The sequence below is a fragment of the Mixophyes fleayi genome, chromosome 7 (assembly GCF_038048845.1).
Source record: "Mixophyes fleayi isolate aMixFle1 chromosome 7, aMixFle1.hap1, whole genome shotgun sequence".
NCBI lineage: Eukaryota > Metazoa > Chordata > Amphibia > Anura > Limnodynastidae > Mixophyes > Mixophyes fleayi.
The window spans coordinates 147,914,739-148,046,833 of record NC_134408.1 but is presented as its reverse complement, the minus strand read 5'-3'; the positions used below and the strand labels follow the sequence as shown (position 1 = coordinate 148,046,833).

Sequence of the window (132,095 nt, the reverse complement as noted above, 5' to 3'; positions counted from 1 at the left end):
AACGTGTACAGAGGATGCGTCTAACTTAGGGATTAGGGACCTGTGGGAACCAGAATCATCCAAAGAACTTCTGCCAACTTATTAAATTATAACGAACAACTACAAATGTAGTTACACAAAGTATTGTCAACTTGCGCCGTTGAATCAGCATTTTTAAAGCATACCACAAACCAACACATGTAGGAGGAGATGTGTTCATGGAGAGTGGGGCTCTCAACCCATTATTTAAGAACTTTTGCTTGATCAGTATCGGTACAGAATGTACTTTTTTCAACTTTGCCGTCTCTGCAGCATGTTATACACTGATACGTTTATCTCGGTACACCTGTGTGTAGGGTCCCGTTATCGTGTAGGCAGCTAATGTTTGGCTTGAACTGATATTGATAAGAATGTAGTTTGCTGGGAGCCGGTCTCTCTTGCAGGGCGATGCCTCAGTATTTTAAATTTAGATGGAACAATTATGGAAAAAGAGGGACACGCGAAGCCCTCTCCACATGATATAATAAAAATATTATTTTAATGCTTCGCTTTATGTCAAATGTCTTAAAAGGCGTATTAACAGCGCCCGCGGATGCGGCACTAGTAACAGCGCCCGCGGATGCGGCACTAGTAACAGCGCCCGCGGATGGGGCACTAGTAACAGCGCCCGCGGATGCAGCGCTGTAGATGTAACACTAGTACATAGTAATGTGGCAGTAGGAACAGTAGTGCTCAGTATTCATCCACTAGTAGCCATGTCCCGTAATAACATGCCCACGTTTCTTGCGCCACTGCTCCCTCCTCATTCTCATCCACAGACTCACTCCATAATGTTTCTACGACTTGACCACCTTGTAGTCAGACGCGTTTCGCCAGAGGAGGTAAATCTGTACAGAAATTGTAGCTGGTGCAACGTTTACTCTATACAACCCGTATTTATTGATCATTTTGAAATAGTTTCCCTATTTTACGCTGCTCTCTGTGTTCTGGAATGAACGGTAGGATGACAGTTAAATCTGAAACCACTCTGTGCAGGTCATCGCTGCCCCAGCCTGTGCATACCAGGGAAGTTTATTTTTAACATATTTTTCTTGGAAACTAGGTCATCGTCCTCGGAAGTAAACAAGGTATTGCTGTATGTTGGACATCCCAAATCCCTTCTCCGAAATGTTTAATGGACGAGAGAGCACTGAGGTTAATCATAATCTCATAATGATTGTTTGAAGCAAAAGGCGCCGCTGTCATTTTTGGGGAGTGGGGCATTTATGCTATTTAACCCCAGAGGCTTATTTAATAACTAAGGTCTATGTGTGCAAATGTACTGTAACCCACAGCAATCTGTCACTACACACTAATGTCAGGGGATAGTGCAGGAGACAGGTTTGTGCTCTGTACAGTTCTCTCTCCTCCCAGCACTGTGTCAGTAGATAGGTCACACAGCAGCAGGGATCTCACACCACTTAGTACACACTAATGTCAGGGGTTAGAGCAGGAGACTGGTTTGTGCTCTGTACAGTTCTCTCTCCTCCCTGGTTTGTGCTCTGTACAGTTCTCTCTCCTCCCTGGTTTGTGCTCTGTACAGTTCTCTCTCCTCCCTGCATTGTGTCAGTAGACGGGTCACACAGCAGCATGGATCTCACACCACTTACTACACACTAATGTCAGGGGATAGAGCAGGAGAATGGTTTGTGCTCTGTACAGTTCTCTCTCCTCCCTGGTTTGTGCTCTGTACAGTTCTCTCTCCTCCCAGCACTGTGTCAGTAGATAGGTCACACAGCAGCAGGGATCTCACACCACTTACTACACACTAATGTCAGGGGTTAGAGCAGGAGACTGGTTTGTGCTCTGTACAGTTCTCTCTCCTCCCTGGTTTGTGCTCTGTACAGTTCTCTCTCCTCCCTGGTTTGTGCTCTGTACAGTTCTCTCTCCTCCCTGGTTTGTGCTCTGTACAGTTCTCTCTCCTCCCTGGTTTGTGCTCTGTACAGTTCTCTCTCCTCCCTGCACTGTGTCAGTAGACGGGTCACACAGCAGCAGGGACCTCACACCACTTATTACACACTAATGTCAGGGGATAGAGCAGGAGAATGGTTTGTGCTCTGTACAGTTCTCTCTCCTCCCTGGTTTGTGCTCTGTACAGTTCTTTCTCCTCCCAGCACTGTGTCAGTAGATAGGTCACACAGCAGCAGGGATCTCACACCACTTACTACACACTAATGTCAGGGGTTAGAGCAGGAGACTGGTTTGTGCTCTGTACAGTTCTCTCTCCTCCCTGGTTTGTGCTCTGTACAGTTCTCTCTCCTCCCTGGTTTGTGCTCTGTACAGTTCTCTCTCCTCCATTTCAGAACCTAACTATGATCTATTCCTTAAGCAACCAACTTGGTTCCCTTCACTACGAACGTGGAGCTATAACTTGATACTTATAACACCATTTTATGTATAATGATATGGTGGATTACGTGCCCCTTGTAGTCACGGGTATACGTGTATTATGTAACAAAGCTTCGTAACTAAGGGTAATATTTGTGCTGCACAGAGGGTTGTCGCTATGCGTGATACAGAACATGTACCAGGTACGAGCTCTGTGGCCGTAGGCTACTAACAGCAACACCTGCGTGTGGAGGAGAATATAATGAAATGTCACTTCCATTCACGTCTTCCCTCGCTTAATAATATAGATATATATCTGTGGTAGGATCTTCATGTTTATGGTGCTGCTTGTAATCTGCTTACGTACCTATGTTTCATACCTCGCTTCCAGGACTTTAGGTATGAAAAGACGTCATGGGTGGCATATTGTTGATGCCATTCACATCATGGAGAGGGCGTCGCAAACGTAGGAAGTCGCCATTTACATCATCACGCTGGTGTCCACTTATGTCCATAGGATCAATAATAAGCCGTGTTCTCCAATATCAGTCTGTGTCTATAGGTTCTAACGGCGCCAAAATGGACATTAACCACGTCCTACCCAGCAGAATCATTCCGTCTGTGTTGAGATGAAAATTGGTTTGAACTTAAAGGATATTCGTAGGTCTGAGATCATCATCTATTTATATAGCGCCACTAATTCTGCAGCACAGTACAGAGAGCTCACTCACACCAGTCCCTGCCCCATAGGAGCTTACAGTCTAAATTCCCTAACACACACACACACACACACACACACACGTCAATTTGTGATAGCAGCCAATTAAACTACTAGTATGTTTTTGGAGTGTGGGAGGAAACCAGAGCACCCGGAGGAAACCCACGCAAACACGGGGAAAACATACAAACTCCTCACAGCTAGGGCCATGGTCGGGAACCAAACTCATGATCCCAGTGCTGTGAGGCAGAAGTGCTAACCACTGAGCCACCGTGCTGCCCTAATCTTATCGGTGTAACACTAAACTAATCACTCCAGCCCATTAACTGAAGTGGAACTAAAATTGTTTTATGAAATGGAGAAGGGTGTATCTAGTGTAAATGTCTTGTGGTCCAAGGAATTTCATGTTACTTGCACTTTGTTCCCAGAGCGTAACATTTGCTAATGTCCCTGATGTGGGAGTCACTGTGTCTTTTTTTCCCTGAACGTGTGGTCAGTCTTCTTGACCTCAGTCCTTGTCACAAGTCCTCTTACCAACATACAAGGCTGTACCTATCAACCGGGAAACATTAATAACTAATAATTAATATGGAAAGCATGTAAATCTACCTATACTTTGCTACCTCCCTTTCCTTTACATTAAATATTTATACTTGCACCGTGGCAGAGATCTCCATTACAGCCGACTTGTCATGTTTTGTTTCAGTGCTGTAATACATTAACACTTTATCTTTATACTACCACCAGGTGTCTAGCTATACTTATTTCTATCTTATTACTTTTGAACCGCACTGTTGTAAAATCCTACATACTAATGAGTGACCGTAGTCATCTGTTCCTTCTTTCTTCTTGCTAATTGCAACTAAGTAACAGCAAACACAATTCACAAGACAGAATTAGGGCTAGATTTACGAAGCTGCAGGTTTGAAAAAGTGGAGATGTTGCCTATAGCAACCAATCAGATTCTAGCTGTAATTTTGTAGAAAGTACTAAATAATTGAAAGCTAGAATCTGATTGGTTGCTATAGGCAACATCCCCACTTTTTCAAACCTGCAGCTTAGTAAATCTAGCCCTTAGTCTGTATAAGATGCTTTGATGTGATTGGTAAGAGACGTGCGCGCAGAAGTCAGAGGTGTGTGCTCTGCGCACGCCAAAAATCTTATTGTTCGGTCCCATGAACCTTCACTCTGGTCACTGGCTATGCTCGTGGTTGGGGAACAAAAATCAACAGGGACAATTTTAATGTAGGGTAAGCAAAAATAAACAAAATTCTCAATATAGTGGATACACACTTGTAGCTGCCTCCTAGCCACACATAATGTAGTTTATTGTTTATTATTGCAATGGAGAACGCTTATTGAGACTCTCAGACCACAAAACTTTGCATGCGGATGTGGGATTAATTGAAAGTAGAGATGCTCACTGACCCCCGTGAACTGGTTTTGGTTTTGGATCTGCATTAGCTTCGTGTTTTGGTTTTGGATTTTTTAGAAAAAATCCTAAAATATGCTAAAATCACATAATTTTGCTCTTTTTTTGTTCCTACATTATTATTAACCTCAATAACACTAATTTCAAGTCATTTGCAGTCAATTTTGACCACCTCACAGGTCACAATATTATTTTCATACACTTTCGGACAAATACTGCAGCGACCTGTCTGGATGGTAAGCGACAGAGCAATGACACAAACACACGGCAGTTCCTAGCACATCTAGGACACATTGGCACACAGCAGTGGCAGAAAAGAAAAATGGGGGTCCGTCCTCCCTCCCACCCCTCGCTATGTTGGATCTTAAAAAGGAATTAAAAACTCCTGAGATCCGGCGTCGTCACAATGACGTTTTGCCTCGTTTTCGATTTCGTGGGCGCGCAACGTACTCGGATCCCCTAAGTTTCGGGTGTGTTCAGTTCTCCAGGAACCGAGCCTGAGCATCTCTAATTGAAAGGAATAGACCACTACAATTTATCTTCAACCGACAGAAAAAAGACACAGAGCTGTAGCCAATCAGATTTAGAATAACAGCAGCACCATGTATATCATGGCAGTTTTGAAGAGGGAACGAGCTAGGTTAACATGTAGCATTTCAAACTGACGCTATGTCCTGACCAGGAAACCCGGCGTTCTACACCGATAATCCGCTCCGTTATTGTATCATGCAATAAATGTAGCACTTTGACAGGGAATTGGCTTTAGTCTGCCAAGGGGACAATGTTCCTCATTCACTATCATGAACGCTGACTCCTGACGCAATTGCTTTGATGGTCAGAGTGTTGCTTCATTCCAAAACACCCATCTGACCTGAAAATAACAACATCACAAAATAATGATATAAAGCTCCAACAAAACTAATGGAGGAAAGCTGAGGGTTTACTACTGTGTGAAACAAAAATTAATGCATTCCACCTGCTTAAATTCTAAATTAGGACTAAATAGTTAAATATATTACCAAATGGACGCTGTCTATCCACAAACAGAACTACAGATAAATACAATGTGTATACAAGACTACACATAAAGCATGCTTTATCTTGCAAGAATTGAAACATTCGGCAGATGCCAGATATTAGATTTCATGGATTATTCCTACACCTTCTAAGCATTGCTACAAAACAATGCTCTATATTATGTTAGTAAATCAATTATAATGAAACCTGGCAATATATTGTGACTTGCAGATCGAGGAGGATTAATGTGATGGAAAGGTCGCTGGAAACATTTTTTGTTGATAGATAGAAATTAAGGGAGGGGTGGAAAAGATGTGATATTCCGACGCCCGCCCAAAACATGGCAACGCGAGCTGGAAAACAGAAGATGCAAAGAATCTGAAAGTGGTTTCGACGGTTGCCTGGACATCCCCAGCATCTCGGGGGAGAATGTTGGTCGTACATTTGGGGTAACTCCTTTATTAAGTGGCTGTTTGGCAGACATCGCAGCTGAGTACGAAATTATTTGCACAAATTGTTGAAAAAAAATTGTATAGATTTTTTTTTTTATAATGTCTAGGAAATGTGACTACTTTTAAGATTTACGTTTGGATGCTTTTAAAGACTGTGTGAAATGTGGGTCGCTGCCAGCCAATCTAGACATACAGGGCTCCATTTAGAGTTGGAAGCAATTCCAGTTAAAGGCGCAAATTTGTACTTGGACAAAACATTGTTGTTATGCAAGGATGTGAATATGATGTATTTTTTTTCATGTAAACACATAAATACTGCGCAGCTTTATATTTAGAGTTGACCTAGGACACGCTTCTCCGACAACTCTAAATATGTCTGCACATTTTACAATTGTTCCTCTGCAGTGCAACATGGTTTAGCCAAGGTGCAAAATTGCATCCTCTAGCTGGCTTTAATCCTAGCACAAAATGAGGCCTGCAGGGCTTTCTGACTGCACATTATTCAGATTATAAATACGGGATTAGAGAGAAAGTGTTTTCTGCTAACCGGGGCCTTTTTTCATGTTCTTTATATGTAAACATTATAGGTATCATTGATTCTTATGATGAACGGCAATATAATATACCCAACAGTCGCAATACCAGCTACAGGCCACAGGGGGCAGAGCACTTTCAACGCTCATAATTGCAGTCTGAGGACACGCCGCAATACTAGCTAGAGATGACAGGTGGCAGTGCACCATCAACACTGATAACTGCACATTCTTTTTCACTTACTGCAATCAGCACTTTTCTAAAGGTCAAGTCAATTAGGACTCAGACTTCACTTTATAATGCTCTGACTGCTATCAATCTGCACAAGCAAAGTTGGAATTTTGTTTCTCTGCTGGTGTTTATTTTGCCTGTTTATGGACTTGGGTTTCCTCCTTCACGATTCTGAATTCTCCAACCCATCGAATTTGGCTTTGTCCCTCACAACCCGTCCTCAGGAGTAAGGATGATAATAAGTGATAATTATTTGTCACTCCACAAACTTCTAATATCTGAAAAAAACTAATGAAACAAAGTATTAAAAATGCATTAAACTACCTTTTGAACAGAGCAACTCTCCGACGTATGGATACCTTAATCCCGTTATACTGAAATATAACTGATTTAAAAATATATATGATTTGCAAAATAAAATAGATGTCCGTTTATCCCACTTGTCAAATGCAGTTAATCCCACTCCTGAACTAAAGCTGTTACCAACATTGAAAGAATTCCCTTTTTATATGTATATATTTCTCCCTACATACATCATACCCATTGAAAGCATGCCCTTTAAATATGTAGACTACCCCCCACCCCCATACGCACACCAGCCCAGACATTAAATTAATATTATTTCTATTTAATAAAAAGGGCTATTTCTCCCAAACAGCCCCATCGTTTGTACAGATTATGCATTTGACTGTTATGTTCTTGCTAACTAGACTGACAGCTTTATGTTTAGGTTTATGTGCAGTGCAAATTCTGCTAGGACATAAGACATATTTATATCGCTATAAAGGACTATTCTCCCAACAATAATCCTGCTGTGATTTTTTTTTTTTTGTTTAAATGGATAATTCCTTGATAACCCACCTCTTTCATCTGATTTATGGTATAATCCGCACGACTTGCCATTGAAATTTGATGGCTGTTTAAGAAATTGCTTTTACTGATCCCTCCCTCAGTATTTTACTTACAGGCTCCTCTCTGCACTGTTTCTTCTTCCCCTGCTGGACCTATAAGGAAGATTGGCTTCCTAGTCACCATAACTTCTACAACTCTGCTGTACTAGGAGACAGTCCGGCAGCGAGAGCTAATATTGCTATCCTGGCTGACAGATAGGACTACTTATGATCTACAGAAATATATTGAAAGAATAGATCAACAATCAAATGAACAGGGGAAAGCGGGAGAGAAGATCGGGTCTAAGAGACCACAATGTTCAGCCCATGAAGATGAGAGACACGAGGTGTGTCTTGTATCAAGCAGGGGCTAAACGTTATATACTGTAAAGTATTTCATGATGGACAATCAGTGTGTCCAACATGTACGAGAGTCATGTATGAACTGCAGAAAGTGCAGAGCCACAATGTCCACCTGGCTTCACAGTCTTGGGAGCTGTCTCCAAAGCTCCACCTGTACTTGGCTGCGATGGTTTGCAGATACGTCTTAATATTCGCATGGTTATATAAAGCTTAATTCATGGCTTTAATTAATCATCAGAGTGAGGGGACATTTAGGTTTGTTTTACATTGATTTTCTGCCAAAATGCAACTGGAAGGTGTAAAATACGTCCCATTAAATCTCCGTCACCACCACGGTGCCGTGTGGAAGGCTGCGTGCCCACACACCACGCTGGAAATGCCCTGATTATAATTCTATAAATATACGACACATAATGTATTACACACACTGCGATACTCTTAGGGTAGAGGTTGGCATCTGTTGGGGCAGCTTAAAAACAACGAATGCACCACAAGTTTCCTACATCTGACTTAGACAAATGTAAAAGCAAAATGTTGCTGATGAAGGCAAAGGGGCTGTTGCCCACGGGGGTTGATGTGGTTTTCATAGACAAGGGCTCAGCAGCAGTGGCCGAACTAAAGGGGTTGCTGTATTACGGGGCCCGGAGGTCAGGGGGTATCTGGCAATGCTGGATTGCCTCCCCCAACCTCTGTGGTCCTCACTCACACGAGTAGAGTGGAGGCCTCTTCCCATGCGGTCCTTTGATGCTCTGTTCCGCCCCTGCTCAGCGGTGCAGTCACTGTTTATGGTTTGTATGTGGCTGTTGGTTGGGTCTGACACCGAGTGATAGATACGACAGCCGGCTTATCATAACTTGCTCCCTCTGCAGTCTTTCCATAATTACCCGAAAGTGTAAACACAGGACAAATTCCTTGTATGTCCCCCTAATACCAACCTTTGCCAGCCCTCTGCAGTGGAGGAGAAAAACTAAGATCAAAGTCCACAGATTCCACAATGAAACAGTTGACGAACTGAGTAAATAATCAACGTGAGTTAAAATGTTGCAATAACATCAATATATAGAGATGCACATTAACAGATCATTATACTGTGCTCCATGATCATGGACTGAGTAACCTCACTGACTATAGTAAATATCAGTATAAATGTCTATTTCTCCCGTTGTTTAACAAAGCGATATTAGTGGAAGTTATTAAAAATGTGGTTTTAGGAGTTCCATAAGCTAAACATAAATGCAGAAGACCAGTTGGTGTTCTACACGATAAGGAGGCCCCCCAAAGTCTGCCATGGTCAGGGAAGGCTTCCACTGTAACTGTATGAAAAAAGGGGACATCCGGAATACAGGCAAGTAATATTCTGCCTTACTATTCTGGAACCTCACTCGCAACTGATTTGTTATTATTATTAGCCCTTAATTTATTATATATGAAATAATTGGAGTGTTTATAGGTAACTAATTATGTCTGTCATTCCTCTGCAGCAGGTTTCTGTGTCAGGTGGGAGGGGCTTCTCACTGAGCGAGCAGACACAGACTGACTGACAGCTTGTCAATCTTATCTATTTTACTCTTGTAGACAATGTTTGTTGTTCCTCCCTCCCTCTTCATTACGGCAGAACTTCTGTGGCCCAACACCTTCCATAGACTATATGAATACAACAAGTGTATTTTACCAGAAATGTAAACAATTGTAGGCTTGGCTGGCAAGCATACGTAATGAAACAGTGATTAGAAAATAAAGGACAGCTTCCTGCCCCTAGAAATGTGACACCCTAGATACTGTCCCAAATTTTAAATTATATTAGTACAAGGGTGTAGGAGTCCACTTTTTTAACTGTAATAAATATGTGGTTTACTCCAGTGCTATCAGTTTTTGCCCATGACATTATTCCATCTATTAAGTATAAAAGTGGCCGCACACAATGTGATCTGGCGGTTCATCCTCATCACTTTATTTAGGAGAGCAGATTATACAGATCTGGTTGGGATCCAGCTGAACGATCTCAAAGGGCTCATCCTTTGCAGCCAGCCGTTGAATCCGCGATGTAACCATTATTGGCTGTGTAGAACTTTCAGCCACTGGTTTATGTAGTCCACGTGCAATATATTGTGGACCTAAGTTGGTCAAATGCTACCAAATTCGCTGATTAGCTGGTATTGTGTCTATGATCCGGCTAAAACTGATTGTGCAAACCTCCGACAAAGTCCAAACATGGGATCTGTATTCAAGATCTCCAGGCCTGCTGGTCATTTTGCCTAACTTAGACCAAATAGGACCAAGATCACTGCATATGTGACCACCAGCTGAGATTTATTAAAATGTACGACCGCCATTAAATATAATAAAACAGTAGAATTATTGTTCGTTCTAAAATTTGAATTGATGTTTTCATCTGGAGTAAACTTCCTGTTGAAATCCATACTTCTCTGAATATTCTGCAGAAATCGACACCATATATTAAGAATCTAAATTCATTTGTTATATCAGCTAACACTTTTGAGTCTATTAAAGTTATCAATCATTGGTGCAATAACATATCAAGGTTTAAAGTACTGGTCGCTGTACAACTAAAGATACGTATTTAAATTGCAGAGAGCAGGTATTTGAAGGGTTTTCCGGCACTCCAATGTCTTCCAATATTCCCTGGAGGGTAGGATATTAAAATAGGGATCACTAGAATTCTCCTTTTATCCCTTGGCTGCTGGAGGGCTGGAAGCAGATTGCATAGATGGCCCGTTAGCCTCTCTGTAGCTGCAAACTGCTTAACTCGCTCCACAGAAATACGTCTTATGTGGTGTTTACTACATTTCTAGAACGTCTGTGTCGCCAAAACATCTGCAGATTTTATGATCCTCCTGCATCTCGCATTTCCCCAACACATTGCACCTCTCGGGCACCTTCCAAACTCCAGCCTCACATTACACGTTGAGTGTAGACAAAGGGGAGATTTAGGATGTGGCGAGCTTATAGCACAGTGCATTCCAGACCTGGAGCAGGTCTCCGTACAGAGGCCCCCCGACAACTTCCATAACACTGAACATACTTCTTTGTGTCTACTGCAGCTTAGGACTAACCCCTTCTTTGCTGAGGGGGGGGGGGGGGGGGGTGAGGCCTATCGCACTAGAGTACAATTCCTTCTAAATGGGGTGTCGGGGAAGATTAATTAAGTGTCGGGAACAGTTCATCTGTATCCCTGTTAACACACCAGGGCTACAAGGAGACTCCTGAGACCTCGTTGCTTTCAATGTTTAAGATATAGATCGAGTGAGATCTGGAGTCTTTTTGGACCAAAATATAATTTTATTCCATTATGTTCAATCAAATCTGATTAAATAGGTGAGAGTTTTCTGAGTCCATTACCATGGAGCTGACTGTAACAATAATTGTACTGTTACGTCTTGTGCATCCTCCCGCTGTAGGGGGCTTTGTATGTAACTGTCTCAGACTCATTAAATGTTGTTCTGTTATATCACCCGGCGGCAGGGGAACGCCACGCAGCCCATTTTGCTAATTGATGGTTTATTTATAATGTGTTTTTATTGTTTAATTTGTAACAAACATCTTCTGCTATTGCAGAATAATTAAGATCTCCTAGCATTACTCACAAGCTTCTCCTCTACACTCATTTTAGCTGATGGCCACATTTTCTGAAATGCAATAAAGAGGACGGTTCAAACAGCAATATATTGGAATGACATAAAAACAGGGGTGTCATGTATCTCTGTATAATGACCAGTGCCTCTCTATGATGCTGTATAATGACCAGTGTCTATAATGCTGTATAATGACCAGTGTCTCTCTATAATGCTGTGTAATGACCAGTGCCTCTCTATAATTCTGTATAATGACCAGTGCCTCTCTATAATGCTGTATAATGACCAGTGCCTCTCTATAATGCTGTATAATGACCAGTGTCTCTCTATATGCTCTAGGGGGTCCCTTACCTCTGTATAATGCTGGGTGCCAGTGCCGTAACTAGGGTTGTGCGAGAGGGGCGACCGCCCAGGGCGCAATGCTGAATCGGGTGCAGTTTATGAATATTTTAGGTTCATTTGGCTAAAATTGAAGTCATGGGGGGGCGGCCGTTTTGCTTCTCGCCCCAGGTGACATTTGAAGTTACGGCTCTGCTTGGTGCTTCCTCATTGATCGGGCATATATTATAAGATTTATGTGTCTTTTTATAAAAAACAAACTAGTTTACTGTCATGTGTTTGTGAGGAGGAAGGTTATACCTGCTGTATTATATGATGTGCATTCTCTTACCTATGATAACAAAGTTCTATTGAGCTTATGAGATGACCTGGTTCTGGATATATGTATCTGGGTCTGAGTACATCTGCTGCTGCATATCCTACAGACGTAGAACTCAACATAAGTGCTAAACTACACTAATTTTACTTGTGCATTATTGGGCCATATACTAGGCCCAGTTGTGTTCAGCTCTGCATCACTCCCTCTCAGATTGACATTTTTCTTATATCAGTGTGATAATTATGTTCTATTTTCCATCAGCCGAGTACAAATGTATATTGTTAGTTCAGAATACATTGCACAATAATTTGATAAATTGTTTAGCAGATCATCCTAATTTAACTTGTTGTTACAATAGTGTAAGGAAGTTTACCTATAAAATAGTCTTTTTTATTCCTGGAATAACTGTGACCCCCATTTGTATATCGACACGTAGCTGCTTTCTAGCTGTAAGATTTCAAACTTTCTACTTTGGATTCGATTCATTAGAGAGAATTGACTCCATACTGTGCTAGATCTCAATGCAATTTGAGTGCGCTCCGGGGTTTCTGGAGACAAAGTGTCTGCTGCTTCTGAGCTTATAATTAACAAGTTCCTCTTAAATTAAGACAAAACCTCATAAGTTTTTACTCCGTGGGAGTCATTTGAAGGTCGTGATGTTGGGTCGTGTACGGTAATTAGATTTTTACATAATGAACCCCTTCAATCCTACCACCCTGTCTTCAGATTGTTGCATCAGCCAGCTGATTTGCCAAAGGGTGAAAAGCCCACTTGCTGGCGGGACCAGGAATTTGGGCAGCACAGTGGCTCAGTGGTTAGCACTTCTGCCTCACAGCGCTGGGGTCATGAGTTCAATTACCGACCATGGCCTTATCTGTGTGGAGTTTGTATGTTCTCCCCGTGTTTGCGTGGGTTTCCTCCGGGTGCTCCGGTTTCCTCCCACACTCCAAAAACATACTGGTAGGTTAATTGGCTGCTATCAAAATTGACCCTAGTCTCTGTCTGTGTGTGTATGTTAGGGAATTTAGACTGTATGCTCCAATGGGGCAGGGACTGATGTGAGTGAGTTCTCTGTACAGTGCTGCGGAATCAGTGGTGCTATATAAATAAATGGTGATGATGATGATTTTCATTGCCCATTACAACAGCAGTACTTGTAACTGTTCTGTTATCGCTATCTCAGGATGAATATAACCATATATAATCATATAATCATTTTAAAACATGCTTTATTTTCAAAGAAAACATTTTTAATTAATAAACCAATAAAGGTTTTTCATTTTGTTTTATTTATTTTGTAATTAATTTAATATATATTTAACTTTTTTTAATTTATATTATTTTTTCCACATTATGGAACTGGATTCTGGTCCTGGCGAAGCAGTAAGTTAACGCTGTCTGTCGAGTCTTCACTCTGTATATCTCTCGTTTGTCTTCTGCTATCAACTCTACCCACAGCGGGCGTCACAAACATGCTTTTGCCACAAGGGGGCATCCTTGAGTATAGCAGCCATTTATTAATAGGTTAAACCCCCCTCCGAAAATGGTGATATGACTATTTTTAAACCCTCAATTAAATTCCCAGTGGATAAAATTTGTATGACTGTGATTCTGCTTCTACTTTTTCTGCCTTGCCACATTGCATTTTAAAATAAGTTATAATAAAACATATTATAATATGCACAACAACTGCACAGTATATGTGAGTCTTACTTTAGTACAGACTGCAAATTACATTTTAAAAATATTAATAGAGAGTGTTTGGTGCTGGGAGTTGAACTGATGAGTTATTTTAATTTCCAGCTCGCAGAAGTTTTCTTAGAAAATGTTCCACTTGACTGTCAGGAGTTGCAGCCATACAATGTAATCCAGGGCCTGATGCATTAAGACACGTAAATGTCAATACGTGCGATATTTTGTGTAAAATTGCTCTGCACATGCCCAGAAACAAACCTTATGGCAGAAAAAGCAGCAACGTCCAACTCGTCTTTCAGCGCAAAGGACCCATACAACAGTCTACGATTTCGGGGGGTGGAATGGGGAGGGGACTGGGCTATGCAACGTAGTGAGTGTACGGTAAGGACGTGCAAAGCAACGTCCAATTCAAGCATTGGGCATCTCTAAGGTGCGAGTTTTTCAGTTGTATCACTTGCACCAGCTACAGGTCGGGTGTAAGTGCTGATTACTAGTGATGACGGCTGTGTATACAGCTAGAACATGTGTTTGCATCATCATCATCATCATCACCATTTATTTATATAGCGCCACTGATTCCGCAGCGCTGTGCAGAGAGCTCACTCACATCAGTCCCTGCCCCATTGGAGCTTACAGTCTAAATTCCCTAACATACACGCAGAGAGACAGACATACTAGGGTAAATTTTTGATAGCAGCCAATTATCCTACCAGTATGTTTTTGGAGTGTGTGAGGAAACCAGAACACCCGGAGGAAACCGACGCAAACACAGGGAGAACATACAAACTTCACGCAGATAAGGCCATGGTTGGCAACTGAACTCATGACCCCAGCGCTGTGAGACAGAAGTGCTAACCACTGAGCCACCGTGATGCATTCAGGAGCAACTGTAAAAATGCTTTTTATGTAGACATTAATAACATCCTAATAAATGTATTTTATGGGGGAGGGGGGCTCTATATTTTTAACAGGTGACATTAATTCAATAGTTTTTACAATATTTTGTGTTGCCCAGTACAGTGTGGTAAACAAAATCCTAAATAAATACATTTTACACCCATGATATAAGAAAGACTATTAAAAATGGGGTGAATACTTATATAACCACTGTAAATTGTATGTTTCTATTCATTTAACTTATTTTGACCCTCCTGAAAGCTGAAGATCTGTCAGGTGCATTCCTCGTATGATCTCCCCCACGTACATACCAGAGGTGCAAGTGTCAGATCTGTTACCTTTGTTGTTCAATGTATAAATCTTGTAGAGACATAAAAATGATACCACAGTAAAGTAGCAGCTGATATCTACACCTGATTCCTACATTAAAAAACGTTGACAGCGCTTAAATGTCTAAATAATATGAAACAAAAACAAAAAAATCTAATTTAACCAAACCTTTGTCTGTGAGATAAAACAAACACTTTGAGAAAATTCAACAAGTTTTGATGAGACATTTAATCCTGTAACACTGCACTGTCAGTGAACATCCTTAGTAAAAGTGTTTTTTGGATATATTTGGAACATATTGTCCCTCAAAGTTGAAACCATATGAATCTGGTGAATGAATGAGATGACTGGAATACTAAGTCCCACACATGTTAATCTGAAGGTTCAGAAGTAAAGCAAAATTGTATGCATCTCTATATGTGGTGAAACTACAAGTCCCAGGAGCAAATTCAGAGCACCATCATGCTTAATGTCCCACCAGTTAGGACTTAAAGGCTTTAGCAGAGAGAACATAATTGCAGATGTAGTTATCTATGATCCAGTCTGTGTTGAATTGAAGATGGAGTCTCAGGTGCAGATTCAATTTAGCGCCAGTTGCCGATGGACATCGCCTGGATGTTCAGATGCGCATATTACTGACGATTACAATAAGAAATCTCCATTCACATTTCTGCGCTATGGGACATGAGGGAAAATGAGTGGAAATTTCTGTAAAAATTCCAATACGATGTGTGTCCGTGGACTGTTCTGGAGACATCTATTGTCACCTTGCGCCAAATTGAATCTGCCCCTCAGTGGGGATGAAAGTCCTGAACCAAAGTCCTTGAAGGTGTTTCTGAAACAGTTTTGACACTTGTTCACAGAAGCAGTTACTGTAGTGTAAACTAACGCGTTTCAACTTCATCAGAGGGCACGATATCAGTATCGTCACTACCTGACGTGACTCTTACATAGCCACAAACCATTCCACATTGGATCTACTACTGTTGCTATTCTTAAACTCTATAGTGCCAACACTTTACTCTGCACTGTACAAAGAGAGATTGCCCAGTGTAGCCTATAATCTAATGCCCTAACAAGGCACACAAATAAAATGTAGTTAGAAGCCACGTCAAATATTGATTTGATTTAGATTTATCTTCTGTTCTTTCACTTTGCATTTTGTTAATTGATAAAAACAAACTATTAACACTTCTATTTTTGATAGTATTCTTGCTTTGCAACATTTTTTTCACACCTGCCTAAAACGTTTGCACGGTATTGAATATAATTATATTATATAGTGATATTAGTTATTTATTGATTTGTATTATTATTATTATTAATAATATCCTATGTGGTATGACTATTATTCCTAACAAAAATAATATTCATTATTCATTTACAGTTAATATCAATAGATTATACATAATGATATATAGTATATATAATCAAATAAATATTATTTATAGCTTTTTGTTTATAATAATATAATAAATTAATTTATAATATAAAATAACTACACACACACATATATATATATATATATATATATATATATATATATATATATATATATATATAACAATACAAGAGCAGTTAATATAGTACAGCTTTATTGGTCATTTCATAGTATATTTTTACATTATAGTGCTTTTCTAGCATTATAGTACATGCTTTGTAAATCATTTCATCACCCCCAGAGAGGAGAGCAAATTCAGACCATAATAATTATTTTTACATTAGTGAAAATATAGCGCAGAAGGAACTGAAAGGGATGTTTTGCACCTACCTTATACCTTCTATGGGGAAAATACATAAGTGGAAAAAGCATTATTTTTAGCGCAAAAAGTTGAGCAATTGGGTAGCGCAAAGCTAAAAACCTATATTTTTTGCAGGTGAGACTTTATCATAAGCAAAAATATGTCATACGTTCCTCAATACATCTGTAGGGAAAAATGGGGGGTAAACTTCATGATTACGGTCGTCTCATCTTTTCATGAGTTTCTAAAATGCAATGCTCCACCCGTTATTATTTATTTAGTACATTCTACAAAATGACAGCTGGAATCTGATTGGCTGCTACAGGCAACATCCCCACTTTTTCAAACCCGCAGTTTAGTAACTAAATATACCCCTTTGTCTGTTATTGTGGGGTACAGGTGGTTAATGACATGGGGGAGAGAGAGGTTAGCAACCAATAGGAGGTTTGTTGGGCCTGGTAGTAGTATTTGGACACTGAAAGCAAGAAATTAAATATTGGTCATCTAGGTGAGACAGCGAAGCTGACACAAATAACGTGTGTTTAAATCTCAAAGAATACAAAGCAGCAATTACAATATACTAATAACAAACACTTACTCTTACGTGCAGTGGACACTGACCAACACTGGAAACTTGTCTCTCTCCCACGTCTCCCAAGTCCCTAAGTTGGCTAGAGCATGCTGGGAATTGTAGTCTCTAGCACTGGTAGTTGAATTGTGTCACGTGCCGGACACTCCACTATACTTACCGGAGTCCGGCGAACTCACTGCAGGACGACGTAGGGCAGTTTCTGTGTTCCTAGGCCCCACGGACAGGCCTAGAAGTTGGCGGCCTCCATCTTGGATTTCCAGAATGCCGCCACCTGCAGAGGGATAGCAGCCAAGCCCATACCTCCTTGCGGGGGTCCCTGGTGAAAAACCTACCCTTTGCTAGACTCCGTGCCTCCATTGCAGGCTGCATCAAATCGGTCTGACTGATTGAATTCATCTCCCAGGACCCACATCCCCCGCCCCCATTAGTCAGGTGAGTATTAGATCCTGGAGTTACATAACAAGGATAAAATTGCACATCAGAATTCATGCTACAGGTATGTTATGTTGCACATGGCATGGTGCGGAGAGAAACACTGCAATACAGGCTATAAGGATGTTACGATTCAAAATGACCAGCACGTGACCCCACAACTACATTGTAATTTTCTCTCTGTAACATAACTTGGTTTTCTCCTGGTGTCTTGTGTGAGCATCACAACTCTGGGGCCTCAGAAAGGGACAGTATTACATTGTACCTTAGCGCAGAGAAAACTGGTGTCAATCCTTTCTGAATTCCAGCTGCTGAACAAAACAATGGTCCCCCAGCCCCCCCGATGAAGCAAAACAACTATTAATCTTATTTTATTACCACTTCTTGAATTACCTACTTACTAAAATCACACAAAACGTTTTTTCTATCCTGCGTCTCTCTTGGTCCGAGCTTCGAGGAACAAACAAAAGACATCGTAGAAGGACCAGGCACATCTGGAGATTGGCCCTTATGCTACATCCTTGCTGACAAATTCCAGGTGACTTTGATCCGCTAAATAATGATCTTTTGACCAATTTGTGTTATAGGCCTCTTCCCGAAAAGCAGGATTAGCGATAACACATTTCCCTGAAGAGGGCTTCATAGCAGCAGCACTCAGTCATTTAATAATAATAATAATAATAAAGTTGTTTTTTTTTATTTTGTTTCAAATCCAAGTTTTTGTCTTCCAGGAAATAATGTAAAGCTTCGCATGTGTTACTTCCAAGAAACAGACGATAAAATGAGTGCTGGGAAAATGAGCGTAACAGGGGAGACACGTCCCCCAAAATTCAAATGTAGTGTATGATTATTATACTGAGCTTCTGCGTTCATTTTGGGGCTGTTGCAGAGTTGCAAAATTGGTATAAATCGTCCCTTAAAAAGAAGCGCATGCAAAAACAGAGCCGTCTGACAGGTGCAAAAGATACAGCGCCTGTTCGTGTTTCTGCAGGTCTACAGTACTCGGTCTGTGTCATGAGGAGGCGCCAATGCCAGATACGCGCAAATCAGCTTTGCCGCAAATGCGTCCATTCTCTTTGTGGACATGCACAGTGCGAATTTTCGTAATTTAAGCTCCGCAAACTCCATAACTGACTAAGAAAACCCACATTGCTGTACCCAGGGACAGGAGCTAAACTCAGCCTGCACTTACAGGTACAGCTGCTAAGAGAGACTTAGCTGAGTCTGGGGACAAACCACTATCATGATATCGCTTGGTAATCGTCTAATTTGAGCTGCTCCTCCACCATTGCGGTACCACTTCCTTAGTAATAGGGGAGATGTCTAATAAACCAATATCTATATATGTTGATAGAAGTGAAGCAATCAAGAAAAAAATAAGTCTCACTATAGTCTCTTTCTTAATTTAAAATCAGGGTTTATTCTACTAGTATCAGTTTAGTAGAAGGTGGATAAACTGTAGAAACAGACTTAGTATCAATGGAAAAAGCTTAAAACAAGAGAACCCCAAAGCATATTTAAAGTACTTGGACCTGATTCATTAAGGAACTTAAATTAAGAAGTTTCTTATTTAAGTCTCCTGGACAAAACCATGTTACAATGCAAGGGGTGAAAATTAGTTTTCTGTTTTGCACATAAGTTACTTGCACATAAGAAAATTCTTAATTTAAGTTCCTTAATGAATCAGGCCTCATGTCTGTAGAATGTGGAGAAGATTAAATATCAAAGTGGACATGCACAGTTTGTAATCCTAATTATCTACTGCTCGATCTGTTTTGGAGATGTTTTCTTACCCCGGTCTGATGCCATCTTCTTATCGTCCTGGTCTGGAAAGCCCTTCCTCCGGGACGGCCACCAGGTGGGTGTTGGAAACATGAATCCAAGTTTTCTTTCTATTAACCTTTACAACTGTAGCAATCATCAATAGAATTTGGATCTTCCAAATAGGCTTGGAAAAATGAAATTTGGACCTACTTCCTTACAAGGCTACAGTCGCCATGTTGGATGTTGTGAGCTGAGTCTGTATTTGTCGGAACCTGGTAACTTTAACTTGTTACTGTAAAAGAACTAAAAAGTCTGTGGTAGTTGTTGACAATAATGTACTAGGCTACTGGTTACTTGGTGTCTAATTGCCCCCCTCAGATCCAATGTAAGAGACAATGTAAGCTCACAAAAGTTTATCCACAATGACATCATACGGACTAAATCCAGTTTCTTTGTTACGTAAGGGTCTTATGATCCTCAAAACCAGTTGACGTGTCTCCCGGCCGGGCAATTTTGTTTCCTGATAAAGTTTCGCTAATTCTGTATGTAAGTTTCTCCAAATGTTCAACACGCCCTCACCCCCCAGTTCCATCATGATTTTCCCCAACTTAGGTCCTTAACCACTATCAAGGAACTCTGACATACTCCAGTGAGATATTAAAACTTTGAACAATATTTTTGGCAACAGTTTGCGAATCATTTTCCTGTGCAGGTTAAGCTTCTAACCACCTGTTTAAACAGTCTACTATGATCAAACAAAATGTATATCCACTGGTAGGCATTAGGTGAATAAAATCCATTTGGAGTTGTACAACAGGGGCCCCACCGTGGTGATGCAATGCTAGGTGTAGTCTTAAAGTTGGTGGCCACATGTTGTTCACAGATAGAACAAGTCCTTAATAATATGGTCAGTAGACATTGTTTGAATATGAGACAATATGTTTATTCAGAAGCATACACAGCATTTACAAATATATCTATAATATTTAAAAATGAAAAGTATCGCTAACACTTTCTCTGGCGATCATTAATAACATGCTTTATTGTTTAAACAGAACATTTTTGAAATTTTTTGAACACATACTAAACTGTATTAGTTTTTTTAAATAAAAATATCATGATAAACATGTTAAGTGTATTCCATGCGATAAGTCATCCAGATACTATTGATTGTGGCGATCAATGAAGGGGCTGACTAACTAACTGGCTGACTAACTGACTGACTAACTAATTGACTAACTGACTGGCTGACTTACTGATTAACTGACTGACTAACTAACTGGCAGACTAACTAACTGACTGGCTAACTAACTGGCTGACTAACTAACTGGCTGACTAATTGACTGACTAACTAATTGACTGACTGGCTGACTAACTGACTTACTGATTAACTGACTGACTAACTAACTGGCAGACTAACTAAGTGACTGGCTAACTAACTGGCTGACTAACTAACTGACCGGCTAACTAACTGGCTGACTAACTAACTGACTGATTAGCTGACTGACTGATTAACTGACTGACTGATTAACTCACTGACTGACTTACAAATTGACTGACTGATTGACTAACTGACAAATTATCTAATTGACTGACTAATTGACTGACTGACTAAATATATTTATCATCTTTTAATGTTGCCTGATTTACTCCCCTTTAACAACTTTTCTCTCACTTATCACCTCCTCCTGTGACTGCTTCTCAACCACTCTTTATCCCTCGTCTAACTGCTCTTCTCTCTCTCTGTTACTGCTCCTCACTGCTTATTTCCCTCTTCCAGTCGCTCCTCAAGGATGACGAGGGTAGCCGAGGCGACAAGGCAGAGGTAATGGTGAAAAGGAAACAAATCGAAGGAGGGAGATGCATAGGAGAACTTAAAACTATGCACATTTTAGAGGGGATCTTAATTAACCTATGTAGCCATGGGTTGGCATCAAAATCCTCAAATCTTGTGTGTGCTCACAGTTATGGTAGAAGAGGTCTTTGGACAGGGGAGGGCTGTCAAATTTTAGCCCAGGGGGCAAGACTCAGCTCAGCAGCCTATTAGGAACATTTTAAAGAAATGCAGGTGGCCCAGTGACCCATCCCAAGGTAGCCCACTATGAGACCAGCCTGCCCCTGTCTATGGAGGTGATCTCTTTTCTGGACCCATGACCCAGCTTGCCCAGTCCCTGTATAGGACTAGACAAGCTGGGAGATGTCCTTCAGTTCAGCAGTTGAAGCTCTTGGAAAACAGGTGCAAAACTGAAGGTGGCATTTCTCCCATTCTTTGTGACTTTCTTCTCTTTCTGTCAGTGAAAGGCAGCAGCTGCGAAACAGCAAACTAAATGTTGTTCCCTCTGCTTCCAAACCGTGGGGAGTTTGTTCTGTGTTGCAGCTGCAGGTCGCTTCCTGCCTTTCCTCGTCCTCTCCTCATCCATCTGACTCTATTACAATGTAGGAGACGCAGAGCGCTGTAACTGTGGTTGCAGCATTGCCCACCCGCTGGGCCTCATTTACAAAGCACAAAAAGGGTAAGATGCAGCTCCAAACCCTCTGTAGAGGTGTCTTGTTTGTGCAAACTTGTCTTTATTTCTGTGGTATTTGCAGAGGAACATAAGTATGCATCAGCCGATAGGAGGAGGTAAATGAAGTGAGGGCGTTCCTTGCTAAGTAGTGCGCCTACTTTTGTGAGCATTGCTGACAGGAGATTTCCTGTTGAGGAACAAAATTATAAAAAAGATAGAGGGGTGGATAGGGCACAGTTTTAGGGGTGCTCCATGCTGTGAAGACATTTACATTCTGAAAAAGGACTTCTAGCTCAGAGCTAGCGGTGGTGGGGTCACGTAGATACTTTTAATGGGACACAGTGGTGGAACTACGGTGGGCATTAGGGGGATACGGCCACTACAGACGGTCGGAGGTGACGGGCACAGGTACCAGTTGCTTATGCTCAGAGGAGAACCCCTTATGCTCTGTTCAAGGGCCTGTGATGTTACAGCTGCATGGCCCGGCCCCTACTCACACTTCGCTATGGGGCCCAGCGGTGGGATACATTTTGCAGATAAGTAGATATCAAGGTGCGCTTTGTCCAAACACACTGAAGTGACCATGTAAAAGATACAGTCCCCACGTTCTCTCGCTCTTATGATTAATGTATGTCATAAATGGAACACAAAAACTATTTTACTGTCTTTCATTAAAGGTCCCTTTCGCTCATCCTAGAGCAACCTCCCCACACCTTTGTCATACATTATATAAGCAGCCACTTCTCTTTTATCAACACATAACAGTCCTTCCTCCCAAACAAGTTCATCAAATCTAAGAAAAAGTGTGAAAAATTGTTGGACAATCCCAAACTTGTGCAAGTTGATTTGACCGTGGCCTTCAGCAGGTTCAAGCTTGCTCTGCAGATTGCTGCATCAACTGAGCATGCAACGGGTGTGAGTAGCTGAGTAGGGTAATGCTACAGTGTGTTGGATGGTATACAAGGCCTTACTTCCTTTATCCCATCCATCCCCAATTCCACAATCTGAGACGTTACACACAGCGGCGACTGACGTTTGTTGGGCTATTACGGCCTCTCTGTGGATGGTACCAAATGATCAACCTTACTCTTTCCTGCATTGTTTTATGTTTGGTTAATGTTATTTGTTATTTAGAAAAAAAATAAAAATAAAAAAGTTTAACAAAAAAATCACCCAAAAAATTAAGTTGCCAAGTCACAGTTGATCACGGTTCATTACGTTTTATTTAGTATCACATCAACAAACAAGGTTGAGGTAACACGGAGGTACTATCAATGTACTGAGAAATTGGTGTTAAACTGGAGGTAATTACTGTGAACATTGTAGGGTAAAGTGGTTTACTCCAGTTTATCACCACATTTAACGCCAGTTTAACTACACTTTTATATAATTTAACCTCCAATTTATCACCGATGCTTCCTCTAGTTTATCACCAGTTTTACATCAAGTTTAGATTCTACATCAAAATGCAAACAAACTGGCCTCAAATCAGGAATGGATTACAAACAATTTTGAGGCTGTCAATCCGACAAAGTTCGAGTAAGCTTCATACTTACGTGGATATTTGACCCATCTCAGGATGGCGAGAACAGATTTAAATCATTAAATTAAAGCTTCATTCCTTTTTTTAAAGTGAAAATGTTGTAAAATATTTTTTTTTTTCGGTATTAGTGAAATTGGAAGCTCAGATGTTCGAGACGGCTCAGCAATAATGGAAACTTTATAATTGCGATAACCAGCAATAAAAAAAAATCAGTCTTATATATAAGTAAATGTACAGAGGACAAAGAAGTCTGTAGCAATTACAAATAAAAGAGAAACCGACTGTGACGTTGGCCAGACTCCAGGTAACAACCAGAGGGGCACATCACTCTTCCCCAGGGGACAGAGATATCCAAAACTCTTCCCCCAGGACTCAATCGCCAGACAGAGAAGTTGAATTACACCCAATTGCACCAATGTGCATATAACTTATTGCATAAAACCCAGTAAGTGCTGGCCAGGTGACAAGGATTGTCCTATTATTTCCTACAAATCCCTAGTGAGAATTCAGAAAGACCCTTTACCACTGGGGAAAAAATTTGACACCACCGAAGACCTTGGTAGGGGACTGCGATTCGACAGAGCCTGGGACCTATAATGATCAACAAGCCTTTATTTTTAGTTACAAAGTCAGATTAATACCGCTTTCATACTGCCGCCCCGGCAATATCCCGGGTTTTTCAAGCCGGCTTTTTGCCGGGGCTCGGAGCGTCCCAGCTCAGAAACACCATTCATACTGCACCTCGGACCCGGGAATTTCCCGAGTTGACCCCATTCATACTGCACAAGTCTGTGCCCTGGCAATTTGTGGGAGTCATCACCAGAGCAGTTTTCATTGGCTGAAAAATGGTGATGTCATTGAAAGGTGACTGTTTTTTTTTTCTTCCACGGGCTCCCACCAATGACATCATCCTCCAGAGACAGGCAGACAGCCAATCAGCTTGTTTTCTGTGCAACCCGGGTTGAAAAACCCGGGTTGCACCATTCATAGTGCAGGCAACCGACCCGGGAATTACCCCTCGATAAATCCCGGGTTGAAGACCTGGGTTTTTAGACCTGGGATTTTTGACTTGTACCATTCATACTGCACCAAGACCCGGGTCGTTTGAGCTCGCCCCGGCAAAAACACGGGATTTTGGTGCAGTATGAATGGGGTATTAGTTGCAAATAGCATTAGAAGAAATAGGTCTTAATATGACGTTCGCCAATTCCTTTAATGATAAATGCTCAGTATTTATAATCCTGAGAAGGTATTAGGATTCTGGTAGTTGATGTTGGTGAGCTCACATACATTTTTTTAAATATTCTGTATTTTTATTATTAATGCAAAAGATTATTATCAGTTTCCAAAGATATTCCAGCTGTGTAATCCCTTACCATAATCGATAAAATACCCCCCCCCCCAATATGTCCCTTATAATAAAAGGATCCTTTAATATGTATCCAGTAATGTGGTTCTTTTTTAATTGGAGAATCTTCCAATTAAAGAGTCTCATCTCTCTCTCTGTTGTTTTGTGACGCTCTCTCTCCTCTCTCTGACACCAAATGAGGGACCGTCCACCTAGCACCTAACATAGGAAATACCAAGTGGGTGCAAACCACTAATTTAGACTTTTGCAGAAAAAATACTTAACAATTGTTCATTTGTTTCCTCTATGGCTACCTCAGTTGGTCACAAGATGCACAATCCTGAGTTCATGATGTAAAATCATTGCTCACTATGCATTGAAAACATAAGATAACCAGAAGTGACCTGTTGGCTTCCTTAGTAAAACTGTTCATGACTAAGAAGCAAAAACCCCCAATGTAACCTCGTAAAAGTTATTTACTGACTGATGCTGAGGCTGCCAGTTATGGGGGTTGCTCAGGATCAGTGTCACATTTGGCTGTAAATGTTGGGGACCAGATTGGTCTAGGTCTGGCTGTTCGCACTTTGGCCTATTAGAGTGGTCAGAAGATGAGGGGACACAGACTGAAAGTAGTCAGCGGACAACACGGCGGCACAGTGGTTAGCATTGCTACCTCACAGCTCTGGGGTCATAGGTTAGTCTATGTCTTTTGTGAGTATGTATGTTTTCCCCATGTTTGCCTGGATTTCACCTCAGTGCTCTGTTTTCCTGCCACAGTCCAAAAACATGCTGGTAGATTAATTGGCTTCTTGCAAAATTAATTCTAATGTCATACTTACCAACTTTTTTAAGTTGGTGTCCAGGAGACTCTCTGTAGCAGGTGGGCGTGGGGGGGGGGGGGCACCGAAATCGCGTCATTTTGGCCCCGCCCCCGAGACGTAATGACGCAAATCGCGTCATTTGACAGTGAGGGGGGGCTAAATGCCGCGATTCACCGGGAATCACGGCATTTGGGATCTAATTCTGCCCACTTTACTAGGAAGTGGGCAAAATTCGGGAGATTGCCACACTCGCCCGGGAGTCCAGGAGACTCTCGCAGAATGCGGGAGTCTCCCGGACATTCCGGGAGAGTTGGCAAGTCTGCCTAATGTGTGTGTGGTAGGGCATTTAGATTGTAAGCTCCAGTTGGATAGAGACTGATGTAAATGTCTACATATCCCATACTTGCCGGCAATTTGCGACTGCGGAGGAGTCAGAGCTGGATTAACCTGAGGTCTAACTGGGCTAGAGCCCAGGGGCCTCAGGCATCTGGGGGGCCCGCCCCTGGCTCCGACAGTCAGCTGGTCACGTAGAATGGCAGGCAGCTAACAGCAAATGTTATGCTGTTAGCTGCCTGCTGTCGCTATAGTGGTTCCGCGGCACACAGTAGTCATAGTCTCACTCTCACGAGACCTCCTCAGTAAGTAGCTTACTACACGCCGCGGAAGTACAGGGAGTGGCGGAAAAACTATGGGTGATATTTATAACTGGCAGTCAGACTGTATCTACCATTTTTCCACGTTAGAAAATAAAAGCTAACGTCTGATTGGTCGCTGCGGGTGACAGCACCTTTCCTGCGGTCTTTCCTGCTCATCATGGTTCCTACCACACAGTCTAAAAACATGCAGGTAGATTATTTGGCTCCGGACAAAAATGCACCCTACTGTGTATGGTAGGCAATTTAGACTGTAAGCTCCTGGGACAAGGCCTGATGTGAATGATTCCACAGACTAGCAGATGAGCGCACCCAAGAATACCGCCTCACCCTCTACAATAATGTAAGGTGCTTTGAGTATAGGGAGAGAGGTGCTATATAAGTAACAATTATTATTAATTACTAAAAGTCACACATTTTACAATATCCAGATAATTGGCCAATATTGGCTGCGTGGCCAATGGGTGCAGACTGATATTTGTTTTTTCATACTGCGCCTCCCTCTCCTTTATTCACGGAATCTTCGTGAAATCCTCTCTACAAACAAGTAATTGTTCCAGGTGGGCTTGTGCAGGAACGTGAGACGGTCACTTTAGGGGCTGTCTGACTTTTGCCCTAGATATTTTCCTCTGTTCCGTATTAGCCCCAGATAATGAAATGTTCAATACTTTGGAAATACCTGTAAAATCTCCAACAAAATCCAGAATTCAGCAATAAAAAGGCAGAGGGCAGTCACACTCATTAAAATACCACAAGACAGCTTTCCACAGAACGGCTCTGCTAAGTGCACTCACTCTGCAAGCCATGTGGCAAACATTACTTCCAATGTTTTATTCATTTAACCCCATCTATGAACAGAAGGTGCACAAGCCAGGGAGACTGAGCCGCCAGCAGCTGCTTTCCTATCGTCCCTTAAATCCATGTGCTGAGATCTGTTCCTGTTATGTCAGTATACACCTCCTTGCATGATTACATATATACAAACCCAAGGATAATTGAATTCCTGGTCATTTGTACAAATCTTAATATATAAATACCTGTAGCAAGAAAGTGTCAAGATTTTTTAATAAAGCAACGTCAGTGCAAATTTGGGGTTAGAATTGTACCCATGGGGCCTTGGTTAGAGTGAGCATTTGCTTCTGGACATTTATTTATTTTGCATGCAGGGAAACTTCTGGCTGCTTTTGCATCTAGCACACAAATACCGGAGAGCTTTCTGTTTGCACTGCAAATTAGAGCTGAGCTAGGGCACGCCCCATCTCAACTCCTCCCCCCCACCGCACTGCAAATTAGAGTTGAGCTAGGGCACGCCCCATCTCAACTCCTCCCACTCCTCCCCCCACCGCACTGCAAATTAGAGCTGAGCTAGGGCACGCCCCATCTCAACTCTAAATATTTCCTCCCATTTTAAATCCCCCCCACCGCAGTGCAACATGGTTTTGGCAAAGTGGCAATTTACTGCTTTTTTTTGCTTTGCTCTCACCTCTAAATGACGCTGGTGTGGAGGTCGCTGGTGTGGAGGTCTCTGGTGTGGAGGCCGCTGGTGTGGAGGTCGCTGGCGTGGAGGTCGCTGGCGTGGAGGTCGCAGGTGTGGAGGTCGCTGGCGTGGAGGTCGCTGGTGTGGAGGTCGCTGGTGTGGAGGTCGCTGGTGTTGAGGCTGCTGGTGTGGAGGCTGCTGGTGTGGAGGTCGCTGGTGTGGAGGTCGCTGGTGTTGAGGTCGCTGGCGTGGAGGTCGCTGGCGTGGAGGTCGCTGGTGTGGAGGCTGCTGGTGTGGAGGTCGCTGGTGTGGAGGTCGCTGGTGTTGAGGTCGCTGGCGTGGAGGTCGCTGGCGTGGAGGTCGCTGGCGTGGAGGTCGCTGGTGTGGAGGTCGCTGGTGTGGAGGCTGCTGGTGTGGAGGTCGCTGGTGTGGAGGTTGCCGGTGTGGAGGTTGCTGGCGTGGAGGTTGCTGGTGTGGAGGTCGCTGGCGTGGAGGTTGCTGGCGTGGAGGTCGCTGGTGTGGAGGTCGCTGGTGTGGAGGTCGCTGGTGTGGAAGTGATTGAAACGTTTCATTTGTCTTTGAACTTTAGCCTCCACTTGTACTTCTGCCAATGTGAAGACTATCCATGGTCTATCCTGGGAGAGGTAAATATTATCTGTTCTCTGTTAGTAAAGGGGCTTCATGGCTTATCGCCAGAAAGAGAGAATGTCACCCGGCTATTCAGCCTTCGTTGTGGCCTCCTAGTCAGGGCCTTGGTCAAAGAGCTCTCCCAAACCTTCCTGACCTGCCAGATGCAGAAAGTACTATCAGTACTGACGGGGCTTAATGCCTGACGACATCACAGGACAGTTCTCTAATAATGTAACACTTGGTGATTAGAGTGTTCATTATGACCACTGTATGCAAGTAACATTCACACACCTCCCAAGGGAGACATATTGAGTCTTATTCATTAAGGAGCGTAAATGCTGATATTTGCCGTATTTAGCGCAAAATCATACTGGAGCCTACGCCAGAGGACACAGCAACGTCCAATTTAATTTTGAGCGCAACTACTACAGCCTATGATTTCAGGGGCGGTACAGGGTGGAGACTTGGCGTAGGCAGGTAGTCAATGTACAGTAAGGGCGTGCCAAGCTGGAGCGCACCCAGCAGTGTCTGATTCAAGCTTTGGCCATCTCAAATGTACGTGATTTTAAGCCGTAACACCGGTCAGGTGTAAGTGCTGATTACTAGTGATGACGGCTGCGTATACAGCTAGAACATGCTTGCAATCAGGGGCAATTGTAAAAATTAATGTTATATACAATAGACACTAATAACATCCTAATAAACCTATTTTATGGAGGTAAAAAAAATTTTTTTTTTTTTTTTTTATGTGTTGTCCTTATTATTAGCAGGTAACAATCATGGAATAGTTTTTATTGCTGTGCGTTCTTTTGTGACTTTATATTCAACATATGTATTGGACGTATACTGCAGTGTCTGTTAGAGCAGAGCGGACCTAGACCCGTATTCATCAACAGACGTTTCTTGTGATCCGCTCCTTGTTGAACACAGACGTGCATATACCCGATATATTTTGCGTTCCTTGTTGGCCCATTATTTTTTGGAAAAATGCTCCTCTTCCTGACATAGCATTGGAAAAAAATCCAACAACTGCTATAATTTTTTATTTACTGTTTTAGTCCGTCCACTGCCTACCCTGCGCCAGCCCTATACTTAATTAATTCTGTGCACTTTATTGAAAATAACATAAAATAATTTCAATTTAGTTTAATGTGCAGCAAGTTCGGCACTGGGACATCCCGACCAAGCCTCACCCTCTTTTAATGACAGCATTTGTAAAAAAAAAAAATCACTCCAGTCGCAAATGAGAATAGAAGATGCTTCTTCGAGGATAAATATATTACATCACGTATGCCTTATTGTCATACACTTGCTGATGCGGGAGCTTTGATAAATGTTCCCCGGCACGTCTGCACTTTTAGATATGACCTTTGGCACCTGATTCAGTTTTTCTTTAATTTGCGTTTTGCCTGCAGCTGCTTCAATGCTTTTATTTGATGGCGGAAGCGGATTTGTGCTTTGTTTCAAAAGTTAAATTTGCAAGTTGCAATCAAGGCTCAGTTACCGGGCCCCTGTCACCAGTTCTAGCCTTACACATCAAGAATCACCCCCTTACCAGAAGGTTCAGAATGCAATGAAACTGCCCAAGGAAACAACGTCTGCAGGAAACACTGGCTGCTCAGAAAGTAGATTTTTAACTGCCCTCTAGGGTAATAACTTTCTCCCTACTGCTCTGTATCTCAAAAAAACTTTTCACAGACGACAGATTTTTAAACCAGAAGAGGCCTGAGGGGACTTTACAATCCCTGTCAGACATGCTGCCTCTGCACAACCGGCGAAGACATCCGCAATCTGCACTGGGATTAATTATAGCGCAGACAGCGACTGGGCAAGAGAACACACCTTATTACATTGCATGCCATCTCAAACCAACTGTGGCATGCCCGCCACAGAAATCAGTGTACATAGCTGCACTTCATAAAACCTCTCGCTGCTGATACATTTTGCAAGAATTCAACGAAAGCCGAAGTTAATGCGGCTGATTTGAAACACCTGCTCAGGAGCACAGAGGGGAAAAAAGCAAAGAGAAAATCAGATTGCTTTAGCTTTCGTGTCTCCTGGCAGCAATATTTGCAGGTCAGGAAGCAGAGAGCATCATACCGGTGATAGAAAAAAGGGGTAGACCTAGCTTGATGAGTCTGGCGTTCCACCTGAAACTTGATGCTGACTCTGTGTGAGTTTGGGCAAGCCACCTCTTTCTCCTGTGCTAAAAAAATACAGCGCTAGCTTTCCATGGTCTTATGGCTCTCGCAGATAAACATTCAGTCAATGCAGTAGACTTTGGGTGTAACGCTAGGTGTAGACATACCAAGAATCTCTCATTCATGCCACAGTCTCTCGGGCATGGTACGAAAATGTGTGTTTTATTTAACAGAATAATGTTTAGAACAGTATTCTGGTCTTTTTTTTTTTTTTTGTGTGTCCCGCTGGTTCATTTCAGTGTTCGAAATCCATATTACAGGGATGATTGTGTCTGATGTTTTGGAATATATTGGGATTTTGTGGTTTGTTTAAGGCAGCTGGCAGTACCAGGTGCCCTGGGAGAGGCCATTTGTGGCTTTCAATCAAGGTTTTGAATTTTTCGACGACATAGCCCAATACCTCCTCTATTAATCCAGCCTCGCGGTGTAAATGAATCCAAACAGGCTGCAGGCTATTTAGGGTGGGGAGTCAGTTTCCGCAGTTTACATTTTCTTTTTTTTTATAGACGTCTATAGTGCAATTGGTGTCAATTTTTATGGCAACGAGTGATACTCCAAGAATAACTGGATCAGGTGTGTAAGCGTCGCCAATACTTGCAAAGGGATTTTTTAAATAATTTACTTACAATTAGCACACTTTACTGACACATTACCATAGGTGAGAACTTGCTGGTTAATCGCTAACCCCCAAGTGTAGAAACGCTGCCAAAATGTCCGGTTCAGCAGTTGTGATTATGTTATAGCAAAATGCATCCGAAATTGAAAGCAGAAGGGTCATCATACAATCTTGCCACGCCCGCTTGATGACATCAATCACATAATCAGGTAACGCACCCCTCTTCTTTTGATACTTTCCCCCGCACCTCCCAGAAAAGAGGTAAGAATATAAGTAAGCCGACATGTTGCTCTGGACCAATTCACAATTTCTTTTTTTGGGTATTCGGCATCAATAAATGGAACTATTCTCTGTAATTTAAAGATTATTAGGATAAAGCATTTAATGGAGAGCAATCTCTATGCACTCTCCTCAACTTAAAAACCCACAAATTATTATCGTAGATTTGTAAAGCTCTGCAGTGCTCCGCAACGCCGTTACAACAGGGAAAACAGGACATACATAAAACAGGGACATACAAGGCAGACAAAATAAACGCAAACATGAAAACAAAGGGTACGGAGGACCCTGCTCATTAGAGAGCTTACATTCTAAGTGGGAGAGGGCACAGCTGAAACAAGAGGAGCGAGTGTGTCTCAGAGTGGAGATTGGGGTGTAGTGACGGTGCACACTGTGAGTATTATAGGTGAGAGTAGGGTAAGCACTAAAAAAGAGATGGGTTTTCAGAGAGCATCTAAAGATTGGAAGGCTGTGGGAGAGTCTGATTGGGTGGGGTAGGGAATTCCATAAGTGGGGAGCACCATGGGAGAAGTCTTGTAGGTGGGAGTGAGAGGTGGTTACCTCTCACGAGACGCAGGTCAGTGGTAGATCTAAGAGGGCAGGAGGGAGAGTATTTTGATGAAGGGGTGGTGTTGTTGAGGGCTTTGTAGCTAAGGGTAAGTAATTTGAATTGGATTTTGCAGGACAATTAAAACAAATAAAAAAGGCCACATAGAACTTAGGGATAAGTTAATTTTGATGTGGAAGTAAAGATAGTTATCAGATTGGCCATGTAAATCCAGATACATATGAATTGTGGTGCGGCATTGCAATTAATTCACACACATGCTGTACGTCTGCATGGAACAATTTGCAGGAATGCAGCGCGCATGTGAATAAACTGCATAATATTTTTTCAATCATAACCTGTATTTAAAGAGAGGAGGCGGAGGGGTAGAAGAGGGGTGAAAGCTATTTTGTCTGAAGGTCAGAACTTCTACCATTGGCAGTGACGGACACAGTAGTATAACTTATTAAAAAGATTTAATGCAGATAATTAGAGACAATGCATGGTATTGGGCCAATAATATACAGAAGATCAGTACGATATGTTAGATAGATGGAGGATACAATTAACAACAATCAAGATTAAAAAAAAAAGATGTTGAATGCATGTATGTGAATTAATGAATGATTGCATAAACAGACAAAGAAAATAGTTATATATGTGCAAAATGGTAAAAAAAATGAATTAATAATTGAAGGATCAAAAAAGATTATTGATTTCTAACCAAATGAATGAAAATAGATAAAAAAAAGTATGAAAAATTGAATATAATACATAAAAAAAATAATAGAAAATATATTATAGTAAACAATAAATAAAAAAGTGAGCTGTGTCTGGAGTGGTCAGAGATAGTTGCAGAGGTATTTTGCCTCCGGTTTGTGGCTTCCTCAGTGGGGGTTTCCACTCTATTCTTTCTCGTTACTGTTTTTATTAATTCTCTAAACTGCACTTAAAACAAACAGAATTTTCATTGGTTACTATACCACCTTTTTGCTCTGCACCATATTTCATACAATTGTTTTTCATTGCATGCATAAAACGCCAGGTTACTCAACTAGAGGATTAGAAGAAATGGAGACCATGGTGAAACGCGTCATGTAATGAGATGTGGATTCCAGTGCTCAGCAGACCCTGATATAAGATCCAACTGGGGATACATAAAAGCAAGTAAATTAAATGTTCTTCATTGCAGCAGTCAATCTAAAACGACGCCTTAGCATAGGGGCAAGTGGATCTTTGACAAAATGTGTGTAATAAACTTAAAACTTTTACCATCCAGAGCCTCTAACACTTTTACTGTGCGCTAATGATTTATAGGTTATTTTATGGACCTCTTAGACAACAACGTTGTCCATCTATCTCTTGATGGGCACACTTGGGGTTATTTATATCAGCAACCTCAAATAAAAAGAGTGTTTAGGCTTCTCTGCACAATACGACATGCATGGAATTGATTGATGTTTTAGAATGGTTTCCATTTAGTCTGTGACCCTCTTACAAGCCCAATCTGTGCCATGTACTCTAGATGTAAATGTGTAAGGTCTAAGCACAGTCTGCCAGTGTTACTTTGGACCATTCCTCCTTTAAAGCAATATCTATAAAGGACTGGTGTTTTATAGACCAGGTCAGCAATTTACAGATGTGATCTTGGTGAAATACAGGTGTGACTGGACTGATTGGGGCATTCAGTTATGGAACTACTGTCGGAGGTGGGGGCCTAGCTGACCAAATGTGTAGACGCTGGGCGCGCACACCTGAAACTGTACCCATACCACAACTGACTGATAAAAGCAGGACAAGAAATATCTGCCATCTGGTGGGCACAGTCCTACAAACAGACAGTGATATGTCTTCCTGGGGTGCAGAGGTTGTGGCAACTACTGGTCTTAAAATACATATGGCGTTCTCTTTTGATTATCGAACCAGTCGCGTTTCGATTCTTGAACCAACCACGTTTAGATTCTTGAGCCAACCATGTTTTAATTCTTGAACCAACCACGTTTCGATTCTCAAACCAACCACGTTTCAATTCTTGAACCTGTTCAATGGATCGGTTCTAAAATTTGAAAATTCACTAGTATTTCTCGAATTTTAGAACAGGGTTGACCATGTTCGAACCTGTTCGACAGTGCAAGACGGTTCGCACACTTGGATTGTTAATTTTCAAACACATTACTGTTGCAGTTTGATTTTTTTTTTTTTTAAATGTTAAATTTTAAATTAATGTAAAAAAATTTAAATAAATGTTGTTTTAAAAAAGTTAAACACCACTAGTTTTTACGCCACCAGCAAACCTTGAAAAGTGAATGACAACTGTGAACGCAAGACGTGAATGGTGAACGCCAGGAGCAAGTTTTTAACCCACAGTTTGAATCGGGGTCTATTGACGATTGTACCATGAACATGTTCAGATCCTTAGGTGGATTCAGCGCACTGTTTTAGGTCAAAGTTGTAAATGTTTAAATTAATGGAGCCAGTGGCCCTTAACTTGAAATAGGTTGGATTTTGTGGTGATGTTTTTACTGTCTATGCATTTTCCAGGCACTTAGAGACCTTTTAATGGTTTCACACTCTGCAATACAGCCGGGCTGTGTGATTGACAGGTTTGTGTGTGATTGACAGGTTTACAGGTGAAGTAATCAGGCAGAGCTCTGACATCTCAGCTATTCACATTCACCAGTGTTATCTTATAGTCTCCCAGGAGTATGTGTCTCTTATTGCAGAATCTACAATTTATTAACAACACGGCAGAGGCAGCCGAAGGTCCTGGGAAGAGTAAAATAGATACTTAAAAGATGGGAGTGTAACAGGACCAGTGTTTTGTCATTTCATATAAATTCTACTTAAAACTGAATATTCAGAATTGAACGTTAGCGTTCTCGCTAATTAACCAGAACAACAGGAGCTCATGTAGCTTGCATGAGGACCGATGACACAGAGGTCTCTGGAGCCCGAAGAGAACATCTTATTGCTCAATCTTCGTTCATTATCCGATTCAGCAGCTGGGAGATAATTGAGCTAGTGTTCAACTTATTAAAGAGGCGCTCCTCCCCCACCTTCCTGGCCCTACAAAGAGTCAGCCTTGGTGACCAAATAAAATGATCTATCTTACTATTTATGAAACGTATCAAGTGACACCTCTGCTGATTGCAAACAAAAGTGAGCATGAATGAGGAGAAGACTGTTCATGCAAGAAAGCGCCTGCTTCGCAGAGGAGTAACTTCTGGTCTAGAGTGTCTATGCTTTAACACACATATACACAGCCCTTACAAGACTCGTTTCCCTTTCTTTGTCCACAATCTCCAGACTAACTGCGCTCTGACACTCTCTAATAAGTCTTCCCCCAAGTTCTCCTACTGTCAGCACCCTGACCCATAGACCTTCTCCAATGACCAGCACCCGTTACAACAACCCACCAGCTCACAGTCACTTCCATTCTGCTTCACTCCCTCAACAGAGAGCAAACACATTCTTGTTGTACTATGCTCCCATCTAGCCAATAAACTGCCACCTCTCCCACATACAGTATCCAGCAGGTCCAATCATTCTCCTTCTCACCTGTGATATGCAAAATAACATCCTGCTCTTCCCCCTGACAAGATGCAGATCTCCATTTGCTCAGCCTATGACTGCTTCCTCCTTGGCGTTCTCCTTTTCTGCCTGTCAAAATGTGAAAAAAAACAATGGATGTCCCATCCGCGCTTATAATAAGCTTTATGACAATTCAACAATACTAACCTGATGGTAATGTTGAGCCTAAATGAGAAACCTATTACCTAGGCAATCTAGTATAAAATCACGATGGTTAGCACTTTCATCCTCAGTACAAATAAATAAATATATATATATATATATATATATATATATATATACAGGGGCAAACGCAGGATTTGTAGAGAGGGGTTTCCACACCACGCCACCGGTGGGTTTGACCTGCATGCTTCGGGGCATGACTATAATTTTAGACAGTACTTGGCTGCTCTCCAGCTCTTCCTATCCCTATAATATACATGGGCAATGCTGCGTGCACTACTGTTAGGGGCACATAGCTCTCCCTTTTCGAGCAGAGCCGTGTGAAGCGCAGATATACCTCCCAACTGTCCCTACAATCAGGACAAAGTCCTGATTGAGTGTGTCAGAACAGTTGACAGACTGTCCTGCTCTCTCCTACCTGTTCTTGCTGCTTTCAATACTTGTTGCGGAGAGATGGCTGTGAACAGTGCAGACAGAAAGGATCTGCACACAAGCTGCAAAGTGGCTGGTCCCGGGACAGGGTCCAGCCACCTCAAGCATACAGTACCCCAGGCTGGGAGGGGGGTTTCCAGGCACTAGGAGACCCTCCCCTCCTCGGTTTGCCTATGATATATGTATACACACAATGAGTTATCATGCAATTTAAGCATGCAGTGTCAGCCTATGTCACAACAAATTCAGAAAATGATGAGTGTCCCAAATACACTCCTGTAGACGTAATAATCCCTGTCAAAATGCTCCGGCTCTGGTTATCACTGCCATAAAAAATCACTTATTGCTGCAATTTACCAAGAAAATATTGCCAGGGCAGCTCAGTGGTACTAACATGCATCGGTGATAAGGGCCAGGAGCTGTAAGAGTTACCTTATGTCTTCGCCTGTGATATGCGCATTATGATCCGACTAGCCCACTCACACATGCGTAACCGAATGGAAAGCTCAGATCTGGGCTTTCACTTATCTAAAAGAAGAAAAAAAATTGTTTCAAAAAAGATTAAAAATATATAAAAATAAATATTATTTTAAACAGTGAAATAAAGTCTGTATTCAAAGAATAAAGCATTTTTTTCAATGATTTTCCCGTACAAAGGCGTGATGTGTAAGGCGATATTGAAAAAGCTTTATTGCCGGTTGAAAAAAATAATTTTTTGCTGGAAATAGGGCTTTTCACCTTTAATAAATAGTTAACTAAATCAATGAGAATTGGCGTGCGCTATGGTAAAACATATATGGTGAATACGATTAACCTGGGTACCACAATATATGGGACTGGATAGTATAGTGACAGACATAACATCTGAAATTGGAGTTATAGGGAAACAGAAAGATACAATGCAAGAGGAGAGAAGTAGAGAGTGACAGTACCGCCATGAGTGAGTGCTAGCTCTTATGCCAAGTGAATGTGTTATCACCCATTAAGCCTCCTGATGATGGATGGATTGATAAGGATGATTATACTACACCTTACAGATGTGAACAAGTGATTGATGCTGTTATCTGACACAACGACATGATATAGATAAATACATATATTTTATTCAAGAAGATGACCGGGCGTCCATTATTTTCTTCAGCTGCGTTACATTGTTACACCGGCAAAAAGAGGAACCTCAGGTCACCCGCCCTGATCGGTGATGGAAGACAAAGACAGAGGGAGGTATTTCTCATTAACGCCTTAATTGTTTTGCCTAATGGGATGTTACACAGACAATATTATGCAATTATCTAGCGTTAACTGACTAAAACATTGTTTTAAACATGTTTTAAGAAAACTTTGCTATTTTGACTTTAACTATTTTGAAATTAGTGACGTCATAACACTATTTTTCTTTCATCTGTCTCTACTTTTTTTTAACTTGGCCCGTTACGTTTTGTGAAATTAAGTGAACTTACCTTCTACACAGGTTAAAAACAATTTCTCCAAATACTGGCGCCTGTAGCATTAAACGTGCAACTGTTGTTTAACGGTCTTAGTGCACAAGCCAGGAATCAAAGGAGATCACAGTGACATCTGCACCAACACACAACTGATAGTGAACAGTTGTACCATGAATTTCAAGTTCAACGAAACTCACTATTCACTATAAATACTAGCGATATTACAGCGCCTGGGACCAGATGTAATCTCTCCATGAATGGGTTGGTATAATGACAAGGCTACTATGTAACAGGAGCTCTGTTATATAATTTTCAAGGAAGAACAAGAAGGCAGATAATGTAGATGTGGAAGAACGAAGACAGCTGAAAAAATAATCCGAGGGAAGAAAAATAAAACAGAAGCGGAGAAGGTGAGAAAACTGTGAAGGAGGGAAAGTGGATGGAGAAAGGAGGAAGATGAAAAGACTAACGGAGGAAATTGAAATGGGTGGGAAGAAAATTGTCAGGACGGGAAAAAGGATTAATAGCAAGAAAAATAAAAATGGTAGTAGTTAGAGAAAAGGGTGAGAATGTTACTGGTCATATAATAACACCAGCTTTATCATATAATATGTCAGATAAAAGAGGCTTCTGTTATCACGCAGCTTGGAGTCTGGGCCAGGTCTTAGGTTCAGTTTAACAGGTCAGGAATTTCTGATTGTCCTCTGCAGGTTCCTTGTGTCAACACAGTACAAATAGTATCTTGTAGCGTATTGTAGTGATACATAGAATATGTGCTTGACAAGGATGTGACCATCTTTGATCTTTTTTTGTTACAACGGTTACTTAAATGTTTATAACGGTTACAAAAATGGGAACAGTTCAAACTCAAATTGCTCTCTATCATTCTCTAAAGCTGGGTCGCTCCTAAGCAATTATCCTGCAGATCACATAATAAACAAGTGTTTGGTCTGATGTTGCAACAGTGTGCACGCTCCCACCATCATCTTTTATCATACCCAAACACTTCATATCTGTTGATTTGGTTTTTTAAACTTCCTAAAAATCACGATCAATGGTGGAACGATGTCGGGCAAATGTGGCAGTGTGTACGCACTCACGACCAGCAGCGTAGGCAGATATCTGTACAGTGTACAGAGTCACCATCTTTTCAGCAAATGAAAGATGAAGGTCACAGATCTGAAGGTAAATCCTGTAGGTGTGTACACATGGATTGGCTGCTCATCAGGACTTTCAGTCGTTGGTGAAATTGTTCAAGAAATTGCATTTACAGTAATATTAGATAGGTGTGTACTCAGCTTTACACGGCTGCATCTCTGTCTAGCCAGCATGGGTGGGTTTATCCCTCGCGTCCGCCTGTTGTCAATGCGGAGACAAGACGCTAAGTTGTGAATTACGGGGTCCCTGGCCTGGCGCAGCACCAACACAGTTTTGCTAGTTGGGGAGACATTAAGTAAGGGAACTGTTAGAGTAGAACTGCATCCACCCATTATGCTGATGAGTTTCTATATTTGTAAGACAAACAAATACTGCAAAAAATGAATGTATAAATACTTTTTATATTTAATTTAAATATTTATTTTAAAACATCTATCTTTATTTCCCATATAAATGTTGACACCATAGTGTTCTCTTAGAGCAGGGTTTTTAATTCTTTTGGCTGGTATCCAAAATATAGTTTTGTTTATGAATGATGTGCTTTAATTTAATAAATTTGCCCTTTTCTACCAATTAATCGAACACATAAAATAGGAAGCGAGGAGAGTTCGGAATGCAACAAGACAGTAGCATATATATATATATATATATATATATATATATATATATATATATATATATGTGTGTGTGTGTGTGTATACACACACACATATATATATATAGTTTTATATATATATATATATATATATATATATATATATATATATATATATATATATATATATATATATATATAACAAGGCAAGGCTTCCCAAATCCAGTACTAACAGTGCATGTTTTCCCTATCTCCTTACTGGAGCACAGGTGTATTCATTACTGACTGATACAATGTAACAGATCTACAGGTGATATAATTATATCACTGGTCACCTGGAAAACCTGCACTGTTAGTCCTTGAGGAATGGATTCGGGAAACCCTACACAAAGGGAACAGACAAGCTGTTTATATGCGAACATTTTCCCATATAGAAAATATGGTGATGCCATCAATTCCTAGTAAAATGATTGTCTGAATATTGATTTATTGCATAAAATGGCTCATTCTTCAAATGCAGGCGATGATTCCACAGAGCCGATATAATTATATGTAAGGTTCCGTAGTAACTACGCGTCTCCGCTGGATGTTACCGGTAATAATCTTAGCGCATTTTTTGCTGTGTGAGCAATAACATCCGGTTATGTTCGCAGAAACACATTAGCAGCTAATTGATTCAGCCATTAAAATTTTAAAAGGGGCTTGGGAATGTCCTATAGGGGTTTGGAAGGTCTTTTTATTTTGCAATGGGCACAGCAAGTTATAGTTGCACCTTTGCAAAAGGTATTTAATTTATGCACACGAGCAGCACCTTGGCACAGCAATTAGTTTGTAATCTGCAATGGGACAGGGATTTGATGATGCCAATCATGTTACAATGCTGCGTAACATGACTGGCGCTATGTAATTGAAGGATAAGAAATAAATCACACATAAAAGTGTAGAAAGGAGAACACCGGCTTCAGTAAAGACGAGCAGCACAATAATGAAGTGTGACGGACCGCTCACTGGAATTCAGATGTCTGTGATGCAGGTTGCAGAACCGTTTCTGAGCTAACTTGTCCTTATGTGTCAAAAATCATAAGCAAAAAGTAGCCATGGAACGTCATGTCAGCAAGATCTGAATGAATTCATGGAATGTGTTAACAAAGCATAACCTGCAAAGGGGACACACATGGATCCCCACAGGGCCCCCTATTTTCATTCCTGTAATTGAGGATTTGGTGGAACACCTCATGTCATGTCACCCCCGGGAATGCCACGTACACATCACAGTTTTTGGTAACTTTTTATTAATTCCCATCTACGTACTGTAAACCCGGCAGGAACGTGCTCAGTCACCGCTGTGCAGATAACAGATAGGGTACAGCTACCGAGCTGTTCGTAAGAGGAACGCAGTCGTTTTGTGGTTTTAAATATTTAATTTTTGTTGTATTGCTGAAGCAGGAGTTTAAAATTGAAGGGCTGAAGAATTCTGGTGCACACAATGGGCCTGATTCATTGAGGAATGTAAATGCAGATACGTGCCGTGTTTTGTGTTGAGTTGCACTGCACATGCCCAGAAATGAACTATACGCCAGTGTCCGCAGCTGCCTACAATTTCATGGGTAGAAAAGGGAGAGGACTGGGCGTATGGACGTAGGCAATGTACAGTAAGGGCGTGCCAAGCTGGAGCGCATACAGCAGCGCCGGTTTCAAGATTTGGGCATCTCTAAAGTACGTGTATTTCTGCCGTATCACTTGCAGCAGCTACAGGTCCGGTGTAAGTGCTGATTACTAGTGATGACGGCTGTGTATACATGTGTTTGCAATCAGGAGCAACTGTAACAATGTATTTAATGTACAAAAGACATTATTAACATTCTAATAAAAGTATTTCATAAAAAAACAAAACGTAACAGGTGACATTAATCGAATACTTTTTTTGTGTACGTTCTGCTAGGACTTTATAGTGCACATATGTATTGTACGTATCCTGCAGGGCGTTACGTCAATACAGCAAGTGCCGAACTTACACCCGTATTCAGTAAGAGACGGTTATTTAGATCTGTTTGTAGTTGAATACGGACGTGCGTCTGCCTAAATTAGAAGCGTTTTAAAAAAAAAACAAAAACGCACAATGGTCCTGATTCATTAAGGAAAGTAAAGCAAAATAAAATGAGTAACTTTGCATCTTGGCAAAACCATGTTGCATTGGAGGGGAGGTAAATTTAAAATGTGATGACAGATTTATAGTTGGGGTAGGGCATGTCCTAGATCAGCTTTAAATTTCACTTACAAATAAGCTATCAAGTATTTGTGCGCTACATGAAAGAAGAGCAAGTATTTATCTTATGTGATAAATAATAAACTAATTTGCACCCCTTGCAGTGTAACATGGTTTTATCCAGGAGAAAAATTACTCCTTTTTTTTTGCCTTACTTTCCCTAATGACTCCGGCCCATTGTGTACACAGGTGAACATGGCTCCGCGCAGACGGTTTGTGCACCTATTTGCGGGACTGGGAAAGTAAATTGTGTCTAATATAAAAATACCACGTCAAAGTCCGGCTTATTAACACTTTTTGACTATTTCCTTATTTTTTAACTTATAAAATATTACTTGCTGGAGCCTAATTTGTGGGTTACATTAAAGTAAGGACTGTCACCCACCGGCATTAAACATCATGCTTTCACTGACGTACTGTAACATGAGTAGAAGCAGGTAGATAGGTATCGGGAGATCCTCTTGTTCCAGAGACCACATCATCATCATCATCACCATTTATTTATATAGCGCCACTGATTCCGCAGCGCTGTACAGAGAACTCACTCACATCAGTCCCTGCCCCATTGGAGCTTACAGTCTAAATTCCCTGACATACACACACACACACAGACAGACTAGGGTCAATTTGATAGCAGCCAATTAACCTACCAGTATGTTTTTGATTTGTGGGAGGAAACCGGAGCACCCAGAGGAAACCCACGCAAACACGGGGAGAACATACAAACTCCACACAGATAAGGCCATGGTCGGGAATTGAACTCATGACTCCAGTGCTGTGAGGGAGAAGTGCTAACCACTGAGCCACCATGCTACCACATACAGACTTGTGCTTACTCCTGTGGCCAGCAGCGTTGGTCTTATTTACTCACTTTCACTGCACGTGAACCGGCGGGTTACCAGCCTAGGGCACTCACGGACCCTCTGACGGCCAAAATGTTGTACTTTGTGGTGGGAGGAGCTGGGAGGACCAGGCAGGGCCGTCAGAGGGTCCGTGGGTGCCCATTGTACAGAGGGAGGGAGGTCCCGACGCATGGGGGGGGGTTTAGGGCTGCAGGAAACCCCTATTAAGTGCGCGCCTGAGTTCAGAACCACAAATTAGCTGTTTCCTCTTGGTGCAGTACTTGCCATCTTAGTGGTGGTTGTATCATATAGAGGATGTAAACGTAACTCCACTCACATTATTCATTCATATCTCCCAATGGAGATTAAGACCGTATTATTATTATTATTATTATCTTTAATTTATAAGGCGCCACAAAGAGTCCGCAGCGCCGTACATGAAATAAATAGAAAACAGTGAGCCATAGCACAACATGATACAGGAAGAACAAAAAAAAATGTTCAATGTATTCATTATAAAAGATAAATCATTTCCCTCCCTATCGAGCCTGGGTCAGGTGATTCCCTGGGTGTCTAATAGCTCCTATCGCTTGGGGAAAGACTTGCTTTTATGATGGCCACATTTTATTACATATATATTTTATTGCACATAACACTTTAGTCACTTACGGTATACTTACGTAAAGATATATTAACATTTGGAAAACGCACCCATTAGGAGATTGCTTGATTTTTGATATTCATATAACATAACGCACTTTGGTAGCATTTGAAGACATGTCCAAGCAGTTTAGCAGTTTATTTGATGCCTACTTGTGAAACGCGTTTGTTGTGATTAAAGTAGATGGTTGAAAACATGGAGCAAAGTCGGACTTAAGTGTATGTGACATGTCCCTGATGTAAACCAGGTGCAGTTGGCACTGGTGCCAACTGGAATCAAGATAGATGACACTTTGCATAGGGTTGCAACTGCAGATTTTTTTAATGAACGCAAATTGCCCCTGCGAGTCAAAAAGAGGGACAGTTTCCCCCCCCCCAAAAGATAACAATGAGGAGTTAATAACCTTGTTATTGTTTTTGCTAATAATAATAATAATAATATAATATTAAGAATAATCGCTTTATAAGCAACTTAATAAAACAGTATACTCTGTTGACCAAAGATCTGATTCTCATTGGGTCACTGCATAAAGGTTAAATAATTTAATTGTTAGAATGCTTTGTAGACCCTACTTAGTCGGTAAAGGGCTGCACAAGATATTGGCAATTTATAAATCTGTAATTAGGTTTCTTAGATTGTAAGCTCCTATGGGCAGGGCCCTCTTTACCTTACGTTTCACGTTGCTAATTTGTATCACGATCCCCTCAATGTGTACTGTGTAATAAGTTGGCGTTTAGTAAGTAAAAGAATAATATTAATAATAACAGCAAGTATATATTGATGACATTTGTATTTATGTGCTCTGGCCTTACAACTCTTAGTAATAGTATTTATACAGGTCTTGTACTGTGTCCAATAATCACAATGTAGATACATTTGTCCCATCTCTGGAACAAGCAGTTAGAAAAATCAGAACTAGATTGTACAGAAAGTTTTAAGGTTAGAATGTATCTGTCCTGTATGTGTAGTGGTGTTGAGAGACATTAGAAGAAAGAGACATAGTATAGAGTATTAGCAGAGAGAGAAAAGAAAGAGACAAGTGAGAGAGAGAGAGAGAGAGAGAGCTCAGAGGAGACAAGGAGAGAGAGGGATTAGGGCGGAAAGGAGGAGGAGATAGGAGAGGAGGGGAGTGGAGGACTAATAAAGCCAGTTGGATGATAGGTACAAGTAAGAACAAGGAGGAAAGCCAGACTAGAGTAGCTGGAAGTGCATAGAGAGGGGTAACAGAGAGGGGTAATAGATAGCTCAGAGGGTCTGTGAGATAGGGGCAATAGGTAGATCCAAGTGTAAGGGAGGGAAAGGGGGAGCAGAAAGTGCCTAGGAGGACAATAGATCTGGGGGAACAGAGAGGGAGAGGGGCAATAGATCCAAGGGGCAGGGAAGGAGAGGGGCAATAAATCCAGGGTGCATTTAAGGAGAGGGGCACTAAATCCAGGGGGCAGATAAGAAAAGGGGCAACAGAACCCGTGCTCAGAGCAAGAGAAGGAGCCGTGTAACCTTACCTGTGCCGCTGTAGGATGCAGCTCTCCGGGAACCTGCTGATCTTGTTGGCTGCCCTGTGCGCCCCAGCCAGCGCCGAGGTCCTGTTCCGCTGCCCACAGTGCACCCCGGAGCGCCTGGCTGCCTGTCCAGGCGCCTCATCCCGTCCTCTGTGCGTGGAGCTGGTCCGGGCTCCTGGCTGTGGCTGCTGCTCGGTGTGTGCCCGGCTGGAGGGAGAGTCTTGTGGGGTGTACACGGCGCGCTGTGCCGGGGGGCTGCGCTGTTACCCGAACCCCAGCTCCGAGCTGCCCCTGCAGGCTCTGGTGCAGGGGCAGGGGACTTGCGCTAAGAGGAGTAACGCAGAGTACAGCCAGGAGCGCATGACAGGTGAGAGTGGTCCAGGGTGAGGAGGGGGCGTAATGCTGTGGTAGATAAAGGGGCGCTGGGTGCATCCGGCTATACCTGGTGCATCCTGCTATACCTGGTGCATCCAGCTATACCTGGTGCATCCAGCTATACCTGGTGCATCCTGCTATACCTGGTGCATCCTGCTATACCTGGTGCATCCTGCTATACCTGGCACTGCTCCTTCTATATGCAGAAGAAGGAGAATTATGTGCATATATCAATGGATCATGGGATTATACAACTGTTATATTATTTGGTAGCCAATGCAATATCACATTTAGACAGCGGGGGTGGGAGGGGGTATTAGTAGTATCCGGGGACTTGCTCCTAAGTATCGCAGGTCAGGTACTGCAATGTGTGTACAATGGGTTACAAGGACAAAACACAGTCCAAAGGTCCAGCAACTGGGAGAGATCATGGTTAACTAACTAATGAGCAACAGGGAACATAGCTGGCAGGGACTGGGTGAGAGGAAATTGGATGTGGGCAGTTTTATCCAGTTTCGCCTCAATCTATGTTTCAGCACTTTAATAGCTACTTTGATTTTATGTTTCAGGGACATTGCAAAAGCAGCCTGGAGACAAAGGGTTTAAACATAGACACATGGCATTGAGAGTCTGCATCATATAATCTGTGCAAGTCATACACTCCAAGCCCCAGAAATGTAATTACAGGCAGCATATAGACAGGGAGATGACAATAATGTAAGTACTCTGTGATGCTGCAGTGAGCACCGAGTCTAGCCATCCTTTGTGTTAGTCTTTGGACTGTCTGCCTCACTTTTTGGTGTCTGGACAACAGATTTGGCAGTTTCTGGTGCTCTGAGAGGTGTTAGGGTATTACTGCACAGAATTATGCCAGGTGTTCAGATAAGAGTGATTTCTGTAAAGGAATGGAAATGTTGCATTGTGTTTGGGATTGTACCTCTTCATACTCCATATTCTAGATATGATATCTCTATTTTACCCCTCTCTCTTCTTATGCTAATGAGTGTAAAGTGGGCGTAGTTTAGTTAAAGCCACCATAAAAAATGTTCATTTTGTAGAATACAGTTTATGTCATCATTTTTAGGTATTTTTTTCCTTGAATTAATCCATGGTCCAATGATGAAATTATCCGGTCTGAAGAGAATAGAAAAAAAATTCTAAAAACATAAAAAAAACATAAACAGGACAAAAAAGGTAGTTTTGGCATCCCAGCAAAAAACTTTTTAATAAAACACACACACACACATATATATATATATATATATATATATATATATATATATATATATATATATATATATATATAAAGAGGGATACTCTGCACTCTCCAAACACATAATTAATGCTGTACTAAATACTGTTCTATATTAAAAACAGGGAATGTTAGTTCCACATATTGCAATACAAGTTAAGCTGACCAACTCACGCCAAAGTCTTCCCAATCTGGTCAGTCCTAACATGATCAAATGCTATGCTATTTATCTGGGCTTAAGGCTTACCTGCACACAGCTTTTAAAGGCAAGTCTTTCCCTAGCACTAGCAGCCATGGGAGACCTGGGACTCACCTGACACAAGTTGGAATTAATTAATGTAAAGAATGGGGTGCAAGAGTGATGGGACTTACATTGTATAAACAAAAACAGACATAGGTCCTCTGCACTCACCATGTACAGACTGGGTGCAAGAGGGGGTTGCCCACATTGTATAGACAATATATATATATATATATATATATATATATATATATATATATATATATATATATATAATTATATAGATTCTTCCACATTTTTATATGAGTAATGCAAACTGTTGAAATCAAACATTAGTATGATAATAACATTATTTTGCCAAAAGTAAATAATGCAATCATTTACACTTTTGCAGCAGAAAATGTAGATTTTTTTTCAAATTAGTTTTGCAGCCCCCAAAACCTACTGCCTGTGACAGCTGCCTCAATTTGCCTCATTAAAGGCATACTGCTGTGTGCAATTAAAACAATGTTTTAGCATTAAAAAAAATAGATTTTTACAAACTACAAGTTTAATAGGGGAAAAAAATATTGAAGTACATTGATCAACTGTACTATCCTTCGCTTGTGTCCAGCAATATCACATGTAGTTGACCATAGATGTTGTTTTGCTGGTTATTGCTGAAGCTGCTTAATATGATATATTATGATGTATTTGATGGGGTGAATTATAATGCAATGACACTAACAAATCAAATGACTGTAATGACCTTTTCTGCAACATCCAACATTACCAAACCTCCTAATGGAAAAAATACTTTATTACTGAGTAATATGGGTGATTGTTACATGTGCTTTGAGCTCTCTGATCATTTGAAATTCCTACAGGACTACCTGTAATTATAGCAGGCGCACAATCCTGAGGATTACAGGGGTTGTTCTGATCTGCACATGAAATATACTTTGCAAGCAGTTTGTATAATTGGTTGTCTGGTGCCCGCTCAGAAGCATTCTGCAGAGATTTGGATGATACACTATTGTAGAATTGTACTGTACAGAAGTACTTTTGCTGGAAAGAAAGAGAACAAGAGTGCAAGTTGGATTTCAAATGTCTCTGTTGGCTGTTACTGCTAATCTTTGTCTGGGAGTGATCATGATCATTCAAGGAGTATTTGGTTACTGAGGCGCTAAATTGGATTTTGCTGCCACCGTAAAAAATCTAATTATATTGACGATTAAAAGCCGAAAAACAGAAATTGTCAAACTTGTAAAATTGAGATAAATTATATTTTCCTTTGTATCATGACTTTCCAATAGAGCTTCGTTTAAAATTAAACTGAAAAATCCCATCCTACGACCATCAGGAGTTAGAGAAAGTATCCGCTCAGGGGGGTCAAAACTTCAGCTAGCAAAGTCTTGAGTTTCACTTACAGTATTAAGTTAATCCCAGTGGTTGAATCCATTTATTTGTACATAGGATTTGATTGAAGTTCATAACCAACCTGCTCCGCTCACCAGTGTGGAGGCATCACCCACCCAAATGCAATTTAAGTAGTGAAAAAAAATGTGCCACCGCCCTAAACACTGGCCCCGCCCACTCACTTTTATCTCTTGGGTGGCAGGGATAGTCTATGAGTTCCCAGCATTAGGTTTACGGCTATGGGTTTTGGTGGGGATACTAACATAGGAGAATTATGGATTGGGAGGATTGTACTTAACGGAAGTGTAAATGTGAAGATTGGACTAGTAGCGAGGCTCTATTCAGAGCGGTCGTCTGCCATTAATGCCACTAATGTAGCTCAATCTGTTCACTTGAGTGAGACCACTACACTATTGCATCTGAGTGAGCTACGCTGGTGCAGCCAAAAAGCTAGAATAACACTTGTTGCTGCCCTAAATATCTCCCAATGTCACCATGTTCCCTTCACCTGCCACCCTGTAGTGTCGGCAGTGATAATGTTGGTTGACAATTCGGTGGTGGCGCTGGCCTGCGGAGGCCGAGGACCTTGTGTTCCTGTGTATGGAAATCCTACACTTTCATTGGATTTGCATTGCTGGTTTGGTACAATGTTTATGATTGCATTGATTGATAATAAAGTGATTAGCATCGATCAAAGTGGTGGTATGGAAATGTAGATAAATGGCCCAGGGGCCTGGGGGCTGCCTAGGACCCCAAAAACTTTAGGGACTCTGATAGTTTGAAATTCATTGTAGATCCCTTTTGACCATACAAATACAGTAGATGATGCAAGCCTCTCCCTTCTGTGTCAATCTGCTCTTGTGTTCCTTTCACCGTTCCTTATGACCATCTATCCTTCATGTCTCCCTGTATCCATTCATCTCTCCTATGTCCTCACATCTCTACACCCCCTACCGCGCTTTATAAGCCAAAATCCACACATCTTGTTTGGTTGAGCGACCTAGAGAGAACATCCCCAACCACATCTCATTGCTGCTTGGATCCTGTCCTATCAGATTAGGGCTTTCAGTTCCATCATTAAAAACAATAAGACATTGTTAATATATAGTATTAAAATTAGAAACACATGCACGAACAAAACTATATAAAGCTTTTATTATACGGTGACAACATTGACAAAAGACTATCATGACTTTCTACATCAGCAGTGACCTTTTCTTGGTGATAGTGAAATGAGTGGCATGTATTGTATTGGAAGCATCCAATCAGGTGTAATTGTTGGAGGGGATGTAGAGGAAACATACCTTACTGATAATGGTGTCCTCCTGCTATATGAATGGCTGTAGGGTCAGTTCACCACGTACAATGGAAGAATCACTGTTCAAAAACGTTGCTAAAAATGATGCAAACAAATGTTGGACAGTTTGCTTAAGATATATGCTGTATAGTGAATTGATTGGCCGTTTTGGGTCTTCTGTGAATTGAAACAGTTTGTGATGGAAAAGTTGAGTTTGGCTTTGAGTACAACTCTTGGGGACAGAGATTGTAATCTCAGAGACAGTTGGTCTTACAAGATAGTAGAGAAGGGGAGAGGTCAGACGAGGAGAGGTAGATTTGGGTGTCACCAGTGTAGTGCTGGAACTGAAGTACATACGAGTGATTTTGTTCACCAAGAGAAGAAATGTACAGCAGAAAAAGCAGAAGGCCAAAGCTGGAGTTCATTTGTGACCCCAACAGATAGTGTGGGTGTAGTATGTGCCAGAGGTGGAGACACTGAAGGAGTAGTTGAATATTTAGGAAGTGAACATGGAAAGACCGGTACCGTGAAGGCCAACGGCATGAAGGGTGTGCAGGGGAGAAGTGTGGTCCACAGCATGGAAAGCAGGACAACGAGTATAGAGAAGTGATCCTTAGATTTTGCTGCCCGTAGATCATTGATCACTTTTGTAAGGTCATTAGTTTCAGTGACATGTTCAGGGAGGAAGCCAGATTATAGAGGGGCGAGAAAGGAATAAAATAAGAGAAAGCGAAATAGGTGGTTGTCCACCTGTCGCTCAAGTAGGTTGGGGGCAAAGGGGAGGTGATAAATAGGACATAGTTTGGAGAGAGAGATTGGGGTCAAGCAATCAATTCTTTAGGAATGGTTATGGATGAGCCCTTGTTTAAAGGAGAATGGGAATGTGTCTGTGGAGGTAGATAGAATACAGAGGGGAGCTAGAGGCAGGAATGTAATTGGGGATAAGGAGGATAAAACCTAAGAGTGAAGAAGGTTACAGGGGCAGGATGTGGGGTGAGATAAGTGCAGAAACGTTGTCCTTGGGTCGTGGGGAGAATGAAGTGAGAGGTCATTGGGAAGTTCAGGAAACGGTTGGTGGAGCATGCGGGCTGTGGCATCAGTAGATATCCTGCAAATGGTGTCTATTTTGTCTTCGAAGTAGGTGGCCAAGTCATGGCCTTTGAGGGAGGAAGGGGGAGCTAGTTCAGGTGGGCAGAGAAACGAGTTGGCAAAGTACTGTGGGGTGTTAGAAAACTGGGAGGATATTAGTGAAGTTAGTGAAGTGAAACAGGTTTGTTTGGTAAGTAAAAGAGCAGTTTTGTAAGAGGAAAGTATTAATCACCAATTAATTGTCTTGTAAAGAATTTCCTTTTGCAGGTAGCGGGGTCTGCTTGGGGTGCCAGGGTTGAGATTTGGATCACTGGAGACCGTGTATGGCTGCTGCTAAGCACTACACTGCTGAGCAATTTAGTGGGGAAGGGGTCTGCCAGTATGGGGAATGGCTGGGATATTTTGTCTAAGTTAATTTCAAGCACGGTGCTCCAAATGATAGAAAAACCTCTTATGCTGGCGATTCCAAGTTCCAGTTATTCTGCATTACAGATCCTATACCTGTAGAGCTATTGTTCAACCTGGATTGCTCCCTGGTTCTGATTGGTGGATAGCATGTCATTCACAAATCAGTGTTGTGGGAGCTTCATGTTCTCTTATTGGTGAATGGATATTGCTATTCACCAATCAGAGTTCCTGAAGCTATTTTCATGGGTATCGGGAAGTTTGATTGGTAAGCTCTTGGCACTATACAATTAGTAGGGTGCCAGAAGTTGTGTACTGGTACTGACAGCTTGCAGAGCACCACAGGGGGTCACAGCATGCAGATACTATCAATCTCATTGTACATTAATATGTGTTATGTATATGTGTGTGATATGTATAAAAACGCTTCTGAGTTGTGTGCTTGTGTCTATGATTACATGAAAGCGTTTACCTCATTATAAGAAACCTTAGTGTTTCTCGATGGCAAGTTGAGCTGTCAGGAGGTCTGTAACCTGCCCCTTGAGATCAGATACTGAGGTTTCCAGGGCTGTGGGCTTCTAATGTACATGTTTGAGAAATAAAAGAGAAACATATGATTAGCACAAGGCCTAAGCTTATAATTGTGGGCCAAGCGATGATAAATAAGGCTTAGAGAAAGCAGTGATTTCACTCCCTAATTTAACTCTCCTTGGCCTCATATCCACGGCTGTTATTTTAAAGTGTCAATTCTGACATTGCCTGTAGCATCCAGAAACATTCACACTCTGTAGCAGATAATGGAAACACTCGTTAGGTACATAGAACCCTATGCTGCAGGGAAGCTTGGTAACGCTTTAATAGATGCAAATATCATTATCATCATCATTTATTTATATAGCGCCACTAATTCCGCAGCGCTGTACAGAGAACTCACTCACATCAGTCCCTGGCCCACTGGAGCTTACAGTCTAAATTCCCTAACATACACACACACAGACTAGGGTCAATTTGTTAGCAGCCAATTAACCTACCAGTATGTTTTTGGAGTGTGGGAGGAAACTGGAGCACCCAGAGGAAACCTACACAAACACTGGGAGAACATACAAACTCCACACTGATAAGGCCATGGTTGGGAATTGAACTCATGACCCCAGTGCTGTGAGGCAGAGGTGCTAACCACTAGGCCACTGCGCTGTGTTAAAGTGAGGACAAAAGTACAACAAGGTCTGTGTGTACGAGCCCTTCGGATGAGGCTACAGAGCTCGCTCACTGCAATATTGCAATTTAATCGCCTGTCATATCCTCTATAGAATTGAATGGGATGAGTGATTATTCGCTGACTTGAGAGATGATAAGAGATTTTGGCAGGAAATACTAACTGAAATTTTATTTACAGGATTTTTTCATAGCAAGTTTTTTGTTTGCTACATTTGACTATTTTATTTTTAGGTGGACACTTTTATGTCATAAAAGCCCCCAAGCGTAAGATGAAAGTGTCACTGTGTAATATAGAGATAGTTATATTTTATATACACATATATAGCTATAGAGCCCAAAGTCTTTTTGCATCGGTTGTGATGCCACATGACTCAATCTGCGCCCGTCCTGTTTCGTTTTATTCCGCTATACACCATTGTGTGACTAGAGGATTTATGGGAAAGGAGATTGTGCTCAGGATGGGGGGATCATTGTTGTGGTATTTGTGTATTACAATATAGTTACAATTACAAACTGGATTAAGCACTTTGCTGCTGCTAACATGACATTTGCAGGCAAGATATTAAAATAAGATTAAATTTTGGGCGTGGAGGAGACTTTTCAATTACACAAAAAGCCCAGACTTTAACACCATCACGGAGGTGAATTTATCCATCTTATTTGCATTGAGTGGATGGAACATTACAGCTTTTAAGTGTTTGCATTTTTTATCCCTTTACAAAGAAAATAATTGGATCCAAATTGTTTGTTATTTTAATCTTTATCCTAAAATTCTTTCCCTTGGTGAACAAAGATGAAGCTGGTCCTTAATCAGAGACTGCTGCATACATACTTTGTATCATAGAATTTTTAATAATATCATGTTTTCTGCTGCCATTTTATAGAAAAATAAACATATATTAGATTTTATTTCTAACCTATCTACTTTTCAGTGTGAGATTACAGCTGAAATGAATTCATTCAAATTGAAGAGACTAATATATGCTCCCACTGCCTTAGCTTAGTATTTGCGGCAGAGTGATTACTCTCATGCTCTCATGGATCCAGCTTAGTATGTAGGGCAGTGTTATTACTCTCATGCTCTCAATGGTCCAGTTTAGTATGTAGGGCAGTGTGAATACTCTCATGCATTCAGGGGGTCGGCTTAGTATGTAGGGTAGAGTTATTACTCTCATGCTCTCAAAGTTCCAGCTTAGTATGTAGGGCAGTGTGAATACTCTCATGCATTCAGGGGGTCGGCTTAGTATGTAGGGCAGAGTTATTACTCTCATGCTCTCAAAGGTCCAGCTTAGTATGTAGGGCAGTGTGAATACTCTCATGCATTCAGGGGGTCGGCTTAGTATGTAGGGCAGAGTTATTACTCTCATGCTCTCAAAGGTCCAGCTTAGTATGTAGGGCAGTGTGAATACTCTCATGCATTCAGGGGGTCAGCTTAGTATGTAGAGCAGAGTTATTACTCTCATGCTCTCAAAGGTCCAACTTAGTATGCAGGGCAGTGTGAATACTCTCATGCATTCAGGGGGTCAGCTTAGTATGTAGGGCAGAGTTATTACTCTCATGCTCTCAAAGGTCCAGCTTAGTATGTAGGGCAGTGTGAATACTCTCATGCATTCAGGGGGTCGGCTTAGTATGTAGGGCAGAGTTATTACTCTCATGCTCTCAAAGGTCCAGCTTAGTATGTAGGGCAGTGTGAATACTCTCATGCTCTCAGGGGGTCGGCTTAGTATGTAGGGCAGAGTTATTACTCTCATGCTGTCTACCAGGAGATTTCTAATAAGGAAGCAATCTGTCGTGTGAACCGTGTGAAGTTTGGCCGCCAGTTGTAGCCATGCAAGTTTTCTTCTGCTGGACCCTGCGTAGTGCTCATTATCATATTGTTTGTCTATGTACCTTTAGTAAAATACATGTGCATGGTCTATACTCGTAGCCAAATTAAATAGGTAATAATGTGCCAGTAGACTCCAATGGAACAGTGCCCCTAGTGGTAACCTGATAGGCTGCTTGCAATTCTTTAAGGTAATAACTTTTAAACTAAATATCTCTGAGGCTTGGGAATACCTTTATTGTACTCAAGCAAAATATTTACTACTTTTGATTAATGAATGTTTTTGTATAGTGTTTTTGGAGCCTCATGTCTCAGCGCACCCTGATAGCTATAGGCAATCTGCTGATCTCCAGCCATTGTGGTAGCATAGCCTAAGAGGCCTGGCAGGACAGTTCTGTCTGGGCCTGCTTGGACCTGTAGTTCCACAGTAGTTGGAAAGCCTGGTCTAAGCCCTGTGATAGCTGTGTGGGACGTTACAACAAATAGCTCCTTATGCAACCGCTTCTTACCCAGTTGCCTCATGACTGACTTAAACAATTTATCTCAGAAATGCCAAATACTGTGCTAAGGTAAACATGCCTCCATCACCCACGCTCTGAGTGCACTGAGCACACTAACAGGCTGTGTGTACAGAAATGTGTACTTGTATTTCCAAGTAAATCAACATTACACAGATGAATGCAACTGAAACTATTAAAATAAGTTGTTTTATTTATGAGAAAGTGGCATTGTCAGGAGAACGTGAAATGTGGTGCCCAGCTCCAGCATAGAGGGCAGTATATATATATATATATATATATATATATATATATATATATATATATATATATTACATAAATACTACATACATATATTATATTATAACACTATGTATAATACAATATATTGTACACAGTGCCTTATAATGTTATATATAAAAAGAAAACATTCTGGAGACAACAACTTCAATTAAAGGAGAAATATTAGGATAGATGTCTCTGACCTGAAGAGCTTACAATCAAAACGCGTGATGGAATACATACGCCACACTTGCCTACATCTGGTACACAACCCTAATTTTGTGGAGTTCTCCCAGACTACCGGGAGAGTAGGCAACCATCCCGGATACCGCCTCACCCTTGCGGGCGGACCCATGATGACGCCAAAGGCATTATCAGGCCATGTGAGTCGGGTCTTGATGATGTGTTTCGCGTCGTCATAGCCCTGTCCCCCGCTGTGCGATGGCAGGAGAGCGTCATTGCTATCCTGGCAAAAATTTCATGATTGTGCTGACCAAATTGACACAATTTGCGATGCCCTGCCCCCTGGCGGAGGGGAGAAGCAAATAAGTTGATAAGTATAAACTAATGATATGACGTAACATAATTCGGTGCAGCGCGGTGGCTCAGTGGGTAGCACTTCTGCCTCACAGCGGTGCGGTCATGAGTTCGATTCCCAACCTGGGGGTATATTTACTAAACTACGGGTTTGAAAAAGTGGAGATGTTGCCTATAGCAACCAATCACATTCTAGCTGTCATTTTGTAGAATGTGCTAAATAAATGATAACTAGAATCTGATTGGTTGCCATAGGCAACATCTCCACTTCTTCAAACCCGCAGTTTAGTAAATATACCCCCCCATGACTTTATCTGTGTGTAGTTTGTATGTTCTCCCCGTGTTTGCGTGAGTTTCCTCCGGATGCTCCGGTTTCCTCCCACACTCCAAAAACATACTGGTAGGTTAATTGGCTGCTGACAAAATTTCCCTGGTGGGTGTATGTTAGGGAATTTAGACTGTAAGCTCCAATGGGGCAGGGATGTGAGTGACAAATATTCTTTGTACAGCGCTGCAGATTTGGTGGTGCTATATAAATAAATGATGATGACGATAGCTCTTATTGAATGAGCACTAACCCTGTCATACAAGACAGTTTATATTATAGACCTACTAATAACATCCCTTCATATATACGTAAAGTTTCAGGAGCTTATTGGAATTAAAGATAGTTTAGTCAACAGAGAACAAAAGCGTCGCACACAGGTTCAGTGTAAATACAATGTTAAACATCTTAAGCTTTGTCAATGTATGAAAACGTTCACACATATATATATATATTTGTGGATGGTAATACTTGCTCTTTTATATAAGACAACTTCTATTTTAGGTTTAATCTGTTCTTTCAATAAGAAGCAAACATAATTCATTACGTCGTCACTGAAATAATGTCTTCCGAGGGTAGAAAGGGTTAATACGACATGAGCCGGACAGTTGGACGTTCCAAGAATACATCCAGCTTGTGTCTGGGGATGTTGGGATTATTTATGGACAATAAAAGTTCAACCACAGAAATTTCTGCGAAAGGTTTCAGTGACGTCTCTTCTGCCTCTGCGAGCTCAGATAAACCGCACGGCGTGGTCTGATGTCAGAGCCTCCGGCGCGTGATTAATTATCGCTACACAGGATCTGTAGGATGTCCTGCGCTGTGTTAGATTCAATCTCTGCGGAATCGGCTGCTCTTTCCGTCTTTGCCTGTTCGCTTTATTATTATTAACCTCAATAACACTAATTTCAAGTCATTTGCAGTCAATTTTGACCACCTCACAGGTCACAATATTATTTTCATACACTTTCAAACAAAGACTGCAGATTTAGAAGACCAAGTCTGCCAGACCTATTATTTGTATTTCAGCATTGACAATTATCAATAGAGTAATGGAGCTCTCCTCCTTGTATGTTACCTATATAACACAGTACAATGTGGAAACTTTGAAGAACACTGCTACCCCTCCTCTTTCTTTTCTACCTATGACGCTGCCCAACTGCACTAGAGACTGCCAAGAACTGTGCTGCCCCTTCTGTGTCCCTCTGTGCAATGCAGCTGGATCGCCGTGGAGGGCGGTACTATAGAATCCAAAGCTCTCGAGATCCGAGATTCAACAACGTAACAATGAAGTTTTGCCTCGTTTTCAATTACGAGGGCGCGGGAACCGAGCCTGAGCATCTCTAATTACAGTTGATGCATCCAATCATTGACTATGAGATCTGTCTTAAAATCCACATGTCATTTTTTAAATAAATTTGCTATTAATACCATTCCTAAATAAATATGTAAAGGATTCAGGAACTGCACATGCTCACCAAGAAACCGGAAACATATGTGTGCGCATACCTCCCAACTGTCCTGATTTCAGAGGGACAGTTCCTATTTTAGGGCTCTGTTTATGGGTGACTTTAAGCGTGAATTACACCCAACATGAGTCCAACTCAGCATTATGCCAATTATGTGGTTATACAATTCTATAGGGACCCTTTCTGCATCTAAATGCTTCTGTCGCGGTGTACTGTGCCGGGGTGCCGGGTGCTTTCTCTCAGGATAGTCCTGCTTTCTATAATTAGAAATCTATCAACTACAATTATTATTTTCCAAGAATTAAAAACACGAAGACAAATGGGAACAGGGTCCTATACTTATTTCACTTTATTTGGTGTCCACAATCAATCTTGGGTTGGTTTCTTTCTCTACGAGCAAACTTAACGGCTCAAAATGACCCGATTTATGGGGGGCCCAAGGTATGGAAAACTGTACACAACCTTTTGTGACTATGAACAACGCTTTAAACGAACATGAAATAGGTGTAACGGAGTGACCTTATGGGTTAAATGTATCAAACTTTCTAAAAAGGAAAAGTGAAGGTGTTGCCCATAGCAACCAATCAGATGCTAGCTATCATTTCCTAGAATGGACTTCATAAATGATAGCTAGCATCTGATTGGTTGCTATAGGCAACACCTCCGCTTTCTTGGGAATGGTTACCTGGGTGCCCTACCAATGAGAAGGGCAAGCTAACCTATCCCTAAGGGGAGCTGCCAGTCTGGGACACCTGCCAATGTAAAATAGTGTGTGTTGTGGCCTCTCTAAATTTAGGGACTTGGGGGTATATTTACTAAACTGCGGGTTTGAAAAAGTGGAGATGTTGCCTATAGCAACCAATCAGATTCTAGCTGTCATATTGTAGAATGCACTAAATAAATGACAGCTAGAATCTGATTGGTTGCTATAGGCAACATCTCCACTTTTTCAAACCCGCAGTTTAGTAAATCTAGCCCCAAGTTTGCATCTCTACACACTCACAACACTATTGTTGCCAATAAGTGTCAGCGAGTGTGTGAGGTGTTTACACACAGCTGGTAAGCAGGGGGCAAAGCTGGGCCTTCCGTCATTGACTCTCAGGTTATTTTTATTGGCTCCGCAGGCAAATAATTTGGGGTATTCAGTAACCCTCCGCTACACAACAGTGAGTTAATCGTTAATTTCTGTGAGATTCGTTCCACTCCATGAAGTTTTAAAGCTGTGTAAGAACGGATGGGATCCTGGGCCGTTCATAATTAGCTGTATAGGGAGTTGTGTGACCCTGGAAACAAGGACTTTGGGAGAAAATATCAAACTAACAAAGTAGAATGTGCTTAATAATGTGACACTGTGGACGACAACAGGCTACAGGTTTATTTAAAATATCCCAATGTCACCACATTCGAGCGGTGTATGTTCAGCAGCTGATAGATGCACCAACCCTTATTAGGGGTCATGGAGAAAATCCATCTGAAGGGTGCAAATTTGCAATTGGACAACCCATGGTGCGGTGCAAATGCAATTTTTTTTTTTTTGCATGCAGGGATAGCACTGGCTGCTTTTGCATGTATCACATGTAATATTTATATTTAATACCATATAATATTTAGTGAAGAGATTCCTAAAATGCAAAACACATAACATCATAGCCAGGTCCAATAAACATTTCACTGCAAGGATTAGTGCACTAAGGTCTGTCCTGCTTACGATATGTTTACATATGTGTCCTGAAGTCGTTCTTTGTTTTGTTATTGCATCATTTGCTCTGGTATCGCACAAGGATTGGTGTGAGAAAATGGTGATGATTGCAGTATCAGCAAACGATTGCTCAAGACAACGGGGGAGCTGGCGAGAAGGGGGGCCGTTCTGGATATTTTTAGATTTCTGTAATAATTAGAGATGCTCGGTTTTCTGAAAACCGAGCCCATCCGAACTTAGGGGATTCGAGTAGGCTGGCGAGCCCGCTCAGTACTTTTGCGCGTCCTCTGATCTGAATTGAGGCAAAATGTCATTGTTGCGTTGTCGGAACTCACGGGTGTTGGATTCCATAAGTACCTCCCTCCTCAGGAGATCCAGCGCCATTGCTCACACAGAAACGGGAGGTAGCAGTGTTCTTGTCACTCTCCAGTCTCCAGTGACATTGCTCAGTGCCATTGCTCACACAGAAACGGGAGGTAGCAGTGTTCTTGTCACTCTCTAGTCTCCAGTGCCATTGCTCACACAGAAACAGGAGGTAGTAGTGTTCTTGTCACTCTCCAGTCTCCAGTGACATTGCTCACACAGAAACAGGAGGGGTAGCAGTGTTCTTGTCAGTCTTGCCAAAACCAAAACCAGAACACAAAGTTAATCCAGATCCAAAACCAAAACATTCTAATTCTAATGAGCCAGATGGGCTGGAAATATAGCATATTTGAGGATTTAGTACGAGTCCACAGACCCTCTTTACTCCAGCAGTTTTACCGACACCTGGTATATCAGGCCAGCCCTCTCACTGAGACGTCTCTTGCTCGCTCCAGACTCTCTTTGTTGAAGAAAAATATAATTAGTAGTAGAAAAAAACCCAATGTTATTAAAACAAAAAAAAAATAACATTCTAAAGCAAAGACAGCCATAATGTATTTTGAGTTGTTTAAAAATAACTGAATATTTTAGGAGAAAAAAAGGAACATTCACATGTGTTAGTTAGAGAATAAAATGTGATACTAGGTAATATTTTGGAAGTGAAGCTTTTGCAGATAATTGTACCCAACAGGTATCTCTGTGTAAAAAATTGCACTGTGTATGTATTTTTTCCCATCAAAGTGACCCCTGGTAGATAAACCCACAAAATTGTTGGAAATGCACCATGAAGGTAAATTTCGCTGTTCAGTGTTACCCTGAGGCTGCAGCTCTATTAAAAAAATAAGGTATTACCTCCCCGATCCCGTGCAGATAGCTGAGGCCCCTCCAACTGTTTAAGACAGCGTCTCGATAGAGACAAATACAGATAAACTGAGACTACAGTAATTTAAGTGACTGTGACATCAGTGGCCCCACCCCTAAATATGAAACAGCCAATCCACACAGTGCCTGTCTACAAAACTAAATGTGACTGAGAAGCTCCGTCCTCCTATCAATGCAAACTGCTGCAGAGGAGTGAAAGAGACACATTTATTTATACATAAACCCTTCAGGCATTTCATGTGAATTATTCAGCTGTGTAATACGCAGCCTAGTAAAATCTTTAATTTGAGTGGTAAAAAATTGAGTTTTGGGTGAATTAAGATAACTTAAACGAGAAAATGTTGCTCACCTGCGCTCCCGGTGCCAGTGGGCTGATCGGAAGATAACTCTCTCCTGCTTGCACAAGTTTTTCTTCAAACGTATAACGGGGTTCTCGAAGAACCTACTGTGTGGGCTTTAGAATGTGCAGAACTTTGCATCCTTCAATGAAGCTGTGCAGAAAAGGGCAATCCTTCTTTAGGCTGGGCACCTAAGAGCACCTATGGCAAGGGTAAACGCAGGATTAGCAGAGGGGGGTTTCCACACCACGCCGCCAGTGGGCGTGACCAGCATGCATGGGGGCGTGGCTATAATTTTAGAAAGTGCTTGGCTGCTCTCCAACTCTCCCTATCCCCATAATATACACGGGCAATGCTGCGTGCACTACTGTTAGGTGCACGCAGCTCTCCCTTTTCAAGCAGAGCCATGTGAAGCGGGAGCAGGGTCCAGCCACCTCAATTATACAGTGCCCCAGGCTTGGAGGGGGGTTTCCTAGTGCCTGGAACCCCATACTATACTTCCTCTGGTAAAAAGCCCTTTTGCTGGTGTGTTTGTTAGCCATGTGGCTTGTTTTGACCAGAAGTTACGTTGTTTTCTTACATGAATAGCATTTGACTTACTTTAGAGATGTGGTCTGAAATCCCTATGTGAAATCTCTTTGATGAACAGGACATTGCTCTTTATAACCCAACAGTGGAAAAAAATCTGCAGTAAAAGACAAACAGACACAATGTTATTGCGGCAGTGCCCTATACTGTAACGGCTGCCCTTGTCCTTATTTACTACTGTTATGGGCTGTTATGTTAGGTTTTACCTCTTCTGACCTTAAATCTAATATACGCTGGTGGGTACTGGAGCCACTCGGTCATGTCAATTCTCAGAAACTCGATTGCAGTTACAGTGAAGCGAATTTACCTAGCGGTGCAAAGCTGCTAAATTATAATTCAAGAGTGTAATAACCCTATCACAGGCACCATAAACTGGGAGGTCACGTATAAAACAGATTATTGCTTTTACGCCTCTTTACCTTTAAAAAGCCAGAAATACATTTGAATAGGATTTACAAGCATTTTATTCTGCTTTGTAAATGGCCCACAATATCTTATTTTGCTGATTTGAGAGAAAAAAAAGTCATTATAAAAAGGAATAGGTAAATGTATCTATATATTTCAGGGATCACTCAACCAAATGCGTGGAGGAAAATGGGTGAAACGCATGACGTTTTCCATGTGGACTACATACCCACAAACTGTTGTGCTGATAGCTCGTGTTTCCGTTTGAGAAATAAGTTGCGGCAAGTTCTAAAAATCCAAATGATCATTAAAATTTTACATTGCATTGGTGGGGAAGAGACCTTTCAGAATCTTTAATCAAATTTTTTTTTATTTGGTTTTCAGCCGTTAGCAATTAAATAGCTCATTAACATTGGAGAGGTGTGAATTAGCCCCAAATCTAGAATTTCATTACCGTTAAGTATAAACAGTTGAGAAGAATATTTCACATTTTATTTCAGCAGACATATAATAAGGTGAGAAATATATTAATAAAAATATATTTACATCCTACCTATGAAAGCAGTAAGCATGGGTTTAATTCTATATTAAATATAACAAAAAGTCATAAAGGATTTTAGTTTAGAATTGCCAAATTACTAAAGAGCAGATAACCCATTATGACACATTATTATATATAAACAACTGAGGTAAATAATATACCCACAATACTTGAATATTGACTAGATTTGGCTACTGTGATGCCGTCTTTTTTGCAAAAAACTGATGTGTTTTAGTTATTACAAAACCAAAAATATAAGTTGCCTTAAGTAAAAGAGCTAGCAGTAAATTGTACAAATATGTACCATGTTTTGCCAACTACAGGCTACAGGTGATCATAGGACTATTGACCAAAGCTTCATATTTCAGGTATGATTCTTTGCAGTCTCCTAGGTAACAGAAATGCTGGTCGCTTCAATCTCTGGGAGATAGCCAGTCATACCAATGCAATATGAATCTGTACTTTGCTAAGTATCAGACCTACTTGTACAATGCACAGGATGGCAATAACAGAAGAAAATCATAGAAAAAATCGTGTTGCGTTCACGTTTAATTATGTTGCGCCCCCAGGGAGCGCGCCACCCTTTCTCGTATACACGTTACTGTAATCACCAAACACATACCTGCCTCTATTCCGCCTTGCCAAGCACAAGAGGACAGAAGTCTATGATGTGAATAAACGTAGATACAGATATTACGGTACAGTAAACATACAGTGGAACGCGTTGGTGTTGTCAGAATGTGGTGTTATTCAGCCTAGCACCAGGCAAGTCATTGTGGGTAAAGAATACAGTAACTTTTTCATCCTCCTGTTTTATTAGGGTAATTTAAGAAGTTAGGGGACTTTGGACTCTTTCATCAATTTCATTCGCCTCATTTCTGAGTTGGGCTTGACAGCTGCGCGGTTTCGGTTCATCAAGTTTCTATATGGGACTGGGGAACTCCCTGATAATTGTCATTGCTCTGTTCGTCTGTTGTGTGCCCAGAGGGCGTACTTATCTGGGTGATGATTTTATGAGCAAAAAAAAATAAAAATAAAATAATGTTTTGCTTCGCTTGCCAAAGGGATTCCAGCCCTGGAGGCCAGATTTAAAAAACCACCGACGTGTCTTAACAGTGGAACGCCGGGGAAACGGTTACACCTCAAATTAGTGTTACTTTCAACTCTCTGCTCACTGACAGATGGGTCTTGATGGAACTTGCAGAGCGGGATCTATGATCCTGGAAGATGGGGTTAATTTGTGTACTCCTCGTATGACCATAAATACACATCACAGTTAATCATACGTCTTGTTTAATAACCTTTACAGACAGCAAACGAAAATTACAGTTAACCTTGTAGCGACTAGTGTCTTGAATTAGGCTTGAATTTCAGCTTCAAATTTACAAATCCTGGCTTGCAAATTTTATTCTGCTTGCAAAGATTTGCTACGGTTTACAGAATGCTCTAAATGGATTTCCTAAAACCTACAATCTGTGTGGGAACAGCATTCATCACAATTCTACACGTAAAAGCTAAGGGTGCTCAGATGTTAAAATTTAGTTCTGCCCAACCTGTGGCTATGTTGTGTTGTGAAACTACAAGTCCCAGCATGCTTTGCCAGTAGATAGACAGCTGTTAGGGCATGCTTGGACTTGTAGTATCACAACACAACACCTGGAGAGACACAGGATGGCGAGGCCTGATTTAGGGGTCATTATTTCTAAAGATCTAATTTTTACTAAAAATTTAGGGAGGGAGCTGTAGGATGCTTCCGGTTGCATTCCTTCAATCTGTGGAAACTTCCAGCAGTAACGATTGAAGGTGACAGAAGTGGTTGTTTGGAAATTTCCCGTGGAATCGTTGCAGTCGTTAAATGACGTTCGCTGCGATCTTACATTGTGCGCTACACAATTGTTATCAGCTGCAGCTTCAGCAACAGAGCGATCAATATGCAAACAGACACAGAGCTGTCACATGATCACAATTGATCGGTAACAATCATTAGTCACTGGCTATATTCAAGAAGGTGGTTCATGTAAATCCACAATAGCAAGTCCGCTACACTGGCGTAGTAGAGATTCGGCAACGCAATAGGCAAGGAGATCTCACACGTACCACCCGCCACACAGGTGCGATTTCTATTCTACTCAGGTGCTAGATACAACAAAGACAAGGACTCTCGATAGAGCAAAGTGTGTTCAGTAACAATAATAACATTTTAAATATTACACTTACAATTATGTGCCAATAAGATATAGCTGTCTCTCACCACCGATGTTATTGGCACATGTAAGTGCAATATTTTATATTTTTGTTATTAAACACAATTCTTTTATATATCGAGAGCCTCTCTCTCTTTGTGTGTTGTCCTGGTTAGAAGAATCGACATGAACATCATCATCACCCCGATCACCATCCGCTAGGACAACAACACAAGAGGCACAATTAACAATTCCATTTTTTATTTTTGGAACATCCATCCGCTTCGTTGGGTCTTACATTTTTTTCCTAAAGGAGACTATAATGCCTTTCCATATTCTGGATCAGGGCTGTCATTCCAAGCTTCGTTGTCTGGCGATCCTTTGTGCAAATGCTACGCATTTCGCCATAAATTCTTGCTAGCTACATCTACATTTTCATAAAGAGCCGGTAGGTAGACTCTAATGAATAGATTGTTATAAGAAAAGATATCCACACATTTCTACTATTGTTCAAATAAAGTGTTCCAGTGATGTTAGAGGCTGAAATCTGTCCCAATTTTACGTAAAGTGGGGATCGAGTGCCGTTGACATTTTCTAAACCCTACTTTTTCTTGCTTTTGACCTAGGGTTATGCTTTCTTTCTCCCAAAAGGGCAGTGTGTTGCCTGTTTGGGGTTTTTCCATTATCTTTGAGTTTTAAGAAGTAATAACTATTTTCGTTACCTCTTCCTGGAGTAAGAGTGCCTAAAGTATTCAGTTTTTTTCAGTGTATGTTGGTAAGAAACATTTAAAGGGACAGGGTTACAACTCACTAGTGACACTATTGTCAGCAAGACTGAACTTGACACAGATAACTACCAACTGCAATGGCTACAGCAACAATATACATGTCTAAAGCATCTCTATAAGAACATTCTTAACTTCAACGTGTTACTAAGAGAAGCAGATTAATGTCACTCTTCTAACCACATGTTCAAACCTGCTAATATCTTTATCCCACATTACCCAACAGAAATGTCTCTTCATTAGTTTGTAGTATTAATAGTGATTCACTATACCTTATGCACGTTCCAGTCATCTAGTTTTGTATAATACTTATTATTATCGTAGATTTTTAAGTTGCCACAGTGCTCCGCAGCGTCGTACAGTGGGGAAAACAGGACATATATACCAAAGGAACATACCAGGCAGATAAGATAAATGCAAACATGAAAACAAAGGGTATGGAGCCCCTTATGTCTTCTTTTCTGCATAGATTTAGATTGTAAGCTCTTGGGGGCAAGTCTATGTGTACTATATACTTTTTAGAAGCATACATACATATTCAGCATATGTGCTGTATTGTGGTTGAAAAACGCTTCAGAATTACCTATATAACCAGAAAATTCCTTTATGGCTTTCTAATCTGGAGTAGATTCTTGCCCCCTGGGCTAAAATTTGCCAGCAACTACCGCCGTGAGTGTGGGGTGCTGCTTCTGAAACGGTGATGCATATCATACACACAGTCCCAAAATCCTTTCCCTGTCATGATCAATTTAGGACAAATAAACTGAATATGCAGGAGAAAGCCTGAAAGTTTCAAAGTTTAATTCAATAAAGGGTCTGGTCCTAAGGTGTTATTAGCCGGGACTTTGAAGTGATTGATTTTCAGGTACCAAAATTGGGCTGTGGACATGCACCTTTGAATGGATGGACCAATAAACACATTTGCATAACTAAACTCATATTGCCGGAAGGAGCATTTTTGAAAGTTTGTAATTATCCGTCATAGTGTAGAGACCCTGTGGGGGGGTACTGCAGTTTATTACTGTGCGGATTAGAACTGGCTTGCACGCCTGATTAAATGATGCATTTAATTATGACTTTCGTGAGTCTTCTATTGGGTGTTTCTTTGTTCCTCTCCAAAGATCTGGTGCAAGTTTTCGTGTTAATGATGAAGATAGTCCTGTCTGTGCTCTCGATGCATCTTCTATTTAAAGCTGTGAATGCGAGGATGCTGGGTAACGCTCTCCTTCATCAAGAAAGGTGCGACGTGATGCCAATTGCATCATCAGGGCTCGTTCACCTCAGCAAATCCCAAGTGGCAATAGCGCGGTGATGAGACTTAGACATATACAGGAGTGCTGTTTGTAGGACTGTAGGTGAGAAACATAGGTGCAACTGATAAAATGAGAGAAAAAATAAATCCGCGCTCAGTATATCCCATATTATACATAGTACCAGCTGCGTGGCAATATAAATATCTATATATGTATACAAAACAAAGAGACAGTTGTTGTCAGTGCTTATCCTTAACACTGCATATCTGTGTGTATATAACAAAATGAAATCAAGAGATATTGGTGCATATTTTGATCAAAACATTTAAGCCTGCATCCCAGCCTCAAGGACACTTCATTATATGCAGGTCCTACACTGACCCTTATACTTTAAACACCATTAAAATGCAGCTAAAATCAGAAGGACTTACCTCCCAGGTACATCTAGCAACGGCTGGGTTATAAGCAGGACCTGGATACAGTAAGGTACCCTTGTACTGATAAAATTACTGTAATAAAATTCGGAGGCCATAAGGTTTTAATGGGGACAAAAAGCAGTCGAGGTTTAAGGAAGTCTTAGGTGTTACATGACAGCTCCAGTGCCAGGAACATTCAGCCAACTCTTTTGCAAAAGTAGCATGAATCTGAAACACATTCTTTGTGGCTCGCTCTGGGCCAACTCACATAAAGTCACTGAAGTACGGCGTCCAGAGTGATACCGTCCCCTGTCTGATATCAGAGTGATGGTGGAGGGTCATCCTCACCTTCCTGCCCCTTATCTGAGCTTGTAGGAGGAGAGGGACAGAAGGACTAGAGTCATAAACAGATCTATGTGAAGGATGTTTAAACCACGCAGAGATCAGTGCACAGATAATGGGTCCAATGTGCCATGTTTTGGTGAAGGGGCAGAACAGTGAATCACTGGAACCCACAGCAAAATTTGGATAGGGGCCAGCTCTAGCCTCCCGGGCCTGTTCTGAGCAAGTGCGGCCAGCGCATATGCGTGAACTAGCATTTCCTATTAGTTTTTTTTAAAAGGTCACATCTTTCATGCTATGTCCCCCATTCGGTGAGGATTACTCGCTCAGGAACCTTTCACTGTTACCAGTCGAGGAGAGCAATATAAAGACTCAAAGCTGGTCGAAGAGAACACTATCAGTTCTGACTGAGGAGAGCACAATCGTTATTGGCAACTAGTAGAGGAGAGCTCAGTCGGTACTGGCAGTTGGTTGAGGAGAACTCAGTCGGTACTGGCAGCTGGTTGAGGAGAGCTCAGTCAGTACTGGGAGCTGGTTGAGGAGAGCTCAGTCAGTACTGGCAGTTGGTTGAGGAGAGCTCAGTCGGTACTGGCAGTTGGTTGAGGAGAGCTAAGTCAGTTCTGGCAGTTGGTTGAGGAGAGCTCAGTCGGTACTGGCAGTTGGTTGAGGAGAGCTCAGTCGGTACTGGCAGTTGGTTGAGCACAGCTCAGTCGGTACTGGCAGTTGGTTGAGCACAGCTCAGTTGGTACTGGCAGTTGGTTGAGGAGAGCTCAGTCGGTACTGGCAGTTGGTTGAGGAGAGCTCAGTTGGTACTGGCAGCTGGTTGAGCACAGCTCAGTTGGTACTGGCAGTTGGTTGAGGAGAGCTCAGTCGGTACTGGCAGTTGGTTGATGAGAGCTCAGTTGGTACTGGCAGTTAGTTGAGGAGAGCTCTGTTGGTACTGGGAGCAGGTTGAGGAGAGCTCCTTCGGTACTGGGAGCAGGTTGAGGAGAGCTCAGTCGGTACTGAGAGCTGGTTGAGGAGAGCTCAGTCGGTACTGGGAGCTGGTTGAGGAGAGCTCAGTCGGTACTGAGAGCTGGTTGAGGAGAGCTCAGTCGGTACTGAGAGCTGGTTGAGGAGAGCTCAGTCGGTACTGAGAGCTGGTTGAGGAGAGCTCAGTCGGTACTGAGAGCTGGTTGAGGAGAGCTCAGTCGGTACTGAGAGCTGGTTGAGGAGAGCTCAGTCGGTACTGAGAGCTGGTTGAGGAGAGCTCAGTCGGTACTGGGAGCAGGTTGAGGAGAGCTCAGTCGGTACTGGGAGCTGGTTGAGGAGAGCTCAGTTGGTACTGGGAGCTGGTTGAGGAGAGCTCAGTCGGTACTGAGAGCTGGTTGAGGAGAGCTCAGTCCGTACTGAGAGCAGGTTGAGGAGAGCTCAGTCGGTACTGGGAGCTGGTTGAGGAGAGCTCAGTTGGTACTGGGAGCTGGTTGAGGAGAGCTCAGTCGGTACTGAGAGCTGGTTGAGGAGAGCTCAGTCGGTACTGAGAGCTGGTTGAGGAGAGCTCAGTCGGTACTGAGAGCTGGTTGAGGAGAGCTCAGTCGGTACTGAGAGCTGGTTGAGGAGAGCTCAGTCCGTACTGAGAGCAGGTTGAGGAGAGCTCAGTCGGTACTGGGAGCTGGTTGAGGAGAGCTCAGTTGGTACTGGGAGCTGGCAGAGGAGAGCTCAGTCGGTACTGGGAGCTGGCAGAGGAGAGCTCAGTCGGTACTGGGAGCTGGCAGAGGAGAGCTCAGTCGGTACTGGGAGCTGGTTGAGGAGAGCTCTGACAGTACTAGTAGCCAGAGCACCAATTGGTAGTGTTGTTAATCCTTCTAGAAAATAAAAGCGGAGGTGTTGCCCATTACAACCAATCAGATTCTAGCTATCATTTAACTAGTACATTCAAGAAAATTAAACCTAGAATCTGATTGGTTGCAATGGGCAGCACCTCCACTTTTTCTTTATAGAAGATTTGATACATTTACCTCAAGCATTTTAATTAAAATAAACACTTTCCAAAAGTCCTCTTTTTCCCCTATACTTGTTTCCTACATCTATATGAAAAAATCTTATTTCCTGAAATAATCCAATCAGAATAAAAATATAAAACGTTAGACAATGACTATATTTGCTTCTTATGCAGCTACAATGGTACAATTTGTGGCCTTAAAGGAGTTTAACACCTTAACAAGACTGTCATTTGTTGTTCTGTGTGCGCCCTCTTGCAGCTTTTACTAAATTAATTATGTTTCCTTTACAGCTTCCATCTGTACTTTTTAGTCTTATCTTTATATCTGGTAATTTGTTTTTTATTCCAGTTGCCTTTGGGGGATCCTGGAGGGGGGTTGAAGGGACCGGTGGGTGACGAAGCTTATTGCCCCATCATCTGCTGCAGCTTCTGCGCAGTGACACAAATCCCATTGATTCGCGTCATCTAGTCCCCCCACTTCAGAAGAAAGTAAAGCAAGATACGGAATAATTAATAAGTTGAGTATTGTGCCCCTTTTTGTTAGACCTTTTTCATGTAATGTCAGATAAATGTTTGAGATATAATTGTTAGCAGGTATCTGACATGAAAAAGTTATAAAAACAGTTCCAAGGGGCACACTACCCAATTTATTCATTGTTCTTCTAAGCAGTAGTGGATAATTGCACTGCCCCTTCCCCATTGTTGTGTCCCTGTTCCCTATCACCCTTAAACCTACCAATTGTTTAAGTGGCAGCTAAAATGTTCGCCAACAAAGGGCAGCGCTTCTTCTTGTATATTTCTTTGTCATTATTCTCCCGGAGTGTCCAGGAGACTTTGTTGGACCCAGGGGAGAGCAGATCTTTGTCCTGGATCTTCGCCAATTCCTAGTGAAACAGGCAGGATGCGGGGACAGATTACATGTTTATGGCGAATTGCAAAACGTTGGCATTCTGCCATGAGGGAGGGGCCAAAATTCCCCCCCCCCCCCCCTGCTGAACTGGCCAATTGAGGTACAGAGAATATTTGTCATTCACATCAGTCCCTGCCCCATTGGAGCTTACAGTCTAAATTACGTAACATACACGCACACTCATGTTGTCAGCAGCCAGTTAACCTGCTAGTATGTTTTTGGAGTGTGGGGGGAAATCGGAGCACCTGGAGGAAAGCCACGTAAACACGAGGGGAACATACAAACTCCACACAGATAGACCCTGGTCGGAAATCAAACTCATGTTCTAACCACTGAGCCACTGTGCTGTCCCGATGTCCTGGGAAATGCATATATGTCATCTGGTGGTAGAAATCTCCTTTAAAGTGTGCTCATCAGCCTCACAAAGGAAACCGATATGAATACGAACTCTTGTATCATGCCTCAGTGATGTCCCTAACTCCTAGTAATTTGATTGGTCCAGCCCACAAAACAGCTCCATTGTTTCCAGACTCAGACAGCAGATCTGAATAACACAGAGACAATTTCTACTTTTGAAACAATTTTCTTTCCCTAAATCTTCAAAATAAAATGCATAGATATGAGATGAGAGATTCTTTAACAAATTCTAACACTTTTCATGATTACAATAAAGGACATTTCTGGGAGATGTTGGACACATGTCCTGAACCAGTGAAAATACTCAGCTCCTTCGCCATCACCTCCACCTCCCGGGGACACAGATACAGATAAAACCAAACGTTTTGCACATAAACAAGAAGTCACATGCCCCTGGTCTCTCTCTTAAAATGAAAGCCGGGGTTTCAGTATGTCGATTTTGCAAAGGAATGCTTTAAATGTGCTGATGGCCATGGATGACTGCCATATTCTGTAATCACTATGTAAACACCGGATAATCCAAGGATTGTATTGGCACTGTGCAGTGATTAGCTGTTCTTTCAGAAACTCACGAGATGTTGTGTAGTGCTGGGACAGAGCAGGTTGCTGCAGGCTGGGCTCCTATAGAACGACACCCTAAAGAATGTAGCTGTAAGGAAATACTCGGCAGGCAGCGTATAGAGCACAGTTACTCTAGCACAACTCTGCGCTAACTCTGGGCGCATGATTGGGCAGTTTGGGGGTCTATTGGCAAGGGATAACTTACTGCTTCACTGAGAAAGTCTTTGCAGATGTGCACAGTCTCAGTCTAACAGTTCATATTTCTGAAAAAAAATGTTGTTAAATAAAATTGTTAAATAAAATTTATAAAAAAATAAATGAATAATTAATTAAGATCTTGGCGTCACTAGAGCCTCACGACCTGCAATCTCCGCTCATTTTGGCTCCATAATAATTGGAGGAGCGCATCATGCCAGCCTCTGGCGGTACTTTGCGGTTAATACACTTTTAAAAAAAAAAATAGTTAATGACAATAAAGAATTTTTAATTGCTTTAATCCTGAGATCATGCAATTAGTTTACCCTCTAATGTGCCCCCTCCCTATTTTTTCACTTTTATTATTATATCTAGTTTGTGTCGGTCAGGAAATGTAATTAAGCGCAATAAAAATTAGGGTGTGTGTTTTTTATTTGTACTTTTTAAAAACTTTTTTTTATAAATTTTTCACTATTTTTAAAAAATAAATGCTGCATTGTTCCTCTGCATATACATTGTCATTGTAACAGCATGTCCTTTTTTTTGGATGGTTATTTGATACAGCACAAATAGCTGAAGTATTGCAGTGTTATCATGTACACTTGTTTTTTTTCATCAGGCTGCTACTAATGATTTATGATGCAGGACTACCATGGCAACCACAGTCATGTGGCACATAATACAGTGATCAGAGAGGCTTTGGACCGCCCCTTTGAGCTCTGTCTGCGCTGTGACATCCTCCTCCCTCCTCTGCCGTCACATGACCTGCTGAGAGCTGTGAGACTGTGTTTGTGTTTGGAAGCCATTTTTGTTTGCCAAACAGAGATATTTTGAGTTGGTGATAATGATTTGTAGGAGGGTAGCTAAGAGAAATGACTATTAGGTGCATGCTTAAAAGGTTTTTAACTTGATATTTAAAGAAAATTAAATAAATCTATGTGGAATTGCTGCTTTAATGATAAAATACAAAAGCAGAGAGTTGGATACTATGCACCAGTCCACCAAAATTAAATTATTAGTCCACACCATGGGCTTAGGAAGGTAAGATGCAATTTCTGCTAGTTCCGAGCTGGTACAAAAATGTCTTTTTGCGGAGGGGAAATGTCTGTGTGTCCTTTAATAACACTTTTAAAATCATACTTTCCTGGGGGAGCCATGACACGAGGGCGGGAGGGGGCATGGCAGGGCTGATTGCGGCATTTTGGTCCCATCCCCATTGACGGAATTTACATTTTGCTGCGGGGTGCAGGGCCTAAATGACATGATTCCCCGCACATCGCATTGTGGAGGCTTACATCCTGCCCCCTTCCTAGTGAAGAGGCAGGATGCGGGAGAACTGTGTGGTCTCCCGAAAGCCGGGGAGATCTACATGAAATTCGTGAGTCTCCCGGAATGTCTGGGAGAGTGGGCAAGTATGCTTAAAATGCTTCATAAATGTATCTGTCAAGAGGTAGCTCATCAGCGTTCTCGATCCACTGCTCATTCTATACATTCAGATTTCTCCAGTGGGTCGATCAATGGACGACTGACCATTATTAGACCAATGAAGTAGGTTGTACAAGGAGAACTGAGTGGGCCCCGGACACAGGAACCTCTTATGTTATATGGGGAGACGGAGTTGTCTTATTCATAAATGAATACATTGAATGGACAACAAGACATCCAATCCCACATATCGTTTGGGGCTATTGTTCTATGGTTTATGAGTGGCGGTAATCTGAGAATAAAAACTGTGCAAATACTGTATATTAGATGATTTATTGATGGTTAAGAAAAGTGAAGTGAAAGTTTGTATTTACTTTTGTAATGGAAACAAGATTTCTACCTCCCATGTTTCATGTTGTCCAAATGCTTTTTGTGTTTGTAATGGAATAATGATGTTATAAAACACTATGTCTAGAAGGGCAGAATTAGGTAACTGGGCTGCGTTCGACATTTCAGGCACAGGGAGGTGCAACGTGTTTAGGGACTTGTGTGTTATTTAAAATATTTCAGATTTTGCTACATTTTTCACCTCAAAGCAAATCATTGGTTCGCTGTAAAAACATACGAGGACATAGTTACACTGATATGGCTGATATTGTATATAATAAGGAAGATGATTCTACTTCAAGCTGACGTGACAGTGACATACCACCCAAGTGTCCCGATTTAGGCGGGGCAGACTCAATTTGACCCCCCACCCACAGGCACGTTTGTCCTGACTCGAAGGAAGTTGGTGAACGGTTGCAGGCACCCCAGTAGCAGGTGCCTCTGGTACGCATGTCGATTTAAGGGTATTCTGATGGTGGGGTGTTGGGACCAGGCTAGCTTTTTCGAAAGCCCTGAGGATCCTCCCAGAGGGGATATGTCACTCCCCATTGTTTCGTAACCACTCCTCTATTTTGTGTGCAAAATGTATACAAAGGCGCCATGGTATCCGCAAAAGAGTGCATTAGGCTAGGTGTGAGCTCCTTGCTGTATTCAAAATTTAACGCCACATAATCTGAGGAGGAGTGGCTTCTGGATTGAAGTGGGTGGGGACTGATCTGTAGCCAATCAGTACATCAGGATGTTTACAGCTGCACTGAGCTGGACATGCTGACCTTGTGGGGGACAGGGACCTGTACAGTCGGGTGATTGTGGACAGATCTGGATGTGACAGGGGCAGTGTTACTGTGGAGGCAGCAGGAAGACACAGACTGACAGTTAGATAATGGAAGGAGCAGGGTCCCCCAGCAGCACAGAGTAGTAATGTGAAGCTCCTATCAAACTGGATTCAGGAAAACAGTGGTGTCAGACACCTCTCTATGAGACAGTAGAATTTGTTCACTCGATTTGCCACCACTGAGCCTGGGTAGTGCCACCAGTGTGCACCAAGGTGACATCTTTTCTTTGTTCTCGGAAGAAACCAACAATTATAATCTTGCTCTGTAAAATTAATTGTCTTTTTTTTACCGCTCTGTAAAACTAGTGCGCTTACCCTGTACTCTGCAAGTAACGTCTGACTATGCCCAGCTTCTCCCACTGCCCGGTGCAAAATTCTGTTCCTGCACAAATGCCGCCATCTCTCTGAGACCAGCATAAGCCATTACCAAAGAGGATTCCATGTTGTGCCCTGCTCATGTCAACAAGGTCCAATATATCCAACGCGTATAACATGCTGATGATCTGCAGCGTGTGAGAACCATAAGGGTTAAGACGATCTGGGTAAAGAGGACGAGAAGGGAATGGCCAGGTCTTTGGGGAAACGAGCAGCTACTCAGACATTGTGAAAGAGTTTATATAACCTAATGTGACTGGAACAATGGTGTAATCACACGATATATGATCTCCTCCGGGAACTGTCTGCACACGGACATGTGATGTTGCTAAATCATTTTTATCATCAATAAAACAAACAAAAAAATAAATTAATTCATTAGTGTCCTGTACGTTTTGTGTTATAGCCAAACATTTACTCCAATATATGGGTTCCCTCTCATACGTTTGAGAAGATACCTGTGTAACTGATGACAGATTTGGTTGCCCCTCTTCCTCCCCCATTTCCTTCCACAACTGTCATGCAAATGAGAATACTTTTCTGGAATAGACCTTTAAAGATTGTGGTGCTGATTTACCAAAGGGCAAAAAGTCATATCGCTGTTAAGCAGAAGTGCTAACCACTGAGCCACAGTGCTGCCCACATTGTGGTGGCTCAGTGCTTAGCACTTTTGCCTCACAGCGCTGGGGTCATGAGTTCAATTCCCGACCATGGCCTTATCTGTGTGGAGTTTGTATGTTCTCCCCGTGTTTGCGTGGGTTTCCTCCGGTTGCTCCGGTTTCCTCCCACACTCCTAAAACATACTCGTTAGTTACTTGGCTGCTGATAAAATTTACACTTCTTACTTGATAGTTTACCATGTTCTGTTGATTATTCCTTATTATTTTACCGGAAACTTTTGAATTATATCCTTGTATGTTATTTTGTTTTTTGTTTTCATCTTAAGTATTGTGGATTTATTTTCCATACTAAATTATACTTATTAACTTCATTTCTCTGTGTTCTTATGAATGTCAGACTTGGTTTTAGAGCGCTACATAGATGAAACAGAGGAGATCATTTGGTGTATGATAACTCTGAGTCAGGGAAGATCATTTGGTTTATGATAATTCTGATGAAAGTAAATTGTGATAGATTAGTTTAAAGGGGGAACCAAACAGTGTCAGCTCTTCACAAAATCATTGGTGGTGGCATAATTGGTAAAGCCAAGTTAGTGTGTGGGACAGACGGGGAGAGTTTGAATAATTTTTAAACAGACCAGGTGGCTGTTTTTGATTAACCCTTTGTCACACATACGGCAGATGAGTGCTGGATGGTCAGAATCTTAATAGCTGCTTTTTAATTTTTTAGGTTTTCAGTCCTCTATCCCACTGTCAATTGGGTGAATGCTAGATGAATCCAGCTAGTTTTTGGAGCATATGTTGCAGTGAGTTTGGTGTTGTTGGGTGCTGTCTGGTGGGTAATATACTACTCACACCCTGCTCGAGTATGCGCTCTCGTTGCTCTTTTTATATAGTAGGTCCTGCTTTAAAAGTTGGGGCCTCCTAGCCAAGGAAAGATATGGCAGATGGACTTTCCTAAGGAATAAAATTTGGCAACAGACACATAAATCCAAACTGAAGTGCTGTGTCCTCTATGCCTTTAACAGTGGAGTTTTTCACATTGGTGAAGGCAACACAGTATAATCATCATCATTTATATAGCACCACCAATTTCGCAGCGCTGTACAGAGAATATTTGTCATTCCCAATGGAGCTTATAATCTGAATTCCCTAACACACTAGTGTCCGATTTTATCAATTACCCTTCCAGTATTTGGACTGTGGGAGGAAACTAGAGCACCAGAACATACAAACTCCACACAGATAAGGCCGTGGTCAGGAATTGAATTAATGATCCAGTGCAGTGAGGCAGAAGTGCTAACCACTGAGCCACTGCACTGTCTTGAAGTAGATGTAGATATAAACAGGTCAGGTTTGTTCTAGAACAGTTCAAATAATGAGAAAAAACTGCATGTGGTGCAATGATAAGAGATATTAGCAGGGCCTAGTTATCCAATACACTGAGTAGACAGCAGGCACAAGGCTTTTTGGGGTGGAAAAAGCTTTTTAGGAGTACAAAATAGTGACAGGGAGAGGCATAAATTGGAATTAATTTCAAAATATAAAATATTAGCTGTTCTACAACGTAAAAAGAAAACATGAAAGTAAAAAATGTACTAAGATTTTAATCTTGATGTATTTCTATGGTAAAGGCTGAAGACAACGAGTCATCCTTGGACGGGAGCTTGAGGACAAGCGAGTAGGAGAGACAAGGATGAGGACAGGCGCAGGAACACCTCTATTCCAAATTAATTTTTGCTGATAGACTAAAAGATGTGCATACGAGCTGACCCCAACCCTGATCAAACCTGATCATAATTTATGTTAACTTGTGAGGCGATTGGCTTAATTGCGGGAGTGGGCTTGCAGATGCATTTGTCTACTTGAATCTGTAGAGTTGATATAATATTCAATACAATTAGGTTAAGTCAATTTGTAAAGTGGTTTGAAATTTTGAAAAAAGGAACATATTTCAACTCTATAAAACATGTTTTATATCATTATGCTGCTTTTTTAGGAACTGTGCTATAAACCTAATATAATACGTGACTATAAAGGTATTTTTACATAACAAGCGGCTTCCTTCAGGTATTTAGATGATAGTTTTTTTTCACATTTATAAAATATGAACAATAAAAATAAAGATTTAAAAATCAAACTTCAGGAAGACAGTAGAATAGACAGGTTTTGTGCTGCAATATCTATTTCACTGTATTGTTTCTCCAGGGTGTGTGTGAGCACAAACACATTTACTTCTACCATTACTTATTAAATAATCTGTAAAGTTTGCACCCAATATTTCAGGGTGGCTCTTAATGTGTACTAATTAGAAGAACAATTAGTATCACCTGAAGAAGGGGGAGGGTCCTGCGCAAAACGTTGTGTTGTCCTGTGTACCTGGCGCTGTTGAAATTAGTCCTGGCCAACCTGTGGCTCTCCAGGTGGGGTGAAACTACAAGCCCCAGCATGCTTTGCCAGTAGATATCCAGCCAATAGCTGGCAGAGCATGCTGGGATTTGTAGTTTCACCCCCACCTGGAGAGCTACAGGTTAACCAGGCCTGAAGTAGCCCATATGAGCACATAGAACTGTGGCCATCTGTTCGGTATGTAGCCCTGAGTAATTTACTGATCGTTAGGCTACAATGTAACCATTTCTTGAGCAACTGGCTGTTTATCTATGCAAACAGTTTGTAAAACATTATTAAATGGCAAACTGGTTACTTTGTGACAACAGGGCTGCTTTCCGAGGGATACAGTAATTACCCCCCATTTTTTTTTTTTTTTTATGAAATAAGTTTTTATTGGGTTTAGAAAACATAGACAGGTTATAAATGCAAATCAAACACAATGGCATGGTAGGCTATTGACAATGAAAGACTGACATCATGGCGCCAGGCCACAACATGCTTGAAGACCCTGAAAAGGGATGCGCCAAACCATACATATATAGGTGTTGAGCACCTCCACCCCCCATTTTTTTTAAACAAAGGGTAAACTTAAAAATCGGGACATGATCCGTTCAAGTACCCAATCGGCACAAATATGGTCACATACTGGTGGGGCTCACATTTTAGAAGGTCAGACCCCTTTGAATAATTTGAACATAATCTTGGACAAAATGTTATATTTTGGGGTGGGGGGTATGACCAGGACATGGTTATACTTCCCAGTACAGGACTTTTATCTTGATGTCCATACACTGTACAACACAGAGGGATACAGGAGACTCAGCCAGAACTGTCTTTGTTCCTAGATGTCCCGGAGGAACGTTCAGAGGGAGCGCTCACAGACAATAACCTGGACGCGGGACCTATGGCGACCGGTGACATTTTCCCAAGGAAACCTGTCAGACATCCATTTAAGGAACACGCTGTACAACGTGAAAGAGCCATCGAGCAGCAGAAATCCAAAAACAACAAAACACCTCACGATGAGAAGAAGAACACGAGACAGCCAGTTGTCAGGGTACGTACAGGGAGCGTGGTGCCGTTACATCCACCAGGGGGCGCCAGAGTGTATTGTATGGCAGATGTGTTCCTTGTCCGTATCATCATCATCATTTATTTATATAGCGCCACTGATTCCGCAGCGCTGTACAGAGAACGCACTCACATCAGTCCCTGCCCCATGGGAGCTTACAGTCTAAATTCCCTAACACAGAGAGAGAGAGAGAGAGAGAGAGACTAAGGTCAATTTTGATAGCAGCCAATTAACCTACCAGTATGTTTTTAGAGTGTGGGAGGAAACCGGAGCACCCGGAGGAAACCCACGCAAACACGGGGAGAAGATACAAACTCCACACAGATAAGGCCATGGTTGAGAATTGAACTCATGACCTCAGTACTGTGAGGCAGAAGTGCTAACCACTGAGCCACCGTGCATGCCCTATGTGATCTGTTGGGGATATCTGAGACCATCAGCCATTGGCCTAATAACTAATACACCTCACATTAGATGTAACATTGTCGGCTGCTTGGACCAATGTAGCAGAAACATCTGTAGAAAAATACAGTAACAAATAATAGACACAGAAGTAACTACGACCTTCCTGAAACTCACATGTAGCCACTTAAAGAATTGTTAAACCTTAATACAAGTTATACAAGTTCTCTTTTACTAAGAACAATAACAAATAAACATGTAACAGTCCCAGAACTGGAGATATACAGCATTGTATTGTTGTTGTCTGTACAGCTGATTATTGGGTCTTACAGCCATTTATAGATAACGGTGGATAAGAGACTCTGAGGACTGTACATGTGTCAGGATGATTAACTGTATTATCCAATCACAGCTTTAGCTGGCTGGGAGTGGCCATATTGACACCTCTTAATATATTGTGCTGTATATACCGAGAGCAAAGGAAACGTTAAGATAATATAAAGGATCCGCTCCGCTTGTCTGAGATAACTGAGGGTAAAACGTTTGCGGCGTTTACTGCTTCCAACAGCGCTAATTATAGTTGCACCAAGTCAGTGATGTCAGAACAGTATATGATGTCAGAGCAGTATATAATTGTACAGTGATGTCACAGGTGTATATAATTGTACAGTGATGTCACAGGGGTATATAATTGTACAGTGATGTCACAGGTGTATATAATTGTACAGTGATGTCACAGGGGTATATAATTGTACAGTGGTGTCAGAGCAGTATATAATTGTACAGTGATGTAATAGGACTATATAATTATGCAGTGATGTAACATATATATATATATATATATTAATCAGGCTTCTTACTCCGCAGAGTCTTTGCCAGCAGCAGCTGGACCAGGTGCTGGAGAGGATTTCATCCATGAACCTTCCTGATGAGAGAGGACCCCTAGAACAGCTGTACGCCCTCCAGATCCCGAACTGCGACAAGAGCGGCTTCTACAACCTTAAACAGGTCAGTGACGTGGGGACGGGTGACGTCTCCTTATGCATAGACCCAGATACCGGTCACATCGGTGCTTTACATAACTTGTACTGATGCAAATTATTTCCTACAATGATTGAGGTGTCTGTGAGCTGCCGTTATTCATAGGGAACCCAACGCAGTTTACTTATTACCTGATACTAATAATATGTATAATAAGTCAAGTATAATATATCCCCTAGGCTGCTCCATTACCATAGAGCTGCAGGATCCTAAGTTCCACCATGTAGTCTCTGTAAAACAGTGATAGACAACATGATACGTTTCAGGGGCCGCACTTTACCTTTAATCTCAATAAGAAATTTAAACAATGCATTTAAAGAATGAAAGAGACACCGATCTATACAAACACATTTGACTGTACAGCAGGAAGGGGCTGGGGGCTGCCGGGGAAGGTTTGGGGGCCGCCTGTTGCCCATCACTGATATAAAAGAAACGTGTGTTTATAAAAGAAACGTGTGTTTGCTGACAGTAATTATACATGTAGCTGCGTGACGTAGGCTCGGCCATACGTGTTCTTTACTCATATCTGTGCATGGTCACATGTACATATCATGTCTGTGTTTTGCTCAATGGACACTTAGCAATTCAGGGATTATGGAACAACCCCCTTTCCTAGCCCTGAACTAATATAATAAACATATGATGTTTGTATCTCTTTAATAATAAAGTGCACTCAGTGGTCACTATTAGGTACAACTGTACAACCTGCTCATCCGCGTGAGGCCGGGACTCGATGAAACGCGTCATTTAGGCCCCGCTAGAATCCGATTGGCTGCTATGGGCAACGCCCCCACTTTTCCTTTTTAGAAGGCTTGATAAATCCACTGTATATCTAATTGTAGATTAATCTAAATGCATTTGTTCCCATTCTCTCTCACAGTGTAAGATGTCCGTGAACGGTCAACGCGGAGAGTGCTGGTGTGTTAATCCCACTAACGGGAAGCATATCGTTGGGGCGCCCATGATACGAGGTGACCCAGAATGCCACTTGTACTACCCAAGCACGGAGGAAGAGCGCAAGACTCGTGTCCAGTAACGTGGTGTCTGGGCGACCACCTGCACCCTGCCAGATAATATCACAATCTGTATTTATATATATATATATAGGGTTAAAGTGACATGATATGACGGTTTTGAAAATGGGCTGGTTGATGTCTAAACTCTTTGCTCCAAACCCGCGCAATCTGTGCTAGAACAAGACAGAACCCTGCGCCTGGAATAATTTGTAAGGCGCCACTTTAACAAAACCATCCCAATTTTAAAACTTGACCTGCATGACCCTACGTGACAGGTGCAGGGCCAAAGGTCAAATGTTCGCAGTTCATCCAGCACCGTGCTCTGCATGTCCAGGAGAACCAACCTCTGCCAGGTTCTCGGGTGTTGATTAATTCTTTACCAATCTAAAATGCTTATCCAGCAGAAAAAATATCATTATAACCACACGTTATAAAAATAAGTAAAGTGCGTTGGCAAAAGTGCGCGTTTCACAGCCAAATTGTTTATTCCAGGATTCAAGTGAAAGTCTGTATCTGAGGCGAACACATTACACGGGTTTGTCCGTCAGAAACAGACATTTTACTTACGTAACTCCTTACGCACTTGGGATCCATGATATGATAGAGTCGCCTTTATTTAAAATTATTTTGTAAGATTAAATCGCCATTTTAGATTGTACATGATAGACCTTAGTAACATTACTCGATTCATCACCTGCTCGTTTAATTACGTTTCCAATAAATGATTTTCAGCATTCGCTTAACCCTTGCATAGCCAGCGAGACCAAGAAAACATTTTTTTTTGGGTGCGTTAGAGGGCCCCCGAAATATTGCAACCTAAGGTTTACTGATCTCTCCACAAGGTGCAGGGTTAATAAACTCTGGAATGATTTGAGGGGTGAGAGAGGTGTAGTTTAATGTTTTTCCTTTATTTTGGCATGAAAATGATACCGTGGTGACCTTGTTTGCTTTAATCACTTATCAGCCTCTGGTGTAAAAACAACATTGTACGTGTATATGATTTTTCGCTTTAAGACTCTTCCTAATTACTGCACCAGAGAACTATCCTCTTCTTTTGTAACACTGCAATAATTCTATAACATGTAACGTTCCGTTTCTTAGGAAAGATACATAACATTCTAAGTAATCGCTATGACAAGGTGTTATGCAGATAGCATCAAAGTGCAGCCCCCATCCTGGGGTGAAAGGGAAATATATTCAGGGAATGACACAAGAAGCGAATCCTCTAGTCAGGCACCTTTTAAATGCTGCTTTTCATTTTCATGTAAACTACAGGATAATCTTAAGTGGTCAAAGACAAGTTTTTTTTTATTAAACTGCAAACATGTTTAATCCTGTTTTATGCTTAAGTTAAAGCCACATTTAAAACATATAGATTATGTTACTTATCTTAACAGTTTGAGTTTAAAAAAAACCCAAAACGGTATATACCTCTATGTTTTAAAGTATAAAATACTAAACAGAGCTGCAGTGACAGGTATGATTAGTTAGTACCCAGAATGCAGACTGACATTCAGCTATGTCTGTCAGCAATATATAATCTATATTGTTTTGTTTGCTCAGTAGTCATGGTGTTATAACTGCAGATCATTAGTCAAGATAATATTGTTTCAATAAGAATGTGATACTTGCAGGAAGGTCTAACACTACTGCCACATATAGGGCTGCCCAACTATTATATAAGCTATAAAATAGATACTCTTTAATGGAATTCTATATATAAAAAAAAATACACAACACATTCCATTTGAGTATTAAATACGTTTGTATCTGCTATTTTATTTTTATTTTAATAAGTTTGTCCATTGAACAAGGTCAATTTCAGCACCTACAGTTTATCAAATAACCCAAATTAAACCCAACGAACGTATACTAACTATTCTGTTCTATATCACACCAGAACAGACCCCAATGTTTTTAATTTCAACAAATAAACATTTAAAAAACAAAACCTGTTGCAACAATGTCCGTTATATAGACAGGTTCCTATAACACAACAGAAGTTATGCTTTTTTAAATTTTCTGTTATTACTTGCTATGATGTTCAGGGAGAAGAGGTTCATCTCAGTGGTTACTGACAGGAAGTGCGAAGTGCTGAGTTAAACTAGACTTCCCCCATGATCAATTTTTTTATGTTAAATACCTTTAGCTCCACAAATTTTCACATTTTTGGTTCAGCATTGAAAAAGAAAAGCTGCTTCTTAATGATCATTCCAAAGAACTTCTATGTATCTGTTGAAATATATTCTGTTAATATTACGCTTTGTATGCCCGTCCTGTGTTCATTTCTTCTATTAAATGCAATTGTACAGTCCCCTGGGGGGAGATTAAACGATATGGACCCAGCCCATTCTAATTAGTTCCAGACAATCACAGTATTTGAAGGGACACTTGTCTGTGCATATCTATTTTGTTTCTGCTTTATTTTGTGTTTGCAGGTTGGGCACATTATCTCCACGATACAACCCACTTGTAGAATAGCTAAATGTGTCTTATATGATGCCATTTGTATTATTGTCCGACAGTCACTGCATATTATCGGACCATAATGTGATGTAAGGTGCATTCTGATTAGCGACCACTAGATGTCGCCCATGTTATTCGCCATGTTAAACATCTGCAGATTATTCCTACTTTCCTTACTTAACTCCTAGGGGTAAATGTATCAAGATGAGAGATTTCCGGCGGGTTTGAAAAGTGGAGATGTTGCCTATAGCATCCAATAAGATTTTAGCTGTCATTTTGTAGAATGTACTAAATAAATGATAGCTAGAATCTGATTGGTATTTCAAACCCGCCGGAAAACTCTCAGCTTGATACATTTACCCCCTATAGTTTATTGGCAAATGTCTAATAGTAAATAACAAATAAATTGCTGCTTTCCTGAATAATCCTTCTGCAGATGAATCTCTTGGGGTGTGCTGTGATTGGAAGGTGTGGGGGGTCTCCCTATGTTGAGCTGTAAACTTGAGGAAATATTTGCATGCTGATAAAGTATGCCTGTAACAATGATGATTATTTTGCCATATGTAGCTCACTGGAAAATAGAAGATTAGGTGCACCTACACTGTGTTGAAATAAATGTCTCTACACAGTGGGGGCAACCATTTTGTGGTTTCCACCAATATTCAGCCTATCGGTTCACTAGCAACTAGTGACATCACTGAAGCGTAAAACAAAAAGTGCCTCACAAACCAAAAATAAAAGCGTGAATATTGGTTAATGAGTGTTTAGTGACAAAGTGCTCACTTGGTGTTTGAGACAGAACAGAACATGAGCAAAGCTCTATGAATATCACACAGACATTGAGACCATTTATTATATTGGTGCCTGTATGGTTCTGCTGGCCCCACCCACATCCCATTTTGGCACCACCCCATTTATTACTCTCTGTGGAGTGCCATGTGGTGACATCATAGCCCGGTGCCATACTCCTTGCCCATTTCCAACATGGAGGAGCAGCAGTCTGCAGCTGCCGGTTGCTGCCCCTCCATGTTAGTGACTGGCGCACAGCAAGAGGGCTCCACGGTGACAATAAAGACAGTCAATGAATAAGATTATGTCACACATTCAGCGGTTTAGGCGCCCGCTCAACCCGGGTGCCCTAGTCATGTGCCTAGGTGTGCCTAGTGATAGATCACATTACGTTCCATGTCATGTTCAAATTCTTACCAAACGCTCATTACCCATTCATGTGACTGAGCCCTTACACCTAACACTCAGCTATTGTGATGCTAAAACTTCTTTCCTGTCTGTAAAAGCCACAAAGACCTTGTTTTATTTGCCATTGTTGTCTAATAAATGTATTCTCTTGTGTTTTATACGCAATGTACCATCTTTTTGTGGTGTTTGTATGTATCGATATATTATTAGGCGTTGCAGTATTCACAGCCAGGTCACCAAAGTGATTTCTTCCCTCTGCCCCATAATGTATCATATCAGGTAAGGGACAGTTTCTGTGGACCTGACGTACATTTAACTATAAAAGGAAACTTTGTCACAATTGTTTATTACTCAATAAAAATTGAGGAATATATGGACTGTGCCTGTCGTCGTTATTTGTGGTTTGTATTTATTTTATCATCAATAATGTTTAGGGAAGTTTAAAAAAGAAAGGGGGTTAAGGGGGGTACATAAAGGAAAAAATAGGGAGGGCGAGGGGTATATTTAAACATGGGAAGGTTTACAAGTACAAAGGGGAGGGAGGGGGGTACACGTTTAAGACATAATACATTTCGAACCGTAACCCAACATTCTAAACTGTCAGAATGAGGAAATAGTCAACGTAACATAATTTAATGTTGGGTCGATTCATTTACACTGAATGAATTTGAACCGTTTATTAGGGGTCTGTGTTTGTCCCTTTTCCTGATTCCTGCCATATATTTTGACCTCTAGGCCGGGTCATGTCCTCAGTGATATTATATCATACTTTGGGCTCTTGTGTACAGGACATTCACATTTTTTGTTTCCAAACCCTTTTTACACTCATTGCATATTCCAGGATCAGTATAAATTGGTTCCTATAATTGTTTCACCACATTTGGGACCTAAAAGGAACTATTTCGGAGATTTTATGGCCTGAGCAAGCCTCACCTGATACAGGTACCATATTTTAAAATTATGGGAGCCCTACCTATACCCCCAATGATGCCCTAAATGCCCCATCGCCAATCCTGCCACCGTCCCTCAACCAAAATTGAGAGGGTGAAGTTTTATATGCTAAATAGAATATTTCAAAAAAGTTGCTAGATTAGTGTTAGAGTTCCATCATTAGTTATTTAGTGGTAAGAATTTTGATTGAATACTATTGTTTAGTGATTTTAATTAGCTTCTTGGGTTATTGTAATGTTACTAGTCAGAGTTGCAGGAGCCGAGTGCTAGAGATTGGAGTTCAGTATAACGGGAAGGGGGGGGGGGGGCAGCTGAAGAGCTTTTCCCAATGTGTCCGGCCAGCGAACGGAGCAGAACACAGTTTGGATCATATAGAAAAAGGAAAACTCTAGAGCAGCAATATTGGGAGCAGGTGAAATATATATGTTTTATTACTTAAACTTAAGAAAAAAACAGCAGTTACAAATATTCAAAATATCCGCAGGAGTTTACCTTGCAGTGTCAGCTGTTTTAGATAAAGTGAATTTCGGGATATTTTCGGGTACAGCCTTTGAAATCTTTCATATAAACCTTTTTTTTATTCTAGGCAGTATAAGTTTGTCATATCTTAGATACAGCACACGTTAGGGGCTCTATAATACAGATCATTATTTACTCATTTTTTGGGTGAAATCAAGGACAAATGAAATTTTTTTTTTTATCTATTTTTGCCCATATTCCCTTCTATGATAAAAAAAACAATAAAACCCGTTAATGAATATATGGTACTTAAATGAAGCCCTAGTTGTCCTAAAAACAATATCAAATTCAGTTGTTTAAGAAATAACTGAGCAATTGTCTCTTTGTCAATGTAACTGCTACAAGGGAGGAATCACATAGACTGGTGACCATTGAAAGCCCATTGAGTGAGCCAGTTGGTATCTACGGCAAATCTTAAGTATCTGAGTGTTTTATAATAATACACCATTTCTTCCCGAAAATTGTAGAAATGAAAAAAATATTTTGATATCCACATTTATATTTATTTGGTTTGCAGTGGAATAAAACACACAAAGAAGACATATTTACTTAGACGTATCTTATTCCATACAGAGATCTTAAATGGGCTGCACAATTAGAGCTTTTAGAAGTCGTTAGAAATAATCAGATTACAAGCAGGTGATTCTCCTTCATTTTCACCTCTGGTAAGTAACAGGTGCCTGCAATATAAAAATTACTCATTAAACAGACTTGAATAAAAAAAGGACTCCTTCTCTTGTTTTGTGTCACTGTGTGTATACTATGAGCAGGGAGAAAAGCAAGAAAACCAGAGAATGGTCTGAGAAGCTCAGACAGAAGATCAAGCGTGGACAATCTCAAGGCTACAACTCATTATCATCATCATCATCAGTTATTTATATAGCGCCACTAATTCCACAGCGCTGTACCGAGAACTCATTCACATCAGTCCCTGCCCCATTGGAGCTTACAGTCTAAATTCCCTAACACACACACACACACACACACACACACACACACACACACACACACACACACACACACACATACACAGAGAGAGAGACTATGGTCAATTTTGATAGCAGCCAATTAACCTACTAGTATGTTTTTGGAGTGTGGGATGAAACCGGAGCACCCAGAGGAAACCCACGCAAACACGGGGAGAACATACAAACTCCACACAGATAAGGCCATGGTTGGAAATGTAAACTCATGACCCAGTGCTGTGAGGCAGAAGTGCTAACCACTGAGCCACCGTGCTGCCCATCACTTAAACTCTGCAGACGTTGATGTTCCCGTTTCCGCCATACGTAACGTTATTAGGATGATTAGAAATAGAAAACTTGATTGTAAGTTACAGCGCAGGATTGTTCCAGTGGTGGAGAAAGCATCTCGATCGCCTGCCAAACGGATTCAAGCTGCCGCTCAGACAGTTTCACCTGGTACCATCTGTTGTCAACTCAATGAAAGGAGGTTATATGATAGGAGACCCAGGGGGTCCCCTCTGCTGAGAGAGAGACCAACTGGAGTTTGCCAAAACGAATCTGAACAAGTCACACTCCTTCTGGGAGAACGTCCTGTGGACAGATGACATCAAATTAGAACTTTTCGGTAAAGCACATTATCCCGACATTTGCAGAAAGCAAGATGGAAAGAAGATCCTCTCTATAGTCAAACATGGAGGAGGTTCGGAGATATTTTGGGGTTGCTGCGCTGCATTTGGCACTGGGTGTCTTGAACGTGTGCACGGCATCATTAAATATGGAGATTGCTATGACATTTCGGAACACACTATCAGTAAGCTGGGTCTCTGTTGTGGGTCCTGGGTCCTCCAGCAGGACACTGACCCCAATCACACCTCAATAAGCTCCCGGGGATGGTTCAGGACAAGAAACAGCAATGAGTTCAGATCTAAATCCCTTAGTACTTCAGAATAAAAAAAACAAAGGTTTTGTATATTAAGAGAGAAAGAATTGAGGAGACAAAATACCGTCGTTAATTTCAACTTATGTTTAGAGGAGATTGTGAGTAATTTGGGAAAAGTGCCAGTTTGTTTTCGCCACGACTGTACGTCCCACCGAGTGATGATTTTAGGCCAAAGTGGCTGTGGGTGGTGATCGCTTTGGCTCTGAGCACGGCCCCAGGTGACATGACACGCCCCCAAAGGGACACGACACACCCCTCAGGGAGCATGACCCCGCCTCGTTCTCCTGCATTGTGGTGCACATTCTCTGTCTCAAATCAGAATTGTTGAAAAGTAAGTTATAGATACAGAAGTGGAAGTTGCTGAATCAATTTATAGGCTTTTGAGCAACTTCCACTTCTGTATTTGTCATGTTGGTGTCAGTAGCTGAAGGGGGGTGCTTTTTGGAGGCTTTTGGGGTTCCTCCTGGTAAGTTAGCTCTCAATTTAAAAATACATATATGTATGGCTCAAACATATGGGACTCTCACTGTTTAGAGTTAGGACCACCCTATTAGCAAAAGTGCCGTGGAGTGGCGGGTGGCTTAACATACATTTGTAAATGTGTGCAACTAAGAGTTTTGCATTTCATCTACAGTAGAAATGTTAGATCTGTTGCTGGCTATAGCAGTGTGCTGGGGGATCTTTCTGAAAGTAAGTTATAGAACCATATAACTCTGGCCGATGCAGTGCAACGGCACAGCCGAGATGAACCCACTAATGGTTTTTGGACAAGAAATTCCACAATGAACACTAGACATGATATGATCAAGTTATTTTGTGTGCACCCAGAATCAGCACAAAATCTGCTGCTTCCCTGGTTTTCTCCTTCTCTAATTATCTGACGTTACAGCGATCCATCCAGAGCAAGTCTGAATCCGCATAATCCCTGATAGAGTCTTTGTAAATACAGAGCCTGGAGCGACCTGGGCTAATCCCAGCCATAAATTTGGAGAAATAAACTGAATCATACTACAAAGCCTAAAATAATTCTGTGGATATATAGCGACTCCTAAATGTGCACCCACGTGTTACTTATAAAGCAAAGAGACCAGAATAGTTCTAAAACCATAAACTTAAAGTACAATTTTCAGTTTTGAATGGATATTGCTAAATAATATTGATGCTGGATACAAATAATTGTAGTGGATAGCAGATAATTTGTTTAGTTAGGAAGCAATGCTCAAAGTTACGAGAAATTCTTGAACTCTAGATAGATTATTTAGCGACCTTCGGGTAAGGTGAAAAGGTGCAATGATATTCGTCTGGGTTCAAAATGTTCAAACTTGTTACAAATTAAGGGCAACATTTTAAGAAGACGCTGCCCCCTTGTGGTCAGGGAGTTGAGGGTTAGAAAGAGTCACTTGGAGTTATGATGGAGAAAAAGACACAGTGGATAGACCCCAATACCAGTAAGCTGCCTTTTATTTTGGCAATGCAGGACCAGGAATAAAAAACCTACAGACCATAGTCTATGTAAATCCCTGATGTAGATAAACCGGAGGAACTTCTGCGAGACCCTGAGGATGGCGAGAGGCAGACAAGGGGAATGGTTGCCTGGGATCATCAATTTTCTTCTTCTCGTTGCGGTATTTATTGTGAGACGCAAACCACGCCCATTTTGCATAAAGCCACGCCCTTAAAGCCACAGAGGAAAATTAGGACTGTTGGCGGGGACATAAATAGTAATGTAAATCTTAGCTATAGGGATGAACAATTTATAATATGGTATAATGATACCTACAAAGATAAGTTGAATTATCACAAACAAGTATCTTATTATTGCCACAAAATACTGCAGCACTATAAAGTGGAGAAACTGAGGTTAGTACAAAGACGTAGAGGACCAATAGGTAAATTAGTAGACAAAGAAAAGCAAAATATAGGACACTGAAAAGTATTAATGCAAGAACAGCAAGAAATTGAGCATAATATTGTACATACGACTTAATAGGCAACATATAAAACAAATATAGAGGTAAATTTACTAAGCAGCAGGTTTGAAAAAGTGGAGATGTTGCCTATAGCAACCATTAAGATTCTACCTGTCACTTTGTAGAATGTACTAAATAAATGATAATTAGAATCTGATTGGTTGCTATAGGCAACATCTCCACTTTTTCAAACCTGCAGCTTGATAAATTTAGCCCCATAGTGTCGTACGAAACATGGAAGAGTCAGGATACAAGGATGGATAGGTGGATGGGAACGGAAAGAAGACAGGAGGAGAGAGGGACATATTTGTGAAAGCCGACAATCTAGAGGGGAGGGGTGGAGACATCAGGAGTGTAAGGCAACAGGTAGTGAGAACGTGGGCGGAGGCCGGATGGTCCAGCGGGTGTGGAATCAGATTGGAGACTTGTGGGCTTTGATGAACAAGTGGGTTAATGAGAGGCTGTGGAAAGTGGGCGTAAATGTGTATTACATAACTGGAGAATGGCACGGGAGGGCGGGTGCAAAGTGGAGTGGGATAAGGTTGGAGATGAATGGGGGGGGGGGAGTTTAGGTATCATGTTGAGGTTCTAAAATCAAGTTTGTTTAAAAATATATATAAATATACATTTCCAGAATACGTACATATCTCACACAAGACACTGCAAAAACTTTAATTCATGCACTCATCATCTCCCGCATTGACTATTGCAATTCCCTCCTTACTGGTCTTCCCAAAATCAGACTTGAACCCCTACAATCTATTTTGCACGCAGCGGCTAGATTGATTTTCCTTGCAAACCGCTCTTCCTCTGCTGAGTCACTCTGTCAGTCTCTACATTGGCTGCCTGTATTTCAACGAATCCAATATAAAACTCTTCTACTAACATACAAGGCCGTCAACAAAATTGCACCAACGTACATCTCCTCACTTGTCTCAAAATATCTCCCAACTCAACAACTCCATTCTACACAAGATCTGCGTCTCTCTTCCACTCTCATCACATCCTCCAATTCTCGGTTACAGGACTTTTTTCGGGCTGCACCCACGTTGTGGAATTCCCTCCAGTAAAACTTTCTTCTAGTCTTCAAGAGTTCTCTGAAAACCCCTCTTCAGACAAGCTTATAATATTCCACTACCACCCTCTTAATCTCCCTAGGTTACCCTATTACCACCCTCTACACAGCTAACACAAGACAACAACCCTCTGACCAACTTTGTTGTGTGACTGATCACATAGCTCACTAATTACTATGTAACCTTTGCATTCTAGCTGGACAAATATTCAATATGATGTAGCATTTACCCTTATGTATCAAACTCCCATTGTCCCATAGATTGTAAGCTTGCGAGCAGGGTCATCTTACCTCTCTTTCTGTATTACCCAGTAGTGTTTTATTAATGTTTGGTCCCAATTGTAAAGCGCTACGGAATCTGCTGGCGCTATATAAATAAATGTTGATGATGATGGTTTTATATAAAGGTAGAATGTGGAGTTGAAGAGCTATTAATCTGCTATGAGACTACACTGACATCTAGTGGTATAAAATGAAAACTACATCTGTTGCAATGCTCACAGAAGACAAGAAAATACTGTTCCCAGGATTCATTTAGATCAGCACAGTGTAAAGCTGTATATTATGAATGCTGCTATTGCACCTAATGCATTGTTATGTTAATACCCCCAATGTTTATGCAACTGCCTGTATGCCAAGAAGTCAAGGTGGTTTTATGCATCATTTTTTCTTTTGCTCCACAGTTCCCTAAGGGATCAAAAGTGCAATCAGAGCAAAGTCTCCCCCATATTGTTTGCATTTCCCCTCTCTCACTAAATTTAACTTTTCCTGATTTCTTCTACTGAATTGATCATATGACAATTAATCCAGAGGACACTTAAAATGTCTTTATATCAAGTTTCATGTGCGGAATGCGTCATATTAAATACAGTACCACCAGCCGGGTGCACCCTTCTGAAATAACAGTGTACACCACCTGTGACCTGGTGCTAATAAATCACAGTGAACCAGAAGGTTTGTACAATCTCCACCTAGATTATTTACGGTAAGTATCTTGTACGCACAGCAAACACGTTTGCACTTATCTGTAGGTAGAAATCACTGGAGTGTAGAAATAAATACTTCTGTAAAATTATTTATTTTATATTTTAACTTCCACAGAATTATTTTTATGACAGATATTATGTAATTGAGCAATTGATGTTACCCCTTCACATCCACTGTTCTTTTGAACCTTAATGACCAGAACGATCTTCCTATTTCTGCCCCACAATATGGAGCCGATGCAGAGGGCGACATGCGCCAGTTTGTGTAGCGTATCTTGCATGAAATCTTTCAATGCATGCCCAAAAAAGTGGGCACACACCTATGTACCTATGCGGAGGAGCGTGATTCTGGCAAATAACCCCGCCTGTGCCTGGGGCGGCAGGACGGGGCAGGGAAGGGGCGAGTAAACAAAGGTGAATCCTGATTAACATTTATTTCTTAACTGCAGAAATATTTTGTTTTATTTTCCTTTGTACGAACCGGAGAGTTTAAAACGCCCAGTTTGTTCAGCTTAGTGACATAACATCTATGGGGCTTACTAAACGACTGGCAAAATTATATCGGTCAAAATAAAAACTAGGGAGAAAATATTCTATGAAAGTGGAGGAATCATAAAATATTCTTAAATACATCTTTGCAATTGTCAATCTTAGGCAATATTCAATGTCCCCTTAATACCTTACAAATTAGTTGTTTTTTTTGTTCTTGCTAATGTTTTATCGTTAACCCAGGTGGATACTAGGATCAGAAGAGGTGGACATGATAGAAGAAAAAGCAACATACTTATAGAATATGGAGTGTAGAGAAAGACAATCCTACAGACAAGATACAGTTTCCATTCCTCCTCCTTTATAGACTATCTCCCTTGTCCCGTGTCAGGTGGATCCCGGAAGAAGGAGGATGCATCTATTACAACTCTAAACAACTGGCGCTGGATCAGGACCCCAGAAGTGAGGAAGAGGGGGTACAAGATCTAACATGTGGAAGATACCAGGGGCAGAGATGCAGTTAGGTCAAAGCCGGCAGCAGGATAAGGAGCAGTGAGATGAATCACATGAATCACCCAGCGAGGTATAAATTCTGCAAACAAGCCAAGGTCAGTTCCATGAAGTCATGTTGGGTAACTGAAGGGCAGGAGAAGGACACACTAGGCCGGGGTGGATCAGATTCCTATTTGTTACTCTTTAAATTGTATATTTTTCTCCCCAACACAAGGTCGACTTTATTTAAAGAACAAGAAACCCCCCCCAAATGTACTCAGTTTAGGGGATTATTTTTTAAATGAACTCTTCTGCCACAATTTTAAAGGACCAAGGTGCCGAATTGGAACTAGCTGAGATAATGAGGGTGACAGAGGATGTTGTAGAGGAGTATTTATTTGAATTAAAGTATTTTTATAAAGGGTGTATTTTATTTACATTTTACTCTGGTGCAATACAGATCCTAGCGGGTTCTGGGTGCTAGTCCTGCTGGGACTTTCGGCTCGCCAAGTGCCAGCATTCCCTGACAGCCATGGGCATGCTGGTGCTTGTAGTACTGCAAGCACCATTTTTTGCATATTTTTGTAAATTCTAGTGACTTTATTGATAATTATCTGTAGAAGTCCAGCTGGAAGAGAGGGGTGAGGCCCGGACGGCAGCAGTGTGGGGAGAAACAGAGGTCGGTGTGATGAGTATAACCTTTCTCCATCATTTACATCAAGTCCTTCCCTGGCTTAGATAACCTGTGGCTCACCAACAGCTGTGGAACTACAAGTCCCATCACCTCATCAGAAGACGTTCCACAATGGGCATGAGAGCCTCAGACCTCCGTCCTCTGCCCCATCTGATGTTTTGAAGACTCGGGAAGAACTTCCGCTCCCGCTTGCACTAATTACACCATTCTTTAATGTTTAGTACATTAAGCAGATTTACATTAGTCTTTGTTCAAAACCCAATAACGCAAACCCTCACTTTTGATTCCTAGTACCAGTGTGGGCTGCATTGTGGATTGTTGCTGTATGTTTTAATGAAAAGACCCATATGACACACGACAGGCTTTGATAAAAAAAAGATGCAAGTTATCCGTCATAAATGTGTAATCAAATATAGTTAATATATCTGAGTAATTCAGTAATGTGGTGCAAATGTCCGAACGTTTGAAAACTTCCAAAAGAAAACTTTTAAAATGATAGAACTATTGGTCAATGTCTCATAGCAGAGAATTGGACAATTGCTTGCGCCCTGAGATTGTCTGCATGCCGTGGTGGCCACTGTCTGCCCGCTTGTAATCACACTATCAAAGGCTGGATGTAGCCTGATAGGACAGAAGTGTTTATACAATTGCTTGGGCAGATATACCCAACGCGTTTCATGGCTGGGCGCTATTCCCGATGTAATCCTTGGTATGACAAGAGTTCTAAAACTATTTTTGATCAGACCAAGATCAAGTTTGTAAATCAGCTTCAGCCACCTATAGTTCAGTTTTCAAATAAGGAGAATCTTTTATATACATTAATATATCTAATTATATATAAACTCTCAATAAATATAATGAAAAGGGACATTAGGGGCTGGCACAAAATAGGATTAATAGTTAGGGGCATATTCAATTAGGTTACCGGTCCGCGATAACGCACGTTACCGCGGAACCTGTGCAGTATTGACGGTAATACGGTACCGCAATAATGCAGATTTTCCTACGCAACCCTGTGGGGTGTGCACGAAAATTCACGTTATTGCAGTACCGTGAATTGACTTTGCGGCCCGTTCTGGCTCGTTCCCGCAGACCAGAAACTAATTGAATATGCCCCTTAGGCTATGGCTTGGTAGTATACAATGGGTTTGTATCAGAAAGGTATGTTAATACAATGGTCATCTTTTGAAGTGTTTTGAAGTGATTGTGTTCGTCTTGTCTTGCATCCCATTAACCAACCTGTGACATTTTCTGTGGTCTGATCCATTGCTAAGTGTTTAAATTCTGATGTCGTAAGCACACCAGTTCATAGGAGGAACAGCAAGCCGCTTACACAGAAATGTAGCATCTTTAAGGCAGAAAAATAATATTTGCCTGGTCTTAACGCTCCAATACTACAGCTTTGCTGGGAATTGTCACCCTATGAAATGCATTCATGAAGTTACATCTGCCTGCACCTCATTAAGGCTCATCTTGCAATTTTCTGTCTCATTTTGAGACAATTTCCAAAAACATTTAATCATGTCCTATTTCTACACCCTAGAATTTCTTGAAATCAACTTTAAAAGAAAATCAGTGACCTACCCGGAATAACCAGCCATGTTTTTAATCCGGGGTCCAAGGTTTTAAATAATGCATATAGTTTTTTTTTTGGATATGTGCAAGTACTGTTTCTTAGATTATAACATCATAATGAATGATGGTGTTTATTCTTGGAATACCCCACACTTTTAATTTTCCATAAGTGGAGACCACTGTAGATTCAGATGATGAAGACATAAAACAAAATTAAAATGTCTGTGAATTGCTTATCAGGACCCCTGTGATGCAAGTGCAGATGTTCACATGCAGCTTGCTGAATGTTCCGTGCATATAATGTACCATTTTCCTACTGACACCATGAGAAATGTGATTTATGCATTTTTCGTGCTTGTGCGTTTGATAGATATATTTATAATTATTTTTTTTGTTAAAAACCACAAAATGAAAACAAAACTTAATTTAAGGGTATTTTGGAAACAGACCTGCCCACAAAACCAAAGCAGGATTAATATCTGGCTGCTGGAGGACTGAAGAGAAAATCTTGGAGGACTTGAGTTGCAAGGATTCATTGTAATTGTGTAAGTGGAGGTGAAGACAGAACCTGTTTCAGCTGACAAGACTCTTGTCCAATCAGGTGAAACCAATCAAGTGCATGCTTCAGGTACGGCCAATTAGGTGCAGCCTTCACCACACACAGTTTGAAAGTGTCCCATTGTCATGTTCTCCATACTGGTGGGTGCAGCATATTTTTGGCTAAAGTTTGCAGGTTTGGTTTTGATACTTGTTAAAAAATGAATTACAAAGAATTAATTAATTAACTCTTAAAACTTTAGGTAACGAACGGTAAATACTTTATATAAGTATATTTCCCGATAATTGATCAACTGCAGCCACGGTCAAATTTATAGAGGATAAAACTATTGATAAATAAACCATCATTCACCTTTAGATTTCACCCTTATTAGCGGTTTGTTCTATATGGTAAAACATTGCATTAGTGAATAAAAAAAGTAATATTCTGCAAAATTAAAAAAAAAAAAAATTCAATTTGTTTTGAAACTCGTTATCAAATTATATTCCACAAATTTATATTCACAAACGCAATTGTAATTATTTAGAAGATTTGACTTACATGTATTTAACACCTGACCATTTACTCTTAGCAACAAGGGTAATTAAATACATTAATTCTAAAAAAAAAATTGTATACATAACTTTATTAAATAAATGCTTTGCCATGACAAAAAATAGACAAAGATTGAATGAGTAACATAAATTATAAGATGAATAAATAGTATAAAGCAATCTTCACTTTTTTTTTGTAATAAAATGTGAGATTTTTTTTTCGTCTTTTATTAAGTACAAAATGTTAAACAGAGAACTTACAGTTTCCATTGTTTGCAGAGTTTCCACAATTTTTTTTTTTTTAACTATATCGTTTTTTTTTTTTTAGTTTTTGTTTTATACCGGTTAAGATTATGAATATCTGTAATGTAAAGATGGAATTAAAACCCAAACAATGAAAGATACAGGATCCTGTAAAACGGATGCAGTGAATATTGCATTCCAAAAAAAAAAAAAAAATATACAAAATTGAGACCGATTATAAACAGGCGGAAAACAGTGTTAGGGGAGACCCTCAGTCTATAGACGACATTGCGTCTGACGTAGTGATGGAGTCTTCACAAACGGTTTGAGAAGTGGATGGTAAACTGACTTAATATTAAGTCCGCTGGTTGAAGATACGTGAAAGAAATTATTTTAAAAAATAGTGCAAAAAATACTCCTGAAGTAGTGGTTTAAAAAAAAATAAAAATTGTAAGAAATAAAAACAAAAATAAACACAAACAAGGCTATATATCGCTGCTTTAGCATAAGAAATAAAAAAAATAAAAAAATGACTTTCACAAATGTGTTATTCCAACTAGAAACATTCTTCAACTGACTCGAGCACATTTAAGATTCAAGGAAAATATTTACAGGTTTTTTGTTTTTGTTAATTGCGTGACATCTATCACCATTATGTATATGCATTTTCTCCATATCCACAGCTCACAGAAAAGAAGATATTTAGCTGGACCAATCAGAACTCTAGAAGATATCTCAAAATGTTTCAAGTGCGGAAGTGCTAAAAATCGCTCCTGGCCTTTAAAATTCCATTTATTTATTTAAATTCATGATGCCGTGGCTATGAATAGATGGACAACCACAAGTAGGCACGCAGGAGCAACAATAATCGGTATTACATAAGATGGCATTGAAAGTGCCGTCTAACCTAACAAACAGTTGCAAAACTATGAAAGGGCGTCTTTTAAAATTTGAAAATATATATGCAAAAGTTTCCACGCCTTGAGATATTTGACATAGTCATTGCATTGCTATGCAGCAGAGTGCAAGCTACTGTTATCTGTTATCAGTCATTTGCAGTAGCATTGCAGACCGTTGCGTACGAATTGCATATGTTTCAAATATCTTAACTGCTGAAAATCCCTCTGAAAGACTTGGCAACATATTTAGGAATGCTGCTGATGGCTTTTTTTTTACATAAGGCAAATTTACATTTTATATTTAGTAGTCCTTAAAAAGAAACAATTGCAAAAATGCTCACCGCTACAATGTAATCACTGGAAAAATAGACAGGGAAATCCTGAACAGATGGCCTGTACGATGGAATTCCTCTGCCTGAAAACCAAACCCACGGCTTGCATGAAAAACCTAACAATGCCTAAAAGAGAATTATTTATAACAAGCAACCAAGAGAGAGGCCACTAACTTGCTGCTGTATTCAATCTTGGATGCGTCTTAGCAAATACAGATATTTATTCTAAATCTGCTAAAGAAGAGCCAGTTAACCGTTTCATTGTCAGCCTTAGAAACAAATTCTCATATCCTTTCAACTTGAATTCATGCATTTTTTTTTTCCTAAAGTATCGATAGCACAAACCTGACCTTTAAAGAGAAAAAAAAATGCTCTTTAGTCTTTATAACATCACAGTACAAAACACACAAACTTCTGAAACACTTACTAAATTACCAACTTGCTACTGGCAGCGGAAAAGAAGTTTCTAGCTAGGGATGGAAAATGTTGTGAAAATTTATATATGAAATACACAAATGATCATTCTCCAATATGCAACATAATTTAAAGTTTTGTGAATGGTGGCCTTGTATTATTCCGACAACAGACGGACAAGGGGGTTGGTTGCAATGTCCTTCATACTTTGGCAAAAGCCCCATAAAATAAATTAAACAAATCTTATGGTTGGAACCATCCATTAAAAAAACCAAAACACTGCGGCTATTTAGCAAGTGGTCAATAGGCTGCCACTAAATTGGAGAACTTACTGAAAACAACTGACGCAATGCAATAACCGATACCAATGCTGAACGAACCAACGCTCACTCTTCTGTGCCCATTCCAAGCCTCCGTACTCATAGTAGCTTAAGCAACACTTTTTTTCCACAACTGTCCTGTAACCCAACCAATCAGACGTTCGCCCACACTTTCTAAACTGCAGCAGCAAAATGTCAGCAGTCATCTGATTGGCTGCTGTGATTTACAGTATATGGACGCCCACTGCGCCACAATGCTAAACAATCTGCACTGCATTACGTTGTTGTTTGTCTACAAATCTGTGGCAATATAATTTCACATACATAAACTATCTGCTGCTTTCCTAAACTGCCACCGCTGATGTAAAAACTGCTAAACTGATAATGGAAGGAAAATAGAAAAAAAACCACATTCAAAAACCCTCCATAAAAATGGGGTGCTACATTTTTGTCCAGGGAGGGGGGGGGGCTGTAGTAGGTAGGCTGTGTTGGTTTTTCAGCGAAAGCATTATTGAGGGATGATCTGGAATACCTATTAAATTATAAGAAGTGTTGTGCGTTGCACCTAAGTTTGCACGGTCTGGCTGAACATCCCTTTTGTATATACCAGTGAATTTACCGTTTGGTATGAAGGAGGTGTCAGGTCTTATTAGAAGAACTAATTTGAAAAACATGAGAAAATAAATATACATTTTATAGATGTATGTATTTGTAGGGCATACTTCATAAAAATGCTGTTTGGGGAAAGATTATAGGACGTTTACTGCAATTGATTGCAGTTTTTATTTTTATCATATTATAAAAAGCTTAAAAAAACATCACAAGAACACAAAACTCCGCAAAAAAAAAAAAAAAAACAAGCGGAGAGGATTTTTTTTTCTTTTTATAGATAATACAGCACCCAGAACAACTTTTTCGCATCTTGTTTTGATTCTTAATTTGTCTCTTTTTGGTGAGGGCGAGAGTCTCATATCATCATCCAAGGTGTTGTAGACCGATTGTGCACTGTCTAAATATTGTCTACTTCAAACTGAACAAAGTTTTTCCCACATTCAGCGCTCTAGAAAATAAACGGTCAACTTTCGTCCGTGGACAACTCTAATCTCAGCCACTGCCGTGTAGAGCAGAAACAATTGGTATTTTCTACATGGATAATGTCAGCGGTTTCTAAAGTTACAGACATGAGCAATAGGAGCGTGAACCAGAACCAACAGCCATTTGCTTGTTACAGGAGTAAGAATACAAAGCTTTTCAAGAAATATTGCGTCGCACAGCGAAGAGGACATTCAGAAATTGCAAAATCCAATGGAAATAAACGAAGGTCCATCAAACATTCCGACAGAACACTCGTTGTGTCGGATTCCATCCGCTTCTTTGCAAAGTTCACATATTAACTCATTGTCTTGCATTTTCCCTATAGAGATAAACAGGCAGCAATTGAAGGAATGCCATGCTTAACCATGAGCGATGCTGCTTATCGAGTCCACGGCACGTCTCCCAATGTGGCCATTCTGGAACAAGGTGGGATCATCAGCAGTCCACGTTGAAACCACCGCTGCTGAAATTCAACTCTACAAATAGAAACCAGTCCTGAAGATGTATGCTTTATCTATAACCATCATTTTCATTAGTCCATATCAATGTATCCTTCTAAGAAACAAGTGGTGGATTCCATCGGACTAGTCATCATGCCGGTCTCTCTGTTCTCTAGAAGTCTTCTGTTCCTGGCTTTTAGAAAGTTCTCTACCTGCTCCACCTAAACATTTAACGAGTTCACCGTGAAACAGAAATGTCAGAACAGCTTCCGTGTGGCTTCGTGAGACTTAGAAAAGGGTCTAAAGCCTTCATTCATTTACAGCTTGAGTCATTTGACCTGGCATTGCCCAAGAACCAACAGCTAAGCCCTCTTACTCATCGAGCCATCCAAAGATCAACTCAAATCATTCTCAGATGCATTAAAAAAACAAAGTTGCAACATGTCCTTATAGCTTATATTTTTCAACAAACTATTGAAACGTCATTAAGAGAAACAGCACTGATCATCCTACAATGGGTGGGGGGGGGGGGGGGGTATTTGTTTTCTCTACATCTACTTTAGTGCCCTATTGCCCTTGAATTAGTGGAAAGGAAACCTGGACCTGCGGGTGATGCCTTCAACAAAGAAACAAAGCTAAGTGGGCAATTTAAAATGTGTGGGCAAATAATGGTTGACAACCAGAAGGGACGGGGATTCATATTTTAACATTCTATTGTTACTATAGAAGTAGAAGGCAAACCCCCCCCCCCCCAAAAAACAATAAAAAAAAAATTATATTATATATAGATGTATAAAAAGAATCAAAAACGTCACAGCTTCTCAGCAAATAAGGCATAAAACTTACTGCTGTAGGAACAAGCAATTAAAATCCTAACGATGATTCTCTACAGACCCAGCTGTGATTGAGTACATAGGGTTCTAACGGCTGAAAAGAGAAAAGGTCTTTGTGTAGAGCGGACTGGCATCAGGCCTCATATATATAACATGCCTTACGCGGCACGGAGTCAATGCTAGGAGAAAATAATTATCGGAACATACAGCCCTCAAGCAATCATTTTCTACATATGGAGTGCATCTTCACAAGTGTCCTGTGCTCGTCAAAATAGACAAAACTACAGCTAGAGTACTAAAGTGACAGGTTAGCGATTTCTAGAGCCTCGGCCAGTCAGTGAAAAGCAAACCAGAACGCCACCTCCTCGTTCCTCTCCCTACATTGCGTTTCGCCATCACTTTTGTTTTATCAAGAGTGACGAGGAGTCAATATTGTGTCTGCTGACTGACTGGTCGTCTCTAGGCTATCTTTTCAGGTCTTCCGGTGGGACGAGCCCTGAAATTTTCAGACCGAGCGGATTAATCAGTTTCAAAACATAGCAAATATTTATGACAACATACATTTCTCTGAAATATTACACATGTGCTGTGAATTCTCTCAGTCAGTCAATACTAAAACAGAGATAGCATAGAGCTAACACAAGCTTATCAGGACTTTCCCATTGTCAAAAACAAACAAAAATAAAATTAAAACGCAACAGTTCTTCTCCCGGAGGAAACCCCCAACTTTCTCCCTACTCCAGAAAAACATCTTTCTGTTGCCTCAAGCTTCTCACTGTGGTTTATAAATTCAACAGACAGTCTCCTTCCCTCGGCTTCTACATCATTTTTGTTTTTTTCTTTCTTTCTTTTACTTCTGAAGCTTTCAAGAATTTTTTTTTATTCCGGTATTGCCGATGAGATGAAGAAAAAAATACAAAGTTTAAAAAAAAAAAAAAAAAAAAAAAAGGGGAGAAGATCCCTCCGGGACACCCCAGAAAAAAAGTTACAAAACACAAGTGATCATGTCCATCCGGCCATCGTGGGTCACTGATCAGGGGGATCATTCAATGTTGCTGCTGTCAAAGCTGTGGCACTGCAGGTCGCCGGCGGCGTAATCGCTGCCAGGAAGTTTCAGTCCATATTTATCTACACACCAGCAGATTCCACGCTTGCGGCCTCTGGAAGGTTTGCACTGCAGGGAAAAAAAAAAGATAATTTTCAGATTGGTTGGATGTGTGCGCTTGGTTTCAAATAGAGGTGGATTTGACATTACAATCAGTGCGATAGTAGCCACACATCACTGCTCTGTACTGTTAGGGAGAACCTGCTCCTTCCACTATATAACTCTCAGTCTGTGGCTTCCTGCTGCCTCTATTCCCCTCCTCACATCATGTCACTGCCCATGTCCTCACTAACACATCACTCATATCCTGATATACTCTGTGCTGCTGGGGACCCTGCTCCTTCCACTATATAACTCTCAGTCTGTGGCTTCCTGCTGCCTCCATTCCCCTCCTCACATCATGTCACTGCCCCTGTCACATGCAGCCCTGTCCTCACTAACACATCACTCATCTCCTGATATACTCTGTGCTGCTGGGTGATCCTGCTCCTTCCACTATATAACTCTCAGTCTGTGGCTTCCTGCTGCCTCCATTCCTCTCCTCACATCATGTCACTGTCCCTGTCACATGCAGCCCTGTCCTCACTAACACATCACTCATCTCCTGATATACTCTGTGCTGCTGGGGACCCTGCTCCTTCCACTATATAACTCTCAGTCTGTGGCTTCCTGCTGCCTCCATTCCTCTCCTCACATCATGTCACTGCCCCTGTCACATGCAGCCCTGTCCTCACTAACATATCACTCATCTCCTGATATACTCTGTGCTGCTGGGGACCCTGCTCCTTCCACTATATAACTCTCAGTCTGTGGCTTCCTGGTGCCTCCATTCCCCTCCTCACATCATGTCACTGCCCGTCACTTGCAGTCCTGTCCTCACTAACTCATCAGTCATCTACTGATATACTCTGTGCTGCTGGGGGGTCCCTGCTCCTTCCACTATATAACTCTCAGTCTGTGGCTTCCTGCTGCCTCCATTCCCCTCCTCACATCATGTCACTGCCCCTGTCACATGCAGCCCTGTCCTCACTAACACATCCCTCATCTCCTGATATACTCTGTGCTGCTGGGGACCCTGCTCCTTCCACTATATAACTCTCAGTCTGTGGCTTCCTGCTGCCCCCATTCCCCTCCTCACATCATGTCACTGCCCCTGTCACATGCAGCCCTGTCCTCACTAACACATCACTCATCTCCTGATATACTCTGTGCTGCTGGGGACCCTGCTCCTTCTACTATATAACTCTCAGTCTGTTGCTTCCTGCTGCCTCTATTCCCCTCCTCACATCATGTCACTGCACCTGTCACATGCAGCCCTGCCCTCACTAACACATCACTCGTCTCCTGAAATACTGGGTGCTGCTGGGGGACCCTGCTCCTTCCACTATATAACTCTCAGTCTGGGGCTTCCTGCTGCCTCCATTCCCCTCCTCACATCATGTCACTGCCTCTGTCACATGCAGCCCTGCCCTCACTAACACATCACTCGTCTCCTGAAATACTGGGTGCTGCTGGGGGACCCTGCTCCTTCCACTATATAACTCTCAGTCTGTGGCCTCCTGCTGCCTCCATTCCCCTCCTCACATCATGTCACTGCTCCTGTCACATGCAGCCCTGCCCTCACTAACACATCACTCGTCTCCTGAAATACTGGGTGCTGCTGGGGGACCCTGCTCCTTCCACTATATAACTCTCAGTCTGTGGCTTCCTGCTGCCTCCATTCCTCTCCTCACATCATGTCACTGCCCCTGTCACATGCAGTCCTGTCCTCACTAACACATCACTAGTCTCCTGATATACTCTGTGCTGCTGGGGGACCCTGCTCCTTCCACTATATAACTCTCAGTCTGTGGCTTCCTGCTGCCTCCATTCCCCTCCTCACATCATGTCACTGTCCCTGTCACATGCAGCCCTGTCCTCACTAACACATCACTCATCTCCTGATATACTCTGTGCTGCTGGGGACCCTGCTCCTTCCACTATATAACTCTCAGTCTGTGGCTTCCTGCTGCCTCCATTCCTCTCCTCACATCATGTCACTGCCCCTGTCACATGCAGCCCTGTCCTCACTAACATATCACTCATCTCCTGATATACTCTGTGCTGCTGGGGACCCTACTTCTTCCACTATATAACTCTCAGTCTGTGGCTTCCTGCTGCCTCCATTCCCCTCCTCACATGATGACACTTTCCCTGTCACATGCAGCCCTGTCCTCACTAACACATCACTCATCTCCTGATATACTCTGTGCTGCTGGGGACCCTGCTCCTTCCACTATATAACTCTCAGTCTGTGGCTTCCTGCTGCCTCCATTCCCCTCCTCACATCATGTCACTGCCCGTCACTTGCAGTCCTGTCCTCACTAACACATCAGTCATCTACTGATATACTCTGTGCTGCTGGGGGGTCCCTGCTCCTTCCACTATATAACTCTCAGTCTGTGGCTTCCTGCTGCGTCCATTCCCCTCTTCACATCATGTCACTGCCCCTGTCACATGCAGCCCTGTCCTCACTAACACATCACTCATCTCCTGATATACTCTGTGCTGCTGGGGACCCTGCTCCTTCCACTATATAACTCTCAGTCTGTGGCTTCCTGCTGCCTCTATTCCCCTCCTCACATCATGTCACTGCCCCTGTCACATGCAGCCCTGTCCTCACTAACACATCACTCATCTCCTGAAATACTCGGTGCTGCTGGGGGACCCTGCTCCTTCCACTATATAACTCTCAGTCTGTGGCTTCCTGCTGCCTCCATTCCCCTCCTCACATCATGTCACTGCCCCTGTCACATGCAGCCCTGCCCTCACTAACACATCACTCGTCTCCTGAAATACTGGGTGCTGCTGGGGGACCCTGCTCACTGCCTCACACAAGAGCATTTATAGTTTTATTAAAAAGTAAAGTGCGATTACCAACCATTAGCTACAAAGCTGCCGGTATAGGTTAAATAGCTCAAAAGAGAACTAGTTTATTGATCAAAATTGATGTTAGAGATTCTCTTACTTGTTTCCTTTTGAAGAATCCTTTACGGTCACAGTTGGGGATATAAAAAGCTCTTGGGTATACGCGATGTGAAACCTTCATGTCCTGCATGACTGTTTCCATCTGCCTACGACAGGGACCCTGAAAAAGATGTCTGCCGTCAGCTACTACAGTATATGGAGTTGCAAGGTCTATATGTATTCTTTTACCCCTCCGCCACCAAACCACTAATAAGTCCAGAAACACAACACTCACTATCTCAATGCTGTACTCAGGGGAGGAGTGTGACTGAGTTTTGCTGTCCACCTGTACGATCCTCGCGGCTGAGTACTTTGTTTGCCGATAGTTGTTTATAGCTTTAACTTTATGCTCAGGGATCCCGCGTCCGGGTTTTCGTGGCTTTGGTGTATAGATATCTTCTGTCTCCGACGTAGTTGGGTCTTCCTCCCTCGATTCTCGCTCTAGAAGAGATTGGATTCTCAGTCATTTCAATGAAATGTTTTGCAAGAGAATAATACAGTTGAACGGAGGTAGACATTTACTAATGGCAACTAAATACAATCGACTTATAAATTTGTACCCTCCGGAATCTCATAGTTGCTCTTTCAGTGCTTTATACCCGTTGACAGATACATGTTGATTTGCTAAATAAAAGCAATTACAAATGGCCAAACAGGGACATTTAAGACATCCAAATTGTCATCTGCTGAACCACCAAATGCCACAGCTGGCACCAAGTTGTCTGTCTTAAACGCTCAAAGACAATCCAATTGGATTGGATTTTTCAATAAATATCATACATGGTACAATGGTTTTCTTTTCTTTTTTTGTTTTCATATTGAGCAAATTACATAAGCAATTTTGGCAGACTTAAATGCAAAGGTTAGTAAAGTACAAGATACAAAACCACAGCAGAAAGCAATATGTATATTATTAGTTTCAAGTTGACTGTAATATATGTCACACTGACAAATGTGCCAATACCAGAATCTTGCATTATTCTAAACCATTTACATCATTTAAATGGCTTTGTTTTTAGTCCGGAACTTGACTACTTACTGCCTAACTGGCATTTTCTCTGAACTTTTCACTATCCTCTGCCTCCACTAGAGGGAGCTAAAACCTAATATTTTATTTAACTGCTCTAAATCATTTGCATTTGTTAACTTTTTGTGACTTTTGTTGAACACTTGCTATGAAAAGACAGGGGATGCAAATAATGAATTTGAAAATCATTTACAGCAAGGCTCAATTAATGGTCCATTAGATGCATCCATCCAGTGATTTTTTTGCCCCCCCCGCAGCTAAGGGTTAAACAAGGGTGCATTAAATGTGCAGCAGGTAATCAGTTTCTGCGGCTGGCAAGAGTTAACTCCGAGCCAACCCCACCTCCTACATTAATGTGCAGCTCAAGTTCCAATGACTTTCTGTTTGGAACTATTTATGTTGCAGTATAATCCAATGGCATTAATAGTGTTCTGATGGCCTTTTCTCTCCCACCTCTATTCCCTGGCAAAGATCTTCTCATCTAGGTCAGGCAAAAGCAGTTGCATGGAAACAATTCTGCAGCCTCCTGCAAAGCTGTGTCCTCATATCTCACCCAAAATACTGAAAGATTTCTGGATTGTCAGAGGTGGGTGACTCACTGACACTCATTACAGGGATCTACCACTGTTTCCTTACTCAATAGTTACACGTGAACACTCCTTGCAAATTTTGACACGTGAAACTCCCCCCCCCCCCCTAAACCAGCAGATATTATACCTAGAGGATCCATTCCTCAACTACACAATGTGAATTGTAATAATCAAATATGAATAACTATTAACAGCTTGTGATGAAAAAAGAGGAGAAAGAGAAGAAGATATAATATGATCCCCTCTTTATAACACCACCCTTACTATAAACACCAGCTTTGGACTGTGTTTTAAGGTGGTGTAATAAAAATGGAGCATTATATTATGTAAAACGCCATCATATAGTACTATAGTTAAACACAAGTGAATTGTGCAAGGACACAATAATTAATCCACACCACCCAACATTTATAAAAAGCAAAACTTTGAACGCATTAAGCACTGTCCCCGATCCAACTAAGTCATGCCAAGAATTGAGACATCGCTTAGAAAATCCGGACTATTGGGAATTAACATCATCACCATTTATTTATATATAGCGCCACTGATTCCGCAGCGCTGTACAGAGAACTCATTCACATCAGTCCCTGCCCCATTGTAGCTTACAGTCTAAATTCCCTAACATACACACACACACACACACACACACACACTAGGGTCAATTTGATAGCAGACAATTAACCTACCAGTATGTTTTTGGGGTGTGGGAGGAAACCGTAGCACCCGGAGGAAACCCACACAAACACAGGGAGAACATACAAACTCCTCACAGATAAGACCATGGTTGGGAATTGAACTCATGACCCCAGTGCTGTGAGGCAGAAGTGCTAACCACTGAGCCACTGTGCTGCCCATATTTATGCTTATTATGCTTATTTTACCAGGTACAACGTGTTCCGCCGAACTTCCCAACTTATTTTCCCAATTGATTAATTCAGGCCGGGTTTCTACAGTAGTAAAAAACTTTTGAACTGGGTGTAATGTGTCTTATTGGCGGGTATGTACTATACTAGATTTAGTAAGACTTTAGAAAAGAAGGTACCTGAAAACAGGACTGGAAATCACTGGTTCTAGCCCCCCCCACCCCTCCTCCCAACTTTCCACCTCTCCTCTGTCACGTTGACCTTACGGTCAGCTATTCAATGCTTCTGAAAGGACCTGGGACATTCACTCACCCCCCACAACTATCGAATTCTGCTCCCAGCTCATTTACTGCCCCCTCTCCCCCCCCCCCCTCCGCAAATAAAGAAAAGAAAATACAATTACAGCTGGCTGACAATGGACCCTGTACAGCTGTGCAGGTGCCCCAATATCTCAGGGTGGGGACACTAAAGACGCTGACCCTCAATAGGACTAAACGGCTGGAGAAAGACAATATATATATAGAGGGGATCGCACACATCACTCGGCACAGACGGGCTGTAATGAGGATGACACTCTAGGAGGGAATGTGTAAGTAAATATTGAGCTACATTCTCTCCTGAGCCACCTGGACGTCTTAGACAGACAAATGTGCACAGCTGCTGCAGCTCGCCAATACATCATCAGTGCAACCTGCCCGTATCTTCTTGGTTCCCAAGACTTCTCGTCTCACATCCCCTGATATCGCTGGGTCCTAGAAACGGATACGCAGCATTCGCGCCAGATGACCACCTTTAGGGGCACATTTATCAATGTTCGGCAAAAATGAAAAATAGTTATCAATCCTTATCGCATGGATAAGGATTAAACTATTTCTCAAATGTATTAAAAACGGATCACAGAAACAGCAGTTCCGATAAACTGCTGTTTCTGTGATAAAAAAAAAATCACACTTACCCCGCCTCTTCGGAACGCGATGTCCACGGATCTCCTCCAGATCCTCTTCATTTTTCTTTATGCTGAAAATGCGCATGTGCAGTTCGAAAAACTGCACATGCGCACAAACATTCCCGCTCATAGTTGCAGAGAAAGCGGTGAGTGACAGGGAGGGATCATGTGATCCCTCCACACATGCGCTGTCCAGCTCTGCTCTTCAGCACTGAAATCCTTCAATTATGATGATATCAAGACAAGTTACCGATAAAACTTTTTTTCGGAACTTGTTAGATTGCGGTTGGGAGCAGTCACCATACTGTAGAATGGTGACTGCTCCCAAAAACTAAAAGGAATGCAAAGCAGAAGATATGCACGATATCTGCTGCGATGCCCCCTTCTTAAATATGCAGAGGACACAGAGGGACCTGAATTTCACGGTAAGTGAACGATAGTGCACTATCATTATTTGTTAAATATGCCCCTTAATGTGTGTATTTCATAACACGATCGATGCCTCACGACCATTTATGGAATAGCTGGAAAGTGTCTCTAATTTCAGGGAAAGTCCCGGCTTTTAAAAAATATGTCCCGATTTTTCAGTACTGACCAAGTGTGCAATAAACTTCCTCTTTCTTGACACGTTAGATACAATTCCCACCAGCTATTCTTATTCTTTGGAGTTTCGAAGTTAATATTTATAGAAAAGGAGTAAAACCCTCATCAACTTCAGAAAACATGATGGAGGTTGTAGTGCTCACAGGCCAGAGAAGACAAAGTCGCATGTAACCCAAGTGGATGTAGCCATTCAGCAGCAAACTGAACCTGGAAAGTATTTGTAACTGTTGGCGACTGTTAAAGGACAAAAATAAAGAAAATAAGGAAATGTCCCTACAGGTTTTAGAATTCAACTCAATTTTACCTACTATTTATAGACCAGTTTTTTCCGTTTATATAATTTCCTTCTTTCACGATCCGCAGAAGCTGGAATTGTAGAACCGAGAGGGGTCAGTAGAAAATATCTCTCTATAACTGTCACCTACAATGAGTGATCAATGATGGCCCTTCATCCGGGACTGAGTTGGGATTATTATAAACATTTATTAAATACAGCGCCAGCATGTTCCATAGCGGATGCTGTTCTGCATTTACTATAAGGCCTTGTACACCTGGGAAATAACATAATGTAAGAAAAAGGACCCGTACAGACGCACTTTCCGAAAAGCGCACACTTTGCGTCAATTTCTATCTTGCAGCCTCGCCGAGTGTTAACGGTAATATAACAAGGTTCTATTGGGGGTGCTCATTAAATAAACAGCACACGCTGCTACTAGAACCCTGAGAACGCTCTACTGCAAGGTTTTTTCCTCGCTTTTATAAGGCGTTGTTTTTCAGCGCCAAAAGGCGTACAAGCTCTGAAACGCCTCTTCCTCTTTATAAATAGAAAACATGCTGAGCAAACTGGTAACGGATTCTGCATTGCAACGTGCAAGACAAGGTTTCCTTTAAAGATAAATCTATTTGTTTCCCCAAATACACCTCTCGCCAGCGGTACCCCGCCTTCTCTTCCATCTTTCCCAGCTGGGTTGAAATTGGCAGAGACCTCGGTGTAAACAATGTTCATAAATCCAGATTTGCATTGTAACCCTACGTTAACTCTAGATGTGGTCTCTGTTTTAAATTTGAAAACACTCAAAAGATTTCTTCCCACCTCCAACCTCGAACCCTTTAGTTGCCGGGGGAGGGACTGCAGAAAGGTGGATTTACGGCCCTTCTGGGAGAGAATGGGTGAAACCACAGTTGGTCCCTCTGTTACGTGAGCATGACCCTAAAGCAGAGAAAAGTGGCATTGTTACACGTGCTCCTGCGAATCTCACAATCACCCCTTGTTCACGACCTGGCCTCTATTCGCAATTACGTGTTGAAGAGCATGGACTGTTGGAGGCTCCTGTAAACCAGACAAACGCTGCATGTCTCAGACACATAGCCGGTGTATTCTGGCTTATAACCAATTCTTTTTACTTCTGTTTGTAAACTTCTAGGCACTCTAAGCACCGTATGCTTGGTTGGCACCGAACGGAATCAAAGTGGTGGTGACCAGCCCGAAATGCCGCGGTCGCCATCCGTAGGATGGTTCTCACACCTTTATTGTTTAACTACGACTAATTTTGAAGTGTGTCACTTGATGGGTTTATGTACTAAACATATTGCCACCATCAGGACAAACCTTTTCTGAAGTACATACTACAACCAGGTATCACATGTCCCTAAGTGCCCTGGGCCGTCTTCCCGTTGGGCAACCCCCCATTGGAGCCATACCACCCTCACTGCACTTGTTAGCCTGTGTGGGCCACTGGCTAACAAGTGAGTGTTTTCAAATTTAAAACCGGACGGAGGCTGCTTATGGTGCATTAAGGAACAGAAATGGGAATAGCTGAGTCAGGCATTTGAAACCTGACACATATGAAAGGAAAACAGCAGAAGGAAATATAAAAAAAAAGCCTGGGTACCTCCTGCACCCCTCAAATGTTACCAGGCAGTAACTCAGCAACCAGCTCCAGCCGGCTACACTAACAAACACCAGGAGCGGGTACTGAGGCTGTGACAGAGGCACATCTGGTGTTAGTTACAGCAGCCATCAGTACAGGAACTGCATGTAAAATGGTGAGATATATATATATATATATATATATATATATATATACACGCACATATACACACATTATTGCTGCTGTTGCGCGATATTCTCATGCACACAGACAGGATCACCAAGTGTTTCCTCTACAGTCACTATGAGGAGCTCTGCTAAACAATTTAGGCGCAGCGTTTCTATAACAGGGGTCATTTTTGAATGAGGAAAAGTTAGACGTGGTTATGAATTAGGGAAAACACCAAAGAGCCAGGCATCAATTTATTATGCCTTAAACCAATGCAGAAACAGCTTTTTCCGCACTATTTAGGCATTTTTAAGTAACATATCCATTTAACAAAAGCCTAATGTACAAGATATCATATTTGTCCCCTGTATTAGGCGAAGTATCGCAAAATTTTCTATGGGGGCTGCGGTCTGGGCCAATTTTACAAGCTCTGGAAAACAGCGTTTCTGGGCTTGACCCCGATAGCCAACGCTTTAGCTGTTCTGCCATACAGAGAAAGCTCTTTGGATCCATCTGTGCAGCCTTCGAGACTCCGGGACCGGTAGAGTCATCCCTGGACAACCTCTTATCGGTTGGCGTGATTTTTTAACACAAAGGTTTTTAAAATGATCCCTTATCGTAGCGACAAGGGATTATAATTAACAGGGGGATCATGCAGCCAGTCAGAATTAGGCCCCCAAGTCCCAGGCATTGCTGACCATTGATCCCCTACCTGCGATTTATTTTCTAATGAAATAAAGAAAACATTTTAATTCGGTTTTGTGCTGCAAATGATCTAAAAGTCTCACTTGATGAGGGTATAGATTGTGTTTCCCCAGAGAAACCCTTTGTAACAGGGAGGTGATTAACAGCACAGTTTGAGTGAGAACCAGGGGGGGTCAGTTAATTGAGATTAAGTCAAACAGACTTATCCTTGTACGCCCAATTTCACCATGGATATCAGCTGTGGAAACATGACCTCTGTAGTATCTTCTGACATTCTCAAACAAACCCATCCCCCCCTCCCCCAATTGTATCTTCTGTATACACACCTGCTTGACCCCCCCTTCCCCAGCAATCACCCGCACTCTTTCCTGACCAGCAATCCTGCAACACAAGCAGTAATCTGTCCATTACCCGAGGAATGCAGCATACTCCAGTGAAAGCTATTACACCCCCCCCCCCACCCCCCAGCAGTCACAGGGGAGTAAGGCAGGTGTCTGCAACTCGAGGGTCCCGACTAATGGCTGCTGCTACTAGATAAACTCCTATCACCTGTCGGTCATGTGTGGGGTTACTAGATCACACTTCAGGTGCACAGGAGCCAAAAGTCCCTAATTTGCAGCGACAGTCCCAGTTTTTAAAGGCCTGCCCTTACAGTCCCTATTTTTCTGTACCATACAGTTCCTATCATCCTGTATATAAGAATCTCACTACCTATGTTCCCTCACTGGGCTTTATAAGTTAATAGATATTAAAAGTTAGTGTATATAATACAAATAACAAATGTAAATTGGCTTCATACTGAATTTATCCCGGCAGTTATGATTTAGAAAATAATGAGGATACAATAACTATATATCATTCACACTAATGTACCAGTTTGATACAAATACAATTAATTCCTGCTCCAACGGGTACTGACTGGTTCCGATTTTAGTTTTTAACGTAAAAACTTACTACATTTAAGTTTTTTTTTAATAGTATGAAGAATTGCAAAAATGACAATATATAAATCTCATCTGCGCTTTTCTCACTTCTAGAAGCACAAAGGTCCTCTGAGAAGTGGCTGCAACGTACAACTGTGCGGATGGATCCATTAAAGAGCAAGAGGTCGACAAGCGCAGGTTACAAAACAGGCCACAGAATTAAACTACTGCTAGTAAATTTTGCCTTTGATCTTAATATAGTAACAAACATGAAAACAATATTCAAAAAATGAGAGCTCAATGGCGGAGCTTTTGGCAAATAATACCTATGAGAATGGAAGGCGCTGGTCTACTCCACAGACCTCAGCAACCGATGATGTCACAATCGCCAACGGTGGAACAGAGTTTCATCTGTACAGCGCTGCGGAATCAGTGGCGCTATATAAATAACTGGTGATGATGATGATGATCCTTCTTATTCTTATATTTTGGATGACCTTAGTGTGATATAATCATCAGTGGGGAATAACTGGGTCCCAGAGCAACATTTGGGTCGTTCTGCAACTGTCCATTATTATAGATTTATTGGACTTCGCATATTGGATTTTTTTTTATATATTTAGCCCATGTAACTAGACAGTGAAACTGGTCTCCGATATACAGAATGAAAAGGAATTGTACTGTGCATCTGGATACTATTTAAAGACATATCTGGAACTCAGGCCAGTGGGCAGCTGTGGGATAGAAACCTCCATTGAACATGCATTTGACATCGAGAACATGAGAGGTTGTAAGAGGATCCTCTCATTAGTCAGCAACTTTGTCTCTTCTTATGGAAGTGTCGCTCTTTAAGGCTGCTCCACGGGATCGATTCTAAAGATGTTTCCTGGGTTGATCTCCAAGCAGGACTCACACACAACGGAACTGGAAGTGATCTGTGGCACCCGTGGCAATCATTGGGTGAAGTATGGCATGTGTGGCAATCATTGGGTGAAGTATGGCATGTGTGGCAATCATTGGGTGAAGTATGGCATGTGTGGCAATCATTGGGTGAAGTATGGCATGTGTGGCAATCATTGGGTGAAGTATGGCATGTGTGGCAATCATTGGGTGAAGTATGGCATGTGTGGCAATCATTGGGTGAAGTATGGCATGTGTGGCAATCATTGGGTGAAGTATGGCAATCATTTGGTGAAGTATGGCATGTGTGGCAATCATTTGGTGAAGTATGGCATGTGTGGCAATCATTGGGTGAAGTATGGCATGTGTGGCAATCATTTGGTGAAGTATGGCATGTGTGGCAATCATTGGATGAAGTATGGCATGTGTGGCAATCATTTGGTGAAGTATGACATGTGTGCCAATCATTGGGTGAAGTATGGCATGTGTGCCAATCATTGGGTGAAGTATGGCATGTGTGGCAATCATTGGCCTCATCAAGGCCTCTGTAACCACTGGTGGCAAAAATCATGTTTTTACTTGTGTAGTTTTAATGCTAATATAAGAATACGGTTATATGAATGGAACTTATTGGTTCAGGGACATCCTGGCCACTTGCATAAGGCGGAGGCGGAGGTAGGGCGGTGTATTTTGGATACTGCTCTATCCACTTGGGCTCACTGCATGCGAATGCTTTAGGCTCAATGGAGTGTCCTCTATCTTCCCCTGAACCCCTAACCACAAGTTCTAATAAAAATCACATTTTACAATCCCCAGTGTTCAGCCAATCTAGTAACTAATCAAGATTTGCATATTGGGCCAATATGGGACAGAACTCTTCACCTGTAATTTTAGGCGACCTATTAGCCATTCAGAGGCAGGGGTTTAGGGGGAAGATTTATCAAACATTCTAAAAAGGAAAAGTAGAAATGTTGCCCATAGCAACCAATCAGATTCTAGCTACCATATTCTATGAATGTACTAAATAAATTCTAGGTAGAATCTGATTGGTTGCTACGGGAAACACCTCCACTTTTCCTTTTTAGAATGTTCGATAAATCTACCCCTCAGCCATTCACAGCGCCTGGTGCTGGATGATTAAACTAGTGTAGTGTATCCAGAATATGTTCTGATATCCCCCCGCTGGGTGCTGTATTTGTTACCCCTTTTCCGCAAACAGCCGATGTAATCCGCAGCTAAGGCTCTTGGGTAATGAATTCTCACCTACGGGATCAATGATCCCTATAGTTCTGGGAATATATTTATTAATACAATGTTGTTACACGGACCACATAGATACAAATAAAACATAATATTGTTACAATGCTAAACTTTGTAACAAGTTTTGAAATAAAACATTGTTCAGCCAAAGTCAGGACTAATCCTGTGGCTCTATTGTCAGTGGTCTGCTACAGAATTTGGCAACTCCCCCCCAGGAAACAGATGGGAGCCTAACAAGCAGGGGTTAAACAAACAGCAGGTTTTCTCCTAAAAATCTCTGTCTCTCTCCAGGATCTCCAGCTCATTATCATTTTTTGCCCTGACACAGCAAATTCTCCCTCCCCCCACACACATTGTAATCTTTCCATCTCTTGTTCTTTCAAGGAAAAAAAAAAAGTTCTTAAGTTTAAACTGCTGCAGGCCTCCCCCAGCCTCCTCCCACCTCCCCCCCCCAACATATTTTGTTTCCGTATATAAGCAACACACACAAAAATATTCACTTTGTTACTATTAATAAATATCTGCTACTACAATCATTTATTACACGCCGTGGGGTCGTCCGTCTTCTGCGCTAAACCAATCTTTGCGACAATGCAGCCCAATAATTCCCTAGGACGGCGCAGTCTGTAGGTGCGCAACAGGAGTAGGTAACTGAAATTCCATAAGTGCATATAACCCATCATTTATAATGCATGACACGGCTCCGCCCCTTGCGAATGTCACATTGTCCGCGTCTCTGGCTTGAGAGTTAGAAAAAAAAGCAGCCACAGTGGGACATTCTCCTCGAGTCGAGACTGTCTGGCCAAAATCAGGACAGTTGGAAGGTATGTAACAGGCACTTTAAAAAGGTATCTCCACAGAGGAACAGAAATTACATCATAGAGTTGGTCTGTGCTTTAAAAACAGAGACAAAACCTCTGACTGTCCCCTGTCTACTTCCACTGCTCTAATACGGACAGACTTCTGTCTGAGAAGGGGTTAGACCGGTATACCCGATAAGACCTGCAAAATAAGCCCTAGCAGTGACTAGGTTAAAAGCCTCCTGTGTAAGTTTCCCATCAAATCTTCTGTTTTTGGCAAGCGCCTGACTAATCCTTGATTACTGAAACAAAATCTGAGCCCCAGGCTACGTTCAAAGTTGCCAACGTTTTAAAATAGTTTCCAAGGGCACTTTACAGCGAAGCTGGAGGACCTGGGACGGACCACGGTCCCCATCGTCTCAGCAACTCTCAACACCAGCAGAAAAGACTTCTTTTCTGTACACTTCAATAAATATCAACTTATAAAGCCCAGACATAGAAGGAGAGATTATAAGAAATGCATCTATTCTACCGAATAAGAGGAATTGCATTGTGCAGTTGACCAATGTTGAAAAAATAGGGACATAACCCAAGAGTACTACTTATTAGGGACAGTTGTCAAGTACATAAGTTGTGTGTTATACGCTGAGATAAGGAAGAGAGGAGGGTGGGTGGTAGTTCCTGCCATGAGGACATCACCAGACTTCACCTGTAATCCAGGATCCCTACATCAGACCTTGAAACAAGCACTACGCGTTCCGGAGGTATTAACGATGTTCCTGCTTAAAACAAAACTATGTGAATGAGCAGACCCTGTTGACCGGAAAGGCCTTTGCTTAACCAAATAAATTCTTGAGACCTGGCCTGTAACTGTCCCTTGAAAATTGGAGCATTTTATCCAAACTGAACAGTTTAAATCATCTATAAGTTAAAGCAAAACAATAAATGAAAGCTTTTCCCTCCCAACATTAATAATTTCAATTATCTTGACACTACAACAAGCTTTCTGGGACCAAATAAGGCTGATAACAGAGTGCACTGAGGTACATTGAAAGCTAAACAGATAGGTAAACATCTTAACTCTTGTCCTGGGATAGGAGCTTTAACATCTTTGAATATTAGAAGACGCATTTTTTTTTTTTTAAAGGATCAATTTAATTTAAAAAAATAAAAAATAAAAAAAAAGTTGAATGGCCCTTTAAATGGTCATCACATAAAATCTGTAGACATTAAAGTATTTCACAGAAAGTCTCCAGGATAAACACGAAAATTTCTGCAGATTTGTAGGTCTAGAGTTTTACAAGGAGGAGCGGTGCATGCTGGGACAACAGCTGAGTAGCTGCAGGCTCTGGCTTTCTACAGATCTTTGCAAGTCAGACATTGTGAGGTATAATCAGTATTCAGTGTAACAGCGACGTGATTGACAGACCGCACGTTAACAAGGGGGAAAGTGAATAAAGATTATAAGATGTCTGAGTGCTGAACTGTAATAACATCACAGATTGGAAAATCAGGACACGTTAGTCACAGCTCCAGATCCGTCAAACCACACGCCACGCCCATTTCTCTAGAGTCCGACAGGTATTGGGACTGCTACACAAATATCATATAATTAGAAATGTACCTGCTGCGTATCCCACAGTGGAGGCCGCCATTTTGGGGGCTGGCCCAAGATTCAGCCTCTTGATTCACTAGGAATTAACCTGCCACCATGCCTTGTATGGAGAGGCCCATGTGCCCATTCCCAAACGTAGAATCCAGGGGCGGATCTAGAAAATTACTATACCCGGGTCGATTTAGGGGGAATGGGGGGGGGGGGGGGAGGATTTAGGCCCCGCCCCCTTTCTGACATCTAAGGCTGCCGGCGGCTGCACACTATGTGCAGGTCCGTTCGGCAGGGACAGTGTGCTGCCTGGCTGCTCTGATTGTGTTTTAAACACAATCAGAGCAGCCGGGCAGCACACTGTCACTGCAGAACGGACCTGCACATAGTGTGTAGCCGCCGGCAGCAAGTTTTGCCCCGATCGCCCCCCCCCCCTGGATCCGCCACTGGTAGAATCTGGGGTGGTATGTTAGGGTTTATGAACTTGCCTAAAGAAAACAAACAATAAAAACAGCACCTTACCCCCCCCCCCCCCAAAAGCAGCCTAGGTAGTATATTTATCAAACCTTCTGTTACCCGTAGCATCCAATCAGATTCTAGCTATCATTTATCTAAGGCATGCTAGAAAATGATAGCTAGAGCCTGATTGGTTGCTATGGGCAACACCTCTACTTTTCCTTTTTAGGTTTGATAAATCTACCACTAGGGGGTATATTTACTAAACTGTGGGTTTGAAAAAGTAGAGATGTTTCCTATAGCAACCAATCAGATTCTAGCTGTCATTTTGTAGAATGTACTAAATAAATGATAACTAGAATCTGATTGGTTGCTATAGGCAACATCTTGACTTTTTCAAATCAGCAGTTTGGTAAATATATCCCGAGGTGAGATAACATCAGATCGTTACACCCTGAATGAACATGCGGTATTCTGGTAGGCAGGTAGGGGGCGCTACCCCATGTGGTGCCCTATCCCTCACTGAGAAGACGGTGGATGGGGTCACTGGAGTAAAGTTCCCATGTATCCCGGTTTACCAGATACAGTCCCCCTTTCTTTTTCACCCAATGTGTACATATTTTTCCATCATTTAAACTCCTGATGAACCCAAAAATCAGGACAAGTGGGAATAGTTTCCTATAACAGGGATTTTATGGCTGGAGCAAGGATTAGGTCACGTAGGTGTCCTGATTTTTCACTTCAAAATGATGCGAACTCCCCTGTAACACAGATATAAAAGTTCCTATTAATAATGTAATACTATAATCCATTATACCAGTTCTTCTACTGCAGTTCCCAAGCTCCCTTCTGAGGAAAGTTGAAGCCCAGGCAGCTATAGAGGCGTGGCTTACCAGAAAAGGGCGTGGCCTCACCCAACATGGGCGTGTATCCACCCATTACATTTGTTGTCCTGATGTTACTGACAGGAATCATCATCATCGTCATTTATTTATATAGCGCCAACATATTCCATAGCGCTTGTTACAAGAAATATTGCCATAGTAAATATTATATATATATATATATATATATATATATATATATATGTATATATATATATATATATATATATATATATATATATATATATTCACACACACACATATATATATATATATATATATATATACACAATACATATAAATATACACACACACATATATATATATATATATATATATATATATATATATACACACACACACACATATATATATATGTATGTATATATATATATATATATATATATATATATATATAAATATATACATATAAATATAAATATATATATATATATATATATATATATATATATATATATATATATATATATATATATATGTTGTGACAAGTGGTAGATTTTTATTAGAAACCTGTATATAGCATTACAATTACCCACCAGATTTCCCCAATAATCAGAGTGTTATAGGTTCTCAGGAGAACACACTGCCCCTAGTGGCCAAATGTTGATTTACTCTGGCAGAATTCTAGTTCAATCTATCAAGCACTTAACCACAAACCATCTCTCAGATACAGAAGTGTCAGAAAGAAAAGATCTAGGACATATCGTTTATAAATAATGCATCAATATATTGACTCTATAATAAGCACAGGGGCACGCACCCATCCAACTAAATGCCCCCCCCCCCCCCATTAACAGGGCATCATTTCAGGTTAGGTCACTGCAATAATGCAGTGCGAGCCAGTGCTTATTCTTAAATGTTATTTACTAACCTAATAGCCAAGATATTAGCGTTTTATAGAGAATGTTTCATCATGCACGTCATCCCCTGAACCAGCGAAGCTTACAATCTATATTCCCTAGCACACACCCACCCACACGCACCTGTGAGGCTGCAATGCTGACCACATTGCCGCCCATTGTCGTTTTCAGTTTTAAGTTAACCCAGTGTTGAGGCTGCCTTGGTTTTCACTGAATACAGGTTACATAAGTAGCTCTGTGCCAGCCATACCTAGCGAGACTCTGCAGGGCGATGTAACCCTTTCAGCGACATGGAAGTTTATAGACCGTGTGATAACACAACCGATCATTTATTAACAAATAAAATGGATTATGCAACCTGCGGCTCCCCGGTTGAATTGGAACTACAAGTCTCTCTGGCTGTGCATGCTGTGACTTGTAGTTCCACTATAGCTGGAGAGTGATCCGTCATCTGCCTCTTCTATAGAACAAAAGTAGTAATGGATTCATGCAATCTCACTATTTTAATTGGCAGTATATAAAATGTTGTCCAATTAACGAACACCTAAGATATATTTATATAATAATATAGTAGGTTAGCCATGCATGTTGAAATAGACTTTAGCACAATATTGGAGACCCACAGTTTGCCCCTCTCTGTAACCCAGTCAAGTAAGAAAGATTTTGCAACCCTGTCACTCCTGCACCAAAAATAATGTTTTTGCAAATCATGAAAGTCTGCAAATCCGCTAAGTTATCTAGAGTCAGTTTTCTAGATGATAAAAGTTCTTAGTGACTGGGCACAGAACTGCCCTGACAATAATACAGATATAGAAACAGATATAGAAAACAAGCTTATTTAAGGGGACATGAAGACATCTCACTTTTATAAAGGGCATTGTTGGGGTTTACGGGGTGGAGTAATACAATTTGGGAAACAGACTCGGTGTAGGTGCACCCACAGAACATCTCATAAACCAGATGTAAAGCATTGGCCCACGCAGGGCTGAGAACACGGATAGGCGTGGACCCTGCAGCCTTTCAGGGGTGTTGACATGCCAAATTTTTTTTTTTTTATTTCTTAAATGAACAAGTCATTAACCAGTTGTACTCTCTAGAACACATAGTTAATTTTTTGTGTGGATTTTGTAATTAAACCCAAGTATGTCAGTGACCCCAGAGGTCATGATGTGTGCCCCTTAGTGACAGGGTGACATTCTGCTGTCAGTACCGTGGAATGTATACATTGCAAGGTATTTATAGGTACGATACATGGGCAGCGTCTAAACAAAAGCATTTCACTGGCTGAGAGGCTGCAGAATTCCTCACTGATGAAGCTCGTGACAGCAAATGGTTAATCTGAACAAATAAATCGGTGTGTGTGTCTGCAGGGGTGAGTTCCTTATTACTGCTGGAAAAGTTTGCAAGTGCCAAAGTTTTAAAGTTATCCCCTCTTGTAATTGCAGACTCTCCTTGCACAGAGCGTTGCTTGCAAACAGTTAAACAGAGGACTGTAACTTGGCTGAGTTTTATATTTCAGTAATATGGGATTGGAATAGAGGAGGAAGGGGGGGACGGGGACTTGTGGCAGATTCCTTAGGTATTCGCAGAAGCCAAACGCAAGTAATGATGCAACTCTTTGTGTAGGATAAGGCACGCTCTGGAGGCTTTGTACTGCGCTACAGAACCTGTTGGCGCTTTATACCTGCAAATAGTACACTTTCTGCTTTAGAGTTGCACACCTGCAGAATATTTACATAAACATCAGACGTGGCGGATAACAAACAAGACAAGGCTGACATGATTAACCCTCAATAATGATGGCATTATAATTTCATGCATATGAATAGGGGACACAGTAAGTTTTTTTACTGCATGAGCTGTACCCAGACACCCCCTGCACCATCTCGCTGCAATATGTACCTGTCTGGGCATCAGGGAGGGTGCACGATCCCTACCAGACGTTTCTGAACTTTGCAGAAAGTTTGCAGTGAACATGCTTATAAATAAACGTCATGAAGGAAACCCTGACACAAAGTCCACATGACACTGGAGATTAAGACTTGCCATGAACTTAGGATAAAAGGGTGTTATGAGGTTGGGGAAGATTATAGACTGATCTGTGTAAATAGCTGATAACACTTTTGCATTAGAAAGATCCGCCCTGAAAAAAATTCCAAAGATTAAAAAATAAATAAAAAAAATATGGCTGCTGCCCAACCTGTTGATTGACAGCTGTCAATCAGGCTACTAAAGCTTTGGAAAGACATATGATTGACAGGTGAACTAGCTAGACAGGGCTGCAGAGAACAATCTGACATCCAAAAAGAGGCCACCTCTAGATATCTGGGTGCACTTACCTATTTTAACCTGGTCCCTGTAGATCTTCTCATTGAGGCAGACCCCCCGGCCATGGAGCAAGGCGTGCAGTGGCTTCTCTTCTCCTTGTTTAGGGAGACAGCGGAGCCCCCCGGAGCAGCGCTCTGTGTACACCCCACAGGACTGTCCTTCCGCCAGGGCGCATGTCATGCAACAACCGCAGCCTGGTTCCTTCACCAGCTCACAGCCCACGGGGGTTGGTGGGCAAATAGACATCGCCTTCTCATCACAAGGTTCGCAGTGCACAAAGGAGCCCAGACACTGGCAGAGCCCCAGACACAGGGTCAGGATGAAGCAGGCAGACAGGATCATAGTATAATGGAGTTGGAGGTGCAAGCACAGGGATGGGGTGCCCCTGCAAAATAATCCAAAAAATGCAAACACTTGGAAACGCAATCCCCCAGAAAAACAAAAAACTCCTCCAGGTGTAACTCTCACTTACACCACAGCAAAAATAGGGATGTAATCCCAGTTTATAAAACAGTCAGGAATTGCAACAACAACAAAAACAAATAGGAGTGAGAAAAAAAATAAATAAAAATCATGCAAATTGCTGCCACTAACTGTACACACCAAGGTGCTGTCCTCAGATACACAAATCAACAAACAAGTCTTTACGACCTGTTGCTGCAAGCCAGTCTATATTGCAAAGTGAGCAACAGGTTGAGAATATATATATATATATATACATATATTATATCACAAGCTTCTTCTTGGGGGTGTGTTTTTAACAAACCAAAATGCAATGGAACAAGAGTAATCCAGTAATATTGTTGCAGACTGTTGCAAGGGGGAACAAAAAAATCATGCAATCGTGTAAATTCCTCAAATAATGAAAAAAATAATAATCATAAAAAAAAAAACCTTTATCTGCTAAACCTGCAGCCTGATTAAATTAAACACTGGGCATAGATTTTTCCAAAATAAAAAATGCAAAAAAAAAAAAAATCAGAATGAGTTTCGCAAAAGTATGCAAGTCATAAAGACCAAAAAAAAAAAAGACTTTGTAAATCTCCCAACAGTTGTACCCTGCAGAAGTTTCTAAAGAGACTGATCACACTAGAGCAGGCTGTCTTTTAAATAGACTACTTCTGGCTGCCTGCCAGACTTTAACTGCAATTCGATATCACGACAGCCAGCCTGAATAGCTGCCAGTAACTAAGCAATATAGTGAAGTAGACTATCACCAGGTCTCTCATTGTGAATTAACTCCTTTTTCCCCGCAGCTGGGGTGAGTGAACAATGAAAGAATACGCTGACATTATCTTAACTTCTGAAAAGGCAAAAAAAAAATTACCCTCAAACTTTCAGCCCCTCCCAAAACATTTCTTTTTAAGGCTGGGTGGAATGAAATTGCAGAAGTTTCATAGAAATAAGAGACTGTTTTATGGGGCACAGAAACTTTTCAGAAACTTTTTATCAAACTGCTCTGCTTGCTGGAAATCCCAGGCTGTAAGAATATTCTTTAAGAAAAGTATTCTTGGTTTATTTCTTCTTCTTGGGCTAAAGATGAATTTTGGGTCTCTGTGAACGGAGGGGTGGTTAAAATTCAGGGGAGATTACAGTCTTCCAAGACACATTATTAAACTTGCAAAATATTATCTTGTACACCTTGCAAATCTGAATGTCATAAACGTTTCATTGATGGGTGCCAAGTTGATTGTTTGTTTGTCTTGTCTTTCTTTACTATATGTCCATGGCAGACAAAGACTTGGTGCAGCTGTAAACACGGTGATCCATATTCAGATTGGCAGTTGAAGTGTTAATTTCCATTACACCCTTCTAACAAATTTCCCATGGGCAGTGGGCATCCGAAAATAGTGCCATAATGTAGCAGGATTGGCAGCAGTGCTGGGCATGGCACTGGCAGTGAAAATATAATACACCGTGCCAACTTATATGGGAGAATTGACCTGGTCACTGTATGTGGATCTTTACACAGTTACAAAACATCATTATTTCTTATTTTGTTAAGTTATTCAAAATATTGTACAACAAATTTACAAATAAACCAGGTTAACTCTCCTCTGCCACATTTGCCAATTGGATTTGGTTTTCAGGGGCATCAGACCCAAATTATGATGACTTGTCCCTAGAAATATTTGTCCTTTACAGAGTTCTTCATCATCATCATCATCATCATCATCATCATCATCATCATTATAATCATCATCAGTTATTTAAACATTCTTGTTTTTTGTTGTTGAATTACTGCCTAGCAATACAGCGATGCTTATGATTGTTTTGATTGGTGGATAATGTTCTCATAACGTATTATGATTCTTTATGTTGAAGAAGCTAAAATGTCATGAAAATGACAAAATACAACAGTATTATTATAATGTCCAGTGGTCAGGTCATGTTGGGGGTGCAGTGTCCTATGTCTGTATAGAGTGTAATAGAATTGTATTATGATCATGCCCAGTGGTCAGGTCATGTTGGGGGTGTAGTGTCCTATGTCTGTATACAGTGTAATAGAATTGTATTATGATCATGTCCAGTGGTCAGGTCATGATGGGGGTGTAGTGTCCTATGTCTGTATAGTGTAATAGAATTGTATTATGATCATGTCCAGTTGTCAGGTCATGTTGGGGTGTAGTGTCCTATGTCTGTATAGAGTGTAATAGAATTGTATTATGATCATGTCCAGTGGTCAGGTCATGTTGGGGGTGTAGTGTCCTATGTCTGTATACAATGTAATATAATTGTATTATGATCATGTCCAGTTGTCAGGTCATGTTGGGGGTGTAGTGTCCTATGTCTGTATACAGTGTAATAGAATTGTATTATGATCATATCCAGTGGTCAGGTCATGTTGGCGGTGTAGTGTCCTATGTCTGTATAAAGTGTAATAGAATTGTATTATGATCACGTCCAGTGGTCAGGTCATGTTGGGGGTGTAGTGTCCTATGTCTGTATAGAGTGTAATAGAATTGTATTATGGTCATGTCCAGTGATCAGGTCATGTTGGGGGTGTAGTGTCCTATGTCTGTATACAGTGTAATAGAATTGTATTATGATCATATCCAGTGGTCAGGTCATGTTGGGGGTGTAGTGTCCTATGTCTGTATAAAGTGTAATAGAATTGTATTATGATCACGTCCAGTGGTCAGGTCATGTTGGGGGTGTAGTGTCCTATGTCTGTATAGAGTGTAATAGAATTGTATTATGATCACGTCCAGTGGTCAGGTCATGTTGGGGGTGTAGTGTCCTATGTCTGTATAGAGTGTAATAGAATTGTATTATGGTCATGTCCAGTGATCAGGTCATGTTGGGGGTGTAGTGTCCTTTGTCTGTATACAGTGTAACAGAATTGTATTATGATCATGTCCAGTGGTCAGGTGATGTTGGTGGTGTAGTGTCCTATGTCTGTATACAGTGTAATAGAATTGTATTATGATCATGTCCATTGGTCAGGTCATGTTGGGAGGTGTAGTGTCCTATGTCTGTATAGAGTGTAATAAGATGGTAATATAATCTTGTCCAGTGGTTATTGAATGTTACACACACAACACAACACAACACAACACACAAAGGTGTTTCAGGAAATTGCTGTTACAAGTTGACCAACATACATTGTGCAGTTACAGACATAGCAGGTAAACTATTCTACTGTAATTTTCAGTATAGGCCATTACAAAATACCTACTGCCCTATATATGACAAAGGGCAAATATCATTCATTCTAGAGGATGATTAAGATCTTCTGGAATTCTAAACTAGGAATTTGTGTTGTAGTACAATCCTGTCCAACACCACAATGTTGGATATAGCTGCATATGATATTATAGGTCATCATATGTGAAAACGCGGTATACAGTGTTCATCCCAAGACAGGTTACACTTCAGAGAGCAGTTATAATCCAGCAAAACAGAATCAATATATTTATCACAGGCAGCATATATATCTGGCGTGGCTGTTACCGTATAGCTGTCATTTTTACCGCAACCCCAATCTATTTTTCTTAGGTGGTCCTAATAACGGTGATATAAGACCTGTCACATCGCTCTGGGCTGTGTCCATTTTATTGTGTCTGATATCATTTTTGCAAAACAGTTCAATCTCCAGAAATAAAACGTACTGAGATTATCTGATTATAAGCAATTCAAAGCCTGTTGGGTGCCTCTACTTAATGCATATTTTATGTAGCTCTGAAGTTCAGAGACACATTTTATATATACATTAAATCACACCCCCACGAGAGTAAAGTTTTAAGCCCTGTGGGTGAAAGCAATAATTCCACTTTAAGCTCTGAGAGGTCCCACACAATACTTATGAAGTCAGTTTTGTTTTTTTTACCAGAAAGATTTAAACAAAGATTTAGGACTGGGAGAAATCACAGCTGTATATAGTTTTTGGACAAAATAGATGTTTAATGTGCAAAGTGACGTGCAAGGATTGGCACACTGTAAAAACTACTGGCCAGCATGCTGGGACAGGTTGTTCTACAACTATTAGAAGCCACAGAATGTCTAACTACGCATTAAACTGTCACCTGTCATTGATACCTGCTGGTAACATTAGCCGACCTGCAGGTATGTTGCTTCTGTGAGATACACACAGATTGAGTATACGATACATTAACAGAATACAGGCATCTTTTATGTGTGAAAATCAATGATATGTCCACAAACATTTAGGTTTTCTTTTCTCTTTCAATCCAGCAATTTATTCCCACCAGCTGCACTACCTGAGTTGCACCACTAGAAGGCAGCCTTATCTATGCTAAAACTTTTAATAAGCGTCTTTTTTTTTTTTTTTAATCAAATGTCTCAAACTTTTCTTTGCAAGTCTAAACATTGCATAATTTTACTGTAAGACCAACTTTTCTGCAGAAAGTGTTTAACTGCATTGTTTTGTGATCTGTCTACAATTATCTTGTGGATGTTGTGTGCTAATTTATCAGACAAGAAGCACAAGTATGTAATTATTAGGAAAGCAGTGTGGTGCGTATGTGAGCTACCGTTGTCTGATCACAGACTGTTCCTTATGTCATCTACTCTTTTATTGTTGTATCTTTGCTAACGTATGTGCTGCATTATTGGGTATTTGTCCGAGGAACTGCGTGTGATGTGGACTGCATGCTTTAAGGAATATCTCTGAGATTACGATTTGCGTTTGCAAGTGCAAGGAATTCTACAATCAATCCGGACTTGTGCTCATATCTCCATCATCATCATCATCATCATCACCATTTATTTATATAGCGCCACTGATTCCGCAGCGCTGTACAGAGAACTCATTCACATCAGGCCCTGCCCCATTGGAGCTTACAGTCTAAATCCCCTAACATACACACAGACAGAGAGAGAGAGAGAGAGAGAGACTATGGTCAATTTTGAAAGCAGCCAATTAACCTACTAGTACGTTTTTGGAGTGTGGGAGGAAACCGGAGCACCCGGAGGAAACCCACGCAAACATGGGGAGAACATACAAACTCCACACAGCAACATTAATGGATGTTTCAGCACAGAGTGAGAAGGGGGCGTGGCCACACTACAAGGGGCATGGCCAAGTCACATTGGGGGGCGTGTCAAGTCCTGTCTGGCGCATGCTCAGTGCTTCCGAATGGCTGCAACACCGCCAGCTCCCTCGCCCATACCCTAAATACACCCCTACATAGATGAGTGCACCTGCGGCTGGTACATGTTGCATTGAAGTGGGAAACATCACCCAATCAGGACAAAAGTCCTGAAACGCTCAACAATGACTTTAGCATGTACATCTATGAACTCTGCTGAGGTAGGTGATCGGGAATATAAGAACACAATCTAGCCACCTTTAAGAAATGTAATATATTGATAAACAGCATTGAATCATGCAACAGACCCCCACAATTCCTAGTACTGTTTTATTCTATTATTAATATAATCCAGAGTTATTCCTAATGTCTATAATTGTCTTATCTGTCATGTATCCCCGGGTTAGTGGTTGAGATTGTTGATATGACTTGTTGGCTGTTTCGGCGGATGATTGGCAAGTTATCCATATTCACCCGTTTTAACTTGATCATTAAAATTCCACATTTGTGACTTGGTCTGTTCTGTCCACGCTCTACATACGGTGCTGATAAGCCTTTGTGGCCTCATATATATGAAGGTTAATAATAATTTGCCAGATTGTTTATCGTCAGGAAGCATTTAGATTATAAACACAATCTGTAGTGGCTTCTCTTTCAGTGTAAAATGGGCTACGTGTAAGAAACAAAGGGGTATATTTACTAAACTGAGCGTTTGAAAAAGTGGAGATGTTGCCTATAGCAACCAATCAGATTCTAGCTGTCATTCTGAAGAATGTACTAAATAAATGATAACTGAAATCTGACTGGTTGCTATAGGCAACATCTCCACTTTTTCAAACCCGTAGTTTAGTAAATATACCACTAAGAGGCTAATCTGGGCATCTTGTGTGAATATGCCCCCAATAGGTAATTGTGCACCCCACATGTTTTGAGTCAATAGATGGTTGCTTAAGACTAGTTAGAAATGAGAGAAGACAAGAAAGTAAATATTGATCTTTTCATGCTGCCCATGGAAAATCACTGCCTGAGGCAAATGCTTAGTCGGTTTATATGATGACATAGGCAAACCGAGGTGGGGGGGGGGGGTTCCTAGTGCCTGGAAACCCCCCTCCAAGCCTGGGACACTGTATAATTGAGGTGGCTGGACCCTGCCTGCGCTTCACACAGCTCTGCTTGAAAAGGGAGAGCTGCCTGCACCTAATAGTAGTGCGCGCAGCATTGCCCACGTATATTAATGGGAATAGGAAGAGTTGAAGAGCAGCCAAGCACTGTCTAATATTATAGCCACGCCCCCATGCATGCTGGTCACACCCACTGGCGGCGTGGTGTGGAAACCCCCCTCTACAAATCCTGCGTTTGCCCCTGGATGATACAAGGGTGATGTTCATGCGCCTATACCTAAAAAATATGATCTCATACTTATTACTGATATGTTATTCACAAGGTAAAGGTTGAATAAGTATAGAGCAAAACCTTAGAGTATATTGTCGGAAAATGACGGCGGGAGCCAGTACACATAACATGTGAGCCAAAACAATCCTTGCAAACCACCAACATTATGCATCTTTAATGGAAAAAACACATTGTGTTTGAATTATACTTATTCTACTCTTTCTTTACAGTCCCCCACAGTTTTGCAAACTACATCCATACGTTGCAGCGAATTCCCACCGCTCCGACCCTCTCTCCGTTTCTGGACTGAAATCTAACTTCCAGCCTTGTCCTGACAACGTACAAGATGAACCTGGAATATGAGTTGCAAATGTTTTTGATTTTTTTTACATTTTTTTATGTATTTATCAAAAGCCGGGAGCGAAGATGTTGTTGGTTTTATTTTATACGCTGGAAAAAACCCCTAAGAAACGAGAAACCACAAGAGCTGGATTCTTTTGTGATAAAAAAAAATCTTGTAGGAATGGGGAAGCTGTGAGAGTAGACGGTACAACTGTAAAATGAACTTAACTAATATTAGTTCTAATAAAACACACTGAGTAAATATTGTTTCTCTATTGTTATCCATTATTTTGTGTCATTTCAATGACTCATTCATTTTCTAGTCCAGGAAATACAAGGTAAAGCCAAACACACCGGGAAGCAGCCTGGGTGACGTATGAGGATGTGTTTGAGGTAGATGAGGTCTCTCAGGACACAGCAACAGGCAAATGAGGAATGAGTAATCCCAATTTACCGCTATAGACTGAGTTCTACGAAAGAGGAAATAGTGTAACGGTATATGTGATCTATGTTACTTGCACAATGTACAGACAGCCGTCTACCTGTGTAGATTCCAAGGGAGATATGCAACTGGTGTCGGTGTGGTGCGTGGACGTTGCTCCGCGCACATTGCCAGCAAGTATGGTAGAAATCTCTGCACGTAGAGATGCGTGGAAAAATGAGCGGAAATTTCTGTCAAATCTCCACCGTGAGGTGTCTCGTGGACGGTCCATGGATGATTGAATTCCCCACAAATATACTAAGGGATGACATCACTACAATAAGGGTAGACCCCAAAAAGGCCAAGGGATAATGTATCCAACCGCCTAAAAAGCAAAAGTGAAGATGTTGCCCATAGCAACCAATCAGATCCTAGCTGTCATTGTCTAGACTTTACTAGATAAATGACAGCTAAAATCTGATTGGTTGCTATGGGCAACACCTCCACTTTTCCTTTTTAGAAGGTTTTAAACATTTACCCCCAATTTACTATATATTTGATTCCTCTGTAGCCCCTGTTACAGATAGATGGGGGTAAGAACGTGACCCACCAGACACCTCCTTGGTGTAACTCAGTCTCTCTCATCCCAGGGTATATGGGTCGGTGTAAACAAAACAAAGATTTAATAGCTATGAACAGGTGAAGTGATGCTCAAACACATGATAAGAAAAATAATGGGCTCCAGGTCATCCTCCCCGGTGAATAAATGATATATATATATTTACACAATCTCTATACACATTCTCTGGAATCCACAGCTCATAAAACATGTCCGCATAAATCACTTCAGCACCTTCAACGGTAGCAGCATAGTCACGTTTTATCATGTCACCCTTTCTGTGGCTTATCTGGAGATACTAAGTTCACTTGTCTCAGAAGCTGACACTTGCCAGCTGCACTTCGGGTATTCTGCACTATGTGAGGATCCGCTGCAGTGTCAGCTACAGACGACAGGGGGCAGTGTGCGCCGTCAGCGCTGATAACTACACTTTCCTTTTCACTTACTGCAATCAGCACTTTCCTATAAGTCAAACCTATTAAGACTAAGAGATCTCACATGTATGTGGCCTTTATATGACTCTCACTCCTAACAATATTTGAGCGAATAAAGTTTGTATTTCGTTCCTCTGCATTGCATTTCAAGAGTCCTGTTTTGTCTGGCTTTTGTTCCATCCCTGACAATTCTGTAACCCATTGATTTCAACCTTGTTCCTTACGACCTGTCCTCTCAGGACTAAGCAGCTAGCGAGTCGTAGTGCGAATAGGTTCTCTCCTGGGAGTAACCAGCACCATGACACACTACACTTCCATCTTTCTGTCCTGTGGCCGAATCTCCGTCTCTTCATCCCCACCGTGACCCCCAGTCCCTCAAAGTTTCCACTCGGAACTCTGAACTGTCTCATGTTCTCAAGACCTCTCTCTCGGAACTTCTACATGGAACTTGGAACTTTCCCACCACTTGCTCCCCTTCCGAACGCAGCCTCATAATGACCCGTCCCATCTGGGCACCACGCACCAACCATACAAGGGGCCGTCAGACCTACGCGTCCCTGCAGAATGCAACTACTGTGATTCGCTAGTAGTGATTCATCTGGTGAATGTTATTGTGTTGCCATATTACCACCATATCCTACTAAATATTTAAAGTACTTTACATCTGTCTGAATGTTCTCATTCCCCTGAGAGCAGCCTGAGATGTAAATAAGCGTATTACATAATGTTCTCGCGGCCAAGCCCCTATAAAAGAGATATAGAAAGACAGAGGCTCTGATGCAAGAGCCAGCAGCTGGTGGAGGATTGTATTTGTAAGTCAAATTAGTATATGGCTTGTCTAGGGTATATATATATATATTGTGGGATAAAGTAAGTCTTACTGTAAATGATAAAGATTTTAGAAGCCACTGAGGAGTTTCAGGACTGTGTTAGACTAATTTGCATTCTGCACAGATCAGTGAGCAAAGTGGGTCATGTGATTACTAGCAACGTCTACCCGATTATAGTAAAGGACCTAGTGCAAAACTTATAATAAACTTCCACCCCTGAGGGTAATATAATAACGTTCTTCAAATCGATTTGCTTATAAAACCTCCTGGAAAGAATCAACATATCTACTATCATCATCATCATCATCATTTATTTATATAGCGCCACTAATTCCGCAGCGTTGTACAGAGAACTCATTCGTGGTCGTGGGTCTACCAGAAAGTCTGCACATTTTGGTGTTGAGTATATTGCAAGATCGGTATTGTCACCAAATTGCAAAGTCCTCCTGAGAGGAGATTCCTAGCTTGCCTCTGACATCCGACATCCTAGGTGCAAACTCTAATCAACCAATCAATCCCGACAATTGCTTCCATATTCTAATCCGCAGCATAGAGACATCAAGTAGAATATGATTGGTCGCTCTTGGTTACACCTCTAAGGACATTGCAATATTTTATTTAGTAACCCCCCCACTGTGCGTTTAATTTATAGTGGGGCTTTATAATTAGATTTCCTAGTGAGTCTTGAGTTGCACAGTGTAGACACGGAGCTGTCTGACTGATCTCTCTAGGATCTCTTTCATCGCTTAGTAACAATAGCCAGTCAGACAAAAAAATACATTATTGTGGGGGAGGGGAGTTATTGTAACGACGCAGGATCTTTCAGTAAAACAAGATAAAGACCCATAGATAAAAAGGACCTCATTAATGAAGAGCACCGAATGCACTTTGCAAATTGTGTTGGTTTTGCATCAGTTCCCGCCAATATGCGCGTCTATTATCCGCTCTCGAGAGACGAGTCTGCGACCTAGAATTGGGGCTAGGTGCACAAAGCCTCAGATAGTTGT

General features: G+C 41.4%; 2 protein-coding genes and 1 long non-coding RNA gene across 3 annotated transcripts; 1 reads left to right on the top strand and 2 right to left on the bottom strand.

Moving 5' to 3' along the window:
* Positions 1–33,377: 33,377 nt before the first annotated feature.
* LOC142097096 (uncharacterized) lies at positions 33,378–36,997 on the bottom strand. Its single transcript, XR_012678124.1, has 3 exons — positions 36,926–36,997; positions 35,867–35,968; positions 33,378–33,455 (listed from the first exon to the last, which is right to left on the bottom strand). It is a non-coding gene; the product is annotated as an uncharacterized LOC142097096 (long non-coding RNA).
* Positions 36,998–44,620: 7,623 nt separating this feature from the next.
* IGFBP2 (insulin like growth factor binding protein 2) lies at positions 44,621–84,628 on the top strand. Its single transcript, XM_075181098.1, has 4 exons — positions 44,621–45,326; positions 77,907–78,118; positions 79,403–79,543; positions 80,457–84,628. The coding sequence occupies exons 1-4, from the start codon at positions 44,978–44,980 to the stop codon at positions 80,610–80,612; spliced, it is 858 nt and encodes a 285-aa protein (XP_075037199.1). The 5' UTR covers positions 44,621–44,977; the 3' UTR covers positions 80,613–84,628.
* Positions 84,629–96,080: 11,452 nt separating this feature from the next.
* On the bottom strand, positions 96,081–122,586 carry IGFBP5 (insulin like growth factor binding protein 5). The gene is made up of 4 exons (XM_075181104.1): positions 121,510–122,586; positions 104,926–105,131; positions 104,692–104,811; positions 96,081–101,753 (listed from the first exon to the last, which is right to left on the bottom strand). The coding sequence occupies exons 1-4, from the start codon at positions 121,838–121,840 to the stop codon at positions 101,622–101,624; spliced, it is 789 nt and encodes a 262-aa protein (XP_075037205.1). The 5' UTR covers positions 121,841–122,586; the 3' UTR covers positions 96,081–101,621.
* Positions 122,587–132,095: the final 9,509 nt, after the last annotated feature.

Excerpts from the sequence above, each read along its gene's own strand:
- IGFBP2 (XM_075181098.1), top strand. The coding sequence starts at position 44,978 with ATGCAGCTCTCCGGGAACCTGCTGATCTTGTTGGCTGCCCTGTGCGCC. Across the intron at positions 78,119-79,402 it reads CGAGACAGCCAGTTGTCAGG|AGTCTTTGCCAGCAGCAGCT; the intron begins GTACGTACAGGG and ends CTTACTCCGCAG. Across the intron at positions 79,544-80,456 it reads GCTTCTACAACCTTAAACAG|TGTAAGATGTCCGTGAACGG; the intron begins GTCAGTGACGTG and ends TCTCTCTCACAG.
- IGFBP5 (XM_075181104.1), bottom strand. The coding sequence starts at position 121,840 with ATGATCCTGTCTGCCTGCTTCATCCTGACCCTGTGTCTGGGGCTCTGC. Across the intron at positions 105,132-121,509 it reads CAGGGACCAGGTTAAAATAG|AGCGAGAATCGAGGGAGGAA; the intron begins GTAAGTGCACCC and ends AATCTCTTCTAG. Across the intron at positions 101,754-104,691 it reads GATTCTTCAAAAGGAAACAA|TGCAAACCTTCCAGAGGCCG; the intron begins GTAAGAGAATCT and ends TTTTCCCTGCAG.